The sequence below is a fragment of the Typha angustifolia genome, chromosome 8, assembly GCF_048772165.1.
Source record: "Typha angustifolia cultivar Huaian chromosome 8, ASM4877216v1, whole genome shotgun sequence".
NCBI classification, from domain to species: domain Eukaryota; kingdom Viridiplantae; phylum Streptophyta; class Magnoliopsida; order Poales; family Typhaceae; genus Typha; species Typha angustifolia.
In genome coordinates, this window is record NC_133246.1 from 9,715,752 (window position 1) to 9,859,930 (window position 144,179).

A 144,179-nucleotide genomic window follows, 5' to 3' on the forward strand; every position below is an offset into this window, starting at 1 on the left:
AATCAATAGAGACTCCAGATAACATCGCATGAAGAAGGAATGCACAATCCAGACTAATACTGGAATGTCGAATCTTGGGGGTGACATTGTACAGACAAAAAAGGTGAAGCATGCGAGCCACGGATGTCAGCTTCGCATGCGGCATCATGTTTCCCTTCCAATGTTCCCTTTTGATCAGTACAGTACCAGCATATTCATTGACATCAGGAAGTGGAGCAAACGTTGGATACTGGAGCTCACCATCAGGAAGACGAAGTTCAGCGCGAATAACATCTGAGTCCAAGTATACAAACACACCACGAACTGTAGAACGTATACAGCGATCTAAAACCGTGGCATTACTAAAAAATTCCCAAACAACTTCCACATAAGCAGTCCCGCTCATTCGACACACAGATAACCATCCACGCTCAGTAAAGATCTGTTCAATCTTCAATTCAGAAAAATCAGAAATAACCACAGGTCTTTCACAGATAACAGGACGAGTGCCAAAATTATGTTTGTATCGCCCGCGGCCGTTGATAAAGAAAATTTTGGAGCTGAAGACGGTGACGAAGGCGGCCTTGGTTTCTTGGTCACAGTCGCTTTTTAGGCATTCTTGAGAAAGAAACAAGTTGCAAGATTCAATACATGCCCAAAGCAAACAAAAAAATAGTAAGAATTCTAAAAAATTTTAGAAACCATGAAGGCCCTAAATGAAACCCATCTTTCTCTTGAAACTCAGATATCACATTCAATCTCACAAGAAACATCAAGGTGTTAACATTAACGTGATCAAAACGTGAAAATACACAAAATCAATCAAGATCAAGCAACTTTATTGAATAAAAAAATAGGAAAATGATTGATGATCATACCTTGCAAAAGTGAAGAAAAACTTAAAGATTCGGCCGAAAGATGCTAGATTCGGAGGAGAACTACCCTCTAAAAGGATATGAAGTGAAAAATTCGATGAAAAACACCAAGATCTTGAAGATTTGAGAAGGGGAAAATGAATGGTTTTTAGGGTTTTGAAAAATGGAAGATCAAACCCTTGGGTTCAGACGCAGTATTTAAAGAACCCACGAGTGCGTTCGAACGCACCAGTCTACGCGTTCGAACGCGCTAGTCATCGCGTTCGAACTCAAAAATCTGCGTTCGAATGCCCCTTTTTTTTTTAAATTAAAATAAATCAAAAATCTTTTTGGAGATGCACTTCTAGAATTTCAAAATATATTCAAAACATAGAATATGATAATCAAATGAAATAAGTCATACACAGATCAATCAAATCATCAAAAGCATATTATAATCAATTCGAATGCATCACTCAAAATTAAATTAATCTTGATTGATCATAACGATGTGCAACACAGTAGTCAAACCGACTTAGTATTGAAATTTTGCACTTTTCGACTTATTCTCCATAACATAACAAGAATTTTTCCTATATTTTTTTTATACGGAAACATATATGTTCAATGATGGCTTTCACACATGAGTAGGTAGCCAAATGTTTTGTAAACAAATCACCCAACTGTTTCTCCGTCTCAACATGTTCTAGTGCTATTGTTTTGTTTTCAACTAACTCGCGTATAAAATGATGTCGGATATCAATATGTTTTGTACGTGAGTGTTGAATAGGATTTTTTGATATATTAATAGCACTCATGTTGTCATAATAAAGCACCATAGTATCTTGTTCAATACCATAATCCTTGACCATCTGTTTCATCCATAGTAACTGAGAACAACAACTCCCTACTGCAATGTACTTGGCCTCTGCAGTAGATAAAGATATCGAGTCTTGTTTCTTACTATGCCAAGCAACTAGATTGTTTCCAACATAAAAACATCCACCTGAAGTACTTTTTCTATCATCACATAAACCTGCCCAATCAGAATCCATGTATCCCGATATGATAGCGCCCGAGTCATAAGTAAACCAGATACCTAAATCAACTGTACCACTGACATATTTTATGATACGTTTAACAGCAAACAAATATGACTCCTTACGTTCAGACTGAAACCTAGCACACACACCGACACTAAATGCAATGTCAAGTCTACTAGCAGTTAAGTACAAAAGACTCCCAATCATGCTCCTATATAGCATCTGATCAATACTTTTTCCCGAAATGTCCTTACCTAGTTTGGTAGTTGTACTCATAGGAGTTCTAGCATGTTTTGCATTTTCTAAACCAAATTTAGTCACAAGATCCTTAGCATACTTGGTTTGAGCGATAAAAATCCCTCTCTCCAATTGAGTAATTTGAAGCCCTAAAAAGAACTTCAACTCACCCATCATGCTCATCTCAAAATGATTATGCATGAGTTCTGCAAACTCCTTAGCTAATAATTGACTTGTCGCCCCGAAAATAATGTCATCCACATATATTTGTGCCACAACTAAACTCTTGTTTTCACGTCTAATGAACAATGTCTTGTCCACTCCCCCTCGAGTGAACCCCGCATCCACTAAAAAGGTGGTCAACTTCTCATACCAAGCTCTTGTCAAGTTGTTCAAAAAGGTCTTTGACACGTTCAAGCTCCAATTTGTACTTCTCCTCAAATTGAATTCTTTCTGGTTTAATTACCTTGAGTCGTTGAAGTAGTCTAAGATTGTTTTTCTTGAGTTTAAACGACTCTAGGTACAAGTCATTATATGCCTTTTGAATTTCAGATTCATCTTCCTCACAGTATTCTTCTTTTTCACAAAAGCTTTACTTTTTTTAAATTTTTCAGCATTCAACTTGTTTGGCTTCCGAAAGAATTTATTGAACTTTTTGACAAACATAGTCAACATCTCAACATCTAAATCACCTTCATCGTCAGACTCCTCTAAATTTTGTTCAATAGTGGATAGAGCCATCCCTTTGGACTTCCATGGTTTTGAAATACTAGACTCAAATGTTTGTAGATTTCCTACCAATTGTTCAACTTTCATAGAGTCGATGTCCTTACTTTCCTCAATAGCTGTAACTTTTGCCTGAAACCATTCTGGAAGAGACCTAAGGATCTTACGGACAATTCTGTTTTCAGGAATTTTCTCTCCTAGGTTGAAACTGGAGTTGACTATATCACTCAGCTTTGCATAGCACTCATCAAATATCTCATTCTCCTCCATACGTACGGTTTCAAAACTAGTAGTCAACCTCTGAAGTTTCAAAAGTTTTACAGCCATAGTTCCTTCATGAGTTGTTTCTAAGATCGTCCAGGCTTATTTTGCTATTTCACAAGTAGAAATTTTTCTAAATTCTTCCGAGGAAACACAACTAAAAATTGCATTTATTGCTTTGCTATTCCAACCAACTTTTTCATAATCTGTCTTATCCCATGACTCAATCGGTTTCTCAATGAAATCATCATTCACCATGTACATTGGTGGACTCCAACCGTTCACAATGGCCATCCATACTCGCTCATCTATAAACTTCAAATAAGCTCTCATCCTAGCTTTCCAATATCCATAATTTGATCCATCTAGAATAGGAGGTCTAATAGATGATGATCCATCTCTATGAAAATCCATGCCTATCTGATCTCTCTCAAAGAGTGAGAGAACTTGCTCTAATACCAATTGAAAAAACCCCTAGACACACGTATGTATCTAACCTTTAGGCGATGATATCGTTCGTTCGCTTAAATAAAAATCGAAGAAATATTAAAAACGAAATGAGAGATGAATACCAAGATTTTAACGTGGAAAAACCCAAAACGGGAAAAAAAAACCACGGTTTTGTGAACAAATCTCCCAACTGTTTCTTTGTCTCAACATGTTCCAAAGGTTTTGTGAACAAATCTCTGTATATCCAAAGGTTTTGTGAACAAATCTCTCAACTGTTTCTCTGTCTCAACATGTTCCAATGCTATTATTTTGTCTTCAACTAACTTACGTATAAAATGATGTCGAATATCAATATGTTTTGTACGTGACTGTTGAACAGGATTTTTTGATATATTAATAGTACTCATGTTATCACAATAAAGCACCATAGTATCTTGTTTAATGACATAATCCTTGACAATCTGTTTCATCCATAATAACTGAGAACAATAACTCTCTACTGCAATGTACTCGGCCTCCGCAGTAGATAAAGATATCGAGTTTTGTTTCTTACTGTGCCAAGCAACCAGATTGTTTCCAACATAAAAACATCCATCTGAAGTACTTTTTCTATCATCACATGAACCTGCCTAATCAGAATCCGTGTATCCGGATATGATAGCACCTGAGTCATAAGTAAACCAGATACCTAAATCAACTGTGCCATTGACATATTTTATAATATATTTCACAGCAAACAAATGTTTCACAGCAAATAAATGTGTCTCCTTAGGTTCAGACTAAAACCTAGCACATACACCGACACTTAATGCAATGCAGGTCTACTAGCAGTTAAGTACAAAAGATTACCAATTATGCTCCTATATAGTGTCTGATCAAAACTTTTTTCTGAAATGTCCTTACTCAGTTTGGTAGTTGTACTCATAGGAGTTCTAGCATGTTTTGCATTTTCTAAACCGAATCTAGTCACAAAATCCTTAGCATACTTGGTTTGAGCGATAAAAATCCCTCTCTCTAATTGAGTAATTTGAAGCCCTAAAAAGAACTTCAACTCACCCATCATGCTCATCTCAAAATGACTGTGCATGAGATCTCATAGGAGTTCTAGCATGTTTTGAATTTTCTAAACTGAATCTAGTCACAAGATTCTTAGCATACTTGGTTTGAGCAATAAAAATCTCTCTCTTTAATTGAGTAATTTGAAGTCCTAAAAAGAACTTCAACTCACCCATCATGCTCATCTCAAAATGACTGTGCATGAGATCTGCAAACTCCTTAGCTAATAATTGACTCGTCACCCCGAAAACAATGTCATCCACATATATTTGTGCCATAACTAAACTCTTGTTTTCACGTCTAATGAACAATGTCTTGTCCACTCCCCCTCGAGTGAACCTCGCATCCACTAAAAGGTGGTCAATTTCTCATACCAAGCTCTTGGAGCTTGTTTTAGTTCGTAAAGAGCCTTTTTTAATTTAAAAACATGAGAAGAAAAATTTTTATCTTCGAAACCCTTAGGTTGTTCTACATAAACATCTTCATTCAGGATATCATTCAAGAAAGCACTTTTAACATCAATTTGAAATAATTTAAATTTTAAATAACAAGCAATGGTAAGCAGTATACGAATAGACTCTAATCTAGCAACAGGAGCAAATGTCTCATCAAAGTCTATACCCTCAATCTGAGTGTATTCCTGTGCTACTAGTCTGGCTTTATTTCGAACTATATTGCCATGTTCATCATTTTTATTCTTATATATCCATTTTGTTCCAATTACGTTCACATTCTTAGGTCTAGGAACTAAATACCAAACATCATTCCTAGAAAATTGTTCTAATTCCTCATGCATAGCATTAACCCAAGAATTGTCTAACAATTCTTCCTTCACATTTTTAGGTTCAAAAGAATCGTCTTGTCTTCATTGGTTCATTCACATCTCCGATCACGTGTGACAGTGGATGATTTAGTTTCACTCTGGCAGATGGTTCTAGTACGGTGCAGTCATCTTTATTCATTTCAACTTTGTCCTCGTCTTATTTCTCAACTTCCAGTTCAAGCTCTTTTCCAATGTCTTCGTCATGTGTACCTAGAGAAACAAAAATAGGAGTAGCATCAATTATATCAGCAGTGGATTCATCTATAACAACATTAGCTGATTCCATAACAGTCGAAGTGTCAAGATTGAATACTCTGTAGGCTTAACTATTATTCGAATACTCCAAGAAGACGCCTTCGCTACTTCTAGTGTCAAATTTAGTCAAATGTTCTCGATCACGCAAGATATAGCATTTGCTACCAAATACTCAAAAATATTTAACACTAGGTTTCTTACCTTTCCAGATTTCATAAGCAATCATTTTTGTACCTGGTCTTAGATAAACACGATTTATAATATGTACCGCTGTATTGACCGCCTCTGCCCAAAATCTTTGAGGAACCTTTTTAGCGTGAAGCATAACCCTAGCTATTTTCTGCACAACTCGGTTCTTCCTTTCTACAATCCTGTTCTATTGCGGAGTTAAAGGAGCTGAAAACTCATGCTGAATACCAAGAGAATCACAAAATATGAAAAAAATTTCATTTTCAAATTCTATACCATGATCAGAACGAATCCTAACTAGGGTAGTAGATTTTTCATTCTGTAATTCCAAGCATAATGTTTTAAAAACTTCAAATGTTTCAAACTTCTCACGTAAAAAGGCAACCCAGGTAAATCTGGAGTAATCATCGACCATTAAGAATATATAGCGTTTACCTCCAAGACTTTTCGATTTTGTTGGACCCATTAAGTCCATGTGGACTAATTGTAGCACACGGTCAGTAGTAGATGCATTTACCTTCTTGTGTGAGATCCTAATTTGTTTTCCAATTTGACACGAACCGCACACTCTTTTTGATATTTCCCTCATCTTAAGTATTTCTCTTACCACTTCTTGTTTGGATAGATTAAACAATTCCTTGTGATTCACATATCCAAGACGTTGATGCCAAAGATCTGCAATATCGAAAGAGGCACTATTACATTTCAATTTATGTGAAGTTCCAACAACATAACAATTATCAGATATTCTAGATCCATAGCATATAACATTACCATCATGATCTAGAATAATACAATCATTTTTGAAGAATTTTACCTCATAAATCTTCATCACAAAATTGATTGATGCTCAGTAGATTTGCTTTCAAATCCTCAACATAAAGAACATTCTCGAGACTAGGAATCCCTGGAGTATTTATCTTTCCTTTACCTATTACTTTGGATGAATTCCCATCTCCGAATGTCACAACTCCCCCTTCGTGTTTTTCGAGATTAGAAAATAAGGACTTGTCACCCGATATATGTCTTGAACAGCCACTGTCTAAATACCACAAATCAAAATTTAAAGCTTTCAAGGCTATATGCACAACATAACATTTCAAATCACTTTTTTTGACCCATATGACCTTTGTTTTCATCCCATAAATGAAAACACTTCTAGGTTTTTGCAAAAATTTGCAATGAGGTCGAATATCCCTAGAATGCCGCAATGATAGCATATCGGAACAAACCCTTTTCTACTCACCTTTTATTGAGAAGTGTGACTAAAGTTTACCTTTGGTGCCATTGAGGATTCACTAATTTGTAGATTCAACTTTAGTTTAGAAGCATTCATCCAGGATTGTTTTGTAAATGCGGTTGATGACTTCAGGTATTCTTCCTTTTGTATACCTGTAGAAACGAAGATAATTTTGTTATTATTTGAATTACAGTGTATCCAACACCATACCTGTCTTTTCCAGAGATCTAAGCTTTTAAAATCTCGTCAAGTTTGTTTTTCCCTTTTAGAAATGTCACTTCCTTATGCAATCGCTCTAGTTCAATTTCATCAGCCTTCATTTTATTTTTCGCATTGTCAAGTTGTTCAGAAAGGTCTTTGACATGTTCAAGTTCCAATTTGTACTTCTCCTCAAATTGAATTATTTCTGATTCGATTACCTTGAGTCGTTGAAGTAGTCTAAGATTGCTTTTCTTGAGTTTAAATGACTCCAGGTACAAGTCATTATATGCCTTTTGAATTTCAAATTCATCTTCCTCAACTGGTAACATATCAAGATCATTTGTACTATCAGTATCAACAACACAGTCAGTATTAAGTAGAGAAGAGGCAAAAGCTATAAAGTTTTCTTCGTATTTTTCAGAATCATCATCAGATTCATCTCAGTCATCTCAAGGAACTTTCATAGTTTTACCCTTCCTCTTAAGATGATTAGGGCATTCTTGTACGATATGTCCAAAACTAGAACATTCAAAATATCGAACTTTATTCTCAGAATTCTTATTTTTCTGTTTGACATTGTTGTTGCTACCACCTATATTCAAACTCATAGTATTCTTTTTTTTCACAAAGGCTTTGTTTTTCTCAAATTTTTCAGCATTCAACTTGTTTGGCTTCTGAAAGAATTTATTAAACTTTTTGACAAACATGGCCAACATTTCAACATCTAAATCACCTTTATCATCAGACTCCTCTAAATTTTATTCAATTGTGGATAGGGCCATCCCTTTGGACTTCCTCAGTTTTGAAAGATTAGACTTAAATGTTTGTAGATTTTCTATCAATTGTTCAACTTTTATAGAATCGATGTCCTTACTTTCCTCAATAGCTGTAACTTTTGCCTGAAACCTTTCTAGAAGAGACCTAAGGATCTTACGGACAATTCTGTTTTTAGGAATTTTCTCTCCTAGGTTGAAACTGGAGTTGACTATATCACTCAGCTTTGCATAGAACTCATCAAATGTCTCATTCTCCTCCATACGTAGAGTTTCAAAACTAGTAGTCAACCTCTGAAGTTTCGAAAGTTTTACAGCCATAGTTCCTTTATTAGTTGTTTCTAAGATCGTCCAGGCTTATTTTGCTATTTCACAAGTAGAAATTCTTTTAAATTTTTCTAAGGAAACACAACTAAAAATTACATTTATTGCTTTGCTATTTCAGCCAACTTTTTCATAATCTGTCTTATCCCATGACTCAATCGGTTTCTCAATAAACTTATCATTCACCATGTACATTGGTGGACTCCAACCGTTCACAATGACCATCCATACTCACTCATCTATAGACTTCAAATAAGCTCTCATCCTAGCTTTCCAATATCCATAATTTGATCCATCTAGAATAGGAGGTCTAATAGATAATGGTCTATCTCTATGAAAATCCATGCCTATCTGATCTCTCTCAAAGGGTGAGAGAACCCGCTCTAATACCAATTGAAAAAACCCCTAGACACACGTATGTATCTAACCTCTAGGCAATGATATCACTCGTTCGCTTAAGTAAAAGTCGGAAGAAATATTAAAAATGAAAGTAGAGATGAACACCAAGATTTTAACGTGGTAAAACCCAAACGAAAAAAAAACACGGATCCAAACTCGGATCAAAACCAATCACTAGAATATTAGCAGTTATAAGACTAACTCATAAAACAACCTGTCGATCCAAACGACTTTGTTCCTCTCAGTCTTACTCGCTATAACCCATGATTCACTACTTCTCATGATTGAAAGATTAAGATTAAGATTAAGATGAAAGATTAAGACGAAAGATTAAGATTAAGATTTGTAGATGAGAAGATTAAGATTTGTAGATGAGAAGGATCTTGTTAGTTGAAGAACTGATGTAGCCTCAAGAAGTCTCCTTCAATAATGCTTCTTCAACCATCATTTAGTTAGGGCATCACAATACTTATATATGATCTCTAAGATAGAGTCAAATCCAAGTCTTATCCGTACTCACAAAAATCCAATAAATTGCAAACTTCATAGGTGCGTTCGAACGCGGCCCGAGTGCGTTCGAACGGCCTGACTTGATCTCAAGTGCGTTCTAACGGGCCCAAGTGCATTCGAACGCGACAGCTTGAATTCTTCAGGTTGCGTTCGAACGCGTTTATGAATGTTGCTCTCGGTCTGTGTGAACGCAGTACCCGCGTTCGAACGCGTTTGTGAACGCAGCTCTCGGTCTGTGTAAATGTAGTACCCGTGTTCGAACGTGTTTGTGAACGCAGCTCTCGGTAGCGAACTGATAGAATTAATTATCTTATTAGAGCATTTATGTTTAGGCATATACATGTCAAGGGTCTCGTAGGGTGAGTCCTATATTATCCTAAAATTCACATGATGATAAATTATCATTACGGGGGTTAGGCTAATTAAATCAGGTAGAAATAGATAAACGGGGTTATAGGGTCCAAATGGCCCCAAATGGGCTAGGCTAGAGGTATTGGGTTAGGCTCAACCCTAACCCAATAGGCAAGAGGGCCTAGGTACAAGGTTGCAAGAGGTGAGCTGGGGGTCTAACCACAGCCCACCAAGGCTTGTTGTGGGCTGTAGTCCAACCGCAACCCACCACAATCGAGTTGGTGGGCTGCGGTCTACAGCCCACCAAAATTGAGTTGGTGGGCTGCGGTCTGCAGCCCACCAAAACCAGCTTAGTGGGTTGCAGACCAGTGCAGCCCACTAAGGGGGGATGGGTGAGGGTTTGTTTAACCGCCACCCTCCCACACCATCTCCTCTCGAGGGAAGGAGATCGAGGCGGAGAGATGAGGTCCACGGGATTGCGGGGCTGCGGGCGGCGTGGCACGAGGCCAGCGACACGACCACGAGGCCGGCGACGCAGCACAAGGCTGTCGGATAAGTAGGGGGGAAAGAAAAAGGAAGAGGGGAAGAAAAAGAAAGAGAGGAGGATGAGGGCTGACGGGTATGGGTCACGCTCCGTGGCCGGCGGCCATGGAGGTGCCTCCTCTCCTCAATGAGGGCCCAAAGCCCAGAGAGGGCTTCTCTCCCTCCATCGGAGCTTCTCGAATCAATGGCTAGACGCGAGGTCATTGGCCGCCGTGGACTTCGACGACGGCGAGGGAGGGGGAGGTTACACTACTGAAATTAATGGTACGGGGGTAGGAGGCTTACCGAAGGGGGGGTTGGTCGGCAGGCTCAATGGCTCTCGATCTGGGGCTTCAATAGCTCCGGCGTCGGCAACTCATGAGAAGGAGAAGGAGAGAGGTAGTGAGGTGGAGAAGAAATGGGGGGGTTGGGATGGCTGCGGTGAGGGGAAGAAGGAGATAAGGGAGGTAGGGAAGGTGGTGTGCACGGCAAGGGAAAGGGAAGAAAAAGGAGAAGAGAGGACGGGGGGAGGGGGGAAGAGTGGCAAGGTGCGTCAGTCAGAGAAATTATTTTATTTTATTTTAATTGGGGTGTTATACTGTCGATGTGAACTCGATGTAGACATTCGAACCCGCATTTCACGTTATCTGTTTTTGCTAACCTGATGCTAACGTTCGCAAAGGTGCCCGACCGCATTCGAACGCAACCTATAGAAAATTTATTTTAATGAAAATAAATAACTAATGTAATAAGAAAAGACTCTGACAAGGTATATCAGTTAACTATGAATTTTGTAAATAAACTACGAATTATAATCATAAAAAAAAGGTGGATGAGTAGAAGTAAGAGAGATCAGTCCCTATTTAAGCTTTTGGAGATATTTCATAGTCACTAAATATATATGAGCATTTTTATTTATCTGATACAATTTTTTAAGTATACTTGAGAATTTTTTTACTAAGTAAAAGAGCTAAAAGAATCAAATGTTATAATCAACCTTTCAAAAAGAAATAATATTAATGCTATGAGTAGCTAAAAGAATAGACAAATATTTATTTTACTATATAATTTTATATTAGGTACATGATTAATTTACAAATTTAACAATTAATTTACAAATTTTATAGTTATCTTACAAATTTCACAGATATATTATGAAGTTTGCAGTTATATTTACTACCATTATTTGTTTCTTTTGTTTTTGCACTGGAAATAATTTTATACAAGCCTCTCATATAAGAAAAATAAGGCAGTAAAAGAGCGAGATATAGAAGAATAAATTTAAGAAGAGTAGAGTAAAAAGATTTGTACGTTAACTATGAATTTTGTAAATAAATTACGAACAATAATAATAAAAAAAAAGTAGATGAGAAGAAATAAAAGAGATATTACCCTATTTAAAGTTTTGAGATATTTCATAATAACTAATATCCTTTTAATGTACATTAACTCTTTTATTATCTAATGCAATTTTTTTAAATGTATATAAAATTTTTTTCTCAATTAAAAGAGCTAAAAAATCAAATATTGTAATTAATCTTATAAAAAGAGAGAACATTGATGCTATGAGTAGCTAAAATAATTGGATAATTTTACTGTATGATTTCATGTTAGACACATGACTAATTTATAGATTTCATAATTAATTCACAAACTTTATAATTATATTATGAATTTCGCAATTATATTTACTAACACTTTTTGTTTATTTTTTTCACTAGATTCTATATAATACTCTCATACAATGGAAATAAGATAGCGAAGGAGTGAGATATAGAAGAATAAGTAGAAAAATAGTAGAGAAACAAATTTATAAGTTAATTACGAATTTGTAAATAAACTATGAATTACAATCATAAAAAGGAGGATGAGTAAATGTAAGAGAGGTACTACTATTTAGAAATATTTCATAATCATCAATACCTTTCAAATTCTATGCAAGTCTCTTATATTCATAATTATCACAATGATAATGATATATCTTGTCAGAGTCTTTTTTCTTATTACATTAGTTGTTTATTTTTATTAAAATAAAATTCTTATAGGTCGCGTTTGAACGCTCTTACGAATACTTGCATCAGGTTCGCAAAAACAAAGAACGCAAAATGTACATTCGAACGCGGTCGGATGCGTTCGAACGCCGCGTTTGAACACCTGCATCACGTTTGCACATACAGAGAATGTCTTTTGTGCGTTCGAACGCGATCGAGCACGTTCAAACTCGATTACGTAGACTGCTTCCTGTAATAAATCCAGAAAGAATCGTTCCGGAGAACCTATCACACAAGTGCTTATACTTTACAAACTAAAATTAGTGTGTTTATTCCTATGTAGATTACTAATAGTGAAGTAAACATTGTAATGTGAAGGAGAAAAGCTACAACTTTTTCAAGCTCTATATTTATTTAGTCTTAGTAGATAATTTACTTTTATTTTCTCATCTACTAAAAGAGAAATTTGTAATTATCAATATGTGGTGTAAGATCTTAAAAATTGTTCTAGCCACTACAAACTTAAACTAGAGAAAATAAAAGGTGTCAAATGTACTATGTCTCTAGAGAAAATAAAAGGTGTCAAACTTAAACTAGAGATTTTATTTAAACTTAAGTTCTTTTTGATGAAATCCAAATAATTAAAATTAAGCAATTCTCTCTCTATGAAAGATTGATTATAGAGCTTTTAGTTATTTCGCGTACTTATTGGCAAGTCAAATGAATAGCTGAATAACTAATACTAATTATCTCACGCTATTTCTGATTAGTTTTTTATTTTATTAATTAAAGAGTGATTAAATAGACTTATATAAAAATAAAATTAAAAGAGGAAAAAAAATAAAAGAAGAAGAAGAAGAAGAAGCATAGCAGAAAAGAAGACAAAAAAGTAGTAACAACAACATACGAAGAAGAAGAAGAAGAAGAAGCATTAGAAAAGAAAATGAATAAGAGTACGGAGCAACTTTTCTCTATGTTAGAAATGAAAAAAAAATGCCTCTTATATATCTTAGATTGCAATTTCACTAAGTAAATTTGTGATCTCAATATGACTACCTTTGGTATTCGCCTAACCTTTAATTGCAATTGGTTGGGTGGAGATTGACTTAAGGAGTGCGATAACCTCTCTAATTAGCAAAATATTTTCATTCTCTCATTATTGCCAACTCCTTTTGGCAACTTTGGAAAAATCGCAACCTTGTTCATTTTAAATTGCTAAATGCTTCTTTTTATGCTTGTTGACACAATATTGTCACTATGACTAGATTATTTCAAATCTTCCATGACAACTATTCCCAAAAAACTCGCTCCTTCTCCCTTTGTCGAGTAGTCTCCTCTTCGACATAACTAGATTAAATTTAACCGTGACAGGTCTCTTGACCTCTTATCTAGTCACGGTGGAGGAGGTTGGCTTTAGGGACTCTGACTCTGATATTTTACTAACAAGTGGTGCCCCTGTTCACTGCACCATGCCTTTTTTGCTGAAGCTTGGGCACTTCGAGAAGCACTTGAACAAGCTAAGGGTTTGGCTATTCGGAGGCTCTTAGTGGAGTCTGATTCGCTCCAACTTGTGAATGCTCTCAATTCCAACTAGGGGGACAAAAATCTTAACAACGTGTTCACTAATATTTGTCATCTTCTCAGCACTTTCAACAAAATGACATTAAACCGTGTTCTTAGAGAAACAAATGGTGCTGCCAACTAACTAACAAACTATGCTAGAAAAAATATTCTTTTTTTCATTTGAAAGGCTTAGGGATATCTAAGTTAACCTCTATTTTGTGTTACAATGGAGATGACACCTCACACATACCGCACCACTATGTAAACTTTATTTTTGGGTACCTCGCCTATGCTTAATGCATTCTTAATCAACTGAAAAAATAAAAAAAAAGGCCATAAAAATCGAAAACTAAATTGTGTTTTCGGTGCAAATTTTCTGTAGTTCTTTTTCACAAGTCACGTGCAAACAAAGTGCTCCGATTTTCTCATCCCCTTACTGTTCAGCCTTTGTGAGGTTCCGTCTCAATCCTCCCTTTGCAGAGTCCGCAGCAGCTGCAGCAGCAAAACCAAACCCTAAGCCAAAACCCTCGAAGGAAGGAGGCCAGAAGGCCAGGCAGCAAGAAGGAAGGCGAGAATGCCGAACCTCGAGTGCCGGATGTACGAGGCCAAGTACCCGGAGGTGGATATGGCGGTGATGATCCAGGTGAAGCACATCGCCGACATGGGCGCCTACGTCTCCCTCCTCGAGTACAACAACATCGAGGGCATGATCCTCTTCTCGGAGCTCTCCCGCCGCCGAATCCGCTCCGTCTCCTCCCTCATCAAGGTCGGCCGCCAGGAGCCCGTCATGGTCCTCCGGGTCGACCGGGAAAAGGGATACATTGACCTCTCCAAGCGCCGTGTTTCGGAGGAGGACATCCAGGCCTGCGAAGAACGCTACAACAAGAGCAAGCTTGTCCACTCCATTATGCGCCATGTCGCGGAGACTCTTGATCTCGACCTCGAGGACCTCTATGTGCACGTTGGTTGGCCCCTCTACCGCAAATATGGTCATGCCTTCGAGGTATCTCTTGCCAAGATTGGTCTTTTACTCGTTTGGGTATCAAATTTGGAATTGGCGTAGAGATGTGTAACGTTTTGAAAGATGGCTCGTTGCTTGTTTCTAGGCGTTTAAGTCGATCGTGGCGGACCCTGATTCAGTTCTTGATTCTCTTACCCGGGAAGTCAAAGAAGTCGGGCCTGATGGGCAGGAGGTGAGGCTGAACTTTTGCTACTTCCTTTCTTTTCCTTCTGGTACTTTTTTTTTAGTATGCTTATATCGGCAGAGTGCAGGTAACAAAGTTAGTGCCGGCAATGACGCCGGAAGTTAAGGATGCTCTGGTCAAGAATATCAGGAGAAGAATGACACCTCAGCCACTAAAGATTCGTGCTGACATCGAGATGAAATGCTTTCAGTTTGATGGGGTTCTCCATATCAAGGTTACCATTCTAACTTCTTTTTACTCTAGTCGTGTTTATTTTTTGTCATTATAATCCGTAATGAATGACTGCCTTTTCTCAAAACTGATTCTTCAGATTTGGTCTTACATCCCCTACAATACTGTATCTGAATAAGAGATGCTTTTTGATGATTGATTATCTTTGCCTGACTAATGGACTTACAGGAAGCTATGAGGAAAGCAGAGGCTGCAGGGAACAATGATTGCCCTGTGAAGATCAAACTTGTTGCTCCTCCCCTCTATGTGCTGACCACACAAACTCTTGACAAGGTTTGGTGAAAATCTGAGTAGTTATATATGGTTCATATATTTCATTTGAAGTAAGTTGTACTTGGGAGTCTTGGAGACATTGTCAACTAGAATCTGTAGTGATTCTTGTTGTTCAAGGGATATTTGAGATAAATTTTATCGAAAAGATCATGCTCAATTGGTCCAGACAATTGGTCATCCACTACTTTTTGATGGTTTTGAAGGAACACTTTGACTTCTAGATCCTAGTTGTTATAGCTGAAAAGAGTAAATGTTTGAAGGTAGCACCATACCTTCTGTATGAAAATCTTGGTTGGTAATTGAAAATCTTTTTAAGCAAAACTCCAATAAGGAAGCTGTCCAACAAGTGCATTGACCATATACTTACAATAAGAACTTAAGAGCAAAGAAATTGGAGATTTTTGTGCATAGATTTGGTGGGAATCATTGACTAGGTGAGCATTTTTGAAGAGAAAATTGTGTAAGTAGTTTGTTAGATAAATGTTATTGGCCACACGACCTACTCTTAATGATTAAGATTTTTTATTACAAGAGAAGTGGATATTCTTGTCCATAGATTTGGGGAAGTGCTCAAACAATCATTTACTTGAATATTGATTGACATTGACTTTGTTGAAGGGATGGTATGAATTCTCTTTATACAACATTGATGCTAAGAGTCCCCATTTTGCATGCAGAAGTATGAGTCTCTTCATAAACTTGTTAATCGTCATCTTGAGTACTATATTTAATATAGGATCAGTGTATTGAAAGGCGATTACGGTTGGCGGGCGGTCACCCAAGTCAACGAGTAGAAGAGAGGAAAGATTCCCTCCTCATCTCTCTTTCTTTCTTTTGGTGTCGCCACACAACTTCAACGTGGAGACATTTGATGATATGATGGCTCCACTCCAGCCCTAATTAGGGCTAGAGTAGTCTGTATTAAATTTCTTTCAGCCTTCTAAGTGGCTTGAATGGTCATGAGTAGAGACAGATGTTAATGAGAACTTGAGGGGGCCAGCATTTTAACTACAGGATATCAATTTTTCGTAGTCGTTTTGTTTCTTTGCTCTCCTTGAGCCTTTTAATTGTAAGGTGAGGGTCTTGATCAAAACTCTAGATACCTTTCCGTTCTAGCTGCACTCCTTTTGCAAGAGACGCCCTCACTCTTCTTATATTTAGTTTGCAAGAAGCCCATCGCTCTTCTTGTATTTACGGTAAAACCCGTAGAATACCTTAGAAATCATTAGAGCACCCAATTCACATTTGATTTATGTCCAATCTACTCTCTCTCCCCCCAACCCCACCCACCCCACACCACTTAGAGCTTTTTAATTTTTTATTTAGCTAAAAAATTGAGGCAAAAAAACATTGAAATTAACTAAAACTTTAAGAAGTATCAATTTTCTCAGGATTGAGACCGAAACCAAAAGTTTAAACTACAATTTCCTCTCCCTTCTTAGCTGTTAGAAGTTGTTAAAACAAACTTCATAAAAGTTTAGAGAAAAACCTGAAGTGATTGAGAATAATACCCTTCCCTTTGTGTGACTTATATCACAAAGGCTTTTGTAGTTAGGGATAAATGAGGTACTTGATGTTTTAAAAGGCATTTTTGCAGCCTCTGATTGTGATGGTCGGGAATGGCCCATCAATTGTCTTGTATAGCCAGCCATAGAAGGCCTAGCAAGGGGCCTAGGCCTCATATGCGGTTTTGATGGCTCATATGTAGGTTTTGACCACCTATTTGGTGGCTTAGGCGGGTCGGTATTGACACAAGAAAACATGATGCTAGTGTTTTATTTACTTCTTTATTATGTTCTTGATTTATTACTATTTGCATGTTGTAGTTTTATATATTTGATACAAACATGCTACCAATTGTTCTTTGTGTTTATATTGTATGGTGTTACACATATCATTTTGTTCCTTTTAGATATGTTAGTTTATTACTAACAAAATTTCACATATAGTGTATACTATATCATATATATTGTTTTTAATACAAGGAAACTTGCATTTAACTCCTTGAATTTCATGATTTTGTGGTCTACACCTTGCATTTTCAGTATATATTAATCACACCTTATGTTAACAAAATATTTGCATAACACACTTGGCTTAGATTAACAACACTATTTGGTTAGATTGCATAATGGTACGAATATTTTGTCAAGATCATCACACTAAAATACTTGATATGCCCTTACCACCCTAAAATTCTCAACTTGCCTTTTTCTCATAATTATTTTCGTTCCTTTCCTCTCTCTCTCTCTCTCTCTCTCTCTCTCTCTCTCTCTCTCTCTCTCCTCTCTCGTTGGAGTTGAAGCATCACACTCTCATAGAGATTTGAAGCTATATTGGCCCCCTTAAGCAATGAGCATCAAAAACCAACAGGAAAACAGAAAGAAACAACTTCATATGGCATCTTCTTCTCTTTTCCTTCTTTGTGCCCATTGTGCCACAATGCCTGTGCAGAGAGCTCGTCAAGGTCACTGGCTTGTAGAGTTGGAGGATTTTCAAATTTTTTTTCATGCCATGATGTTAACCATGGAGGGTTTGACCAGGGAGGTAAGAACTTATTTAGTCATTCTTTTTCTATTTTATTTTGACCCATCTTAATGGAAGCATAACCCATCTTGGTGAGGTTTGAGTTCTAGGTCTCAAATCCAATTCCCATTTTGACTCCATTCATGACTTCTCTCCTCGTAGATTCTAGTTAGCATCGCTGTCCTCCATCGGTTAAACATTATAACTTTATCAAATAACCTCCTCTCTGCCCTTATTCCCCTGGCCTTTGCTTCTCTCCCCCTGCTTATACACTTTTAAACTCCAAAACTTCTATCTTGTTGGTGAAATCCTAGCATTTAGCTAGCCTAGTCTCTGTTTCTTTAAGGACAAACAACAATCTTTCTGGTAGAGTCCTCTTTCCTTGACAACATGGACTAAGTAGGGGTGGCAAAGGTTGATATAGTAGACAGGCAAGATATGAGTCTTATGTGTGAATATTTGGTGGGTTTAAGGTGAGGGTGAGGTATTTTTGGTAACGCCTTCAGTGTAGCTAAATTAACTCAGATAATTTAGTTAACCAGTTGATGGATCTAACAACAAGTGTGTTATGTAAATATTATGAACTTCGGATTTTATTATTTATATTGAAAACGCAAGGTGTAAACCATAAATTAGTGAAAATGTAGGGTGTTAAATTTGAATTTCCTTTTAATATGTTAAAATGCTAGCACAAATAGGCGCTTGCATATGTATTTGCATACCAATGCTGCCGAGTGAACACTTGTGTACTGCTCCGGTTTGTAAGATGAAGATATCACTACATGCCTACTTGTATTAGATTTGATTTAAGCTCCCATATTGCTCTAATTAACAAAAGGATCAATTTATTTCATCATTAAAATTTACATGTGGAATGTTAAATTTCTTTGCTATCTAAATGAATGTTGGCTAAATTTACATTGGATTTAAAATTTTTAATTCTAGTTTAAAGCACAAATGAAGATCATCTAACTTAGGTGTAGAGTTTCTTGAAAAAGATAACTATGACATACAAGTACCTACTGCTGTAGTGATTAAACTGATTGAGAGCCTTGCGTAGAAGAAAATATATATCCTTCGAGATCGAGGGTGATGGCGACATGCTTTCTTTAGGCCATAGTTATTAGAATTGGATCGGACCGGATGGTCTAATTGGTAAACTGGTGAACCAACAACCAAGCAGGTTCCATTTTGTTATAGGATTGAAAAAGCAATTAACCCGTTAAAAGTCGGTTGACTTGGTGGTTCAACCAGTGAACTGTGCAACACAAACAAGTTTTTTCGAATCAATTTGGTTGATCAATTTTCCAAAATTAGCTAGTAGTCTGGCTCAATTATTCTAATCTTGACCTTTAGGGTAATTTAATCCTAAATTTAAGTATTTATATTTATTTAAAATTAAAAGGATAATGAAAATATGATTATAAGTCATAGTTTGATATATTTAAACATAAATATTAGTTTAAAAATAGTTAATAGTAAAATAAATGCAATTATATTGCTTTTGTAGAGGTTTTTTAGTTTTTAAAGTTATTTAAAACTAGAATAATATTATTTAAATATTTAAAAATATTCATAAATAATTCAGGGGTCCAATCGAGTGAACCACTGGTTGAACCAATAATCTAGTAACTTGACCTCTAACTAATCAATGTCCTACCTCGTTATGATAATTATGCTTTAGGCACATAATCAATCAATGACCAGTGAAAAGTTTCTTTCAATTGCTTGATTCAAGGGGCATTCCTTTTCAATATGTCCAATTTCGTTGAGTTTAAGTTGAGAAAATATTTCCTTCCTATTTTCATCACTAGTAACAATGTAAAATTTTAGTTTATGATGGCATCCGGTTTATATTCTTTGATTGCCTGATTCAAGGGGTGTTCCTTTTCAACATCTCCAATTTCATTGAGTTTAAGTTTAGAAGATATATCCTTCCTATCTTCATCTCTAGTAACATTGTTAAGTTAAGTTTCTGATTGTATAAGTCCTTAAAGTATATCCTTCAACTATCAACTTGTGTGGTTTCAATTGATCCTTGTTTCATCTCTACAGCAATGGACTCAATAGATTACAATATACAAATTTATAAGGGTTAAAATTATCAATGAAAAATGTAATATACATTATTCATTCAGAATCACTAATTCATTTGTCAACCAAACAACAAATTGATCACTAATACATGCATCAACCATTCATGAATTAGCTCCTCCATTTGATTCATCCTAATTCGATCCCACTTAGACATCAAAACAGGCCATAATTGTTTAGATTTGGGAATTTCAGTAACAATGGACTCAAATTCTGTTTTTTGCAGTTCAGTAACCAATTTCTGAAAATTCTTTAGTGGTGCAATCTGAAGCCATCTCTCAACTATTTTTGTCCCCATGTTTAGCTGAAATAGTTTGAAATTTATTTTGGTCTTAGTATTGTTATGTTGTATGAAGACACTTTTTTAGACCAATGGAACAAAACTTGCCTAAACTACTGCATTTTGTTTTAGGAAGAGAAGCTGAAACATGAACTAAGTTTCCAAGCTCCAGTTTCTCCTTGGTACTCCTGTCCATGGCACATGCCCTCTTTGCCGAGTAGCACTATGCATATCATGTGATGTCTTATGCTGATGAACTACCGGTAGTCTCTTAAATACTCAGTCCAAGTTAGGTCAAAATTTTCGGTCATCTAAGGTCAATATCTGTTAGAAAAGGATTATTTCACAGCGATTAGAAAATCTAAAGTTGCTAGCCTCTTCATAGTTTTACGGTGATCAACATGTCCATTGGGGGTGTGCTCATTAGTGAAGATCGTAAACAGCCATCATCAAAGTTCAACATGTGGAATGCTAGATGCATTGGCCACTTACACAATGTGGTCAACAGCAGTCCTCCATAATAAGATATTACAAACTTTGAAGGCGATTCTATCTGATTTCATCTTCAATTCTCTGTCTATCTCATCTTCTCTCTTCAATCACACGTCACATATTACTTTTCCTCTTCTACATAGTATGGGAAAGTAGATAGATAACTCCATTTCTCATGCTTTGTGTGTTATCTCTTGGCACCTCCATGTCTTTCCCAAACACTGCGACGCTAGTAATGATAGTAATCTCCTACATTGCATACATGCTAAATTGCTTCCCTCACAACTTGGTGAACATCCAAACTCCGCTACAACCATCCACATCTCCATTTCTTTTCTGATCCTGAAATTCGAGAAGAAAGCAGGGAACTGAGAAGCATCAATTTACACGATAAAGCATAGTGAAAACCATTGCTGCATCTTGTTTTGGCTATTCAATATTCATCCCCATGGCTATCATCTTCCTTCTAGTAGTCATGTTGAAGAGAAAGAAGGGAAGGACCTATTATTACTGGTTCATAAATTTCTTAAGTTTTTGGATTTGCTTTAGGTTTCCTTTATGAGTAGCCCATCGACTCACAAGTACATCTAACTCCTCCCTTGCGAAATGCATCTTAGTGAGTGATACCTAAGCTTTTTTGTTAAAAGAGTTATATATAACTTGAAAAAGTCTATGGGACTTCATATCTTGTGTGTATGAAATATTAATGGTACTAATGTGTTTGTTCTAAGTTGTACTTTATTATTCCATTAAATTCAGTATTTGTATATTGTTTCATGTCTATGATAAGTCAGAAGTTTCTAGCACTAAGCTATTGTCCTGCACTTCTTATTACAACCCCTCTATCAGAATAGCATACGGATATGCCTGCCTGCTACCCAACTGAGAATCTGCACGATGGAGTGCAAAGAGCCTACAAGACACTTGGCACAATAGTCTATCTATTCCAAATAGTAAACAATAGACAATGTTTTTTCTTATTTCTATCTAAGGAGGTGAAAAAGTAACTGAAATATCAAACTAATGCAACAATACATGAAGTAAACACTTTATAGGAAACAAAGCTGGAATTGTCATTTACAACAATACCAAAGTGATACAATGCCAAGCCAATGGTTTTGCCATATAAGAGTAGGTATGGTATCGTAATTCCAAACTTGATGCTGCAGTGCACAATATGATATCAACCATTGCTTTATACAAGATAGGACAATATAATCTTGTAAAACATTTAATTCTCAAGCACAAGTCATTTTTGGTCACCATGGTCACTGTTAATGTCGTGACTAGGCCGTCCGTTTTAACTTAGGAGTACTGAAGTGTCAGTATAGTGGTGCAATTGATAGGGTACTAAGATTTGTCCTATTTATACTTGAGGATACCAGAGTTTTTGGATTTCAATTCATGTGATTATATGATAGTTCTTGCCTACTAACTTGGTATGTGTAATAGCATGATTCCAGACAAACGATATCAAATAATTGCTTTCAAGCTTATAATCCCACATATAGCCCTTGAACAAGCTTTCAAGTTAAACTCGTGAAGCTACCCATACAGGCTCATAAATTCAAATTCCACAGAATCCAAATTAGAGAACAATAGCAAAAGGTTTGAATATTATAATAGCATGATTCCAGACAAATAATATCAATAATGGTTTTCAAGCTTATAATCCCACATATAGCTCTTAAACAAGCTTTCAAATTGTTATACTCATGAATCGCGCCATATAACCTCATTAATCCAAATTAGAGAACAGTAGCAAATTGTTCTAATCAGCGCAAATAATTTATAAATCAGAGTCATGTGTACTCACATAACCGAGCTTTAGTATAGAACTTAGAACAACCCATGACAAGTTCAAATCTCATAACTGCAAAGCATGTTTCATAAAACATGATACCTGCTTAGAGGAATACCTAATTCAACTATTCATAGTTGCAAATCAGATTTCACAAAATACTATCCAATCCATTTAATATGTATTTACTTATAAGAAAATCCAATTCTACTTACTCATGGCTGCATAATATGTTTCAGAAAGTCACCTAATTTAGTAGTAGAGAAAACCATCTCTACTCAATCATACATATAATAAGTGGTCCAAAATTATCTGTTTACGTTGATAGGGAAAACCAATTCTACCTATAATTGCAAAACATATTACATTTCACCTAGATTAGGAAAACCAGTTCTACTCAGGTTAATCTGACAAATTGGAGATAAATCCAATTAATTAGATGGATATTTGATGAGTTTGAAGGTTTGTCAAGGTGTTTCACAACTTGTGAGTTCTTTTTTTCTTTTTCTCTTCTCTATTTCTCTTTCCTATATGACTTTTGCACCATCTCTGCCCACTATTGGTAGTAGCGGTAGATGTGCCACCAACTTTTGTTCTCTACAAACTCACTACCTTAAGCGATAATTTAAATTTTATTATATTTCTATTATTTTACTAGATTTTAACTTTCTTTTTTTTGCATTTTATTAGTTGTTCATAATTTTATGTTACTTAAAAATAGCTCGATACTGGAATGACCGATAGAACTAATATGTATAACTGTTTCCAATGACCGATATTGATACTGGTAATGTTTCCTAATTTCTTGTATTCGAAACCTTGCTATTAACACTCCACTTCAAAAGTAGTCACAATAGGGAAAATGAACTCATTTATACAACACCATATATGAAATACTTCATCTAGCCATGATTAAATACCAAACCATTGGATTAAATATTTAACTTAATATAAAGCACGGATATGGAACACATGTATGACATGACACAGACACAGTTATACGACATCTTATGAAAAAAGAACATAATGCTAAGTAAATACATAAACTGTATATATAATTTATTAATTTTTCTAAAGTACAAAAAAAAATACATACTCTATTTCATAAGAGAACTAAAATGTGCCCAAACCATATAAAAATCTTGATTTGACTACTAATGTGTTGCTTATAAAGGAATAATTTGTGAACGAGAGCAATGCCCTCACGGTCTAGCAGCTATAGGAGAGGGAGTGAAAGAGAGAGATGGGAAAAGCTTCTTCTTCGTTCCTTCTCATCTCAACCAAACCATAGCCATGCCCTCTTCCCTTAGATCAGCTCTATTATGAACCAGATCTGGACCAGTCTACTCATAAGAAAAATGTTGAGAATTTTACAAGTGGTACCATTGCGAGTTAGAATCTAATGACTTTAGTTTCACGTGAATCTGAGATGAAGGTGAAAAGTTAAAAATAAAACAATGAATAAAGGCTAGAACAGGAGAGAAATGAAAATATCCGATGTTGCGAGTGAAATGTGGCGGATGACCAAGGATGGTGGTGGACGGCTGTAAGGTTGAGTGGCTCGTGGAGGAAGATGGTGACTAGGATTTGAAAAGAGAAGATTAGGGGTAATGGAGGTGGTGATGGAAAATTAATTTATTTCTAGTCCTAGTTTACTTTTATGACTACTTCTATGTTACTCTTACTCTTACTCCTAAAATAGGTAAAGCTACAATATAAATTTTCAATTCTTTAATGGATGATTAAACAAAGGAGTCCAATTTCTATATATATAAAGGTTTGATATAATGAGTCATACTAGGACTAACCCTAAAGGTTTACACGATTCGATTTAGGATTTGTATTAAAAGTTTATATAACTTAATTGAACTTACTTTAAAGCTAATTTGACGTAAAGGCTTACATGACATAACTAGACTTGTCTTAAATAACATATTAGACTTGCTTAAAGGTTTACATGAAAGATAAGCATGAATCAATTAAGAGATAAATAGATTTGATCCATCGAGCCTAATATCCTCATGATATGATTCGACCTAACCCGATTAACATCATGCTCTTCATCCACATTGTGATTTACTCTTTGGTAGCCTCCACAACTGGGATTTGATTGCAAATCAATAGTCCTTGAGGAGACCTGCTCAGTCGTGGTGGCACATAATTGGAGCCAATGGATCAATTGCCCCTGGAGTGAGCGTTATCTAAGGATTCCAAGAGCATATGATTTAGTTTAAGGGGCTATTGGATTCGGTAATCCTATCAAATAATCGAACTAGAAACCTATGAATCCATTTTCAATTAGCCTTAAGAGTGTCCCACCTATGCCCATGGCATATCTTTCCTATTTTTCTTTCCAACTAAAAATGAAAGGATACGTAAATTGCGTGTTTGATACTCATTGGAGCCATATTCGATGCTTGTTGGTGTTCGACACATTGGCATGCATTGAACACAATCAAAACAACCAATTTGCCGTGTTTGTGCTTCCTAGTTTAACAACCGCTAATTCTTGTTGAGGTTCTATTTCTCTATATCTAATTATTAGAAATCACACATATAAAAAAAAAACAATGAGAACCATATACTAGTGAAAATTCAAGATTTAGCAACCAAAATCTCTTTTTGGGCACCCATTTTTTTGCTTCTAAGTAACACTAACAATACAAAGCTATTCATAAATGCCACTAGAGGTCAAATAGAGATTTACTCATTATTAACAATTATCATAGTCTTATTTATTGTTCTCTTTGTGCATCTTTCAAAATCTATTCAACATTTTCTCTTCTGTACAGGATCAAGGGATATCAATTCTTAATAATGCAATAAAGGCTTGCACTGAAGAGATTGATCGCCACAAAGGAAAACTTACAGTGAAGGAAGCACCAAGAGCTGTAAGTTCGATTTCATCTTCTGTGTGTCTTGCCTTGGTAGATCTTACAGTTTTCTTTCTTGAAAGCATATAGATGGAAGTAGTTATTTTGTCTATTTGCTCCTTAAATAAGTTAATTATTTGTGCAAATATACCTAATTGTGTGGTTCTTTCTTATTTAAGACTTTAAACATAGTTTAGGATTCACTATATGAGATGATGTCGTCATATTAATGGTTCAAATCTGTAACCGACTTTGGAAAGGTAAATATATGAAGTATTTGTTATACTGTATGGGCAGCACCTTCCATGACATCAAGTGCTATGCATTTTATTCTCTTTATTTGGTTATCATGCATTCCATCCTGACATTCTCAAGTTGATTGATAAAGGTTACTTAAAGTTATATAATGATATCTTCACTTGCTTTACTCTTAAATTATACGAAACATTTTCCTTCTTTAACTTTGAAGTAGCAGTATTGTGCACTGCATACATGCCACTTAAAAAGCTTCTCATTGATAATTAGCATTACATATTAAGGTCAGTCCCTTTTCTTGTGGGAAGCTGAGTAGAAATGATGCATCTATTAATTTGGGCAGATTATTTGTTTCTAGCTAATTCAAATTTCATTGATACTTTGGTAGGTGAGTGAGCGAGATGACAAGCAACTTGCTGAGCACATGGCAAAGTTGATGTCAACAAATGAGGAGGTTGATGGAGATGAAGAAAGCGAAGATGAGGAGGATACAGGAATGGGAGAAATTGATGTTGAAAATTCTGGTGTTGGTATTGCTGATTGAGACATGGACTGAGTAGCTTGAACATGTTTGCCAAACTTGGGACAGCTGTTTAGCATCAGCCAGCAGCTTAAATGCTTTTCTATGTATTTTAGCAATTTATAGAGTCTTGCCCATCAATTGATGATCTTGTATCCTTTGAGATTTGTATGATAACTTGTCTGTTTGGCTTTTCCCATTATTATGGTGAGGAAAGGTAAAAATTTTCCTGTTTAGGCACATGGATTTTCTTGATGGTTTGGAATTTTGAACTTTTAATTATCTATATGTGGAAGAAGTATTTACTTGTAACAGCTAGAAAAGTTTTATTTGAGCATTATGTGCATATGAACTTTTAATTTCGAACCTTAGAATTGGGCGCAGGCTCGATTTGAGCTGTCTCAGCTCGAGCCTGCGCCCAATTCTAAGATTCGAAATTAATTTCGAGTCGAGCCTGAGCGAGCTTAGGCTCGGACTCAGCTTGTTTACACCCCTAATATGATAGAGACTAAAAGCTTATATTTCTGTATCAGTTTATTTGCAGCAGAGGATGGGCTAGTTGCAACATAATTGCACTTCTTTTACCTATTTGCAACCTTAGGTTGAAAGTGATTGCATCCGCGAAATCAATTACAAAAATTTTATTACACCAAAATTACCTTTTAAACCCAAAACTAATTCAAATTGGAAGTAAAAATTTATTGCAGTTCAAGATAATGAAAAAGTTATTATCTAGTGCATTTTTTATATTTGTGCGCGCATAAGTTGGTGCTTGATGGAACGATGTCCTAAAGCTAAAGCTGCTGAATTTTTTTTTAGTTACTTCGTGGAAACCATTAACGTTCCCGTATCTTCCACTATTGTCAAGTGGTTCATCTTATAATCTGAAATTTGAAGCTTTACCATTAAATTTACCTTATCATTTGTATTTGATGCTGATCTCTATATGAATTATACTAGAAGTACGATTATTAGCCAATCTCTAATGGGTTAAGTGATGTTTAGATAATTTTACTTGTATTTATTTTATTTAGAGTTAAAGCTGATAAAGCTTCAAATTTACCTTATCATTTGTATTTGATGCTGATCTCTATATGAATTATACTAGAAGTACGATTATTAGCCAATCTCTAATGGGTTAAGTGATGTTTAGATAATTTTACTTGTATTTATTTTATTTAGAGTTAAAGCTGATGGAATCTATGAATCTTTGGGTAAAGTGGTTTTACTTATCTTCTCTACATTTATTATAAATAGATACTGAATTTTTCAGCAAAGAATATGGTTTTGCTCTCCTCTTCTCACCTTTTTTTTAGCAAAATTTATATTTAACACAACCTTTTATTTGTTGATTTAATTTGATCGCAAACAAAGTATATGCTTTTGATCTAATTTGTAGGTTTGATTAATTTTATTTATTAAATTGGTTGGACTTTCTGAATTTCCATGCATGAATTTGTGATTAACTTATCAATGGATTATCAATTGAATGTACCTCACATTCACATTCTGCTATTATTTATGATGATAATGCCGTAAATTTTTTGTGACATTTAAGTTCTCTCTCATACTTTCTTTTACATACTTGTATATACTAGCCTTGTTTATTGCTAATATAATATATATATTAGTCTTGTATACTATATTACACACTAGGGTTAAATATATTTTACCATCATGTACTCATGCCCAAAATCACTTTACCCCCTATATATTTTAAAAAGTCTCAAACTAGTCAATATATTTATAATTTAGTGAAACTGTTAGCTTTTTTCTATTAAGCTAAACTGGATGACACCAAAATTATTAAAATACTCCCATTGTGTTTGTTAGAGAAGACATGTAGGTTTTGTAAGATAGTGTCATTAAATGACCAAAATAGTCATAGTGAGTGCTTAGTTAAATTTGATAGAAAAATTGACAATCTCATTTTAGTTATAATGATAGAAACTGATTTGAGATTTTCTAAAATACAATGGGTAAAGTAATTTTGGGTATAAGTACGTAGTAGTAAAATGTATTTAACCTATTATGTAAGTTTGTTATTTTTTTTTCAAAGTAATGTTCATTCCTTCAGAATTATTTTGCTTTAGTACTTTAGTTGATTTTTAATGTAACGCTCCCGCTCAGCATGGGCACGTGCACGCCCACACGCCCACACGCCCACAAGGCATGCACACGATAAGACGAGTGGGGCCCGTCACTCACAAATATAGCCATGTTTTCACATAATCTATCACAAAATAAATCTTGATATCATCAAGTTAAACTTGTTAATATATCCATATCTAAATTCATAATAACTATACTAGACAACTACATAATCTAGTAGGTCATAATCTGGTAGGGCCCACACAGACCATGACAAATTATCAAGATACAATTAAAACAACTAATACATCAGTACACTATAATTCAACATGTATTATACAAATTATTATCTGATATAATAGAGTACAAATATCTAATAATAGTACAACTCAATATCTTGATAAATTATCTTCTATATCATCTAACGTTTATAGCTTACATTATCTTTGCTCTAAAATATTTTCTTAAGATATCTTAAATTGCTATCACATACCACATATCTAAGAGGGTTAGAAAATAAATAAAGAGAGTCATGAGCTAAATGCTCAATAAATAGACTTTACCCTGAATCAGTGATGCCAAACAGAGAGTAAATCATATACTGGATAATATGAATCAAAAAGAGCATCACGTCATGAATGAGTATATGAATATGTTCTCAATAATATATAAATGAAAGGTAGATATCATGTCATAATTTTGGACAATGTATAAATAAATCTTTATGCCATACCATCATTATAACTCTCTCAAATATGACACATATGATGCATGCTAATCATGACCATGCTATGATATCAAATGCGACCACATATAATGCATATTGACTACTTGATTATCAGATATATTAGATGACACTGAAGTCATATGTATTTCTCAATATCTCAATCATCAATATCGACATTAAATAGTATCATCATACTAGAACATTATGCATAATTAAGACTTGGTACCTGATTTCATCATTATGCCCGAAGGCTCAAAGCATACTTTGCTATCCGCAAAGGGTATCTCAATATAAATATACATTGCATCCACTAAGAGTATCAACATCATCTAGACTAGGCACCCTTCTAGCTGATAGAAACCACGTGAGAATAACTCGCCACATATACTATAGCGAACGGCATGTATCCAAATGTCTGCTTTGCACACAGACTAATGATCTCAGACATAAGGCTACAGGATCACGACTATGTCGAGTGATCAAGTATGTCGTAACCTTCGCGCTCACTCGAGTATCTTTACGCCTCCTATCAACTATCTAATTAATCATATTTCAAGTTTTTCTTCTAAACGATAAATCATATGTATTTTATCCAGTACGATAACAAGTCATGCATATCATGAATTTAGGTAGAAGAGGAGTCAAAGGAGATATAATACAATTTAATCTCAAATCATACATCTAACACATGCATATCCAGAGTAGTCTATCACATGCATACTCGTACTAGAGATCATCTCGATATAAAGTCATAACAGTATAGTCATCTCCAATCATTTCTATATATCATCAGTATACTCATATTCAAGACTAGTCTAATCAAATGCATGATAAAATGTACTCAACTAGAATCATCTATAGATAATATCATATAATTATACTGGAGGCCAAAACATGCATATACATAATTATATAATATATCCTAATTTGAGAAAGACATCTACGGAATAAAACTACTCACCGTTTGTTCTAAAGACACAAACCACGTAACCATTACATCCGTCAACCGAGTGTCAACTTATTCCTAGCAAGATTTATGGGGTTTCAAATAAGGGGTTCGGGATTTAAAAATATTTAAGTAGCATGAAGTTAGTCATTTATCCAATTAGAGCGCGTTCGTGTAAAATATGATGGTTCATTAGGTTTTAGAGTTATTACTTATCTTTCTTAACTAGTTAGATTTATATTATAGATAAACTTTTAATGTTATAAAGATACTATTATTATTAAAATGCTAGTGATGAAATAAGATTAAAAGGGTTACTCTTTTTATGTTTATAAAAATAGTCTTAATATGTAATTATAAAATAAAAGGATAACTATGTCTAATTATATATAAAAATATAAGTATGGACAAAAATGTAATTATAACTAATTTGTGATTCTTACTTGTTAGGTTTTTATTTGTTGGCAATTGTGTACAAAATATTCTAAGTGTATTTTTTCATGTATGTGAGCTTTACACAAGTCTAGAATATCTCTGGTTTGAATAATTGCAAGACTAGTGGAGAAAAGCTGTTGGGTTCACACCGCGTTCACAAACGCGTTCGAACGCGGTGCATTCACAAACGCGTTCGAACGCGGGTACTGTTTCACACAAACAGAGAGCCGCGTTCACAAACACGTTCGAACGCGGGTACTACGTTCACACAGACAGAGAGCCGTATTCACAAACGCGTTCGAACGCGGGTACTGCGTTCACACAGATCGAGAGCAGCATTCACAAAACGCGTTCGAACGCAACCTGAAGAATTCAAGCTGTCGCGTTCGAACGCACTTGGTCCCGTTCGAATGCACCTGAGATTAAGTCAGGCCGTTCGAACGCACTCGGGCCGCGTTTGAACGGCGTATCTATAAAGTTTGCAATTTATTGGATTCTCGTGAGTACGAATAAGACTTGGATTTGGCTCTATCTTGAAGATCATATATAAGAATTGTGATGCCCTATCTCTAGGGCAGTTGAAGAAGCATTATTGAAGGAGACTTCTTGAGGCTACATCGATTCTTCAACTAACAAGGTTGTTGATTGCTCAGTTTGAAGTCTTTGTAATATCTTGTAACTTAGGTGTTTTGTCACAAATTGCCAAAGGGGGAGATTGTTAGGTTTTTATTTGTTGGCAATTATGTACAAAATATTCTAAGTGTATTTTTTCATGTATGTGAGCTTTACACAAGTCTAGAATATCTCTAGTTTGAATAATTGCAAGACTAGTGGAGAAAAGTTGTTGAGTTCACACCGCGTTCACAAACGCGTTCGAACGCGGGTACTGCGTTCACACAGACAAAGAGCCGCGTTTACAAACGCGTTCGAACGCGGGTACTGCGTTCACACAGACAGAGAGCCGCGTTCACAAACGCATTCAAACGCGGGTACTACGTTCACACAGACCGAGAGCAGCGTTCACAAACGCGTTCGAACGCAACCTGAAGAATTCAAGCGGTCGCGTTCGAATGCACTTGGTCCCGTTCGAACGCACCTGAGATTAAGTCAGGCCGTTCGAACGCACCCGGGCCGCGTTCGAACGCACTTATGAAGTTTGCAATTTATTGGATTTTCGTGAGTACGGATAAGACTTGGATTCGGCTCTATCTTGGAGATCATATATAAGGATTGTGATGCCCTATCTCTAGGGCAGTTGAAGAAGCATTATTGAAGGAGACTTCTTGAGGCTACATCGATTCTTCAACTAACAAGGTTCCACTCCTTTACAAGAATTTAATCTTTCGTCTTAAGGGTGATCTAGACGAAAGATCAATCTCGAGGGCTACTGAGATTGGACTTCAATCACAAGAAGTAGTGAATCGTGGGTTCTACCGATCAAGACTGAGAGGAACAAAGTCGTTTGGATCGACGGGTTGTTTTGTGAGTCAGTCTTGTAACTGCTACTATTATAGTGATTGGTTTTGATCCGAATTTGGATCCGTGGTTTTTTTCCGTTTTGGGTTTTTCCACGTTAAAATCATGGCGTTCATCTCTGCTTTCGTTCTTAATATTTCTTCGGACTTTTACTTAAGCGAACGAGCGATATCATTGCCTAGTGTTTAGATACATACGTGTATCTATGGGTTTTTTCATTACTGTTTCTTAACTAATTAGAAACTACATAGTCTTTACTTAATTATATAATATAAGAAATAAACAAATAAATAATTAAGCCTATTATCTCATTCTATACAAAATAATAAATAAACCAATAGAATTACATACTAGCTATATATATAATGAACATTAGGGTATATTTATAAATAACATGAGTATAATTAATGAAGCTAAGTATTAATCTATTATATGCCAAGTAATAATATATGTAACTAATAGGTATATTTAGGTGTTTATAATTTAATTAATCATTAATTATAATAATTCTAACTAGCTAATAATAATATATATATATGGTAATATCAACTAATTGCATTAGCTAACATAAACTACTTAATTAAAAGGAAAAAGAAAGGAAGGCCTAGCACTGGTTGCGACTAGGAGAGAGGAACCGAGGAGGGAGAAAAAGAAGAAGAAGAAGAAGAAAAAGAAAAAGAGGAAGAAGAATAAAAGAGAAAAAGGAGAAGGGAAGGGAAGGGGTGCGGACTCGGGGGCGGGGAGGTATCGGTCGCTGCTAGTCAGCCAGCGCCAGCCTCTCATAGGCGACTCAGCTCCAGCGAGCCCAAGCCTACAAGGAGAGGTCTCACCGGCGATGGCAGTTCCAAGGGAGATAGCGGCGAGCCGGTGTCGACAATGGGGAGAGAGAGAGTGTGCGAAGGAGAGGAGAGAGAGATCAAAAGAGAGGAATTTAGAGAGAGAGAGAGGGAGAGGCGGTGGGGCGTTGACGCAGCAACAGCAACAGCAACTAACCCACTAGAACAGATGGCCCGACCCGATTGGTCAAGCCAGCAGTTGCAAGTGCGTTACACCCCCAACACATGCCATCGCAACATGGCACGAGGCCGACCACATCGTGCCATGGAATTTCTTTAGGGCTATGTTGTTACACAATATTTGATCACTTAACAGGCGCTCGTTTGGTGGCATAAAGATGCCTCAAATGTATAACTATTTTCTATTATTATGTCTTTTATAGAGACAAATTAAGTTTTATGATTCAATCTCTTGTTCTACTTATGCTTTATGTCCATGATTCTTATTCTACATATGTGATCTATGATTCCCTAGTTATTTAGCTAGTAGAAAGGTTTTTATTAGTTTGTATATAGATTGGATACCTAGAACTACATTATCTGTTTTCATCAATGTTTTAATATAACTGATATTTTCTGTAGGGTAATTTTGTAAATAATATAAAACAAAATATGTTTGAATGGGGCTGTTTTATTGAAAAAATAGTGTTATAGGAAAAATTATTGGAAATTCGTTCGAACGAGATTAAGATGTTTGAATGAGATTTTCCCAAGAGTAAATTCTATCCAACGTTCAAAAGCCAATCAAACGACTTTCAGAAAATAGTTTTTCTTGGTTGAAAAAAAAATAGCTCTATTTGGTCCAAAAGTGTCATTTCGAATGGATCTCTCCTACTACGAAGATATACCTATTTCATCTTTAAAAACTCTTTAAATAAAGAGGAAGAGAGCACCTAAAGTATAAGAAAATAATCTATACTCTTGATCATTCTTTCTTCATATAAAAGCATTGATTTTTAAATTTTTTTCTTGATCTTTGGGTTGGTGATTGGTCCCCAAGTTTCTTGGAAGTACAGTCCTTGAAAATTTAATTATGAGTGCATCATATTCTGGTGAGAGAATATGCAAGAGTCAATCTATACCTTGGTGGGGAAATTACTATGTTAAAGGAAGCTTCTAGTATCTTGCTTGAAAATTTTAAATTTCTGTTTTGATTCCACTCCACATTATGGAGTCTTCAATGCTCAAGACTACCATATAAGAAGTAGAGAGGCTTGATCATTTTGATGGAATTAACTACAAGAGATGGAAATTAGAGATTTTCTACCAACTCATCATATTGAAAGTTGCTTATGTGATCACAACTCCTTAACTATCGGAAGGAACACCCGAAAGAGAATACAAAAACAAGCAAAAGAAATGGATCGATGGCGACTACATTTGCTGCTATATTTTTATATGGAGCACTCGAACAGAGATATGTTATTGAAGATGCCGGATTTGTTCTATTTTTATTAACAAGTATGTTGATTGCAAGATGGATAATGCTAAACTAGTCCTCGAGCAAGTAAATGAACTTCAAAGTTATGCTCGTGAGATTGGAGAATAGTAAAGCCTATCACTGAGAACTTCCAAGTTTCAAATTCATTGGTAAATTTTTCCTTGAACAGATTATCAACATATTTTAAAGCATAAGAAGAAGGCTCAAACTCTTAATTAGTTGATAATGCACATCCAAATTGAAAATAAAGCTTATTCTAAAGAAATACTTGAAAATCAAGAGAAGAACATTAGGAAGAAAGACAATGTTCACAACATTGAGAATTCGGCATCCAATTCAAATAATAAAGGGAAGCATCACAACAAAGGTAAGATGTTTTTTAAAGTTCAAGAAGAAAGGTTCTTGCTATGTGTGTGGCAAAGTTGGGGTGAAGCATTATTTATGACATGCTATATAGTTAATAGAATTTTGCACAAGAATTATGAGAAGACACCTTTTGAGTTATGGTTTAATAGAAAACCAAATCTAAATTATTTTAAGGTTGGAGTTGTATAGCTTATATCTTAGATCCTTCACAAAAGAGACATAAGTTAGAAAATAAAGCTGTAAAATCTATATTCTTAGGGTATGTTAAGAAGAGTTTTTGACCAAACTAGCATTGTTTGAAATTTAATTTACCAAAATAGACTACCATCCAAAATTATTACCAAAAGGGGTCAGATTAACTATTGGTCTACTGAAAACACTTAAAAGTTTAGCGTTTTACTCTTCGAGGTAAAACGCTGAACTGTTCAGCGATTTCCTTGTTGGTGGCTTAATTTTTGCAAACAAGTCTGGAAATGCAGTGTAGTTGATGTATCTTCCACTATTACGAGACTTGGACTATACCAGTAGACTTAGTTGGGGGAGTGTTGCATTAGCAGTACTTTATCAAGAGTTATGTCGTTCTAGTCAACATAATGTAGGAGAGATAGTTGGGCCACTTGTTTTATTACAAATATTTATAAGTTAATTTTTTGATAAATACTTGAATATAATTATATTTCTTGCTTAAGTTATTAAGATAATTATAAGTTTGGGCATGGGAGCGACTACATGTGGGAAAATGCCTGATAGACAGTCGACTCCTATTGAGATTGTCGATGCTTGAGCCAGAGGAACCTCAGCCAGCTTAGCCTCAGCTGGGTGATGCATTTGGTGCTAGGTGGAAGTAGAAGCGAAGTTATGACCAAAATCTGACATTGCATATGTCGCGTTTTTACCGAGATCAACTAGACCAACAACGCAATGATTAGGTAATATTTGAAAATATGTAAAATTACTTTTTAACATGATATATTTAACTTATTTTACTAATATGCAGATTATATGGGAGCCATATATAGAAGAAGTATTTGCTGAATTACCAGCAATATGTATAGCAGATAGCAATATATGGAGGACGAGGGAACCATTTATTTGTTTTGATACTATTGAGTGGCATTTTCCAAATCGAGTGATGCGTTAGTTTGGTCGGACTCAACAAATCCCTACTCCATACAATACTAAAACCAAACTTCACATTATTGATAAGCGTGATAAAAATACTTATAATTGGCAGACTCACCATGCAAAGTATATTACCTTATGAGAGTAGCGTGGAACTAACATAGTGGATTCACCACTAATGGTTGCAGCGATAAGTTATGGTGATCCATATTATGGTGATCCATACATGTTGTGGTATAGGAGGATTACACGATGGTTGATTTGTCCATTATCAAATAGGCCACACATGCGATTTTCACCCTCTAGCATGACTATTGAGGCTCTGATTTGTTTATTATAATTTGTAATATCCTAAAAGGTTTGAGATTTACTAAAAACTGAACTAACTACATAATATTTGGTGTAGGTTCATACTTTATCCGATATTTACTATCGAGGCTCAAATGCACTTGCCGCATTGAGTAGCAGTGGTGGTCGAGCATCGATGAGCGTGATCGTGATGTGATTCAGACCCCAATGAGTCATCTCGAGTATGGATACACCTTATGAGAGTCTACTTTTATTGTTGATTTAGTTGTTTCCTTCAAAAAATAAGAATTCTGTATGTCGTGTTTGAGTGTAGGAGGGTCGTATTCGAACACCCCTTGTAAATGCCTGCAGGTGTTTGCATTGATAGAAAACGCAATTTGTGTATTCGAACGCGCATTCGAACGCACTTGACCCTGTTCGAACGCCCGTGTGCAATGCTTGCATACGTTCGTATATGTAGAGAACGCAATTTGTGTATTCGAACGCACTTGACTCCATTTGAACGCCCGTGTGAACGCCTACATACGTTCGCATCGGTAGAGAACGCGAATTCCTCGTTCGAACACATTTGACCCCGTTCGAACGTAATCGGTGAGAATTCATTGTTTCTACGGTTATTATTTATCATTTTGACTTGTTGGGTTAGCCTCTTAATATGTGAATGGCAACCAAAATGATTATTACGAATGAATATTGATTTATATCCTTTCCTCTTTATCCTAATCTTCCTTCCTCTTCATTCAAGCCCTAGCTGTGCGCCATCTCGACACTGGTGATCCTCAAATCTCCTTCATCTGTCGAGCCCTCCCTCCTTCTTGAGATCTCGATCACTTCTGCCCCCTCATCCTTATCCTCTTAACACTATGATCCATCTATCCCATCACCATTATCATTCCTCTCCCTTTCATCACCATCACTTGTCACCCTCACCATCACCCCCACTTTTGCGTATTTTCATTCCAATTGTAGTTAGAATCTGTAAAGGGCGTAAATACCAAAACGTAGATCAAGAAGTTACGGATCGATCCCCTAGTTTCGTAATCTTTTGTCTACGGTAGAATATTTGGTGATTATTTTCCTCCAACTGCGTAGGCTACTTTCCTGCATTCGACCTTGATCGGATAGTGAACGCTCGGTTCATAACAAATGGTATCAGAGTCACCGTTCCTTGGCCACCATGCCAACAACCAAATCTATGGCATTGATGTAATAACCCAGATAAAAATAAATAAATAATATAATAATAATAGTAATAAATAATAATAATAATAATATATAAATTAAATTAAATGTATTAAAATAAAGACAAAAAGAAAAAGAAAGAAAGAAAGAAAAGAAAAAATAATAATAATGAATTAAATTAGTGTTGCATGGCACGAGCTCGTGCCATGCATGCGCGCCCACAACCGCTGGCCTAGCCAATCGGGCCGGGCCAACTGGCTGCGGTGGGTCCCGGCACCGCCGCAGCCACAGTCTTTTTTCCTCCTCCACCGCCTCTCTCTCTCCCTTTAAATTTCTCTTCCTCTCTTTCTCTCTTTCGATCTTATGCACTCCCTCTCTCTTTCTCTCTTGTTGATGCCGGCCTATTACCGTCGCCGCCGGACCCCCCCCTTACCGTCTCTCTCTCTCTATAGCTCTCTCTCTCTTACCCTCCTCTCTCTCCCAATTACCTCTCTCTCTCTCTCTCTCTCTCTTTCGGTCTTACTCTCTCACGCACTAACTCTCTCTCTCTCTTGCCGACGCTGGCTAACCGCCGCCATCACTACCGTCGCCGTCGCAACCCCCCTTACCGTCTCTCTCTATCTCTCTCCCTAAGACTCTCGTTCTCTCTCTCTCACTCTCCATTACCCTCCTCTCTCTCCCCATCACCTCTCTCTCTCTCTCGCTCTCTCTTTCTCTCCTTCTTTTATTGATGCCGGCCTGTCGCTGTCGCCGTCACCGTTGCCACCACCACCAAAGTGACCCTCCCTCTCTTCCCTTAATTGGTTTAGTAAGAGTAGTAGTCAAAAAATAATTAAAGTATAATTATATAATATATGTACTTGTATTTTAAATTGTATTATTGTACACGTAGCTCTTTTATGTTTTTTTTATCAAAAGAGATTAACTATTATATACTTAATATATAATTAGCAAACTAAGGTTTTATAAATAAATCTAAAATTAGAATATTAACATATTAATATTATTATAATTAAATATATGTTATAAATCAAATCGTTTAATAAAAAACAAAAGAAGAAATTCTAAACCTAATAAATTATCATATGTTACACAAACGGATCCTAATTGGATAAATAACTAATCTTATATTACCTAAACATTTTCACATCTAAAATCCCTTATTTGAGACCCCATAGACCCAGCTGGTGATGAGTTGGTACTCGGTTGACAGATGTGAGGGATACGTGGTTTGTGTTCTGATCAGACTATGAGTAGTCTTATCCCTAGACACATTTCTTAAATTATGATATATTATATAATTATGTATACGCATGTTTTGGCCTCTAGCATGATTGTATGACCTTATTTAAAGATGATTTCAATCGAGCATATTTTATCATGCATTTGATTAGACTGATCTATGGTATGAATATGTTGGTGATATATAGAGATGATTAGAGATAACTATACTATTATAATTTTATATCTAGTTGATCTGTAGCATGGGTATGCATATTATATATTAACATAAGTATCCATGTGTTGACTAAATGGTTGGAGGCTACATTGGATCATTTTTCTCTTGATTCTTGTTCCACCTAAATTCCTATAATGCATTGACTTGTTATCGTACTAGATATATGCATATGATTTATTATTTAGAAAAGCAGCATACAATGTGATTGATAGGATAGTTGATAGAAAGCGTGAAGATACCCGAGTGAGCGCGAAGGTTAAAATGCGCTTGGTGGATGATTGATCATTCGACATAGTCGTGATCCTATGGCCTCACGTCCAAGGTCATTAGTCTGTGTGCGTAACAGACATTCGGACACATGCCGTTTGCTAGGGCATATGTGGCGAGTTATTCTCACGAGATTTCTATCAGCTAGAATGGAGCCTAGTCTGGATGGATGTTGATACCCTAGCGGGTGATAGGGTATGGTTATATTTGAGATACTCGTTGTGGGGTGGCAGAGTATGCTCTATGCTTTTGGGCATGATGTTGAGACCGGGTATCAGGTGTAGACTATGCATAGTGGTCTAGTATGATGATGGCATATAAAGCTGACATTAATGACTGAGATATTGAAAAATTCATATGATATTATTATTATCTGATTACCTAATTATCAAGTGGTCAATATACATCATATATGGTTGCATTTGGTACAATAGCGTGGTCATAATCAGCATGCATCATGTGTCATATTTGAGAGAGAGTTATGATGATAGTATATATGGTGATCTATTTATTTATTATTGAGGATTATATACTTTTATCAGTTATGATATGTTCTACTTTTTATTTATCTATTATTAAGGATACATTCATATACTCATTTATGACATGATGCTCTTTTTGATTCATATTATCCAGTACATAATTTACTCTTTGTTTGGAATCACTAATTCGGGGTAAGGTCTATTCACTGAGCCTTTTACTCATGACTCTCTTTATTTCTTTTCTAATCCTTTTAAATATATGGTACGTGATAGCGACTTAAGATATCTTGAGGAGATATTTTAGAGCGATGATGAGGTGAGCTATAGATGCGAGACGGTATAGATGATAATTTATATAAAAATTAAGTTGTACCAGTATTTGATACTTGTACTCTTTTATATTAGACGATGATTTGTATAATACAGGTCAAATCATAGTGTTCTTTTATATTAGTTATTTTAGTTGTATCTTGATGGTTTGTCATGGCCTATGTGGGTTCTGCCATATTATGTAACTATCTAGTATGGTTGTTGTGAACTTGGGCATTCATATGTTAACATGTTTATTTGGTTGATAGTATGATTGACCTCTAATATGAATTATGTTAACTATAGATTTATTGGGTGATGGATTATATGAGCATGAAAATGTTAGCAGATTTTATTTAATGATATCATGCTTATATGTGAACATGAGTGTATCTGTCCGTGACGAGCCCTGCCCATCCTATCGTGTGAGCCGCGCATGGCGTGTGGGCGCGTGGGCATGCACATGCCAGTACCGGGCAAGGGTGTTACAATCGAGACCCAATGAAGGTACCTTCGTTGAGGGAGAGGCCATGAAGATTATCAGATCAGAGGTCAACCCTAACTCATCGATCGGAACGTCTCCAATGACCTCTACGGTCAACTCAGACCTGAGCAAAATGTCTGCAGATATGATGGAGACACAACAAACCATGCAAGCATGAATGGATGCCATGACCCAAGTCCTCTTAGGCGCACCAATGGGTACGGCTTATATAACTTCAATTGATATTGTTGTTATTTTGCTCTTATGGATGAATTGATAATTGGCTTTCAGATGTGATATCTATATTAATTTGTCAGTTTAATTGATATTATTGTTGCTTCTTCAATGTCACAGGTGAACCTTTCATAGATGATTAAATATATCATGAGTGGGTTTAGAATAATGTCGCATCAATGAGAGATTCGCATGCAACGATAACCCTAGCAATTCTAAGAGGACAAGGAAATTTAAAAGCAAAAAAGATGTGTTAATATATGATAGATGTTGTGAAGTGTTAATGGTAGATGTGATCAATTACTTATTATTATTATTATTATTATTATTATTATTATTATTATTATTATTATTGGCTATAAATAGTGGCCCACTTTGGAATAAATCCACATTATCAATTAGAAGTCTAAATATTTCTACCTTCCATACATTTAATACACAATCCAATATAATTATTGCCAAAGATAATTTAATTAGAAGAATTTTAAATATTTCTACTTTTAAATTTAATTTACTTTCTCTATATATTGACAAATTTTAGTTTGACACAATCTTGTACTATTTTATTGAACTAAGTGAACTCAGGCATATCAACTAATAAAGTGAAAACCAATTCAAGTAAATTGTCACACTAGAACCACTATAACAAAATAATCTTTTGATATAATTTTTATACTTCTAGTACAAATTTCATTTGATACATCTGACTGTGTTGTTGAAAAATTATTTTTATTTGATGAAAAATGATCTAGATAATGTTGTAAAATATCTACCAAGCTTAGAGCAGTATATTCAACAACATAACGTAGTATATTTAATAGAATATTCATTTTGGAGGACAATGTAAAGGTTTGAATAAGTATACTCATCAATGCAACACAATTATTCTACACTATTATGATATGAAAATTTGTATATTTAAATGCTAGAAACACTGCGAAAACCGGATGCAAAAGAAGATAAATGCATTTGTAGAAAATATGCTTATGAAAATCATACATATAATGTTAGTAATAGTTGCAAACAAATTATGATGCTTTCATTATACAATAATTCATCAGATGAAAAAGAAAAATTGAGGTTTTATCGGAACCAAAGAATCATGTCAAAGAATCAATAGTTGTAGAAAGAGTGAAAAACATATATGGAGAGTATTGAGAGCTTAAGTCGATGTGATAAGTCACCATATTAATGGGTTGAGCGTAAAGTTAATCCTCATCAAAAAATTGGATGACATCATAAAGGTGCACAAAGATCTTACATTCGAATTAAGAATAACATAGATAACATGGGGCATTGGAATAGAGTAAAAACTAATGACCCAAAAGACTTAAGTTCTCAATGTTTTAAAATCTTCACGTCTGAAGATTGTTGCTATCAAATACATGATGTTGCATGCTCATTCATATGAATATATTATTATTATTATGGAAAATATTAAACTGAAGGTAATATGGATAAATTGTCTGATTACACCTATTTTTGATTTTCTTTACGGATATTGTTTTTTCCTTTCTTTTCTTCCAAGTTTGTTATTCTATCATTTAGTGCTCATTAAATATTGATGGAATAATATAAGAGAGAAATGATTTGTACCCTCTTCTTCTTCTTCTTCTTCTTCTTTTTCTTATGTTGCTACTGGTTCTTCTTCTTCGTCTTTTCTTTTTTGTTATTGTTTCTTTTTCTTTTTCTGGCTTCTGTTATATTTGCAAAGGAAATTAGAAATGGCTCTAGTTCACGAAAATAAAAACCAAGTGAGTTTTTCGTACAAATAAACTGACTCTTTTTGCCCAATATAGGTTTAGTAAAGTAAAAAACAATATACTATAGTATCCTAAAACAATATACAAAGACTATGCAAAAGTACATTTTCAATTTTGGTAAGGTACGCATCAAAATTTAGTAAAAAAAATGACATGCATTACTTATATAAATTATATCCAAAGAGTATGCAAAATATATGCCTTTATTTTGCTAAGATAGGTACCTAAATGTATGCTTTTAATAAGGGCTCGATGAGTAAAAAAAGCCTAAATTTGCTATTCAAAAACTAAGAAGCCCAAAATTGTCAATATTATAACTAGGAGTTTTTTTTTATTCAAACCACCCTAGTAAGCCTCTTGGTCATTTGTTTTTTTAATTCTTCTTGCTGTTGCATAATTGTTTGGAAAATCTGCATCAAAAACATAGTTGGTTTTTATTTTTGTCACTTAAGCATATTTTTGTTTTTTCTTTCAAGTCAATCATTTTTCCTTTTTTTTTCCAAATTTACTATTCTGTCATTTAGTGCCTAATTAAATACTGATAGGACACTCACTATAAGAGAGACAAATGACGCATAGAAAACGAATTGGATACGGATCGAATAGTGCTCAACTCACAGCCGGATTTATAATTTTTGTCCGGATACGAATTCGGATACGAATATTTGACAGATAAAGAAAACTAAAACCATATCCTAAGAAAGCGGATTTGAATAATTTTTGAATACAGATCAAATAGTTTTAGGATATGGATATGGATCAAATAGTTTTAGGATATAGATCGGATAGTTTCAAAAACATGTAATTTAATACTTGGAGATTCTTCTATCATGAGAATGCTTGCTTCACTTTGGGTAGAATTCTGAGTTAGCATCACGCTCCCATCGTCTTTGCGCACCAGTGATCGGGTGTGAAACATTTGTCATAGCAAAAGCAAATACCCTTTGATTATCGTTGCTCCACTTGTGCAAGTGTGAGAGTTTGGACGATAGGTGGATGGCCTCCCTTCACATTAGCTAAAGACTTGAGTAGAGCCTCTGAGCCTAGAAAACTTGCAACTAGTCTCAATGCTGCAGCCTAATCACTTTAGTCATGGTCGGTCGAGCAGGATGGTTGTCGTCTTATCCAGGCCATGGTTTCTTATTTTTACTCCTCAGTTCTTTGTGCTTCCTCTCCATTAATATAGCATACTGTAAATCATCATCTAAGGTGTGTAGACACAATGCTTTGATGTTCGCTTGGATCTCTCCCTACAGCCATAGAACCGTATCTAGCCAAGTCGGGTTGCATCTACTACTGATTTCAAATTCCTCTTCGTAAGCACCAACAGTAGTTCACTGTACAAGCTTGGTGAGGAGGGCATTAAAATCCTCATATCCTTTAACTCTGAAACGTTAAGAAATTCCATTACTAAACTCCTCCTAATGCTCCAACTTGCTATTAGTAGAAGCCAACTTATACCAATGAAGGGCATGCCCTTCTAAATGCAAAATTGCTAGCAATACCTTGATATCTTCCTTAGTTTGTTGGAAAGCAAAAAATTGCTCAGCATGGTACAACCACTCGATCAGGTCTTCACCTTTAAATTTGGGAAAGTCGATGCTCTTTGTTTGAGTGCGGATGCTTTAATCTTCCGTCGGTGGACATCGTGGTGCACGTCTATAAGGAGGGCGCCCTTGGCCTATTCGGTGGTAGTCTCTCATGTCTACATGATGTCGTTCATCCTTTTCGGAGTCATGCCCGTCTCTGTCTTTTGCAAAGTCCCTTGGGTTCTCCCTATAAATCAGTACGGCCAACAGTGGTACAAGTAGCTCCCTTTCTACTTCTCTTTCTTGCCCTTGTGGCTGTGGGCATCCTTGAGGTTGTTTAGTGGATCCATGGTTGTGGCAACTAGTGGAGGGTTTGAGAAGGTCACCTTAACTACAAGTACATCGGCTAAGAGTGCAAACATTTATGGAGCTTCAAAGTGGTCCAAGGTTTGACCTATTCTAGTGCCACTATAACGATCACCTTTTTGACCCCATGATTACTACTAGTCTAAATCCAAAAATGGAACTGGATTTTGACTCACGTAGAGAAAGTTAGAGTTACCACGAATCTCCAAAGTTAAGAGTGAACTAGAAATCCAACGGTTGGATGGTGGAGTACTTTTCTAATTGAGATAAATTTGGGATGGTAAACGAATCTATTGGGATGGATCGTGGAAAGGGGAGGCCGAAGAGGTGTGGTGGTGTGAATGACCTAGAGTTATTAATAGTGGAGGTCGGTAGGAAAGGAATACAAAAGAGTAGGCTTGTTTCGTATAGCAAGGGGGTGTGGTCATGCAAAGAGGAAGGCAGCACTAAAGATCCTAGATGGTGGCTAGGGTTTTAAGCTTGGAAGTAGTTGAACAGGAAGAAATGAGATGATCTTGTAAATTAATTTCAATAATCTAAGATGATTATCTAGATGCATAGCACATCTATTTTTAGATGGCTCCTTAACTCGACTAGACTTAATAATTGTAACACCAAACCCTAAACACGTGTATGGTACGAGCCCACATGGCACGTGCGTGGCACTTGACCATTTGGTTAGTTACTAACAATCAAATAAACTTGTATCAACATCATAATTTTATCCACAATATCTAAATTAAGAATAACTCAAGTCTAACTATCAACAGCATACAGATAACCCTACTTGGGCCCCACACAGGCCACAATACATTATCAGCTTTTCGCAACTACATATACATAACGGTGGTATATACATAATTATACAAGTACAAAGTCACCTATTAGAATATAAGACAAAAATACAGACGCACGTCGGAGGATGCCTACTAATACATCAGATAAGATAACTCATCTAGCGTATAACACTAACCACACTCTATTCTTCACCAACTAGCAAGATCTCTAAGGGAGTATCTTACTCTACTCGTTCACCTGGGTTTTTGGAAAGGGGAAAACAAAGAGAGTCATGAGCTAAAGGCTTAGTGAATAGACCTTATCCCGAATAAATGAAGTTAAATAGAGAGTAAATCAAGTACTAGATAATATGAATCAGAAAAAGTATCATGTCATGATTGAATAAATGAATGTGTCCTCAATAATACATAAATGAAAAATAGATAATATGTCATAACTGATAAAAACATATAATCCTCAATAATAAATAAACAAATCTCCATGTCATACTATCATCATAACTCTCTCTTAAATATGACACATAATGCATGTCGACCATGACCATACTATGATATCAAATACAACCATATATGATATATATTGACCACTCGATAATTAGGTAATCAAATGATAATGAAATCATATGTATTTCTCAACATCTCAATTATCAATGTCAGTTCTATATGTTATCATCATACTAGACCACTATGCACAGTCAACACCCGATATCCGATCTCAACATCATGCTCGAAGGCTCAGAGCATACTTTGTCATCTGCAAGGAGTATCTCAAATATAACCATACTATTAACACTTTGCCAAGCCCAGCACCTCGCAGCAATGCTACCCGAGATAAGGAAAGAAGGGAAGAACAAGAAGAAAAAGAGGAAGGAGAAAAGAGGAAAAGGGTTGGGCCGCAGGGGAGGGGTACGGCCGCTGGTGGCCACTTAGCGGTCGGTCTCTCGCCGACGGCTTAAACCTCTGACGGTCCCGAGAGGAAATTGAGAGAACGAGAGAGAGAGAGATAGAGAGAGAAAGAGAGAGAGATAGGGAGAGAGACTCACCGGTGGATAGAAGGGCCGACGGCGGCTCTTCTCGGCGATCGGTGATTGCTTGTGAACTAGAGGGAGAGAGAGCTAGAGAGAGAGAGATAAAGATAATGCGGGGAAGAGAGAGAAAGAGAAGGTCACGTGGCGATGGCGGAGTGATCGGTGGGCCGGGTCCCACCTCCACGCGTCGCCGCGGCGTGGAGAAGAGTGGCTTGGTGGAGGTGCGTGGCACTCCCACCGCTGCCACGGCATGCATGGCATGCTGGGCACGAGGCCGGCCACAGCATGGCCGGTCGTGTCGTGCCCAACAAACTTTAGTTCCTTTTTTTTAACTCTACTTGGGTTATTGCAATAATAAGATTGAACAGTCTGAATCTTATTGCCTAACATAAGCAAAAATATTTAATTAAAACACCTAAACTACAGTTCCTCGCCGTCGGACGATCGAATGGCCTTGAGGGCGTTCGAATGCTTAATTAATTTTCTAGCTCTCGGGTGAATATGTTTGAATGCCTTGCAAGCATTTGAACACCTAATTAATCTTCCAGCTCTCAGATAAATGTGTTTGAACAGCTTTAAGGGCGTTTGAACACCATATCCCGAGACTTGCTCCTTTGATTGACTAGAACTTTTATTTATTCTATAAACAAACTTAGCTAACTATTATAGAGAGAATATGAGTGCTTTAAGTAGCTAAAATATAGGGACAAACATTTATTTTACCATATGATTTCATATTAAGTACAAAGTTAATTTATAAATTTCATAGTTAATTTATGAATTTCATAGTTAATTTATGAATTTCAGAGTTATATTTAATAAACTTCTTTGTCTTCTATTGTTTTTATAGAAGAAGAGGAGCATAATTTTTTTTTTATAAATAAACTTTAAATTAGAGTCATAAAAATAAGGAGGATGAGGAGAAGCAAACGAGATACTACTTTATTCAAACTTTTAGAGACATTTTATAATTACTAATACTTTTCTAATGGTTATGAGTACAACTTCTTAAATATATATGAGATTATTTTTTCTATCTGAAAGAGCTAAAAGAATCAAATATTTATCAGCAACCTTTCAAAAAGAGATAACGTTGGTGCTATGAGTATGGAGAAATAGTTATTTTACTATATAATTTCATATTAAGTACATAGTTAATTTATGAATTTCATAGTTAATTTACGAATTTTATAGTTAATATACAAATTTTATAGTTATATTTACTAACCTTATTTGTCTTTCTTTCTTTCACTGAAAATAATTCTATATAAGTTTTTCATATAAGAAAAATAAGATGATGAATGAGTAAAATATAAAAGAATAAGTAGAAAAAAAGTAGAGTAAATTTTTTTATATAACTACTAATTTTATAAATAAACTATAAATTACAGTCATAAAAAATGAGAATAAGGAGAAATAAGAGAGATAATACTCTATACAAACTTTCATAATCATTTAACTTTTTTTTTAATCTAACATAATTTTTAAGTATATATGGGATTTTTTTTTTCACTTCAAATAGCTAAAAGAACCAAATGCTATAATAAACTTTTTAAAAAGAGAGAACATTGATACTAAAGAGTTGCTAAAGAAAGGGACAAATATTTATTTTACCGTATAGTTTCGTATTAGGTATATAGTTAATTTACAAATTTCACATTTAATTTATGAATTTTACAGTTAATCTATGAATTTCAAAGTTTTTTCAATTAGTCTTTTATTTTATTAACTAAAGAGTAATTAAGGAGTCTTATATAAAAAAAGAAGAGAAAATTAAAAAGATAGAAAAAAAAAGGAAGAAGCAAAGGAAGCAAGGAAAGAAAAATGAAGAAGATGAGTATATGATTATTTCTCTATATTACAGTGTTCGCATCAGTATTTAATAAAATACTAGTTCACAGAAGAGTAAACTTAGAAAAAAGAAAAATGAAAAAAAGATCTTATATGGCAAAAGAAACCGAGAGCCCGAACTACAAAATCGAAACCCACTATATTTTTACTACAAATTTCCCTAATTATTTTAACACGTCTTATCTAATCACTCCATAAGCGACTTTTCGCCCTCTACTGCACTCAGTTTCCAAACTTCAAATATCCCCCGCGACGGAGGCTTATCAGTTCGGTAAACCCTCGTGGCCGCGCTCCACTCTTCTCCTCTCCTTCTACCCTTCCCACCCTTCTCTCCCAACCCCCCCTCGTCCCCTCTACTTACTCTACTTTACTCTACTTTACTCTACACTACTCTAAACTAACCGATGCCTTCCTCTCTCGTCCTAGCACCAGCAACACCGACCCATTTCCTCCTCCCTCCCAAGGACTGGTGCTCTCCTCTCTCTGACCCGTTCTGCCTCAACGGCAGCGTCCCAGTCACCCAAAGATGGAGGGGAAAGTGGAAGTGCAGTTCCTCAGCCCAGGAGCGTCCCGCCAAGAGCCAGCAGAAGCTGGCGCGCCGCATCCCGAGCCGGAAGGCAGAGTCGGATGTCGATCCGGTCGGCTTTCTCTCCAAGCTCGGCATCTCCGACCGGGCCTTTGCTCAATTCCTCCGCGATCGGTATCACTTCCAGCAAATATTATTTTCCATACCACCACCACACTTCTTAATTACCATAGTCTTTCATTTGCTTTATGTTCAGGCATAAGGCATTGAAGGACCGCAGATTCGAGCTGTATTCCCGTTTTATCGATCTGAAAGAGGCATCTGCTGGGTAGGTTTTTATAATTTCCGTGTAGGATGTGATGTGTTCCTGTGGTTGAGAATTTGGTCTTGTGGATTTGTGACTTTAGCTCTCTAATTTATTGTTTCTTGGTGGACTTTTGGGCAGATATGAGATATTGGGAATGCATAGGCACCGGGAACATCGTGTGGATTACATGGAGTGGGCTCCAGGTAGTAATCTGCCCTATTTCCATTAATTCTTGATACTTGGGGCTCCGAATTTCTGATCACTCCTCTTGGCAGGATTCTTTGTGAATTATAGGGATGGCTTGCAGCACACTAAGAGATTTTCTGTAGTGGGTTGCTAGTGAAATATTCTGTATGAAATCCACAAGGTCTTTTATTCTGGATTTTGGTTTTCTAGCACTTATAAGGTTAGCTTTCCTAGATGAAGTAATATGTTGTAAGTGTGGCAAAGATGATAGGAATAGGATAATAATAACTGGAACTTTCATAAACTATCCGAAGCAGTAATTAAATAATGTGCTATAAATATGAAGATCTGACTGATATTGAGCGTATGTCGACTTGTTATATGCTCTCTGAAAAGCAATGTGTCAAGTTGCGAAGTCCATCCTTCCTAGCACGTAATGTCCCAGCAATGCATCAGTGGATTCAATGCGGTATGGGAAGACTAATAGGACCTAGTATTCCCTAAATGCTGTAAGGTAGTTGCCATTTAGTATTCCCTAGATTGGCTGCTTCTGAATGCATTAATTCTCTGCAAGGTTAACTGTTTGCTCTTTAAGTTCTGCATTTGCAAGGAACTCATTTCTATTTTATTATATTCTTTACTTATGACAATGTTGTAAATCTTGCTGTTAGGTGCTCGATATTGTTCTCTTGTTGGTGATTTCAACGAGTGGTCACCAACAGAAAATAGTGCAAGAGAAGGACACTTGGGGCATGATGATTTTGGATATTGGTCTATCATACTTGAAGATAAGCTTAGAGATGGGCAAGAACCAGATGAGTATTACTTTCAAGAATATAATTATGTGGATGATTATGATAAAGGTGATAATGCTGTTAATGTTGAAGAATTACTACAACGAGTAAATGATGAATATTGGGAACCTGGAGAATTGTGGTCTCGTAATTCTCGTTTAGAGATGGTTGCTAAGTTATATGAACAGATGTTCGGCCCTAATGGTCCCCAAACGGAAGAAGAATTAGGTGAGATACCTGATGCTGAAACACGATATAATGAGTGGAAAGCATCCCAGAATAATGACTCAACAAACAAATTGCCTTCCTTCGATATCATTGATAATGGGCAGGATGGTGATATCTACAGTGTTGCAGCTGATCCAATATCAAGTGAGAATTTCCGAGCAAAGAAACCTCCTCTTCCTTACTGGATAGAAATGCGAAAAGGACGAAAAGCATGGTTAAAGAAGTATATGCCAGCTATTTCTCATAAAAGCAGGTATAGGGTTTATTTTAACACTCCTGAGGGGGATTTGGAGCGAATTCCATCGTGGGCTACTTATGTTCTTCCAGGTACATGTGCTTATCCACTTTGAAGTTATATATATGTATTGGTTTTTCACTTCATTGCTAGACTTTGTTGTTTCTTATGTGGGAAGTGGAATCATTCTTTCTAATTTCAAGTAAAATTATTGTTCTCAATCCTTGTTTGCATTTTTCGGTGGACATGATTGAGAATTTTAATCTTGGTTATTTAAAGTTCTATAGACTTTCCTTAGACTAAATTAAAGAAAATATATTTTATCCCCATGTGGTTAAGTCAAAAATTGAGAAGTGTCTCTCGAGACTTCCATTTGTAATATTGAACCCCTTTATGTTCTGACCATGAAACAAAGTTTCAGCGAATCCTGATTCGGATTGGACTAGCCATCTGATCCCACCCTTCTAAACTAGCCCTTTGACTGATGTTGGTAGGTTTTGCTTGGATTAGGCCAAAATGAATGAGTTTTAGACCCGTTTTGGTTGAAATGGGTCAAATCCTTCTCTTCTCCATCCCTTCTCTCTTTGTCTCTCTCGTTGTCTCTCCCTTTCACTTGCAATTCTATCTTTGCTACTACAATAGCTAAGAGAGAGATCGGTGATTTTTTTTCCTATTATTTTTTTAAGTTAGTATTTTTCTTGCATTTTATGACTTTTTTAGAATTCAATCTAATTAAAAAATAGTCCAATGTTGAAACGACTGATATGTATCATTTTTTGTAGTAGTTGATCCCAAGTCCAAAACCAATATTTAAAACCTTGGTTAGGAAGTAAAAAGTAGATCGGGGAGAATCATAATCCATTGTCAGAACTAATCATAAGCTCATAGATACAATTTTGAACTAAACTGGCTTAGGCATAGACAAATATTGAAGTAAAATTAGTTATAAAAGAGTAACAAAACTAATAGGACTAATATTGAAAGTAGATAGAGCATCTGACAAGTATGGAATTGGCCAAAGAAGCTAGTTGTAATTGAGAGAGAATGCTTGTAGTTGAAGTTGCTTTTGGTGAGTACAATCTCTCTTGTGATTATTATTAGAGGTTTGACTGTTGTATACAGAATTTGTGACAAGGATTGCCATGCTCATGGCTTGTGTTGTATTGCATGGCACACAACATAGTTGGCATGACAGAACTTATAAACAAGGTTCAAAAAATTGAGATCGGGATTAGGATCGACCTTTCGAAAAAATGATATGTATTGGCCGAATCAACTGGATTGGCTGTATCGGTCGCCCGTATCAGATTTTTTTAATTACATAAAATTCTAAATATTATTTAAAAATGTAGAAAAATTTCTAAAAATTTAAAAAACATGACAAAAAAACTAAGAAAATAATAATTATTCACATATGAGCCTTAAAAATTAAACAAAAGTACTAACTTACTCAAAAGTCAAAATTCAATGAATACTAAGTTGGCTCTCGTAAATCTCTGTAATCGTCATAATAATCACCATAAGTTTGAAAATAATGATGTCTAGGGTCTGGTGCTCTAAAAAATGATTGCATCATATTATTCATATCAAATAGATCTTGTTGAATCTGAGAAGGATAATAATCAATATATGAATCTTATGTCTGAGGATATTGAGAAAGAAATCGACTCATAGTTAAAATCTAGTTAAAAGCTACTACATTGAAAGAAAAAAGACATTCCAAATGAAGAGTAGAAAGCTTCTATTGAAGAATGAATCTGATTTTTTTTTTAATTGATTTTTGAGAAATGAATTGATGAAGGAGAACTCTCTTTCTTTCCTTGAGAAAAAACATTAGGTAGTGCTTTAATGGTTATTTTAACACTGGGAGCCATAGAAGAGTCCAATTAATAAGAAACCATGAATTTGTTCGAAGGAGATGATACCTTGTAGATAGGTCCACAACCACCCTCTCCAAGTTTGTTCTTGGTAGAGAAGTTGTTTGTAGATTATGCTATATGAGAGAAATCAAAGACCGAGAACTGAGTCCCCTTGCTCAGTACAAATATTACATAAATTCAAAGAAAGCACCTCGAGGAACATCAGAATCATGGATTGATAAATATGAATCTCTTGATCTATAGGTAATTAGTTATGCATCTATGGATCGGTGTGGTTCAAGGTGAGGGTCATAGCGACGTCGGCACACAACAGCCCCACGCTAAGTCACGCAGTTTGCCCACCGTCACTCCTCTCTTCTGTCCTTCCATCAGTGCTGCCACCTCCCATCCAATATAGATAGTGGGTTTGTCTGATAAACTATGGCCAAGGATGCAAGAATATAAAAAAGGGAAAGAAAAGACTCTCCCTATAGACATAAAGTACAATGCATGTCACATCCAACTTTTATACTCCTTGTAACTGTGATAGGGAGAAAGTTTTTAGTTAAACTGAACTTATAGGAGAATGCCAAAGTTGCTAGATGTGTTGATTACATTTGATACACAGTGATGAAAAGGTTAGGTCTCTCCCTGGTCATGTTTTTGGTATTCACAACTGATCATGATTCTAGAAATCGGGTTGTGACTATACCACTTTCATTTCTGAATAGTTGCTACATGGATGTGTAGATGGATTGTATGATTGTTCTTGCCCTTGCTGATTGGGATGTGCTATTAAGAGACTAATGGATTTAAGATAATTTTAATTCTTAATGATGTATCACTCTTGAGTCGTACCTGGATGATGTGGTTCTTATGCTTTTAATTCCTATTATGCTTAATATTTATCAGAGGCAGAAGGAAAGCAATCTTATGCAGTGCATTGGGAGCCACCTCCAGAAGATATCTACAAATGGAGTTATAAGCGGCCTAAAGTTCCAAATTCTCTTCGTATATATGAGTGTCATGTTGGAATAAGTGGATTAGAGCCAAAAGTATCTTCCTTTGATGAATTTACTACCAAGGTACATCGTCTTTGAATTGATATACTTGTTCTTTATATCTGTCTTCTCTTATTTTTGGCTACTCTTATATAGGTCCTTCCACATATAAAAGATGCTGGATATAATGCTATTCAACTAATAGGGATTCTTGAGCATAGAGATTATTCTTCCGTTGGCTACAAAGTGAGTTGTATTTCTGGTCTCAACTACTTGATTCTCAATTTTTTTTATGTTTTTTTAATATTTCCGATGGAATTCTTAATATAACCATATTTCAGGATCAATAACTTTTAGCATGTTACATGTACCATTCAGAGTTGACTCTTTGAATATGACTGTATTAAATAGATAATTGAGATGCGACTTCTATGTCTCTCTCTCTATATATTAAACTGGAACATAATTGAGTAGGTGCTGATTAGATGGTCATTTTTGAGGTCTGCTATAAACTTCAGAAACAAAGTGGAAATCTTTTAATTTTGGTTGGTGCTGATTAGATGCTATGTTCTAGGTTCAAAATTGAAAACCTTAATGTTTCAGATTTAACTGGTTTGAGAAAGGCATGGTTTTTGAGTTTTGGCTTGCATCGGATTTAGTCCAAAGGACTCATATGTGTTGTCTTTTGTCATCTCTTTGTTTCTTGATGGATACCAAGATGGAAAATAGAGAAATTTTAATAAAGTAGTTTAAACATTACTATAATGTATCAAATATTGTGAAAGTTCTTTTCTATTGTTATTCCAAAATCTACATTTCTTAGTAGTTTGAGAAATGGCTTTACGATGAAACATGAGACAAAAATCAAAAACTACCAAAACCATTAAAATTATTTAAACCAAGTAATCAACCTCTAGGATCTTGGTCAAAACTGAAATCTAGGCCACTTTATGGAATTCATTATTTACTGGAATGTAGGAATATATATGCTTTTTAGCTAGGAAGAAAATGGATTGAATACATATAGTGCTCAACCTTCATTCGAATCCATATTTTGTTTGGATATGGATCTGGATCTGGATATGTATATTAGATGGATAGCAAAAAATAAAATCATATCTTAACTAAATAGATATGAATATAAATCCGATACAAATCGGATTTTAAACGGATATGGTATTAGATACGGATCGGATCTTAAACGGATACAAATACAGGTTGGATATTGATTGGATCTTAAATAGATATAAATACAAATTGGGTATAAATCGAATCTTAAATGAATATGGATACAGATCGAGTATAGTTTGGATCTTAACGTAATGCTCCTTAATCTATTCATGGAAAAATGTCCAAAGAGTATGTGATATAGATAAACCAAATCCTGATTTATTCTCCATTACAATGAAAATAGATGAAAACATAACATACCCAATGATGTAGAGGATGGATAAGAAGTTTAGAACCCTGATTGAATTGCATTCTTGAACATAATTCCCTAAAACAGCAACTACAAAGAACACAAAATGAGGCAGGATTGTTAACCAAATTGAAATTGTTTGTATGCAAATGCATGCCCCTCTCAAGGGGAGTTACACTAGTTGGACACCCACTCCTTAGCCTTGTAACCATTGCCCATTTTTGTAGGCTTGTGTCTTGATCAATCACCCTCCACCTGATAAAGAAAAAGAAAAATATAAAGAAAAATTAATTAGTTCATATCATATATTTACTTGTGTCATAAAAACTTAACATTGAGATTGTAGTTTAACCATATATACATATTTCTATGAGTTGGAGTACAAACTACAATCTTTATGTTAAAAAAGTTGCAAAATTTTTTAATACTTCTCTGTGCATTGGTTGCACCTCTGAATTGTAAAGAGCTAATATACATATATAAATATATTCATGCATATATTTATATTTATATGTATCCAAGTAGTATTGGCATATGTATGTATCTATCATCTATTGAGTCAAGACAAGATATTACATCTAACTCAGACATTAATATAGAGAAGTTGGAATGCTCAGAAGTTTTATCTAACTCTAGGACCTTGAGGAGATATTATCAACAAAATCACATTGTGAATTGATCTCACAATTTGTTGAGATCATTGCAATTAGTTACTCAATGTAATAATGTTTGGCAAGTTCACTGCTTAATTCATCAATCAAGGTGTCCTATCTTTGTAGCAAATGTCAGATGTGAAATGTTTTGTTTCAAAATTGGAAGTCCACTTTGTCTTTTAATTAATGAACAACGAATAGAAATAAACATCAAAACTGAAAGAAGTTTTGAAACACAAGTAGATTAAGAAATAGAATTAATCAGAATAAGACTCTTCAAGAATTTAATCCCTTTTAGACTTGGAGTGCTCAAAATAAAACACAGTATTTATGTATGTCCAGACCTTCAATACGATAGTATTCAATGCCACTCTTGGAAACCAAGGTACAATAGTCACCGGGAAGAAGAGTCGGTCAGAGAGAGATGGAGGCGGCAACTAGCGAGTGAAGAGGGAGAGTCGACGGAACGAGATAAAGGTGTCCTCCAACAGGTGAAGACTGAAGAGGGAGATTTGTTAGAGAAAGTGAGAGAGTGAGGGAAAGAGATGGAGATGGGAGTGAGGGTTTCATAGCGGCTGATGAAGAATGAATGAGGAGAACCGAGATAGATGAAAAGGGAGTAAGAGTTATAGGTTAATGGTTCAGGTAGGTTTGTTTTTACTAAGTTATGTTATATACTAGTATGCATGCAGGTTAAAAGAATATCCGTTATTTGTATTCATATTCGAAAAAATTACCTATGCTATTATTAGTATCTGTATCCAAGTTTTATTTTTAAAAAACTCTACCTATATCCATATTCGTATCTAGGGTGAAGAAAGGTTTTTGCACCCATACCCGATCTGATCCGAATTGGATAGTGGGCCAAGTCAACGTTAATAAATCTATTTTCACCCCTATTGATGCAAATCAGGTTATATTAGATCGCATTATGAGGACATTGGGTTCGATGGATTGAGTCTATTTATCTTTTAACTAATTTATATTTATTTCTTATGTAAGCCCTTAAGATAAGTCTTCTTAAGTCATGTAAGTCATTAATGCAAGTTTAATTAAGTTATGTAAGCCATTAAGGTAAGTTCAATTAAGTTATGTAAACCTCTAAGGTAAGTCCTAATTCAAGTCGTATAAGCTTCTAGGGTTAAGTTTGAGTAGGACTCATTGTATTCAACCTCTATATATAGAGGGATTGGGCTTCTTTGTTTAATCATCCAAGTATTGAGAATTAGTTAAGTTTAATTATTTTTTTATTATCGTATTTATTTTTTTATCATAGCTGTTAGATCATTTTTATCTTTCTAGAATTAGATCATAGTCGTAGAACCTCCAAAGCTTTCAAATTTTCAAACTCTAGCCTCCACCTTCCTCCAGCAGACATCCTACTATATGGCCATCCACCATCACCTTTAGCCGTTCGCCACCCTCTGATGACTACCAATATTTATCAATTTGTCTCGTTTTGACCTTTTTCTACTATTTTATTTATATCTCTTCATCCCGACCTCCGGTTTACGTAAAACTAAAGCCATTAGAATCCTAATTTTCGAAGCTATCACTATCTAAATTTTTATAGTTTTCTTATGTTTAGATTGGTCCAGATCTAATTCATAACACTTGTATCAGAGTCGATATTCTTTGGACGATGATGAACACGTAATCCAAAGCTAACCCGAGAGAGCAACTATGGAGGACCAAGAACTCATCTCCATATTGATTAGGTCTTATCCAGTGCCACCGCCACCGCCACCGCCACCACCAGCAATCGCCGGTGATGAACCACCTGTGTGGGCAAAGGTGTTTTTTAAAGAATTTTTTGAGGTCGCTAGATCCTACGTGAAGAGCACTGAGAGGATGGAAAAGACTATTCAAGCCTTGGTAGCAGCCCTCCTTACCTAGCACCACCCTCCTGCATTGCTAGAGCTATTGGCCATAGTGGTACCAACCTTCCTACAACATGAAAGTTCAAACCGAGAGGGAGGCGAAGTGCCAGCCAAAATCGTAATCAAAGCACCAATGCCGACCGCGGTGGAGATCCTGCCATCTTTACAAATCGTTTCCCCTATCGACGCAACGTTGGAGCAACCCTTAGTGACGACCCCATTGTTATCTTCCCTAGCCGCGGTGGAAAATAAAGGTCAAAACCCTAGTTTTCCACCGATAATGATCTAGACACTTTTGGTCCAAGCTACCACCGCCGGCACCTTCCTTAGACTACTGGCACCCGAGCCAGGACTTAAATTACATGCACTGATATCTTGGTTCGAACCACTAGCGGCTAAGATTTGGCCCGAGCCACCCATGATTATGGTAGACTATGGCTCAAACAAGTAGGCCTTAGAGTATAACCCACCGTGGGGCCCTCCTCCATGTGGCAGATGAGACCCACATGGAGATCGAGGACATGCGGTTTGAGAGAGACGAAATGTATGGAAACCACCTTAGACACCTTGAGAATAAGGTGATCGGAATCGTGGTGGATTAATGCGAATCGGGTCAGATTAGATCACATTATGTGGACATTTGTTTGAAACTCGAACTAATATAAGCCAACAAATCACTTCAAATATGCACTTAAACTCATAAATAGCTATTATAGACATCATATAAGCCAACAAATATGCACTTAAGACCGCAAATGGCTATTATAGACACCATATAGTTTAGTAAATATACACTTAAGCCTGCAAGTAATTATTATAGATACCATAAAACCCAGCAAATATGTACTGAAATGACTATTATAGGCATCATATAAACTAGCAAATATGCATATAAGCAAGTAAATGACTATTATAGACACTATATAAGCAAACATATGACTATTATAGACACCATATAAGCAAGCACATGATTATTATAAACACTATATAAGCTAACAAATTCTTTCAAATATGCATTTAAGCTCGTAAATGGCTATTATAATATCATAATATTCATATATTATAATAATGATCACTATCATGGCATGAAAGTGTATTTTTGTCTATTAAATTTACATATTATCTATTTTCCTCCAAAATTAATACTTTTTTCACTTTTTCACATCACATTATAAATAATAAATACACTATTAGCCTAGTTTAGAACCAAACATCAAATTACTTTAGTCTAGTTTGAGGTATCTAAATCAAGACTAAGAAATAGGGTTAACTAATCTAGTTCAGAGCTTAGTCTCAAATCAAATAAGGTCTTATGTTCTTAGGCCAGATTTGACTAGATAAAGCCTGGTCCATCCTGAACCAACCATTTTATATGATAATTTAAGTTATTGGGTCAGATCTGGATTAGATAAAACTTAATTTGCAGCCCAACCTGACCAATTCAGAAAGTACTAAATCTAACTCTAATTCATTGGTGACTTACCTCTTTTGATGACAATCACAATGGCCAGCCAGCATGGGCATTCCTGTTCGACACTTAAATCCGTGCTTCTATGTGCTCGAGTAGGAGTTATCTAAATATCAATGCGAATAAGTAATTATAGTTTTGTCTAACTTTAATCAGTTTTAACTATCAATAAGACTACTAGAGGTACATAACATTATGGTGACAAATCAACAACACATGTACTTTTAGAAATAAATAATGATAGATGGTGAGGTAACAAATATACTTGAATAGCAACCTCTATATTGGTTCCTGATCTTGACGTGCATCAAGTTACTCTCTTATGGTTATTATAAGCCTGTGGTCTTTTATGTTTCATAGGAGAAAATTGATCTTTGTTAGAAGTTCCATCGTTTGTCTTTATTTGGGTTTCGATATGCCTTTATTTGGGATTCCATTGATAAACAATTGGCTATGAAGAAATAGCAAATTCTTATATTGATACTTAAGATCAAGGATGGCCGTATAGGTGGTGGCACAACACTTGGCACGGGGTGTGCCATTGGCACAGATATGATATGACATGTAGAGCTTATTTTTTTATTTTTTTTTTAATTCCATTAATCATTATTAATCAATTATATTATTATGTGTTAAATATTATTATTGTTCAATTATATTATGAAGTGTTTAATCATTAATATTAGTTTTAATGAATGTATTCAATCATATTATGTATTGAATAATATGTGTATTTGACTATTGCTTTATCTTTAATAAAATAGATCATTTACAAAATTAATCTAAAGATAAAACACTATAATATAAGTTTTAATATATATATATTTAAACTCAAAATCAAATATTGACATGCCGAAGATCCCAAAACATCTCTAAGTACCCTAAGTTTTTTATAAAAATTATGTTAAATGCGTGCCACTAGCATGACCATCGTTGATTGAGATAATATGTTAGAAAACAAAGAAAGGTCGATGAGGGAAAGTGTATCAGATGATGTTTTATGGTGATTCAATTATGTTTCGTCCATGGATGGCCGTCTTGGCCGACATGCCTCGTGCCAGTAGGCACGCGTGTCGTGCTGAGTCGTGCCAGTCCGGCATGGCTGCGTAGCAATCATTGTGCTATGTTGAGCTTTACATTTTTTTTTTATTTTCATCAATCATTATCAAATCAACTGATCAATTGACTATTTATAAGGCTTAGATAAAATTAATGATAATGAGACTAGAGATGATAATAATGGTGATGGTAATGGTGATGGTGATAGTGATAGTGATAATGACAAGACTTAGTCTGGTAACGGTGATGAAGGAAATGAGACATGCGTCTCTGTTACACAACCTTTCTAGAGAAGTATTATTTTCACAAAGATGAGTCTATAGGTAACAGCAGGACATCAAGAGAAGTGCACCCATAGGATGATATGAGTTCATCATCATTATCATCATATTTATCACACAAACTAGAGCTATAACATCCTTATTATACTCTATATTCATAATCTTCATATGCTTATTGTGTGTTTATGCTTATGTCAGTGCTGATCATTTTCATGCATTTTCAATATTCATATCAAGGTTCTTAGTATCGGGATCGGTATCGGCCGTCCAAAAAAACGATATGTATCGGCCGTTCGTATCGGATTGGACTATTTTTTAATTATATAAAATTTTAAATATTATTTAAAAATACAGAATAATGTAGAAAAATTTAGAAAAAATGACAAAAAAATAAGAAAACAAAAATTACTCACATATGAAGTCTAAAAACTTAAAAAATATATTAACTTATTCAAAATTTAAAACTTTGATGAATAACGAGCTGATTCTTGTAAATTTCTATAGTCTTTATCATCATAATCATCATAAGTTTGTAAATATTGATGTCTGGGACTTGATGCTCCAAAAAGTGATTCTATCATACTAGTCATATTGTATGGATCTTATTGTGTGACTTGCGTTTGAGGAGGATAATAACCAGTATTTGGATCTTGTGCTTGAGAATACTGAGGATACTGAGGATAATAACTAGCATATGAATTTTGTGATAGCTTCAAATAATAAATATTCGATGTACTATAATCATAGGAACCAAAATGCATCTCATGACGACGTCGTTGATATGTATATATCAAGGTTCCAAAAATCGGTATCGGGATCGGGATCGGCCGTCCGAAAAAACGATACGTATCGGCTGTATCGGCCGTATCGGCCGCCTGTATCGGATCGGACTATTTTAATTAAATAAAATTCTAAATATTATTAAAAATATTAGAGAAATTTTTAAAAATTTAGAAAAAATTATAAGAAAATAAGAAATAATAATTACTCACATATAAAGCCTAAAAAGTAAAAATCTCTTTTTCTCCTCTCTTCTTTTCTATCCCTCTAATTGTTAGTCTAAAGTATTCATTTTCTCCCATATTCTTTTTTTTTATCTTTTTCTCTCTCTTTCTCAACTTTTTTTTTAATCTTTCCCTCTCCCTCACTCTCTCTTCCTTTTTTCCTCTCTCATACCCTTTTTTTTAATCTTTCCTTCTCCCTCACTCTCTCTTCCATTTTCTCTCTCTTGCTTTTTCCCTCTCTCACTCTCTCTTCCTTTTTTCCTCTCTCTCATACCCTTTTTTTTAATCTTTCCTTCTCCCTCACTCTCTCTTTCATTTTCTCTCTCTCTCTCTTGCTTTTTCCCTCTCTTTCTCTCTCTCTCTCTCCTTTTCTCTCCCTCACTCTCCCTTCCTCTCTCTCCCTCTAGCTGCTGCTAACAGCAGTAGTTGTCAGCTGCTGCTGTCAGCAGCAGCTGATGCTGATAGCTACTGCTGTCAGCAGACAGCTGCCTGCTGCAGCCGCCTGCAGCAAGCAGCTGTCTACTGCAGGTGGCTGATCCCACTCGGGATCGGCCGAAACTCGAATCCTTGGTATATATATCCTCAGTTTTTCTGTCTTCAATTTTTATGGCTCCTTGACTTTCCTCAATAAATGTAGATGGAACGATCTCACCACCATATGTATCTAGTACTAGTAGATATACTATCTCTCGTTGCTGAACGACTCGTACTAGTCTCTGCCCTCGTCGTGGTCTCTCTTAATATCTCATCTAACTTTGGGTTATCTCTATCATCTAATAACCTATTCTTTATTTCTTTGATCCATGGAGTCAAGGGGCCTTCTTCATCAAAAACATGATTTAAATCAATCAGTTGTTCATTTTCTGCTTTTTTTTAAAAATTTTTCTCCCTCAATTTCATATTATAATGACAAAAAACTAACTTTTCTAATATTTTCATTGTCAATCGGTTGCGTGTTTTTGTGTGGATTAAGGAGAAAGTAGTCCAATTTTTTTCACACTGTGATGAAGACAGTTTGACTTAAAATCTTTTTTGCTATTGGCGTTAAATTTGGTGCCTCCTCTCATCCATAGATAGACCATCATTCAGTTGGAGTATTATAAGATATAGCTGCAGCAACTTAAGCAGTACTGAATTGCCCAGCTCTCAATCTATATCTTTCCATCTGAAATCAAAAATATTTTATTAGTTTATTGCATACTGATTATATTGAAAGTTAAAACTTGAAACGAATAATAATAAAATTATTTATTTGAATCATAACTCACTTTTTTAACGCAAAAGATTTGTTTATGAATATCGGGCTCAAGTTTGCTAATTACCTTCCTAACCTCCAACAAGGCTTTACTATCATTATTGATATTTTTAGAGAATTGGAATCTTGGATTAAGAAAATATCCTGTAGAAATTTAAAATTTGTAAGCATTCAAATTTTTCAATATTCATAAATAAAAATAAATTAGTAAATTAAAACTTAAAACTTAAAAGCATGTCTACCAGCAGCGTGTATATCTCTATGTAGTTGTTTGTTTTATCTAGAATCAATTATCTTCTATCACTTCCTATAATTTTGGCCCATATTTTTTTTATTGATTCTTTTGCTATATCAATTGCCTAATGTAAGAAACCCATCTCAGACTCGTCATCACTGTCTACAAGTCTTAATACCTTGATAAAAGGCTCAAATACTGCGGTGACAAATGTAATATTATCCCAAAATGCATTTCCAAGAGCCATTTTATTTAAAGTTTCATCTAAATATTTATTTTTAGGTTTTATATTCTTAATTTTTATAGACCACTCCTATGATATAAACATCTGTATAATATCATCTTTGTAGCGCATGATGCTCAACAAGGCTAAAAAGTGAGTGGCAAATCTAGTGTCCCCGGGTCTGATGATCTCCCTACCATCAGTCATCTACATGAGTAAATTAAGAATCCAATCGTGGTTATATATAAAATTTGTTAATTTCTGACCTTCACGTATGACCATGTCAATTTTAAGCTTTTTTACAGTATCCTCTAACATCAGATCAATACAATGTGCAGCATATGGCGTCCAATATAAATGAGGTTTTTTAATCATCAGTATATTGTCAGCAACTTTATAATTTGCCCCATTATTAGTAACCACTTGGACTATTTTTTTTCACCGATTTTTTATACCACCTCATCCATCAACTGACAAATATAATATACATTTTTGAAATGAACAGTAGCATCCACAGACTTCAAAAATATTGACCCCATGCCAGAATACACTAAAAAATTAATTATATTTTTTTTGTTTTGTGTATTCCATTCATCACAAATTAGTGTACAATTAAATTCATTCCAATACCGTTTAAATGTCTTAATGTAAGTATGAAGTTTATCTACCTCTAAGTCAAGGTATTTAGTAGCAATATCATTTGAACTAGGAGGTGGAACATCAGGCTTTACTGATTGTATAGCATCCACCATAGTGTGATAGCAAGGACTATCAGCTACATTGAAAAAAATATGATTGTAGAAGACAAATTTAGAGATAGCCCTACTAATGTGTTTCTTTGCATTTTTAATTTCTTTGAGAGCCGTCTTGATGGACGTCTATGTTTGACCCCTTTTTTATGAAGATATGTATCCATTGGTCCAATATTGTCAGACTCTGCTGTAACACCAGGAGTCCTATGGGTAGAACTATTGCCCTCATATTCTCTCTCTTCGAATATTAATTGATTTTGACCTCTGAAAGTTACCACTAGTGTTTCTTCTCATCTCTTCCTCTTCTCTATGTATATTTCTGCTCTATTTCATTGCCCTCCTCATCTGTCTCTCATCTTTTTCATTTTGCTCACTACTATTATCATCAATGTGTACATGATTATGCAATTTTCACGAACTATTGACTCTCCTTGTTTTGCAGATTGTTTATCCTTCTTTTTGCCAATTAAATAAGCCAACATCTTATTTCTAACTTCCAAGGACACTTGAGTGCAAACTGTTACATTTCCTTATCTTTCAGCTAAATGTTCTTTCAAGCGGTTGACACCTGATATGATTCGGACTTCACCGATGTCGTCTCGAGTATGGATTCACTTTAGGGGTGTCTTTGTTTCTTATTTTAATGTTTAATTCCTATGAAAATAAGTTTTCTGTAAGTCGCGTTCGAACACGGGCGGAGTGCATGAATGCGGTTGTGAACGTGGTTGTGAGAGTGTGCATTGTGCGTTCGAACGCGTTGTGAACGCCTGTATCGCGTTCGCAAATCCAGAGAAGTGGGAAACAGGTGCGTTCGGTTGTGCGTTCGAATGCCTACATCATGTTCGCAAATCCAGAGAAGAGCGAACTCGGTGCGTTCGGACGCGGTCAGCGAAAATGTACTGTTTATGGTTAATTTTGAATTGTTTGATTAGCCTTTAAAAGATGTGGATGGCAACCGGAGAGTTATTATTGAAGAATTGAGTTTTGCCTTGCCTCCTTCGTCTTCTTTGCTCTCGTTCTCTCAATTCCTGGCGACACCGATTCTAACCTCCCTCGATCGGCCAATCATCCTAGTCCCTTAAGGGTGGCCCTCTCCTCCCCCTTCTTCTAATCTATCCAACACTTGTTCTAACCCTTTCATCAACCATAACCCTCCCACCGCCACTTTTCACCAGTACTACCCCATTAACACCGGTCCGCCCAACCATCATCACCTAGGATCTCGTGCCTCCATCCACGGATCCTGATCAGACCACCCTGACGATCGTCCACTAATCGGACGATATCTCTAGATTTCCACATCCGATTCGCCTGAAACTTGATTTATTGAAAATCTCTTTTCTGGGGCTACAGCATATTAAAATTTCACGTCGATCCGATGACGACATCTTTCGGGATCTATTCATAAAGTTCCGTGACAGATCCAGTCCAGATCCGAGAATTAGAAGAGATCGAACTTTAGCCTAAAGGGGAGATCGTATCAACACCACCACTCATTTTTTTTCCATGCCAGTTGCATTTAACACATTTTTTATCTTGTCCAATAGTTTTGCAATGTTGTCACCCAATGTCTGTATTATATGACTTCTCTTTTGGAGCTATTGATATTTTAACTCTACAAGTAAAAAATATAAACAAAAATTAAAATAAAATATAAAATAATTTAAAATTTATGAGGCATAACTGCATAAACAGCATCAGCTGCAGTAGCACCAGGTGCTGCTACCGCTGCTGGTGCTGCAACAGTATAGCAGTAGTGCTGCTGCAGCAGCATGCAGGTGCTGCTACAGCGGCAGCTGTAGCAGCACAATGAAAAAAAAAAAAAACTGAAAAAAAACTTATCCAAGGTCGCCGGAGATCGAGGTCGTGGAATCTTCGTCGGAGAACGTTGCCGGAGGTTAAGGTCATCGGAGATCTACTCAGTCGCCGGTGAGAAAGACCCGTGAGAAAAAGAGAAAGAAAGAAAAGAGAGAAAGAAAGAAAAGAGAGAAAGAGAGAAAAAGAAAAGAGAGAGGGAGAAAAGGGAGAGAGGCAGGTGGGGGGTGGGGACATCAATAATTGATGTCCCCCGGGTCGGATCCGACCTGTTCCCACCCGTTTCGGTCGGCATCGATCGAAACGGCCAATCTCGACTGAAACGGATTGGGTTTCAATCGAACCCCAACTGAAACTAGCAAATCGGCTGGTTTCGGCTGGGATCGGGATTGGTCGAAACTGGAAACCATGATCCATATCATATCACAAAAGAATTACAAAATTTCTATTTGTATGAAGATTATGTGAGACGTTACAATGAGCAATACTATTAATGAATGAGTTTTAAAAAACATCGATAATATTTAATGCAACATTTTCGTGTTATTCTTGTGCCAGCAAATAAAATCTTTGGTTTTCCTCGACATTTTACATTCAACTATATATTAAATATTATGCGTTCAATTTTAGTATGGGGTATTCAATTATATTATGGAGTGTTCAATCATTAATATTAATTTTAATGATTGTATTCAATCATATTATGTGTTGAATAATTATATTTAACAATTATTTTATATTTAATAAAATATGTCATTTAAAAAATAATTTAAAAATAAAATATTATAATATAGGTCTTAATAGATATATTTAAATAAAAAACTAAATATTGTCATATTGAAGACCTAAAAACATCTCTAAATATCCTAAAAAGTTTATTAAAATTATTATAAATACGTGCCATTGGTATGACAGTAGATAGTTTTATCACATTGATGTTTTGCCAAATCTAACTCTTGATATCATTGTCCTTTAATTCCTAGTTGCTTTTCTGGTAATCGAACACTTAGTGTGGTAAAATATAGATATTGGTACAACAGTAACAGATAAAGATACCTTCATACAGTTAAATCTTCTTTTAGTTTTGTACTTTCGACAAAGTCCTGAATAATAGTGTTATGGATTATGGAGCATTTCCAGTAAGTAAATCATCTCCTTCTATTGCAGGTCACTAATTTCTTTGCTGTCAGCAGTAGATTTGGTACTCCGGATGACTTCAAGAAATTGGTGGATGAAGCACATGGTCTTGTTTTCTCTATCACCTATATTTATCTCTCTTTGGTTTTTATGTCCAACACGGTTTCCTTTTGTCAATGTTTTCTCACCAAAAAGAGAGTAATAGCTTAAAAAAATGGCAAAAATGGTTTTTACATCCAGCTATGGTTTCAAACCTGGATTTGTGTTTTCCTAGCCCAACTTTAATCTTGCACGTGTATTCCCCAAAGTACACTTGTTTATGACCACTAAATCCTGATAATACTTATATATCAAAATTGTAATAGGCATAAGGTTGTGATCTGTTCGTCCATTGAGAGTGAAGCATGAACTACAGGCTTCTGATTGCATTCAAGAAACAACAGAATGTAGTCCATCAATTAGAGATGTAAGTTCTGAGAAGTGTTCCTATTCCCTATCTCTTGTTCTGCTCTTTTCTCTCTCTCTCTCTCTCTCTCTCTCCCTCTCTTCTTCCTCTGTTTCATTATTCTGTAATTGCACCATAGGAGAGAGAAATGTATTAACAAAGAACAGTTATACTGGTAACCTGGTGGCATCCTTCATAAAAGAATAGCACTTTATTCTGAATGGCTTCACCCTTCCCTTTCTCTTTCTCCCCTTCTCTCTTTCACATTTCTTCCCCTGTTGCCTGAAACCAATGGACATTTTTGAGATTCCTTATGACATAAATGCTTTGTAATATAATGATCATAATAAGACACCATAAAGGTCCCTCACATTGCTTGAATGCCAGATGTTGGTTTGTAATGAGTTCCTTTCTCAGAAATGACACAATAATTGTCTCAACTATATGTAGTTTTATTACATGAACCCTGTTAATGTATTTACCTCAAAAGTGAAGTGAAGTAACTGAATGTAATGGTACATTAACACCTTTTTCTCCTATGGTTCATTATCACGTCTGTTCTGAATCAGAAATGAAATGAACCATACAGCCATGAAGGACATCTCTAAATTAGTTAATTTTTTCTTGAGGCTGACCTATTTCTATATTATAAAGTTGGCTCCATTTGTAGTTGGCTTTAAACTTGACCCTTCCTGTTGTCTTGTTAAAACCAGTACGGAGATGTACCTGAGGTCCTGAACTATCTTGTATTGTATGAGGCTTAAAGCATTGATAATGCATATTGAAACCAAACTCAGTACTTTTAACACAACATATATGCATGTTCCCTAATATGTTTATTGAATCTAACTCACTCTTGAGATTCGAAACAGGGCATAAATGCTATCTCCAAGTTGGAGTACTAATCTAACAGCCTTACTTATGATAAATTATCTTTTGTATAATACAAGAAGGTGACCATATTTAGAAGTCAAAACATTTTCTCTTGATTCGAGTTAATCTCTAGTGTGTTCTTTCTATCTTCTTCCATGTAAGTGAAAGAAGAAGCAACCAAGTAATAACTTAGTTTTCTTTGCTTATTTTTTGTTATATATATTTTTCTGCAAGTCATTTGATTCTTGTTCTTGTTTTTTAATTTCATAGCAGTATTTAATGGAAATAATTTTTTTTTAACCTTAGTACCTTTGGAGGATTGTCTTGCATTTCTACAGAACTCCTATTCCATAAAAGAGAGACCGTGTTTTCAATTTATATTTTACAGAAATTGTTTGCATCAGCAGATTAAATCTCTTTAGATTTTGTGCAGTACAATTAGTATATGAAATCAGACTTGAATGTTGATCTCTGTATTTGTTACGTACTTTCTAGTGTTACAACTATCTTTTTTCTGATACACAAAAATGGTTGTCCAGGTCTTGGGATCTTGGTCTTTATAGATATAGTCCACTCATATGCATCAGCAGATGAGTTAGTAGGGTTATCACTCTTTGATGGATCAAATGACTGCTATTTTCACTCTGGTATTATGCTTTCCATCTCTAGCTTATTTATCCTTTGACTGAAGTTAATAGTGGGTAGCATCTTTTGTGCTTTTTAAAGTTTAAACATCATAAACATATTACTTTTTACAGTTGGTTTAATCATCTTTCTTCTCTTTTGTTTTCTCTATTTTTTTTTTTCCTAATGTTTTGGAAAAACTTACTTATTTAAAGTATTGGATATATTTCTGGCCATATCCAGTGCATATCTGTATCAGATATGTAACTGATATAGATACATATGCTTAACTGGCGGATTCTTGCTTTAGTGGTTTTTACTAAAAGAGTGAAAATGACCCTACTGGTATATGTTGAAGTAGAGCTACCTTTGAAGTGATAATTTATTAATTGCAATCTCTGTTTTGGATTAAACATGTACGAAAGTTTTTTCTTTAGGATACTCATAAGTCATAATCCTATTTCTACAGCGAATTGGATGCATTACACTACTAATAGTAGTAAAGTCCTTTTGATAGACATTCCAACTATTTTATGCTTGAAATTGTCTAATGCCTATTCAAGAGCATGTGAAGGCTGTGCCATCGTGCCAGCAACACTCTAAAATGTGCCTATTCAAGAGCATGTGAAGGCTGTGCCATCGTGCCAGCAACACTCTAAAATGTGCCTATACTTGGCCCAACACGTGTCATGAGCTAGGGTGGACACTCTCTTTTCCACTGACATTATAATCCTTGTTTGAGTCTACATGTCTCATAGCTGATTGGTTTGAGATTATGGATTTGGTTCAGATCGGGTGGGGTCACCCGTAGCTTTCCCAATATCTTCCTGCCTGAACCCAGCTTGGTTTTTTTCCCCCAAAACTTGGCCCTAAAGTCCATTCACTTACTGGGTTCACCCTTACCCAGCTCAGCCCGAAGGACCTTCCGGTTTTAGCATGGGCTAGGACTAGGCTTGAACCCAGCCAATGAGTATTCCTAATGGTTTCTCGTTCTGATGGCTTGCTAGCATGAGATGCGCTGCGTCTTAAGTGTCGCCAAAAAGAGATGTGCTGTCTGGCATGCACTGTACTAGTGGCACATATATCCTTAGCTGTATCAATATGATGAGATACTACAATAGAAGTAAGATCCTCAATTTCCAATTTCCTGTTTAAGATCCTTAATTTCTAGTCTAAGATCCTCAATTTCCAGTAGTATTTGACTACTTAAGAGAGTACCATATACAAGCATGTCATAGTATTTTTTGTTAGGTTTGCCTATTGTGCTGTTGGTTGTTTACTTTTTATTTTTATTGACCTTCATGTTATCATCTTTTTAAAACCTTGCTAATTTGTTTGCATGTCTTGTTTAATAATGTTTATATGCACTTTGATGATAATGTTGTATCCCTACTAGGAAAGCGAGGACACCATAAATATTGGGGTACCAGAATGTTTAAATATGGTGATGTAGATGTGCTACACTTTCTTTTGTCTAATTTGAAATGGTAATTCTGAAACTTCACTCCCTTTTGGTAGTCATTTTCTTTTGGATCTTCATGCATCTATCTACTCTTTTATAATATTAATATGGGATAAATTACACTTAGACCTCCTAATCTATTGCCGATTTTTACAAAGATCCTTTTATTTTTCGTGGCACATTGACTCTCCTAACTATGTAAAACCTCCGGAATGCTCCTTCCATTAGTTGGCCATTTGATTTTTCTGTTTAAAATCTCACTTGACTGTCACATAATCAATTTTAAACATCTAGGACCATTTTACCCTTATTTTGAGGAAAGAGAAAAAGCTGGGAGTGAGATGGTCATGTGACGTTTCCATTGGCAACCTCAAGAGATGAGAGATATTAGATAGTTGAGAGGGTCAAAGTGTCAAAAATAAATAAGAGAGTATATGTTAAAATAGGTAATAGTTGTGCGGTTAGGTGTAACTATCCCTAATAATATTAACACTGAAACTTTTTTATCTTACTTGTCTCACATTGCTTGAAATTTATATTAATAGGTGGGTCACCGAGTACCAGATTGATGGGTTCCAGTTTCACTCACTTGCATCCATGTTATATACTCACAATGGTTTTGCTACTTTTAGTGGTGCAATGGAGGAGTAAGTGGTCTTGAATAATGCATAATGTATGCATTTATCTCAGAAAAAAAATGATTATGCATCACTAGAATCTGTTTATCTTTTGATGATTGTCTTTAAATATGAATGTATTAATTGTCACTTGTCACAGTACTACTATTCTTGCAATTATGAGTTAAGAGATACTATGGAATTTGTACATATGAATTTTATCTTTTTAACATCCAAGCAACCTGAAGCATGAGGAAGGATGGGTCAAACACATGACATATAGTATTAGTTGTCACAGTAACTTGCACAAATGAAATGTATTAGTTGTCACGATACTGCTGCTACTATGTGTAGTACTCAATCGCATGACATGTTAACCTTCTTGCTGAAATTCATGTATTCTTAGCAACAAAAAGCTAGAATATATAAAGTAATAATATGAGCTTTTGTAGAACCTGAAAATAAGAATTACCATGCTGGCAAGATCGAAAATTATAAAGTTAAAACAAACTGATGTAGTATCAAGCATTTCCTAATTCTTAAAGGATTCCTATCCTCAAAAGGTTTACTAATCTTAAAGCGCTTCCTACTTCGAGTGCCTTAATTATTTGGTTTCCTAATAGTTGCTACTTTCCTATCTAGATTGGATTCCTAGTAGTTTAGGGATTCTATTTGCTTTAGGATTATTCGGTTATTTCCTATATAAGGAGGTGGTGTATGATGGAGAACACATTATTTTTGATGAAATATATTGCTAGTTCTATTTGATTTATTCTCATTCTATTTTTGTGACAGTGATCACAAAATTCTTTCGCCAAATACACCAAGTTGGTATTAGAGCTGTCTTTGTCCTAGGGAGATCTCATCGTGGTCAGCGTTGTTCAAATAGCAATAGGCTTGTGGGGCCGCTAACCTTGCAACAACTCAGATGATGTAACAACTTGGGTTGGGACACATGATTGATCTCCTCAACCTTCTATGCTTGGTAGATAAATTGCGGGTAGCAGTTGAACAAAAGTAATGAACAAATCCAACATCGAACCTCCATTAAAAAATGAGTTGGGTAGGAGACAATGCACATCCTCATCGTTTGGTCTATGATGAAAATTCTAGTGACAACGAACTAGATCTCTTTCTTGAACATAATCCAAGGACAGGAAGAACCTATCATGATCCGCAAGAACATATTCGGGATTTTTGCATGAAGATAGATCATCTGTCTTTTAATGGTCAATAAAGTATTGAAGATTTGTTGATTTGATTTCGTAGATGGAGCGCTTCTGCAGCTACATGGAGATCAGAGAGGAAAAGTGTCATGACTCGAAATTGGAATCATGACTAGCCATGCACCTCAATACACTTGAGATACACGAAGTTTTATTAATACTTCCTAAGTGTACAATGGCAAGAATAAATAAACGAAGAGGATTTGCTTTATTAAATTTAAACTAATTGCAATGAAAATAAAACAATGTCATTGTTACTGTGTCTCTAAACGAAATAAAATTAACAATTAATCTAAAACATAAGATCAACACATACTATCTTTTCCACTAACCGTTGAGAGAGATTAGAGTCATCTCAGAAAATTTCTGATTCATCCTAGGACTGTGCTCTAATCACGTCAGAGTCACCTAAGAAAGTCATCGTAGTGATTTGATATAGGACTTTTCTTTGGACTTCCTGATAGACTTGAGTCACCACGGAAAGTTGTAAGCGACTTATACTTGGATTGTTCTCTAAGTCATACCAATACTAGTTTTATTTTTTCTTTTCACTAAAATTTGTAACTTGCACAAGGTATGAAGATGTACTGAGTATAATGATTAAATGCACACAGAAAATGTAATAAATAAATTTGCACACAGCAAATTACACGGTCTGACAAAGGTACGAAGTATAATATAAATAAATATGTGAGTGAATCCACTTCCCTAAGTCTAGGTAAGATAATTGAAATTTCTAGTCTCTAGTTCACGTGCTGAAAATCACCATCTTTAAACAATACAAAAATAACGATAATTTTAAGTTTATCCCTCATAAATTTTTTGAATTTTTAAAACCAAATAAATGATTACAATGGGTTAAATAAAATCCATTGTATTAGATTGGGCTGCAGTTGGCCCGCAGCCCACCCTTCCACTTCATGCTAATTGGGCTAGGCCAGGGCCCAACCCAAAGCCAACAAGGAACTGGGCTATAGGTCGGCCTGCAACTCATGACTTAATGTTAGAGGGTCGGGTCGGGTCCGCAACCTAGACCTGAACCCGAGAGAAGAAAATGGTTAAACCTGAGGCCAACCTTTTTCTTCCCCAATGAGATCAGTGAGGGAGAAAGAAGAGAAAAAAGAGGAAAGGGAAAGGAGAGAGAGCATCGTCGGCAACCACTATCGTCGGTGGCCTGCCGACCTCGCCGAAGCCTTCTTAGTGACCTCAGCGACCTGAACAAGAGGAGGGAAGATTGATCATGGCAACCAGTAGGGGAAGACTTCCCACCCATGGCCGACCACGACCCGAGCCAATCCCTAGAAGGTACCATCGACACAAGGCTTAAAGCACGAAGCTTCCGATGACGGAGCGGTAGCGACTCGAAGTTGTCGGTCGACGAGGTTCACTGATGAGGCCGTAACACCGAAATTAGGTATTTCTATTTTAATCCATTAAATTGAAATTAAACTTGAGGGGTGGGAGAGGGCTTACAAAGGAGTCACGTGGTGGTCTTCGATGGCTTCGGCGACACTCTAGCAAGCTGATTCCACGGTGTGACTCCGACAGTGAGAAAAAAGAAAACGAAAGAGGAGAAGAGAAAAGAGAGAGGAGGCTGGGGGTTAAGGGGAGAGAGAGAATTAGAATTTAATTTATAGAGTAAATCCAAATCTAAATTAGATTTGGATTCGGCGAGATCTCTATGGCCGCCTCGTCGCGTGCTGAGGAGGGAGAGGGGAGGGGGTTGCATGTGCAGCGCATGTGCACCCTCTTCTCTCTTAAATTTTTTTTTTCAGTTCTCACAAAAAGAAAGTCAAACTGGTGACGTACGTACTGAATGGGAGGTGCTTCTGTATAGTGAGATGAACTACAAACGCCTCATGCATGATAGAAAGCGACCAATCAGATATTGGTCTTGAATGAAGTAATTGCTACAGACTGTTTCCTTCATGCCGACTATGATCAATATCTTTTCTCCAACAATTTCGTCGATAGGGAAACTATTCCTTTCGTGATTATATTGCTGAATTTTATTGACTTTTTGCACAGAATGATTTATCTAAGACAGAAGCTCAACAAGTAGTGAGATTTCTTGGAGTACTAACAGATTACAATTGAATCATGCTTCTACCAATCTTCATTCTCAATGCTACAATTCAGATAGCTACATGTCTGAAGGATCAATTATATCAATCAAGTGGGAAGTCTAGAGGATCAATTATATCAATCAAGTGGGAAGACGATGCCCTACAATAAGGTTCTCTTCTACAATAGCTCTAAGAGATCCGTCATCAAATTAAGATTGTATTCCACACCATGATTCAATTACTTGATTTGGGCCACTGAGAAATCTAGTAGTCAAATCAATTGAAACTTCTTGACCAACTACATCAAGAATTCAACAATGTTATTGCCAACATGGGTTGAAGTATCGACCGATTCAAATCCATCTGCTGAAACGTATCGGCCAATATGGCCGATTTGGTTGATTCCTGATTTGAATCGTCCAAAATGAAAGATCGATACAATTAATATGGTCGATACATATTATTTTTTCAAGTACCTTTTCCAATCCCGAAACCAATACTTAGAACCTTGATTGCCAAAATTGAAAACAACATTGGGTGGAACAAACCATATGCAGCTATAAATCTTGTAAAGTGTTATTGATGCGGAAAAGTAAGATATCGTTCAAATCAATGCCCTGAGCAACAACCGCTCAATCTTACTGCCAATAATGGTTTGATTGAAAAAGCAAAATAAAGATGGTCAAGAGGAAGAAGATGAGGCTTATTGATCATATGATGATGGACTTTATTTGGTGGTTCGAAAATTATTATATGCTTCGAAGTAAGATCCTTCCTAAGCAACATTGTAATATTTTCAAGAGAAGATGCACCATCAATCCAGGGGTTTGTAATGTTAGCATAAGAAATGAATATTTCCTCACAAATATGGTTAGCAAATTGAATCTACTTACTCAAGATCTTCCAAACTCTTATTCTATAGGATGGATCAAGAATGTTGAGACAAGAGTGACGAAACAATCTATTGGTCAATTATACAAGGATCAAGTCCCTTTAACGTGGTCAAAGTGAGTTTGTCATATGCTCCTTGGTCACCTATGGTAGTATGATGCCACTCTATACGCAAGGGCCGTGATAATACCTTTACTCTATACAAAGATTTAAGTGCAAATATCTCGCCCCTATGCTCAAAGAGGAATACACACCAATTGCGCCCAGATATTCTCTGATAGACATGCTGGCCCTTGTGGAGGATTGATAATTTCACAATAACACGACAGTTGTATATGGTATGGTTGATGGAGCTAAGCCTTGGGATTGGGTTTGGGCATGTGGAATTTGGTAGGGAAGGTCAGTTACATTGAAGCAAGCTTTTTGGACTTAGATAAGGGTGTGTTGAGTTGAGATATAGGCTTAGACAAGTGTGTTTAGGGTGACTTATAATGAGTGGCTAAAGGCATAGAAGGATTAGACTCTTAAGGTGTTGCAGACCGGTTAGGTTGATCCACAATAAGGGTTTTAATTAGAGGTGAAAATGGATCGGATAATCCTCAAATACATTCGGATTCATATTTTGGTTCCAAATATGGATTCAAATAAAGATATTGGACGGATAGCAAAATTTAAAATCATATCCTAACTAAACATATAAGAATAATTTTTGGATAAATGGTCTGATCTTAAACGGATGTGGATCAAATTTATTTAAATAAGCGAACTAAAAACTGTAATTCATTCAAAAAATATGCGATTAAACGGATATTCGATATTTGTATCCATATCCAAAATATTATATTCGATTCGTATCTGTAACCGTATCTATATCCGAGTTTTTTACTCGTAGCTGAATTCGTGTATTCTACCTGTATCCAAATCTGTATTTGAGTTGGGTAGGAATTTTTTATTCGAATTTTATCCGAATTGGGTCGGATAGTGGGTTGATCAGAGTTAATCTGACCTGTCTTCACCCTTACTTCTAGAGTATTAGATATGGGTGGTTGTCGGTTGGTGAAGATGAAGGATGGTGGTGGATCAAGTGATAGGGGAGGGATGATGGCGATTATGATGTCAGAGGAAGAAGATGGCAAACGGTGGTGGAAAGAGTAGATGGGCGGCAGTGGTGGTAGAGATTAAGTTTTTTACTCCTAAATTATCTTATTCTTACACTTGAGATATTTAGAGCTAAATAAATCTCAATGCTTGAATGGATTAAAATATAATCGATCCCCATATATATATACAAGAGTCCTACTCGGACACAACTCAATTCGGATCAGCCCTAAAGGCTTACATACGATGAACATTGCTCAAGAAAAACATGATTAAGAGATAAATATGACTTAGAGATAAATATGAACTTAATGATAATAACTAGCTCATCTTACTATAGGGCCCACTTCTCTTGATGCGATCCCCCAAAGCCCTTGTCGCTTGGATTGACCTGATTCGGGTCTGATCGCATCATGTAGTCGGTGAGGTAGAAGAGAAATTAGGCACAAGGTTTGGTTAAAAGTAGTGGATTGGATTGAGATGGATTAGTTGATGTGGGGCTCGTATGTGGGCCAGATTGTTGAGTATCACATGTAAGAGTTTAATCTCAAATTGGAACCGGAGTAAAAAGTGAAATGGTATTATATAGCTTTTGGGCTGTGTTGCGGTCTAAGGTTTGTGTCAACTCTCTTTCACTTAGACTAACATTTGCATGGTGGAGGGAGGGTAAGCAAGAGGTGGAAGGATAGTATGAGGGAAGGCTGGTGGACCAAGGGAGATAGAGCGGGAGGAAAAGAGAGAAGCATGTTAGAGAGAGGCATCGAATTAAGTTTTTTAACTCAATATGTGACATTCTCCTTTCTTTTCCTCTTTGCACTCTATCCATTTCTGCTGGCCCTAATCTGTTGCTCCAACACGATATATGTCGTGCAACACTTAAGTTCTTGATCTGATATCATTGTTGAAAATTTCTGACTAAAAGTGGCCTATAACACTAGACACCAATCCATCACAAAAACCAAGCATAGATCTTTTAATTGCCAACAGTCATTGAACTTATGTTTGTCAAACCCTTTTTTTGGACAAGGATAGTTGGTTGATGACAATCCTAAAATTCTTTGCCCTTTATGTCTACAATAGCATCATATGACATGTCTAGTTTTTCCTGTATTGACTATGTTACTTCACTTACGGGTGCTCACTATGTTCTAGTATCTCTACATGTTGAACAACCATGTTCTTCATGTAAAAATTATTCTTTCATTTTTGTATTTAGATTGTATAACATACTTGATTCTTCTAAGTTCTAGCTTTTATTACCATCTTTTAGATACTCATTTTGTTGAGCATTTTCTTCTTATAGGTATTGCAATCAATATGTTGACAAGGATGCTTTGATATACTTAATTTTAGCAAATGAGATGCTGCATGAACTTCATCCAGATATTATTACAATTGCGGAAGATGTAAGTTGGGCATTGAGTCTTCTAAAATATATGGAATGCATGTAGTAGGTTATTATTCAGATGTTTTTATAAGAAATTGCAAGCACAAATTTTCCTTGTATTTGATTTAAGTTCATTTTGTTTTCTTTCAGACATTATTCATATTATGTGTCTAGTCTCAGAAAATCATTACTCTCAGTTTAGGAGACTATACCCATGGGTTTCTTTTTTCCTTTTGTGCTGCACAATGCCAATTTTCATGGAGTAGCACATGCTACCAGCCCTATATCAGTGCACACCTTAGTACCTAACATTAAAGAATTGAGATATCCTAACCTCAACCAATATGATCTCATACAAGCCGGTATCAGTGATAGTCCTCATTTCCTTTTACTGATCGATACAAGTCCTTTATCAATGCTAAAGCTGCCTATTACTTGGGAATCACTTCCCATTGTTTCAGATAATTTAAAGCAAGTGCATGAGAGGAGTAGGCCTGAAGTTTAGCTTAAATTTGTAGAATCACCTATGCTCAGATATGAACAATCTTAGGATGAACCACTTAGCAAACAAAGGAATTTTAGGAATTGGATAGTTTGAGTATTTTATTGACTGACTCAGTGTACGAGAATGGAAATATAAGAGAATAAAACAAGGATGCATTAGATTTTTGTTGAAGGACACCAAGGAAGGGAGATATACCTTGAGAGAGCATCACCTTGACTTTCAATTCTAGCAATCAGATACTATAACTGATAAGAATTAAGTCTGAGTTTCTTTTCCAGTTTACTAGAGCATTCATTTTATTTTTGCTGTACGTATTAGATTATTAGTTCACACCCTACCTTTTGATTTATTTGTTTGTATTGATGCCTATTGCCTTTAAGGTCCAAAAAGCATCCTTGGTTATATTCAGCTCAACAAACATATGACAGAATAGTTTTGACTGAAACGGTTTGGTTTCGGCCGATTTTCAAACCATGATAGACTGTACAAGCCAACAACCTGCAGAAACAATGACATATGATCTGTGACAATGAATGAAGAGAATATAAACTTAGTACATGTCATGGTATATGCACCTCCCTAGTAGAATAGAATAATCTTACACTTCATACTCCTGCAAACAATTAATGAATCCAAGAAGAATACACAGAGAAGAGGAAAAATTATCATGATATCAAGTAGATGATTGGATGACAAATTTAACCAACGAAGGGAAATCTAGAGGAGACCGACACTTGAGGACAAGGTGATATTTCTAACTGTTAAGCACTTGAGAGCATCCATGACTAACTACATGTCCTGTAGAGATGAGCCAATAATGGATGTAAGCAATAGCTTCTAAGTCTACATTTCCATGGGCCACATGGTTAGATGCAACATGTGCTAGGTTCAATGGTTGGAAGCAAGGGTTGTGATGCGCACCTGGCCTCATTGTCAGGTTGTGTCTGTGGTCATATTTTTTTTTTCTGCCCTGACTCCATAACTCTTTCGAATTCTCTTCTTGTTCTCCCTCTGGGCCTCCGGCTGTTTTGATGGTGATTGTTACGGGGATCTTACTGCCAGAGTTGAATGACAGTGGTTTTGGGTGGTCTTCATCCATCAAGGCTCTTATCTCAATCTCTCTATATGTCCGAAAGCCACCTAATGATTTTTACTGAATGGAGGTTATACTGGAACAATTGTTGCAAAGAGGCTACCTTCTGTCATTTTTTAATTTGAATTAACTGTAATAAGTTTCAATTTAGTCTTAAACTAGGTTGATTCCTCTTCCATTATAGATAATTCTCCCTATAAGGTCCTTAGATAACCATTCAATTTCCTTGTAATTTGGTATTTCTAATTGTACTTAGCCAAACTGCAAACAGTTTATTGAGCCCATAGAAAGCTCAATTGATAAATCAAATTATCATTTGAAATAGCCCTAATTGACCTAATTGTTCAACTGATCAAGCTTCTGTGATAGGCTTTGTCTTTTTTCAATCAGTTTGATTACCTATCCTATCTCAACTTTTATCAGATGGTCAGTAATCATGGCATATAATATAGCATTATGCTATCAGTCAAACAATTTACATTCAACTTGTTATTTATGTGCGACCCTTTCACAAAATTCAATGAAATTGGCCAAGCATGATCTTCACTTAGCATTATGTTCTACTATCATCACATGTGTAATTTGCTGGATATACTTCTTTAAAGTCATATTCCATGAATTTGATATTCAAAATTGCACTATTTCACGTTTAGTATTTTTCACATAGGTGGCCTAAAATTGATCTGAAAAATATTCTAGTCTCAATGATAAGCATGGTGATATCAAACTTATGTGTTTCATGCTTGTAAATTTATATGGATGATTTTGGAAACCTGGGTTATTACTATTGCATCTGGTTGGAGTCGAGTGAAAGAAAACACCTAGCACTTTAAAAGCTATGTTCTAACTTCTAAATAAAGGAGCACATACCAATAAGAATAATACATCAAATTGAACTTCCTTATGTCTCCTAGTTTTGATAAATATATGGTGGTTAGATCATCTATCAGTTAGGATATATATAAGAAAAATACTGCACGATGTAGCGGCTGTTATTCACTTATTGTTGCAATAGAAGTTACCATGAAGTTCAATCCCTTATTTTCTTGCAAACTTTATATCTATAGAGCCACAAAAGTATTAAAAATTAATTTTCTTAGATATCTTATATTCACTTATATCTCTTGGTAATCTATTTCATGTTGGTTGTATTGACGTATGGGGATTTTTCTCATTTCACACCATGCCTTACATATTTATTGTTGGCAACTTCCATTTCACTATTTTTTACTTGACCGCTAAGTATCTCAATAAATCATCAGAATACACCCCAAGTAATCCCTACATTTTTCATTAAATCAGTAAAAAAATCTGGGTAGGGTGTTTTTCAGTGGCCTAATAGAAATGCAGGGGGAGAATAAAATTAGTGAAAGGGCAGGGTGTAAACCACAATTTGTATACATCTTTTATTGAATTTATGTGCTTAGGATCAAACATTATATTTCATTGACTGGCTTCATGCTTCCTTTGTTTTTTAGGTAACATTCTATCCTGGATTATGTGAGTCAACCACTCAAGGTGGATTGGGTTTTGACTATTGGGTCAATCTTTCTATTCCAGAAATGTGGCTATGGCATCTTGAAAATGTTCCTGATCAGGAATGGAGCATGAGTAAGGTCTGTCTAGTGGTTTTTAGACTTATCTTCCAGCATATCTTTTAGTGCCAAATACGAATGAAGTATTGCATGTTTAGCTCTTGGATCCTTTTATTAGTTCTTATTAATATGTGATAGCTAAAGGGTGTATCATTATGATTTAGAATTTTTGATTATTCAAATTAGAGCCTGATGTATGTTTCAATTTATTGGAGAAATATTACTTTGAAGAGATTCATTTATATTGAGGTGGGGGTTGTCCTATCCTCTTGTGGTATCCTTTTTTTGGGTTTTTCTTTTAAATCCAGTACATTAATTCTTTTTGACAAACCTTTTAGACATTTACTGAATGGATTGGATGTCATATTAATCTTTTCCTCTAGTATATGCTGTCTTTGAGGACTTTGTTGAGACTTGAGAACTGGAATGGCTTGGTTCATGTGGTTTGACAATAATATTCAACCTATACTGTCAGGACCCAAATTTAAAATTATGGCGGGCCATATAACCCCAATAGATACATGAGGCTGCCTTAACATTTATTTTCCATAGTCCAAAACATAAAAGAACTAAGTTTATATCATTAACTCCAAGCCAATTAATAATAAAAATTGCCAAGGGTAAGAAAAAGTCCAATACTAGACAATTAATCTTTCCAAATTAAGAAAAACCAAAGTTTTAAGTAGAGGTAAGAGAGTTTCGGTACATAGCTTTCATTTGCCACGACGATTATTATCTGAAAATATTAAAAGAGTTTTATGTGCTAATAAATTTAGCTCAGCGAGTGGACCCACTTTTTATAAATATAATAGTAATTGAAAACCATAATTTACAAAACATGACTAATAATCCAAAAATCATCAATTTGCAATACTAAAATAACATTTGACAAGAAAACTAAGCATGCTCATAACATAAGTAGCATGTGGATAATAAAGCATGAGAAATAACATAATAAGCAATAGCTAATATAATACTCCAATTAAGGGTAAAAACGGGTTTGATTAACTCCGACCTGATTCAGATTGGATTTAGGTAAAAAATTCCTACTCGATCGACCGACTTGGATACGAATTTAGATACCGGTAGGATTTTTAAAAAAATCATAATTCAGATACCGGTAAAAAACTTGGATATGGATATGAGTCAAATATAATTTTTTTAGATACTGATATCGGATATCCATTTAACTATATATTTTTTGAATGATTTATAGTTTTTAGTTTGCTTATTTAAATGGTGAGTATTGATATTGGTACTAATAATGTATTGTATATTGTTTGTAAAGACTGATTTTGTACTAATAATGTATTGTATATTGTTTGTAAAGATTGATTTTGCTAAATCTATATGTATTTGACATGCAATTTCTTTTTAAACTCTTAATATTTTGGGTTAATTGTCTCCAAAAGAAAGGTCTTAATTCATTTAAAATTTGATCCGCATCCGTTTAAGATCCGATTCTCTATCTGAAAATTATTTGATTCGTATCGAAAAAATATTCGTATCTGCTTAATTAGGATATGGTTTAAAATTTTGCTATTCGTCCAATATCCGTATTCGGACTCAAAATATGGATCAAAATGTGAGTTGAGCACTATCCGATCCGTATTCGATCTGTTTTCACCCCTAACTCCAATGCATTATACAAAATCTTTCAATATCAACAAAAATATATTTCTCTTACTCTGAATCCACATCAACTAACACTCACTCTTGAGATGCTCATTTCTTTTCTTTGTAATTGATTCATTTAGGATTATTAGGAGGTGTCATTAAGTGATAAATACACTATTTTTTTCTATAATCGTTGAGAGAGATTAGAGACACCATAAAAAATCTTTTGATCTATCTAGAAGCTCCTAATCTCACCAGTCACCTAAAAAGTCACCATAGTGGTTTAGAATATGTTTGTTTTTATGAGACTTCAACATAGATTTGAGTCATCATGGAAAGTTGCAGAGTGATTTATACCGAGACTATCTCTAGTGAAACCCATTTTGTATTTATGCTCCGCTAGATGATTATGATCAATAAACTTGAGGTTTGTAATGAATGAAGAATAACATTTGCACAAAGAATAATATTGCACAAAGAATAACGTGATAATTTATGAGATGGAGTAAGCGAACCCACTCCCCTATGGTCCACATAAATATAGTTTTAGAATTAAAACCAATTTAATTTGTGTCGATTTGAACCCCAAAAACTTGAGCTGGGTGATATGAGCTCTGATCTATCTAGTGCGAAATGGCTTGATTTGATCTACAATGGTCTCTTGGTAGATTCTTTAACTGATCTTGTAAGGACGATTTTGGGAGATTCACTTGTTGGAACCTCTTGAAATTTGGATGTATTGTCGCTCTAGAAGAAAGCTTTCTAATAAATCAAAGATCGTAAAGTTTGACTAGTTAGATTTTGAGATATCAACCGAACAATGACTGAAGTTTAGAAAGGACGGATCTATGGGATGGAGGTCTTAAGCTAGGTTGTGGGAATACTGTAGGTGGAGGTATGTATTGGTCTGATGGTGCCAGTTCGATGGTGGCATAGCACGGCACGTACCACTTGCATGACTATCATTTGTTGAAACTTGTAACTCAGACCACTTGTTAGGAATGAACTTTCTTTCTTTTGTTTTTTTTTTTTTGAGAAAAGTCCGTAGTCATAACTTTCCTTCTTTATGTCACAAATTCTGCCCATAGAAAACTTGTGATATTCTTTGTCTGTAGTTGTCTTTCCGTATCTCATGCTATTTCTTCCATTCCATTCTTTCATCTCTTATCTTTTCTTCTAAACTGAACTGTTGTGCATTGTTACAGTGTAAGGTTTGGGATTTTTCTGTTTTGTATTGTGAAATTTGATGACTTTGTTGTTTTATTTTATATTACTGCACACCTGATTCTTTGTTTCTGCAGATTGTGGAAGTGCTGGTAAACAAGCAGAAAAGCAATTTTAATATGCTTTCATATGCTGAGAATCATAATCAGGTATAGCCCTTTAATTAGATTATCTAATCCTCTCTTTTTTATTCAATCATGGTGCATAAAGAATGCATTCATATGTTGATTCACCACTAATCATTTTTGATTCAAGTATTATCAGTTTTCTCTAAACTAACCGAATTGTAAGAGTAGGATTGCTAGTTTATACTACAATTGTTTTTTTTCTAAAATAATTGCTGCAAATATCTATATCGGTAAGTATGTAAAAAAGAAGGCATATTGATGCACGAGTCTCTTGCTCACTTGGGGTCAAGGAGAAAATATACACAGTTTTACCCTTATTTATGAAGGCGATGTCTCCATGAACCTATGACCTCTTAGATGCATGTTGCAATCCTTAACACCACACCAAGTGGTGCCCTCTATATTAGGCCATTCTGTCTAATTTATATTTTTTATGTCCTCTAATTGCTGTTTTGATCATAGGACATCTTACATGTTGCGAATATTTCACTGTTAGATATCTGAAAGTGAAGTCATATTTCAATATATTCTTGTATAAGAAATCCTTTTAAAATTTTCGTTACACAGTTTCTGGATACCTGTATCAGTCCTGACTTTCACTCTTCACATGGATAGATAATTATAAGAACTGATGAAAATCGAGGGTAAAATTGAAGATCATATGCTAGTTTTTAATGAGATAAATAGAGAGTTCTTTTCAATTATCTTTTTCAATTAATATGCACATAGGATTCCATGTGTAAAATTGATTTCTCATTGATAAAATAACTCCATTTCATTGTATATTAACTATTTTTAGAATTTTGGCAGTCAATATCAGGAGGGAGGTCTTTTGCTGATATTCTGCTTAATAAGGAAAAGGAAAACAATGATGGGCTAGATGATATCTTGTTTAGAGGTTCCTCGTTGCTTAAGGTATGATCTTAGCTTCTCATTCTTTTCATTGGCATGGTTGAGCTAATGTCATTATTATTTTAAATTTCATGTAATGTTGATATCTTCCTGTAATCTTCAATTCTTATTGTTTATTGAAAACCATAGTCTATTCTTGTCCAACCATGTGAACTCCGTGATGCAAAACATGGTGGAGAGAGAGATGGAGGAGAAAACAAAGGGAGGAAAGGTTTGAGGTTTCACATCTTCACCCTAAAAATAGTTTCACACTAAAGTTCTCAAATGAGCAAAGTAAAAAATTTTCATTAACCCCATAAGAAAATACAACGGGTCTATATATAAACATGCAATAGAAATAAGCAAAAGAATTCTTAAATAGGAAATAAGTAGAAAATATCTTAAATAAATAAAAATACAAAATCGATCATAACCAAATCCCTATAGGGGGGATCATCAATAGTCGGCACCTCTTGTGCTGGTACACACGCCATCAAGTCCTATCATGATGTTCGCATGATTATCCCCAAGTGGGAGAGAACTCGACCCTGTCGAATGTGCTGCTCTACTGTTTTCATACTGCACTAAATTATCAGGGTGATGCCTCTCTAAATCATGGCAATTAAGCCATGTGTCATCAGATGTAGGTTGTCCTTTTCAACACACTAAATATTGTTGGGTCTCACCTTCTCTAGTTGAAATAATCTCATCATCTAAAATTTTATTAATTTCGTCTGCTGTGTTAGGTGGAATGTTAGGACGTGAAGATAAAGGGGGTCTCATAAATAGGCTCATTACCTAGTGGGTTATTTGAGGTAAAATCTGGACCTTTATAAGTTACTAGATCTTCAATATTAAAAGTAGAACTAATGCTGAAATCATTTGATAGATCTAGAACATAAACATTATCATAATTTCTTAAGAATTTTAAAAAGTCCGACACTTCGTGCATGCAACTTTTTGATAGTTCTAGAAAGGAACCATTCCAGACGTATCTATACCTTCACATAATCTCCAACATTAAATTCCTTGAATCTCTTTAGATCAGCTCGAATTTTATAATTGACTTGACATTAAATTCCTTGAATCTCCTTGAGCAATTCTGTTTTTGATTTCTTTATGCAAGTCATGAATATATGATGCGGATGTTGATGCAGATTCAGACAACCTATGATAATGGGTCATAGGAATGAGATCTATAGGTTGTCCAGGTTTGTAACTATATACTAGCTCAGTTGGACTTATAGACCTATTAACCTATTAACATAGTTATTATATGCAAATTCAGCGGTCGGTAGTTTTTGATTTCAATTCCTTAGATTTTCACCGACAAGAGTCCTCAGTAGGTTCCCTAAACTACTATTGACTACTTTAGTTTGCCCATCAATTTGTGGTTTAAAGCAGTTGAATACTGAAGTTTAGTTCCCATTTTGTGCCATAGGATTTTTCAAAAATAGCTAGTGAATATTACATCCCTATCTGACACGATAGTTTTTGGCAGTCCGTGCAGCCTAATGATTTCATCAAAATAGAGTTTTGCAATTCGAGAGATGTCAAAAGTTTGAGAACAGGGTATAAAGTGCGTCATCTTTGAAAATCAATCTACTACCATAAGAATGGAATCATGCTTTTGAGTAGTTTTGGAAGTTTAAGTACGAAGTCCATACTAACATTCTGCCAAGGATAGTTAGGAATAGGTAAAGGTGTGTACAATCTTGTTGAAGCTACGGTACTCGTTGAGCACTCAAATTTACCCTTTTTGAGGCATTCAGTTATCAGAGCCATAACGGTACTAAACCCTTTAATGAATTGATGATAGAAGGTAGCGAGCTCATGAAAACTCCTTACATCTCTTATGGTACGGAGCTTAGGCTATTCATTAATAGCTTTGACCTTATCAAGGTCAGTAAAGACTCTTTTGAACGAAATAATGAAACACTTAAAATAACTTTATTTATCAGAAATGTATATTTTTTAGGGTTTGCATACAGTTGCTTTTTTTTCAAAACAGCGCAGACTCGACGAAGATGATCTATGTGTTGCTTCTGAGATTGACTATAGATAAGGATGTCATCAAAGTATGCGATTAAAAATTATCCCATAAAGGGTCGTAATACTTGAGTCATCTCTCTCATAAAAGTATTTGAGGCATTAGTCAAGCCAAAAGGTATGACCGTCCATCTATATAAATCATTTTTCATTTTAAACGCAGTCTTCCATTTATCGCCATGGCGTATACAAATTTGGTGATAACCACTTTTTAAATTTATATTTGAAAAGATCGTGACTCTTGCCATTATATCCAGCATGTCATCCAAGCGACGATTTGGAAAACGGTATTTACTGTTATTTAGGTAATGGTGCAGCTTTTGTTGCACATGTGCCAAGTTCCATCTTTTTTTGGCGTTAACAATGCATGAATCGTACAAAGACTTAGGCTTTCCCTCAAAAAACCTTTTCTCAACAGTTCAACTTGTCGCTTAAGTTTTGCATGTTACGTTGGATTAAGTTGATAATGAGGCAAGTTAGGAAGAGATGCATCCGGGCCGAGATCAATAACATGCTGAATGTCTTGCATTGGTGGTAGTTTATCTGGGAGATTCTCAGGGAATACATCCAAGAATTCTTCAATCACGACAATGATCTCAAGAGGAATCGATTCATTAGGCTCGTACAGGATTTTTTGAGCAGCAAGAATCAGAATAGGAGTTTCTTTACTCATCTCACGCTCAATGTTTCGAGCACTAATCAAGCTAACTTTACTATCAGGTTGGATGAGATTAGACTTCTTTTAAACTTTGCCATTTCTAAGCTATGTGGGAAGAATTTTGATCTTTTTACTATCGTGTTCAAACATGTAGATATTTGAACGACCATAAATATGAACATTATTATTAAATAGCCAAGGTTTTCCAAGAATAATTTGAGTCACATCCTTGGGCAAAACATCGCACCAGATTTTATCCTTGTAGGTCATGAAATTATTAAGACCAAGCAACGCTTTTTTTTCTCTAGCGTGGTTGTTTGATCTATGAAATCTTTTAGGAATTAGGATGGGGAACTGCTTTCAAGTTTAATTTAGAAATAATGGTAGAGGACACGATATTTATACAGCTTCCACTATCCTAGAGTGGCTTCTTCCTCTTCGTCTTCAAAATCTTTTTCTTCCCTATCTACATAGTGAACATATCTATCAAAGTCTTATTTAGGTTTTTCTTCAAAGGATTCTTCAATTAAGCTAATTTTATATGGGTTTGCATACTTTGTAGCAACATGCCCATAGCTTTGACACTTATAGCATTTGACTCAGGATTAACCCTAGAAATGTCTTTCTCGATGTTCTTAACCTTGTATTCTACCTTGGGTTGTGAAAGGCTAGGGGCAGATCGATTATAGGATTGATTAAAAGATTCAAGTTGATAAGAACCTATGGATTACTTATGAATCTGAGGTCTCGCTTCGTAACTCCTTGAGATGTGGCTAGATCTGGACTCCTCTAAGTCAAACTGTAGGCTTTTTTCAAAGTATCAATGTTATAAGCAAATAGTTCACTTCTCAAATCTTCGCACATACCAGCCCTAAATCCCTAAATCTTGACAAGATTTGTAAAGGGGTTTCTGATTCAATCACGCTGCACTGAACTAACAGCTCAGCAACGTAATCCTAAGTTGATTGACTTACTTCTTTAGGTAAGTCGATTCCATTTGTCTAGTAGTTTAGGGTAATAAGGTGGTAGATATTTACATTTTAACTCATTTTTCATATGATCCCAAATTTTAATTGGTAGTTCATCTTTAATCTCACGAAGAGTCTCAATATTAGTCCAGTATTGATTTACTTGCCTAGTCAATTTCATGGTAGCAAACCTAACTTTTTGGATTTTGGACCTATCATACTATTTGAGACAACAATCCATGTCCTTGATCTAGTCCAAGAATTACTAAGGATCTAACCAACCATCAAACATTGGAGCATCAACTTTAATGCTTCGAAGGTACCGTTCATTAGGATCTCGTTTATTCGCTCGAAAGTGTTGATAAAGTAAAGGAGTGAGAGACTCACTGTGTTTAGGATTGAAGTGATAAGTATTTTGAGGAGCGATTTGTTCACGAGATCTTTCTATCCTATGTAATTGCTCATCAGTCACCCGTTGGTACCTAAGCAAATGATCGTAAGTATCTTTGACCTGTTGAGTTAAGATACTTAGTTGCCCTATAATATTCTTAATAAGCTCTGGATCCACACTGCTACTACTGAATTCACTAGATTCAGTAAGGAGATAAGCCTTACCTCTACGTGTTGGCATACAATAATATGCAATGAATGAGTTAAGTTTTGATTTGATTTAATTTTATTTTTTTATGAATGCTAATTTAAACAGAAATAAATATGTTCCTAACCTAAGGGAATGTAATGTCCACTAAATTTGGTCTAAATGCGAGTGTCTAGATTTAATTGATGTGATATGCTATGTAAATAAGAAAATCTTAAAAGTGAATAATAATTAAATTTAAACTTCTAATTAGGAGATTCGAAGACTAATGGCAAGATTTAATGGTTTTCAAACAAAAGTTGCATTTAGTCAATGCCAAAAATTTATTTCCAAAATTAACATAATGCTAAAATTCTATTTGACACAATTTAGCTCTTAATATCAGGACTAAAGCATATAAGGTAATTATGTAACTGATAATAATTTAGAGATGACACTAAAAATGAATAACCAAAAAATATCTATTATTGTGGAGAAGCATATCTGCCAACCTGAAAACAAAATTCGAGTTCTCACCCTTCTTTTCTTCTCTTTCGGTCTTCTGATTATGAGCTAACCCGCTGATTGGTAGCAGCAATCAAATTCTTTTTTCTAAATCTATAATGAAAATAAAAGTGGATCTAAGTAGTAGATTATTGAGTGATACAACAGTAAATAATTTTTGAAGATCTTGGAATCTTCGTGGTGATTTTGCTATGACAACGGATTCCTTTTGTTCCTCGTCGACAGTAATTTTCTCGCTTGTTGTACGTCAGATTTCTTAACATTCTAGTGTTCGTGGAGCGATTAGTCGTGCAAAGAATAACTATAGAGCAGCGTAGAATTCGGGAGGGACGTTCATAAACTGGGATCCTTAGCTTTGATACCAAGGGATGGAGGAAACGAAGGGAGGAAAGGAACGTGGTTTCACAGCTATACCCTAAAAATGGTTTCACACCGAAGTTCTCAAAGGAGTAAAGTCAAAAATCTTCATTAACCTCAAAAGAAAATACAACGGGTTTATATGTAGACCTACAATAGAAATAAGCAAAAGACACTCTAAATAAAAAATAAACAAAAGATACCCTAAATAAATAAAAATACAAAATCGATCATAACCAAATTCCTATAGGGAATCATCAACTATTGGCGCCTCCTATGCCGGTACACATGCCATCGTGTCTTATTAATGATGTTCGCATCACTCCGTTATCGGCATGAATGCATTTTAATGAGGAATGTTCAATTCATGTATAGGTCTTGAAGAGTTGAAGTAATATCTTTTAGTATTGATATTACTATAAAGTTGCTATTGCTCTTGTGATATATGCTGAGCATTTTGATTTCTACTTGCTTTCTGTCATGATCTGAATTTAGAATCATGACTGGCTAAGATACACAAAGCCTTAACATTTAATTCCTAAAAATCCAAATTATAAAACAACCATATATATATCAATAATTCCATGTCAATTTAATAATAAAAACACCAATGGTAAGAAAGAAGTTCAATACTAGGCAACAATGCCTTCTAAAACGACTTTGAAACCACTAATGTGACCAAAGGAAAAAAAATCAAAGTTTTAGGTGGAAATAAAAAAGTTATGGTGCACCATGTCCATTCGCCACATTGATTATCATCTAAAAATATTAGAAGAGTTTTACTAGCTAACAACTTTAGCTCAGTGCATGAAACCACTTTGTGTGTATATATATATATATATAATAGCAAATGAAAACTCTAATGCATGATTTTAAAATTCAAAATTCAACAATTTATAATAAACGTTTAATATTTAATATGAAACTAGGCATGCTTCATGACCTGAATAATAAAGTGTGAGTAATAATAATACGAATAACAAACTGATAACATGCTTAAATTTTATTATGTAGGACCTTTCAATCTCAAATAAATATCATATTTCTCTTTCTTAGGTCTGGGCTCATGGATCCACATTAATTCGAAGTCATATTTGAGATGACACTTGGGTCTTTTTCTTGTAACTAATTTGGTTATGGTTACTAGTAGGGATTATTAAGGGGCAAAGCAATGATTTAGCTTGAGATAAATTTGGGTTTTTTCTCTAGCCGGTCACCTAAAAAGCAAGGTTTCGAGTATCGGGATCAAGATCTATATCTGCCGTCTGGAAAAACAATGCGTATTAGCCGTATCAGCCGTTCGTATCGGATCAGACTATTTTTTAATTACATAAGATTTTAAATATTATTTAAAAATGCAGAATTGTTTTTTAAATTTTAGAAGAAAAGACAAGAAAATAAGAATAAAAATTACTCAAATATGAAGCCCAATAACTTAGAACTTAAAAAATTAATAACTTATTCGAAATTCAAAACTTTGATATGTTTCGGTTATCAACATATCAGGGTTCAATCTATCTTGACTTTAGTTTTGGAAATTATGTGTAGTAGGGCTAGCGCAAGGTAGAGAATATGAATTTAGTGGTGGAATTGGGTGTGTGAGTCGGCTAAATCAATGAGAAGAACGAGAGGAAGATGTGGGTGGTGGTGGTTTGGGCAAAGAACGTAGTTTAACAAATAACGCTAGGAAAATGTTACATGGTAAACTAGGGCAAATTGTGTAGATGTTGATAGCTTAGTAGAATGGAAGATGGGATGAGGGAAAAGTTGGGTCGTTCATTAGGGACAAAGAGCAATTAGTCGAGGAGGAAGCAATGGCATCTCTAGATTAACTAGATTGGCCAAAACATAAAGTTAGTCAAATAAGAGAGAGAGAGCGAGAGAGATAAAGATAAAGATTAATATTCTTCAAAATAATCAATGCCTAATCAAAATGGGTTGCCTCAACATTTATTTATAGGCTAACCTACGTCCTAAAGCAATTAAAGAATCATAATGCAAGAAAAACACGTAAATCATCAATATTCTAGTTAAACTTGTCATCGAGCATTCGAACGCCTAGGATAGCTTTCTAATCTTAGGCATGGGCGATCGAATGCCTAAGATGGCTTTTTGCTCTTTGGCATTGGCATTCGAATGCCTTGCTTAGACGTTCCAATGCCTAGACCCGAGGTGATACTTTATGGTTGTTTTGTTTCATATCAAATTTTGATGAATACTGAGCTAACTTTTGTAAATTCCTGTGATTTTTATCATCATAATCATCATAAGTTTGTAAATAATGATGTCTATGACTTGGTGCTCCAAAAAGTGATTCCATTATACTAGTCATATTATAAGAATCTTTTTGTGTGACTTATATCTAAGAAAGATAATAATCACTATATAGATCTTGTGTCTAAGGATACTAAGGATAGTAACCAGCATATATATATTACGAACCAGATTTGGACTGATCTAAATGTAAGAAAATTATGAAAATTTATATGATGGTAGCATTGGAGGTTAAGGTTCTAATTGTTTTAGTTTTAGATAAATTGGAGGTCAGGATTAAAATATATGAATAAAATAGTGGAGGAATGTTAGAATTGGATAGAGTAGTAATTACTTGACGTTGTGGCGGTCGTCGGAGGGTGGCGGATGCCCAAGAGTGGTGGTGGATGGCTGTATAGTAGGATGGCTCATGGAGGTGATGGTGGCTAGAGTTTGGAGGTAGAATTAGGGATTTAAGTTAGATCTACTCTTAGAAAAATAAACGGCTATGGTTAACTTCTACTCCTATATTATTTTACTTCTATGATAAATTTAAAACTAAAACAATTTCTAAATGTTTAGATGCTTGGATAATTGGATGATTAAACAAAGAAGCCCAACCCCTCTATATATAGAGGTCGGGTACAATGAGTATACTTGAACTATCCCTAAAGGTATATATGACTCGAACTAGAACTTTGATGGGTTCTTGTACCAAAGATAGGCTATGCAACGATTCTTTTAAGATTTAGATATATTACAGAAATCAATCCGCGCAATCGTGGGAAAATATTCGTCAAATATTCTCTAATAGTCAGAAAATTACAAAACTAAGTGGATTAGATTCGTAATTTTCTGATCTACAACTTTCGTATTTATGCCCTTCACAGATTCAAATTACAACTGGGACAAAAACACAAAAGAACGTGGGTGATGGTGGTGGTGACGGGTGGAGTGGATGTTAGGGTTATGGATGGGTATGGAGGTGAAGGTGGATGGTGGATGTGGTTAAGGAATATAGACGAAGAGAATGAAGTGGTTGAGATCCCAAAGAAGAGGGGTGACTCGATAGTCGAGGGAGATTAGAAATTAGGAAAAGCCTTGCCAACGATAGATGTGGAAGGATAGTGAAGAGAAATGAGGGAGAGTTAATAGAGAAGATAGGAGGCTAGAAATCAATAATCCAATTCCCTAATGAATTTGGCTGTCATCCACATATTTATAGAGGCTAACTAACAAGTTTTAAAACAATAAATAACCCTAATTCTAGAGGATTCCCGCTGATTGCGATTATTCGAATGCACAAAAGACGTTCTCTGTATGTGCGAATGCGATGCAGATGTTTGAACTCGCCCGACCATGTTCGAACGCATTATCAGACTTATCTTAGACTAGCCCTAAAATCTTATATGACTCGAACTAAAACTTGCCTTAGACTAGCCTAATGGCTTATACGACTCAAACTAGAACTTACCTTAGAGGCTTGCATAATCTAATTGGATTTACCTTAGTGGCTTATATGATTTAAGTAAACTTATCTTAAGGGCTTATATAAGTATAAATTAATTAAAAATAAGTAGGCTTGATCCATCGAGCCCAATGTCCCCGGGTTGTAGGCTCAGTCAGCTGACGCATATCCATCGGATCTTAGTCGGAGAACGTTGTCGGAGATTTACTCAGTCGTTGGTGGTGGAACTTTGGAAGAGGTGAGAAAGAAAAGAAAAGAGAGGAGAAAAAAATAGTAAGAGAGAATAAGAGAAAAGAGAGAAAGAGTAGAGAGATGGTTGGGAGAGTGGGGACATCAATAATTGATGCCCTCAGGTTAGATCTGACCCATCCCAGCCAATTTTGGGTATCAGCCGAAACTGGAAGCCATGCTAAAAGTCACAATGATGACCTATAATAGGTCTATTCTCTGAAATTCAAGGTAAACTTGAGTCACCATAGAAAGTCGCAGAGCAATTTATAGTAGGATTGCTCTCTGGTCAAAACTATTCATAATATAAATTTCACTAGATAATCATGATCGATATACATGTTGTTTTGAGTGAAGAATACCCACACACAAAGAATAATATTGCACAATAATAATGCACGAAGATTAACATTGGATGAAGATTAATATGATAGTACACATATATTTGCAAAATCTGAGGCAAAGAAAAATATAAGTGAATCCACTCACATGTTGTCTAGGAATCCACTCACATATTGTCTACACAGAATAGCTGGAATCACTAACACAAATGCAAGGAAAAATTGTCATCTTTATTAATAAACAAATTTATATATTAATATAACAATAATTAGAGTTTTTAAAATTAAAACTAATTAATTTGGGCCAATTTAAAGCCCAAAAACTTGGACTCATCCGCAAATTTAGTGCGGTGTCACTGAGTCAGAGATTTTACCTAATAAAATTCCTTGCGGCACGCCAATATCTCATATTAAGGCTAGCTTTATCAGAGTTCACATCGTGGACATGTCTCAAAACAATGCAGTGGAATTGTATAATATGGCCAAGTGTGTAGCTCCTCTCTCGGTACTACACCATATTTTCAATCTAAGTGTCCCTTCCACGAGGGTTCATATCCAACACTTCAATAGAGCCAACCGTAATGCTATCAAATAAATGTCATTTAACATATACTCGAGAATATGCCGCGTTTGGGCTCCCCGATGCTATTGAGTCCCAAGCACAACTATGCCCTCAAACAAAGTACCAAACTCCCAAGTCTTGGCCCAGACTTGACGTCCCTATTTTGTCACATCGCGAAGCCAACCTCCAAGGTTTACAATCTAAGTTCCCCCAAAATAAGGCTTCGCAACGCCACATATCTCAAAAGATAAGGTCCTTAGAGCATCTCCAATGCTTGCTCCATATTTGGAGCCCAAAGGCTCTAAATATGGAGCCAAAAATGGAGCAAGAGCCCGGTGCACTCCAATGCACCGGGCTCCATATATATTATAATAATAATATAATATATATTATTATATTAGTTATTTTAAATTGCTTAATAGATCATCTTAGCGTTATTATTTTTTATTAAAAAATATATGGTTAGAAAACTCTCATCGAGATCTTTAAAATAAGATTAATATTCAATAGTTTTAGAAGTAATTTTAAATTACTAATTTTTTAATTAAACGCATCGAAATTACATTATACGAAATAAACATTGAAATAAGCATTACATGTCATTAACTAAAAATATCAAAATTACATTACCTAAAATAAGCAGAAATTAACCAAACATAATAAAAGCAATAGATGTTTAATATTCTGGTAAGTCATCTCCGTAGCGACCGGTTTCGGTTCCGTAGCCACCGGTTCCGGTTCCGTAGCCACCTTCTCTTTCTTGACTATGTCCACCTTCTTGCGATGAACCTCCGACTTGAAAATGAATATTGCTTCTTCTACAAATTTCTTGTCTATAAATTTTAATGTAATTTTTATTTGATGTATTTCATTTTTAATGTATTTCATGTTTGATGTATTTCATATCTAATGTATTTTAATTTTTAATATATATATTGGGGATAATTGAGTAATTATATTTTAGGATACATAATTTATTAGACTCATTTTTATAAATAATAAAAAAATTTAAATTTAAATTAACTCAAAAATAATTTAATATTAGACTTATTTTTATAAATAATAAAAAAATTAAAATTAAAATTAACTCAAAAGTAATTTAATATTAGACTCATTTTAAAGGTCTCGATGAGACCTTTCCAATAGTATTATTTTTGTTAAAAACCGATTAGTAAAACTAATTATATACTTAGTTTAACTAACTAAATTATTTAATAAAGGATACAAATGGAATTAAAATTATTGAATATAACACTTATTGGGCAATTTTGGCATTTTTAAAAAGTTGATGTGACAAATGGAGCCCGGCTCCATTTTCATGGTGGGGCTCCAAATTTAGAGCCCCACTATTAATGGCTCCAAATTTGGAGCCCCATATAGAGCTCGGTTGGAGCTCCACCGGGCTCCAAATTTGGAGTTTTGGAGCCCGGTTGGAGATGCTCTTAGACAACCATCGTGATGTAGGAACATTAATATTGCAAGCCTTGGTCGCAATTTTGTCCACAACAATACCATCCAATACCGCTTGCATATTTCCCTAACCGACTCAACATGTCTTCATAAAGGCATGCTGTACATGCCACTAGGCCATCAAAGTCCTCTAGCACCCTCTCACCCTTCTTAACATGCTGCACATGTCCCCACTCTGTATTCACATGCTTGCAGGCCTTTCGCACAAGTCATGCACATTGCTGCTTAGTCTTTGCAACAACTTCAGCTTTCCTGTCGTGCATGTTACCTCAACTAGATACATGCCTCACACACATCACTATGGTGCTCCTTGCTCTCGATTTGACTTTTGCAAGATATCTAACCAAACTCTCACCACTCACAAAGAAATCGAGGTAAGAAAGAATAAAGGAGTGGCATGTTAGCTAGGCAGCTGGTGATCCGTGCTACTAGGGCCCTTCCCTCCATGCTAGGACTAGGGCTCTCATACACTACTTCCACATGAGTTATATCATGTAGCCTCTGTCAGAATAAAAAAAAAAAAAAAAAAAAAATTGGGGATGAGAGAGGAGGGTGCACGTGCAGCCCCTCCCCTCTCCCTTTCCAGCACGCGACGAAGCGCTGTTAGGGGGGGGGATTTCATCTAATCCGAATCGGATTAGATTTGATCCTCATGTAATCTATAAATTAAACCCTAATCTCTTCTCTCTCTCTCTGCTTAACGATCTCAGCCTTCTCTCTCTTTTCTTCCTCCTTTACCGACGGAGTCACACCGTGGAATCGGCCTGCCGGAGCGTCGTCGGAGCCAGCGGAGACCACCACGTGACTCCTCCGTGGTGATTTTTAGTATGTGAGCTAGAGATTTGAGATTTCGGTTGTCTTGCCTAAACTCAGGTGAGTGAGTTCACTCACATGTTTATTTATTGTATTTCGTATTTTTGTCAGACTATGTAAATTTTCTATATGCAATTTATTCTTTTCACCCTTATGTGTAAAAAATTAAATTGTTGCAATTTCTGTGTGAAAATCTATTTATTTCATCAGTACGTACGAAAATTTAATTGTTTTATTTTCTGTGTGCATTTAATTATTATATTCAGTGCATCCCTATACTTCGTGCAAATATTGAAATTTGTGAAATGAAAAATGAGAGTAGTATTGATACGACTTAGAGAACAGTTCCGATATAAATCGTTTGCGATTTTTCGTGGTGACTGAAGTCTATCTGAAAGTCCAGGGGAAAGTCCTAAATTAGATCACTATCGTGACTTTCTTAGGTGACTCTGGTGGGGTTAGGAAACAGTCCTAAGATGAACGAGAAAATTTCCTAGGTGACTAACTTCTCTCAACGGTTAGAGGAAAAGACAGAGTGTGTTAATCACAGGGCGATACCCTCTGATGATCCTAACCGGATCAGCTATGAAAAAAAGTCCCGAGCGTCATCTCGAGGTGACTTCTAGTTGATGTGGATCTATAGGGTTTAGACCCATTGAGACATATGACAGTATAAATATCAAAAGATGTTAATATGTTGAAAACGTGCAAGGTTACAAGTTATGAATTCTCTCTATTGTTATCATCGCTATTATTTGGAGAGCATGCCTATTGCATATTATGATGGATATTATTGCTTTTAGTTTAATTTATTCAGTATTAATATGAATTAAAATTTATTTGGTTTTCGAGTGGATTCCACTCACTGAGCTATAATTGTTGGCTCATGGGTTTTATTGTTTTTGTATTGTTATTTATTTCAGGTAATAGTCAGCGGGGCGACTGAGCGAGATGTATCCGGACTCCACCTCCACTTAGGATTCACCTATTTACCTTTTCGCTCGTTTAGATTTTGTGATTTAGATTAGAAGTTTTATTTATTTAATTTAGAGACTCAAAAACATTAACATTGTTTTTATCTTCATTGCAATTAGTTAAAAAATTTAATAAAGCACATTCTTATTTTATTTATTTATTTTGTCATCGTACACGTAGAGAGTATTAATAAGGCTTCGTGCATCTCAAGTATATTGAGATGCATGACCGGTCATGATTCCTATTTTGGGTCGTGACAATGTTGGTATCAGAGCCTAAAAATTGTGTTATCCTAAATCACCCTTAGAGTTGTGTGGAGGTCCGGTGGCATCAGCTCAGGTTCATTATGAAATTTTTATTATATTCAGTAAAATTTTTCTTATCTCATTTATAAATCTTGAAGGGACAATACGTATACGCGTCGTAGTCGACGAGGAGCTACGGCCTAGAGTTTATCTCTTGACAGGAGTTGGGAGCAAGAGCCGACTCCTGCTCAAGCGCCAGCTCTTGCACCTACTGCTATTCCTGGTTCGGGATCAGAAACTGCTCCTACCCAAGCTCCTACTCCTATCCAGATTCCTACCCCTGCCCCAGTTCCTGCTACTCATACCGTGGTATCGGTTTTATAGACCCTTCTTCAGGCCGTTAGAGGACAGTCATCGCAGACTCCGACTACATTAGAGTCAAGGCCCCTTAGCCTAGACAGGGGTACAGTGTTTGAAAATTTTTTAAAAGCATCTCCGCCTGCCTTTAGAGGGACCACTGATCCGATTGAAGCAGAGGCATGGCTGCTACGAATTGAGAAGATATTGCAAGTATTGGATTGTTCAGAGGATCAAAAGGTTGCTTTGACGACCTATATGTTTGAGGATCGGGCAAAGCATTGGTGGCAGATGATTGAGCGCCAGTACATTGGACGAGAGAAGGAGCTGACTCGGGGAAATTTTAAAAGGATTTTCTTCGAGAAATACTATCCTCGGGCATTAAAGAAGAAGAAGCATGATGAGTTCTCTGAGCTGAGACAGGGAGGTATGTCAGTGGTGGATTTTGAGGCAAGGTTCACCGAGCTGTTGCGATTTGTTCCACATATAGCAGCGAGCGAGAAAGAGAAAGTTAGCTTCTTCGAGGGTAAGTTGCGGCCAGCCATCAGAGATAGGATATCACTATTCCAGTGTCAGAGACTTCCAGAAATGATGTCTAAGGCACTCCTCGCCGAAAGAAACATTGGGGAGCTTCGCCAAGAACGAGAGCAGCAACATCCATAGAAGAAGCCGAGGTACCAGGAGCAAAACAGAGGAGGTGGTCAGTCGTTTGGACAGCCCTTGAGGGTTGGGAGTGGACCAAACCCTTCTGGGGGAGGTCCCAAACAGAGTCAGCCTAAAAGTTGTACGAGGTGTGGACGCTCACATTCGTCTAGTGTTGGGTGCAATGGAGCACCACGAAGCTGCTACAACTGTGGGAGACCCGGCCACTTAGCGAGAGATTGCAGAGCACCACGTAGGGGATGGCGTCCGACTTCTCAGCAGGATCAACAGCATCGACCGTCCCAGTTTGGCACAGCGAACAATAGGCCTTCAGCAAGTAGCGGAAATCCAGGAGCGAGGCCAGAGAATAAAGTAAGAATTTATACTTTGACGCAGGAAGAAGCTGAGCACTCACCATCCGTGGTGCAAGGTACATTATCTATTTCTTCCATACCAGCAAAAGTCCTTTTTGACTCTGGAGCCTCTCATTCTTTTGGTTCACCTGATTTTCTTTCCTTATTACCTATTGCACCTGAGATTATGGAATCATGTTTAGCAGTGACTACACCCATAGGGAGGACCATACTTTTAAATCTTATCTGCAGATCTTGTTTAGTAGAGATAAACAGTCAGAAACTCCCAGTAGATCTTATTTGTCTAGACATGCATGATTTTGATGTTATATTGGGTATGGATTGGTTAACTGCACATCATGCTATAGTGGATTGTAGAATGAAAAGGGTCACATTTTCTATCCTAGAGAAGCCAGAATTTTTCTTCCAGGGTGAGCGAAAGATTCCTACGACTAGTATTATCTCAGCACTTCAAGCAAATCGATTAATAAAGAAAGGATGCCCAGGCTTTTTGGCATCGGTAGTGGGCGTGGAGCGTGCAGAGCAGGAGATTCATGAACTTCAAGTGGTAAATGAATTTCCAGATGTTTTTCCTGAAGATCTACTTGGTCTTCCACCCGATAGAGAGATAGACTTCACCATAGATTTGCTCCCTGGCACTGAACCAATATCAAAGGCACCTACAGGATGGCACCAGCAGAACTTAGAGAGTTGCAGACCCAACTTCAAGAGTTGCTGGATTTGGGTTTTATTCGTCCGAGTGTATCACCTTGGAGAGCACTAGTTTTGTTTGTAAAGAAGAAAGATGGATCGATGCGTCTTTGCATTGATTATCGGGAGTTAAATAAAGTCACTGTAAAGAACAGGTATCCACTACCCCGGATTGATGATCTTTTTGATCAACTGCAAGGCTCTCAGGTCTTCTCAAAAATCGATTTGAATTGTTGGCTCACGGGTTTAGGATTATCGGGAGTTGATCTTTTTGATCAACTGCAGTATCCACTCACTGAGCTATAATTGTTGGCTCACGGGTTTTATTGTTTTTGTATTGTTATTTATTTCAGGTAATAGTCAGTAGGGCGACTGAGCGAGATGTACCCGGACTCCACCTCCATTTAGGATTTACATATTTACCTTTCCACTCTTTTAGATTTTGTGCTTTAGATTAGAAATTTTATTTATTTAATTTAGAGATTCAAAAATATTAACATTGTTTTTATCTTCATTGCAATTAGTTAAAAAATTTAATAAAGCACATTCTCATTTTATTTATTTATTTTGTCATCGTACACGTAGAGAGTATTAATAAGGCTTCGTGCATCTCAAGTATATTGAGATGCATGGCCGGTCATGATTCCTATTTTGGGTTGTGACAGCCTCCACTAGGAGCTTTTTTTAACCAGCGAAGGGCACCTATAGTACAAAGCTGCCTATTCGAAGCTTCTTGGGCCCCTCTGGCAATAACATGAAGTCGCGGACGAAGCGAAAAAATACAAACATGAGGCTACACTACAATATACTCTATTAAACTGAAGTTAGTTATAGAAGGTGGGAGAGGACTCACTGGTGAATCACTGGTTGGTCTTATCTTACTCCGGTGACCAAATCGACAACGCTAACTTCGATGAGGTAAGGAGGAAGAAGAAGAGAGGTGATGGTGTGGGGGAGAGAGAGAAGAGGTTGGTCTTCAGTCTTCACTATTGTGCAATATTGAATAGCTTCACTCAAGTATTGCTGGTTTGCTTAAAATAATTCGGTGCTTAGCTTTCAATATTCTAAGCAACAGAGTTTAATCATTGGTTTTGAAGCTGGCAAGGAAGAACAGAGTACAATCTTTAACTTAACAAGGGAAATGATCTAGCATCTATATTTTCTAGTCATTCTTCAATATTCTTTCTAAAGTTTTGGTGTTTATTAATATTGTACTTCTGAAGATAGCTTAACACTCCCTGATTTTCATTTATAAGCACCAATGCATTTCCTTTTAGCGCAATTTAGTAAAAGCGGATAAGGGGTCTTTATCGTAGAAATTCAGTGCAAAACAAGTGATAAATTGTTGGGATAAAAAATCCAGATAAACTCTGTTTATTCGGTTAAATTTATCCCAAGTTCTGGTTGGGATTAAAAAAAATTGTGTTACCCACTCTTTATCCCATATATGAAAATGACCAATGTGCCCTCTGGGTGATAAAAAGTTACTTTCCCCTTTCACTTACTCCTTACTGCTGGAAAAGACTTTGTGATCTAGCGGCAAGATGTGGTATCAATTAGGGAGAGAGATTTTCAAGTACCCAACTAAGATCTCTTTCATGCATGAAGAAATACTCTAAAGGTTCATTTAGTTAAAAATCATAGTACTTTTGGTTGATAATGTTTGGAATTGTTGACCAAGTGCAAGCAGTGTAGGACTATGCAGTAGTTTAAATATTAACATCCAAAGATAGGATTAATATTATGCCATAAACCTTAATTGCAACCATCATCATGGACTCAACTATAAGTGAAACATATGCTTAGGCATCCCTTTGAACAATAATGGTTCGTTTCTATTCCATCTTCTTGGATTCATCATCTACTAATGATGAGCTTTTGTAGGACTTTCCTATCCAATTTAGAGAGTAAAGGAACAACTTCTTCATAGTGTGAGAGATGAAGAATCTAAGTTGTGAGGCTAGTACTTTGGGCCTTGTTTGTTTTGAGTTCAGGAATCTTTTCTGAACTAGTTTAGGGACTCCTAAACTGATTCAGTAATCAAATATTTTTTTTATTTTTTTCATATCTAATTAAATTTACTCTTCAAAAAATAAAAACTAAGAAATAAGACTAACTAATCGAGTTCAAAGCTTAGTTTCAAACAAAACAAGACCTTAAAGATCCACTATATTTTCAGTACAAAGTTGCAACTAGGAAGTAGAACAACATATTGACCGTAGTTGAAACAAGTATATTAGGAGGTGTGATGAGGAGGAGAAAGATACATTGTGAGAACCTAATTAGTACCACTTAATGTGACATCAAAGAACTTTTAAGATTCATTCGTCGTGTCCAATTGGGATAACACAATGCATGTTTAATGTGCAACTTAATTTACATTCTGGGTGTCAACATATCATATTTAGTTGGGTTTATCTAAAATATTGTGTTCCTTTTCATCTTTTTTCAATTGGAGGTGTGAAATCATATATACCTTATGTTGGTTATCTGTCAGTTACCTACTGTCAACTATATATTCCTATGATCAATGTTATTGCTGCAAACTCACTAATTATATCAACTTTGATTTGTTGCAGATGATTAAACTAATTACTTTTACAACTTGTGGACGTGCATACCTCAATTTTATGGGCAATGAATTTGCACATCCAAATGTAAGATATCCAATCCTTTTTTATGCTGCTCTATATTTATTTTCAGTTTTTTTCCCTTCTATTTGTTGATACTTTTGTATTTTCCAATAATCTTGAATTTAGAACTTAAGAAGTCCTTTTGCTTTACTTGAATAGAGGGTTGAATTTCCTATGGCAAGCAACAACTTTTCATTTGCCTTTGCCAATCGTCGATGGGACCTATTGATGGATAAAGGAGTTCACAATAATCTTTTCAATTTTGATAAGGTAAGTATTTTTGCATTGGTGCATTTACAGTGTAGATGCAGCATGATGTGAGAAATTGTCCATAGTCATGCCTTTCTGTTTCAATAGTTACTCAGTTATTTAGGGTAAATTATACTGTAGAGTAACAAAAGATAATAGCATGAACCTACGACAGAGTACCTTTTCTTGTAATGCTTGCTTCAGGTTGTGCCTGTCAGCTTACATTTATGGGTACTTCCGATTGGATTCAACGTCTAGGTAGAAATTAGAACATCTGCTTTCATTATTGTACTAAATTTCTTTCCTTTATCAACAATTTTTTACTTTTTGAATGCAATTGACGTGGTGTAACCATCATGCTTCTAGAATCCGGTCCTAGATTTTCATTATGTTGTTTTAAGATCGTATAAAGTTATTTACTGCTTTGTAGGGGCTACAGTATGCTCATCAGACACAAGGATGATGTCAATATGGGTGTCAGAGATATGAGCATCTGACATGTGAAATTTCCAATATACGAATAACAACATGGCAAAGTATCTAACTATATATCTTTATACATAAATGTGCAAATTACATTGTAAGCTGTCTCTAAAACCCATAGGAAATCCATTTAAAATTCATTTATAAATCCATTTGAAAATGGAAAACCTTAGTCTTTTATTGCAAAATAAATAGGAAGGATGAACCTTCTGTCTTTGAGGCCTAGGAATTAGACAAATTGTTCTAGTCCTAAGTTGAAAGGTAATCTGTGTAAGTTCGTGGTAATAGGGGGCATACTATCCTTGTAGCTCAAAAGAAACTTGTAATCTGTGTGATTCAAGTGAGTTCTAAACAGTTCTAGAGAAAAATGATACCAAATCTAGAATTGGTGGTGTAGGATTTATGGGAATTAGATTTTCATTTTGTGTGTGGATATTTAGCTAAAAATATTTTGGATTGTCTTATTTGGTTAAAAATCCTAAAATTTAGGAGATTTGGTTGTTTGTTTGTTTTTAATTTTTAGATAAGTTTTACTAGGATTTGGTTGATTGCGAGTTTAAAAGAGTCCTAGAAAAAGAAGAGATTAGAGAGAGCGAGTGGAAGAAAATAAAAAAGAAGAAAAACTATGGTGTAGTGAAGAAGAAGAAAATTTCTCTTCTTCTCTCTCCCTCTTACTGTCGCAACCCACCTCTCTATTTTCTCACCATTTATTCTCTCTCTATCTCTTTTCTCTTCCTCTCTTTTTCCTCTCTTTTGCCTTCTCTTACTATCGTAGCCTACCTCTCTATCTCTCTCTTCCTCCCTCCTTTTCTCTCTTTCTCTCCCCCACCCATATCGGGTGGGATCAATCGATATAGTCGAAACCAATCAACAGCCGATCCCGATCCATTTCGGCTGATCTGACTTGAGATCAGCCGTAACTAGATTCCATGGTGTCACAGTGTGTGACCACAAGGCTTGGTCCAAGATGTCTTGGGCTATGTTGTGAAAGGTGCCCACATACCACCCCACTACATAACACATAAACGGCATGTTGGTGCATATGTGGGCGGCTATGCACCTAAGTGATATGATGTATACTTTATGCAAAATTTGGTTTGTAATGGACTAGTACATGTATAAATGTACCAAATAACATTAGAATACAACATAGCATTTGGTAGAATCATATTTTTTTTAAAAATATAAAACTACAACTCATGCCTACTACCCTGAATCACATCTTCCAAATAGCTACCAAAAACTGCATAAACAACGGCATATGGATTATATGGTGCTATCTATGGGTCACCACTGCCAAGGCGGCCGTCAAAACCTCCTTTCAAAACATTGGTCTTGGGTGTTGGAAACAACCTCTTCAAAAATGAGGAGCTCCCCTCTGTAGACACCACATAGGAGGAAGCCTATCCACTGGGAACACTTTTTCTTTTGGCAAAATTGTGGGAATTTATTGGAGCAACTATCTTGTCCCCTAGAGAATCCTTTTTTAACAAACTTGTGGGAATTTATTGGAGCAATTACGATATACTAAGTTAGATATCTAACATTGGTACTATTGGCCACAACTTCTGTCTGTTGAACGACAAGCTTACAAAACAAGTTGTTAACCCAAAATAAAAGCATATGGACATAAACAATTGGTCATACTATATTTTCTGCAGTTTATTTGTGGATGTTATGCTTTAATAGTTTAATATCATCCCAGTTCCTGTATTATTGCCCATAAGGTTTGTTATATCTGGCATATATATAAATTAATAATTTCATGTGGATTTTTTTGACAATACCTAATCTTATTAGCTTTATTTTCTTTGTAGGACATGATGAGCTTGGACAAAAATGAAAGTATGCTCTCCAGAGGTCCACCCAGCGTTCACCATTGTAATGACTCGAGTATGGTATGAAATTCTACTTATCACTTCTAGTATTTTTTGTTTCAATATGTTATTACTGTGACTTGGATGAATGTTTACTAGTAGTTGCAGATATACATGAACGGGAAAGTAGTTTTAATTTAAATCTAGTACCTGATGTGGGGTGATATAGCTCCTATACCAAACTGATGTAGGACGAATAACTCTGATTGCAAGCTGATGTAGAGCAAATATAGAAGAACAAAGGAGAAACAAATATAGAGTTCAATAGAAAAACTGAAATTAGACTAGAAAAAAAAAAGAAGAGAAAATAATAGAAGGAATAAGAAAAATATCTGATCTGAAGTCTGATTGAAGAGAAGTTGTATAGGTTGCTAAAGCACCTGGTGGTATTGGTTACTACACTGCTGATGGTACTGCTGCTACAATACTAAAATCCTGAAAAAAAATTATTCTGGTTTTCTGCAATGAAAATAAACTAAACAGCGACAGAGGAGAAATTGATGGAAAAAGAGAATAAATGAGAGTATAGATAAGAAGAACAATTAAGAGAGAAAAGAAGAAAGAAAATGTTAGATTAGATGAAAAAGATAACTACCAGACTTCCTCTAGCATGTTGGAATCACACCGAAGGAACTACGCTACATGCATAGGAAGAATAAAAAGCATCTTTCTTTTCTTTATTCCCTTGAAAGGTTCATTGTATAGGTACCAATAAAACCTAACAACATACTAACTTATTGACCCAAAAGGCCTTTATGATACCACATAATACTAGATGATTATGTACAGGATGCAAACAACATAGACAGATGTGTCGATACAAAGTCTTGAAAGATTAAGGATACAGTGCACTAGGAGCTAGGGGGATATCATATATATATTTGTGCGTGTGTGTGTGCGCGCGCGTGTGTGTGCGCGCGCGTGTGTGTGCACGCGTGTGTGTAACTTTGGCACATAAAGTAGTTGTATGTATTTGAATTTTATTAACTGAAAACTTGTCCTATTATGTAATAGTTCCAGATGTCATCAATTTGCTCATGAGCAAGAACTAACAATTCATGCCAGATTATCCTTACAATTATCTTTGTTACTAAGTAACGAAAGCATGCCAAACAACTTAATCTATAAATCATACAAATTGACATTATAATATAAAATCCTTATTTTGGCATCCCTACAATCCATTTGTCTATAAGGATAGCTTACTAGATAAACCTAGTTGATTTGTCACTATTACTACCTGACAACATATTTCTATCTGGCAATATCTTTGTACAATAAAATGGATCCTTAAATAATGGGGAGATGTTGATCTTGCTTGGGTAATTTTGCTAATTTATAGTTTCTCGAGTACGTCTTTTGTACTCTTAAGCTACCAAAGTCAATTATCCAACATATGTATCCCAGTTTCTATACTTAAAATTTGCGGTAAAACATGATTTGGAATTCAAGCATGCATCAAATGGGTAAGAAAGGCCATAAGGTAAGAATGTCCTTAATAGCTCTCGTGTTCTATTGATTTGTCTGTGGATTCTGAGTTTGACTGACCTAATAATTTGACTTCTGCACATGGACATGAACTCGTATTTGTTCTTAGGCGTAGCTAATTGATGTGGACATCATCTTCAATTTGACCAAAATAAAGTTGGTTGAGTCCAATTTTTGTCTAATTGAGCTAATTAGGCTCAACTTATTTTTACATTTAATTTGTTGAGTTGTTTTTTAATTCAAATGGTTAATTGAATTAGTCAGTTGATAGATATGGTAAGTGCCTATATGCAGGGGATGTCCGTATTGAGTTATTACCTAAATTGGGTTAGTCGATTTAGGTAAAACCTAATCAATTAGGGTCCTATTAGGAAATAAATTCCTATTAGGAAATGAATTTCTATTAGAATCTCAATTGATAGTTATGGTAAACTTATATATGGGGGATGTTCACATTGATTTATTACCTAAATTAGGTTAATCAATTTAGGTAAGATGATCAATTAGAGTCCTATTAGAATTAGCTAAAATAAAAGTTATTAACCTATTTAAGGGTTATTGCATGAGAAACAAGGGACGATTGAATAAGATTTATTTAAAATCTCTCATTTTCTCTCCTGTGGTCTTTTTCTTCTCTCTCCCTCTCTCTCCCTCTCTCCTACTCCATCTTAAGATTCTTCTCTAATCTCTTCTATTTTCTCTCTAAACCTCTCCTTCTTCGATCTCTACTTTTTATTGGTTACTATTGTTGTTCAGAAGATTCTAGTAGTGAAAGAGAATCTTTGGGTGTCCGGATGTGAAGGGAAAGACGTGATTTCAAAGTAAAAGCACTACTATTCTATCTATTGGTAAACCTAAACTCTAAAGTATTTCCTTACACCATATTTTAGGTTTTTCTACTGTTAATATACTTATTTGAGAGCTGAGGAAGTTACTGCCTTATCTGAGTGGTTTTCTCTCCTTCCATCTAGTAGTGATCTTTTTAATCGATTACATTATTGTCAGTTATTGCTTACTATATTTTATTTTAGTTGTTTGGGTTGATTGTTCTCCAAAATATTGCATTCATACTAGATTTGCATCACTAATATTGCTACGAACTTATTTGGGAAATTGATTCATGGGTATAGATGTATTTGATTAGTCAAACAATTTATGATAATATTCTATATGTTTATCGTTGTATTACAAAATTCTGTTATATATACTAGTTTAAGATACAGCCTTCTGAGACAACACTTTATGTTGACCATCATATAACATATTAACATATCACCACTCAACCATAAATTGTTAGTGCAGTTATAATTTTAAACCATAACTATATCAAACTATGTGACTTGCAATTTTAAAATAATTAGCTCAGTTGATAATTTTAAGAAAACAATAATCAAATTGTTGTATACTTGTATACATTTATAATGGCTAGTAAGCCAATTTAGCACAAAATAGTTACAAGCCTGAAATTATTTGGTTCATTGATACAATGAAATCATGTTTCTATCATATTTTTGAATGACTAATCGAATGCCACAAATGGGGCAACAATCATGAACATTATGGTTGGAGTGGAATTCTTAATAGTACTCTTGAATTAATATTTAAGCACTATCCATATGACAATATCATTGTAGACTATTATATGGTATGATGTAGAATCATATTTACTGATGCTACAAATGGGACAATTTTTTGTAGATTTATATGATGGAAGAATTGCATAGTAAAACAATTGGAGTGAATGTATGTGTGCACAGTCTGTTAACTTGATGTCTTCTAACATAATTTTCATAGGAGGTTTAGTGCTACCTTCTACAAAACTATTTACATAAAGCTAAAGCAACTTATTAGGTTTTAAAATCATTTAAAGCAAGAAAAATGCTGCTTCATTTTTACACCTTTTCTGAATTGTATACATCTTGATAATTGTACTAATGTAATCGTGGACAGGTCATATCTTACATTAGAGGAGCTTTTCTCTTCATATTCAATTTCCATCCTGAAAAATCTTATGAGATGTATCGTGTTGGTGTAGATGAAGCTGGGGAATATCAAGTGGGTAACTCATTTTTTCTTAATTTTATTGTTTTTCTTTTGACATGCATTTCTACGGACTTAATTGTCATGAGTCCTTTATATCACAGCATGTAACAACAATTTTTCTTTTCTTATACATCCAAATGTGGCTACGGAGAGAGGGAACGTATATCACCAACTCAACAATTGGATGCTACACCATAAAGAAAATTATGAGAATACAAAGAAGAAAAATAGAATAGCTTAGTAATGAATCCTTTTCACTAAAAGAGATCCATACCAAGCCATGAGTACAAATCATCTATAATAGTGGGAGCTCCTTGAATAGGAAGGATGCTCCTAGTTAAAGAAGAAAATATAGAATTTGAATCCCACATCAACTTTATCTCTTGTCGCTTTGCTAAATTCTTTCTATAGTAGGAGCTTCTAGCCAATCAAGACATTCCATATATGATAAAGATATAGTTGACTAGAAAATTGGAGTGCCTTAACAACCTCGAAATGGGTTTATTTTGGAAGAAGATAAGTGGCCTGTGACAAATCACTAGTTCATAGATGTTTTCGACCTACGATAACATTTCATCTTCAAATCCTATTTTTCTTTCATTCTCTTTAGGGTTTTTTCTCTTTTTCAATATTGAAAAATTTAATTTGCAGTGTGAAAATGATATATCTAGCTCAATTTTCTTAGATAAATTATTATGTAAATACTCTTTGAAATGTAAGAATTAATAAGAAAACTTTGTTTCCCCAAAATTTTTTCCAAATTCCAAAAATAAATCTGAAATTAATGTCAAATTCATTCAAATTATGTAAAAATAGGTGTAGGAACTAAGGAGGCCATGCTACTTGGTACTTGTTTTGCTAATAATGAAGCCATCAATCTTATGACAAACATGATATATCATGTGGAGCCATCAATCTTAAGAAGTTTGTTGTTCGCATCCTCCTCTAGATGATCTTATTTATTGGATGTTAGCGTAATTGGTCAACTTTTGAATTGATTCATGCCAACATAAGTATTGTTTTTCATATGCACGATTGGAGAAATTGGTATATGTCCATTACAATATGAGGCTATGTCTGCGACATGCAATGAAGGATCGGGAGAGAGATGAGGGAGATTTGAATACTGGTCTTTCAGCGTACGAGGAGAATCCTATAATAGAACGGATGAAGACTGTCGAGAATCAGGAGGACCCATTATTTGATAAGGAGGGAGGTTCTCTTTGACCTTATAGATATTGCTAAAGAGGCTGGAGTGACAGATATAGAATGATGGGTTGTACGACACGTATGAGGGACTTGAACTGTTAGAGAAGCACAACATGAACATAGGATACTTAGATGGAATATTAAGAAGACTTAGATCAGGAGTTTGACCGTCTCATTTTAGGTCAAACTCATCAAAGTCAGATAAGAAACGACAACTTGATGATTGAAGCTAAAATGAAGTTGCCATGATAGTTGCCACTGTGGAGGAACAGGGGTAGTGGCATCCAAGGCTTAGTCTGGTGAAGGCCAAGGAGGTGAGATGATGTTGTTCGAGCAAAATGGAGCTAGAATCAGGCGTCATGGGCCATAGACCATGTTAGGGGGGGAGTGTGCCCGACTAGGTTGAATGGGTTATTAATTCATGTTTATCTTTAAGCCCTTAGGACTAATTCTAGTTCGAGTCATGTAAGTCTTTAGGGGTAATCCTAGTTAGAGTCATGTGAGCATTCAAGGCTAGTCCTAATTCTAGTAGGATTTGTTGTACCCGACCCTTATTAATAGGAAGGGTTGGTTTATTTGTTTATTCATGGAAGCATTGAGATTATTTTTTAGCATTAGACTACTATAGGAGTATGAGTAGTAAGAGTAACATAGGAATAGTCATAATCTAATCTACCCCTATCACCACTACTACCGCCCTCTTTTTCTCTCTCCACCATGCTTACCATCTTCCACCCTCATCAACTTGTTGGTCCCACTTTAATCGACGCTTAGACCCTTGTTATTGACTGAGCTTTATTCGGTTCATAACACACGGATATTGGTAGCTGATCTATAGCAAGATTATAAGGGTTTGAGCAATTGTCAGAGCCAGAGTTGGAGATCGGCAACGCAATGACGGTGCTATGGAGAAGATGAGCGGCAATAAGGCAACAACAGGGGCAGTAATGCTCGGTGGTGGTGTAGCTAACGAGGGATGGTCGATGAAGTAGAGGTGTGTTGGAGAAGAAAGTGGTAACGACAAAGATGAAATGGCAACAGAGTAAAGCTGGTGGAGAAATGATGCGACAGTGATGTTGTTGGAGATAATTGTGGTTTTGTAAGTGACGCTGACATCCGCGGGGATGTCAAGGCGATCTTCTGTGGCTGAGAAGGCTGTGATGGTGGTAGTGGATGAGAAGGCGATTGCGATGTAGGGCGATAAAGATATCGAGAGTGGTAGTGAAGCTGAGGCTGGACCTAGCAAAGAACTGCTGACTCTAGTGGAGAGGGTTGGCAGATCTTGTGGTGGGACAATCGGCTAGGGTTTGAGAAAGGTAAGGGAAAGCTCGAGCTAGAAGAACAGGGATTAAAGGCTAATAAATTGGATTGGTTGAGTTAATTTGAATTTGGGGTTTGCATTAGCTGGCTTGCCTAATCCAATTTGTTGTGCTGGGTCACATGAGGGAGTTTAATGGGCTAATGGGTTGGGTGCTTTGAAAAGAAGTTTAGTTTAGGCTTGGGTAGTTTTGGATTATTAGGATTTGATGATAGGATTAGGGGAAAATTAAATTTGTTGAGATCTTAAGGAAAGGATAGGTCACCATAATTTGAATTTTGAAAATTTGATTTTTCAAGCAGGTGCTCTCTACTTCTCACTCTCCCCTTTTTACCTACCTATGGCAGAAAGGAAGATTGATCTATCATTATGGTGATGAAATATTGGATGATGCGTGAACACTTTACTTTTGGCGATTATGGGGTCTTGCTTTGTGGTTCCATGATAATGACGGGTTTTTCTTGTTCATTGACACTGTTAATCTCCTCATGTGACAGCGTAGTTCGTTATGATCCGACTTTCATGGCACAAGTGATTGAGCAAAGAATAAGTGCAAGGCGGTATAAAACCCGATAATTGGACCGTACATATACTAGGATCTTCGGCAGTAATACTAAAATTGATATAGAACAATGATATTGAAGAAGAATAAAGGTGTCAACCCATGGAATCCACCAACGAGGTGTTATAATCCACTACCGGAAAAGAAAATAGATGATTTCAAAATCTCGAAATATTTGTTAATTCTATATTACAATATAGCAAGCCTTTATATAGGAAAACCCTAAAAAGACAAATAGGGTAAAATACTCATAATAGAAAAAAGACAAATACCCTTAACATCAAAGTCTCTCCCTTATGATGTGTCGCTTAGTCAAAGTGTCACTGAGTGGGCTGCCTTCCTATGTCTGCACGAGTAAACTTTTTAGTTCGAAAGTCCCTTTAGAACTTTAAAACTACAACAACTTCCCTTTATAAGTTTGTGTTTTTCATTCTTTGGTTCGCTGATGGCTTTTTTATACATCTGCATAGGAACTTGTTGTGCATTTAATCCTGAATCTGCTGATTTCTCACAGATAATACTCAACAGTGATGACATCAGATATGGTGGACATGGTGAGCTTAAGAGTGATCAGTGTGTTTTGAGGACAAGTGCCAAAAGGTTTTACTTGACATACTATTTATAACATTTTATATTATCTGTATGATGTTCATTTGAGTAGGTCATAGTCTCGTAGAAATAGAGCCACCGTAGCCTGACATGGGTACTATGCATTACAGGGCTGATGGTTATCGGAATTCCCTCAGGTTAGCATTGCCTCGTAGAAGTGCTCAGGTAGGAGATAGAATGGTAGATTTTACTACACTTGCTTCTTTATTGTTCTTTTCCAATAATTCGACATTGGCAGGTATACAAATTGGTGCGCATTTTGAGAATTTGAACTGACCTACGGCATGCAGTTGCTCTTATAGTAAATATGCATCAAACGAGATAAGGATGATAACAGAAAGCGGTATGAGGAGATTCTTATCTTTTGAGTTTCTTTCACTTTTTAATTCTTTTGAATTAAGAGCTTGCATTGAAAAGACTTATGTTGCTTTATTCAAGCAGACTCTTTAGTGGAACTCCCAAGGCCATGACCTTGGTTTTATATTATGCGTTTTCTGTTCTTTTGCAGTACATCGACCAAGCAAGCACTTTCAGAACTTGAAGCCCGTGACTGTGGCCCTTGTATTGCTCCAGTGATGGCCTACTCATTCTGAACTCGAATGATGCCAGACTTGTTTGCTGCTGGCCACTTTTTATGCCTATACAGCCAGAGTGCTTTCTCGGAGATTGGCGGTCTATTGTGCTTTTATTTAGTTGCACTTTTAAAAAGTGCATTTGTGCTCTTCTATGTGTATCGATAAAAGTTATATGTCTGTTTAAACTGAAACAGTAGAGTTAGGTGAGTAATCTAGCCAAGCTTGATTTGAGCTACAAAAGATTGGAACAAATTTTCAAAGGATCAATGATTAATCTAGGCTAATGTAGTTCTAATTTTGAGTGCTTTAGCTAGCCGCCGGGTAGCAATGACTAAGATGAGTTCAAATCAACTTTAGAATCAGTCTCGGCTCAAGCTTGAATTGTTTGCACGATTCCCTTGTCCTCTCCTATTAATTCTGTGGTTCGCTGACAAAAGATGTAGCAAATAATCTCCTTCTTCCTGCTTCCATATTCCTTTGAAAACTCTGGTTATGAAATAACAGATTTTGGAAAAACTGCAAGATATCAAAGTTGTAGATTATTATATCTTCTTTGTGACATGCCCAAGATCAGGTGAACTGGTGTTAGGGTTCCAAAGTTCTGGGCTTTCCAGATTTTGGGAACTACCTTTAATTTAGGAGTTATAATAATTAAAATATGATTCTTGGTATTTTAGTTTTCTAGAATAGAATTTTTTTATTTATTTATGCAGAGCGTCCTTATATCTACCTATTAATAGATGTGGGTTGTTCATGTAAGAATCTATCAAAGTTAAACAAGTTGTACTTTCTTCGTTTAAGACTTTTCCCTTGCTCATAGTCCTCACTTCCTTTAAGATTATTGATCAATCCTACCGGTATCAAACGGTGCTAAATTTCGCTTGGTCTTCAGATTTTGAGAAACATCGTACCGCTCATTCCTATGATGAGATTGAGCTTTAGCTAGTGGATGATTGCCCAGTGGTCCTTTGGTTCTTCCTTTTCATTTTATGAACATTGGAAGGTTAGGCCTCCTCCACATTTACAATTGAGTAATCGAGTGATTGATGGCATCAATTCCCTTCAATTCCAAAGAAAGGTTTTCACATAAAAAAAGACAAACATTTATGCAAATAGTTAGCTTATTACTGTAGATATTATAGAGCGTGCATCCTTATCCTTTTCTGGATGAAAGTGCATAGACAAAGATATTATTCAAGAGTCCAAATTACAAACCACATGCAGCGGCAGATCAGACCATTCCTTTCATTAGCACTCGCAGAGAACCAACTTAGCCGAGTTTTTGACCAATTTAGAGCTGTTCCAATTTTTTTTTTTAACCGAAATGAATTGCTATTAAACTTATTATCAAATGGGGCCTAATGAGTTTAATATCGTTTAAGACTTTTCCCTATTTGATAAGCATTTTTTCTCTAGGCAAAAATGTCAGATAAGTTTAGCACTTTTGTTTGGTTTTAAAATGCTAAATTAATCAATATTTTATGTATATAAATTTCTTTAACTTAGTCATTTAATACCTAAAGCAAAAAAATGTCTAACAATAAAATTACTGAACTGATCAGTAGTTTTAAAAATGTTGATTAATTTAGTATTTTTTATTAGGGATACAGTGAATTATATTTTATTTGGTAATAAATTTAAGTAGTAATCCATTTCGATAAAAGTATATAAAATGGGTCTAGTTTTGTCAAAAACACAACTTAGCCCAGGCATGAGTTATGTAATTATTACACCTACTTGTATAGTCGACCCTAGTAGTGGGCAGGCAATGGATTCAATAACCTAGTGCATTCTTGAAGTATAGATAAGGTCGCCTAGCTGACATTGTTCAGGTTGTGGTTAATTGCTTTGACAGCGGTGAGACAATCACTATTAAAGCTAAAGTGGTGGGGCGGTCGTGAGTAATGAGACAATCACTATTAGAAAGCTAGGGACTCTCCTTATGCATTATCGATGTAGAGCGCTTTGTTCATGCCAACCTTATTAGACAACTTGCCCACAACTAGTCCAATTTCCCTATTCTAGGCTACAGCAACCTGTCCGAGCAAAAGTGATATCTCCACGTCTAGAATCTCTATGCACTAGGGATTACTGAACTACCTCCCTCTCACATATCTCTTCAGATGTGATTGCAATTAATGGGATATGGGGTCTTTATTTATAGGTGAGGGACGAGCCATATTCTTTTATCATCACAACTCTTATTCTTATCGCATCCTATCCCATCACAAATACGTAGGAAATTCCTTAACCAAATAAAATCTCCAATAGATTAAAAAATTATAATCAACTCAAATTGATCAAGTTTAAATAAGATTGAGGGCCACTAAAGAGATAAGTGGTCCTAACCAAATATAGAGATAAGTGGGATAGTGGCCACTTGATCAAGTTCAAGTGGGATAGTAGGTCACAAAAGAGATAAGTGAATTAGTAAGTGGTTATGTTATAATTAAATATTATAGGTGGGTTTCTTAAATCCCACTTTAGGTTGGACCCATGTGAAAACTATCCACATCCACCCACTTGGCCAATAGTCACACTTGTAAATTTTTAAAATATTGATATAAATTTTGTATACATACATAAAGAAAAAATTTATTCATTAAACCTGATTTATTTTTTGGAAATAGAAGATGTGCACAATTTTAGAAAATTACGAGTCAATTTTCCTAACTAAACTCAGCGAAAACAATGATAAGAATTATGGCAATTTTGTAGTTCCTTCGTATACTTTTTTTCATAACTAGTTATTACTGACCTGTCTAAGCTAAGTGTCTTATATGATGTCTTTGTATGAGATACATGATGCTCATAAATAAATGTTACCTCTATGTCTATTAAAATGTTATAAACCATAATGCCTTCATTCTAGTCTTTACTTTATTATCGAGGACACTTTAACCAACCAAAAATGTTGAGAAAAAAAGAATGAATGATATATTTAGCAATAAAATTGAAATATAATGTTAACAACCAAATATCACATCAATTATCTTATACTAAAATCAGACCATGTTCATGACATGTTCCTTATAACCTAGGTGCTAGCCCCTCGATCATAGGATCTACAAGCATTATCGCAGTGTCAATGTGAACAATTGACACGTAATCTTTATTTATCTTCTGTTTAACAACATAATACTTGATTTTGATATACCTAAACCATTGTATATCATTTTGTTATTACCAAAGAAGATGTGCCTAAACCATTGTATATCATTTTGTTATTACCAAAAAAGATAGTTGTTGTATTATCACAATACATCTTCAGTAGTTTGGAAATGGAATTAACCACTCGAAGTTCTATGATAAAATTTCTCAATGACAATGCATGAGATATGGCTTCATGGCAAGCGATATGCTCTACGTGCATCATGGATGAGACTATTGATTTCTATTTTACGCTTTTATAGGAAACTACACCCTGAGCAAGTATAAATATATATATCCTGATGTTGATTTACAATCATCTTGGCATCTAGCAAAATCTGAATGTGCACCCAATAACTTCAATATTATCTGATTATGTATGTCATCATATGGTCTCTAGTCCCTCTTATGATATTTCATAATCTTTTTTATTGCCTTCTAATATATTATGTCTAGGTTGCTTTAATGTCTACCAAGTACTACTACATAGGGAATATTTGGACGAGTATAAGTTTGAGTATACATTAGGCACATTAGGCTACCAACAGCAGAAGCATATGGAATGTTTTTTATTTTTGCTAGCTCAATCATATTCCTTACGCACTATAATTCGTTGTTGTCACCTTTTTGGATAAGAGCTATACCATATTTACATGTACTCATACCAAATTTTTCAAGAATCCAAGCATATACTTAGACCTATCTTTATGAATCTCTATGCCTAAAATATAGGAGGTTTCACTCATATCTGTCATCTAAAAGTTATTATCCAAAAAAGACTGTGATATCATATAAAAGCCTTAAATCATTAATAGCAAGCAGGATGTCCTCAACATATAGTACTAAAATTATGAATCGGCTCCTATTGACCTTTAAATATATAAATTAATCAACAACATTTTCCTTAAAACCAAACGTTATAATTACTTCATCGAATTTGAGATACCACTATTGAGAGGCTTATCTAAGTCCATATATCGATTTCTTTAGTTTGTATACTAGATATTCTGTCTTTATGTGAGAACCCTTTATGTTGATCCATATAAACTTGTTATCAAGATCACCATTTAGAAAAGTTATCTTCACATCCATCTAATGTAACTCTAAGTCGAAATGAGTTACTAATGTTGTGATTATTCTGAGTAGGTCCTTCTAAGAGACTAGAGAAATAATTTCATTGTAATCAATGCCTTCAATTTAGTGAATCCTTTTACTATAAGTCTGATCTTAAGTCTCTCTTTATTACCTTTAGAGTCTCTTTTAGTTTTATAGACTCGTTTGCCAAGCCTAGTAGGTGAGATATTTGCAAAGAAGATGTGCCAGGCTTTAAGGGTGCCACATGGACTAGGTTGTCGACCCAACCAACTTGTTTGGGCTAGCTAGCTATGATGGACCCCGCCATCGCCTCTTCCCTTCTCTCTCTTAATCTCCATCTCTCTTGCTCTTGTTGATGCCAACCTACCACCACCATCACCAAGGTGAGCTCCCTCTTATTCTCTTCTTTCTTTTCTCTCTCTCTAGTTTGCAGCCCTCTCCTCCTCTCTTCTCTCTTTTCTTTCTCTCTCTTTCTTCCTGTCTCTGTCTTTGTCTGTCTCTCTCTCATTTGTCGGACCCGAGCTGTCGACGAGAGGTTGGCTGCTGGTTGGCCAACAGCAATTGAGCCCTCTCCTTCAACTTGGCTCCCCTTCCCTTACCTTTCTCTTTCTCCTCTCTTCTTCTGTCTTCTTCTTCTTTGTCTTCTTCTTCTTTGATATGAACTAGATCAGATCAGATCGCATCATAAGAACATTAGGCTCGATGGATTGAGCCTATTTATTTTTTAATTGATTCATATTTATGTAAGCCTTTAAGGTAAGTCTAGCTAAGTCATGTAAGCCACTAAGGTAATTTTAATTAAGTCATGTAAGCCTCTAAAATAAATCATAGTTTGAGTCATATAAGTCTTTTAGGGCCAAATCCGAATATGACTCGCTGTACTCGACCTCTACATATAGTTTGAGAATTAATTGAGTTTAGTTATTTTCTTATTATAACATTTATCGATTTTATCATAGCCATTAGATCGTCTTTATCTTCATATAAGTAGATTATAATCGTAGAACCCTTACAAGCACCCAAACCCTAGCCACCCCCTTCCTCCGGTAGCCACCCGTACTATAGAGCCATCCACTACCACCGTTGGCTTTCCGCCACCCTCCGACGATTATCGCAACATTAGATATTTATTGTTCTGCCCCATTCTAATATTGTTCTACTGTTTTAATTATATCTTTTCATCCAGACATCTGATTGATGTGAAACTAAAGGCATTAAAACTCTATCTCATAAGGCTACCATCATTCATAATTTTCCTACGTCCAAATCGTTCTAGATTTAGTTCGTAACATTAGTATGAAAACTTACCCTCTAACCTTCATCCACTTTTTAAAGATATCTTCTAATCTAACCATTCAATCTGCTGGAAATTAGATTCATTAGAAAGATATTTTCTAAGGCTACAAGTTATACCAAAATTTTATATAGATCCAATGACCAGATCTACCAAAAATGCTGTTGAAAGTTTTGTACAAATTTTTGTCAAGAAATTGATTCAAATCGGATCAAGCCGGTTTGTAACTTTGGTATCAGAGCCGATGTTCCTTAAACAATGGTTAACACACAATCTAAGACAAACAGGGAGGGATCGACCATGAAGGACCAAGAACTCATCTCCGTTTTTGTGGGAGTTTCTTCAGCACCCCCGTCACCACCACTAACAGTTGACGATGAGCCGCCAACGTGGGCTAAGGTAATTTTTAAAGATTTTTCTAACAAGGTCACAAGATTCGTCACAGAGAGCACTGAGAGGATGGAAAATGCTATTCAATCCTTGGCGGTAGCCCTCCTAACTCACCATGGACACCTTGCACTAAGAGCATCGCTAGCCACCATAGAAATCGATCAGTCATGGCCATCCATTCCAAGCTATGAGGGAGGGAACGAGTCGACCCAAACAGCGGCCTCGAACCCTCCTCCGACTGCGGTGGAGGCCCCTTCACCACTGTAGGCACCCACTGCCGCTGCTGTCATGCCGAAGATGCCGCTAGCGCAAGGGGCAAGGTCATCTTCCTCGCATGTGGTGGAAACTAAGGCCAAAAACCCTACCTTTTCACCAGCAGCCATCCAGCCCCCACCGACCCAAACCACCATGTCTGATCCCATCCACAGGACCCCCGTACCCAAACCAGGCGGACAGCAGCTATAGGAGACGGCCGACAAACTACCCGTAGCGGTTCTCTCCATTATAGTGAACCCCAACCATGAGACCTCTAGTCCACCGCTCCTACGGACTCTACATTTGTCGGCGAGCATCGGATGATTGGATGCGATGCCCTTCTACGCTGTAGCCTTCCCCAGGCTCCACTTTGCCGGAGTGCCACCCACCGTTCGTCCCACCACCACATCTCCACTATGGTAGGGCTAGGGCTACCAGCCACAGCCACCAAGACTGGCAAGGACTATCAGAGGAGCACCATGGTGGATTGTGTAGCCAACCTGAGCTATGGAGAGTAATATCCCTCCACTGCCACATGCCAGTGTTCCATCACCATATTCCAGCAATCCACCACTATAAAGATTAGCCAGGGGTCGACTACCAGCGACCCACTACTGAACCTAGCCACCATCGCTGCCCTCCATGCAACCTATGGCGGCCCCCCTAGGTTGAATTCCAAATTCAACCCTAAGGTTAGGGTTAGGTTATTTGCATGTAGGTGATAAAGTGCATGATTTCTGAAGTAAGCCAAATTTTCGTGAACTAGTTTGACCACTTCGTGCAAACTAGTTTGGGACCTATGAACATGACCTAAGCATGAGTACGAGCCTGAGGATGAATGGTGGAACGACCCGGTGGGATCGCGCTATCAAACTGAGCTGAACCCCGATACAACTTGGACACAACTTGAGCCAGACCCATGGGCCTATGACCCATGTGACCAACCTTGACCACAAGCTCACTTGGCCCATGATGACAAGCCATATTTTGCGATCCAAACTCGGACCTTCAAGCTTGATTTCCTAAAATTCTCTAGAGGATATCCATTTTATTCTATAAAATAATGCGTTTAACAAACAAAATAACCTATTTTCATCATAAAACTCATTCAAACATAAAAAATTACAATTCTATTAATTTTAACTAGATCCCGAGCACAAAGAAGAGTAGCCACCACTTCGGGAGGAGTGCCAACGATAGCAACCGGGAGGAGTTGCTAGATTTGAAGTTGACAGGGAGAAGAGAATAGAGCTCCCAGCTATGCGATTAACACGACCTCATTCTTGAACTCATCACTGCCATGAGCTGAAGTTTAGAGTCTTTTCACAGCTATTATTCTCCCTCCCTTAGTTGACCCTGTAATCAAAGGAATTAATGACCTTGTAAACTATTTACAATTGGTCTTACTTATTCATATTTGAATCTTTATGATGCTAAATAAAGGAATTAATGACCTTCTAAACTGGGCCAAATCCACCCTCTCCAAGCTTGTTGTCTACCAAGAAGTTGTTGGTGATGGCTTCTATAACGAGGCGAAGGCGGCAAACGGGGGCGGAGGCGGCAGACGAAGGCGGAGGCAGTAGACGGAGGCAAAAGCAGAGGCAACAGACGGGGGCGAAGGCGGAGGCGACAAAGACAGGGGGCGAAGGCGGAGGCGATAGAGACGGGGGGCGAAGGCGGAGGTGGCGGTAGACGAGGGCTAAGGTGGAGGTGGTAGACGGAGGCTAAGGCGGAGGCGACAGACGGAGGCAAAGGCGGCACACAGAGGCGAAGGCCGTAGACCGAGGCGGAGGCAAAGGCGGCAGACAGAGGCGAAGGCCGCATACTGAGGCAGAGGCAACAGACGAACGTGAAGGCAAAGGCAGCAGATGGGGGTGAAGGCGGAGGTGGTAGAGACCGGGGCAAAGGCAGAGGCGGCAAAGATGGGGGCAAAGGCGGAGGCGGTAGACGAAGGCTAAGGCGGAGGCAACAGATGGAGGCTAAGGCGGAGGTTGCAGACGGAGGCAGAGGCGGTAGACAGAGGCGGAGGTGGCAAACCGAGGTAGAGGCAGCAGACGGAGGCAAAGGCAGAGGTGGTAGAGACGGGGGCGAAGGCGAAGGCAACAGACGGAGGCTAAGGGGGAGGCGGTAGACGAAGGCAAAGGAGGAGGTGAGAAACTAGGGTGGAGGCGACAGACAAAGGCCAAGGCAGAGGCAATAGACAGAGGCGAAGGCGAAAGCAGTAGAGACTAGGGCGAAGGCAGAGGCCGTAGAGACGGGGGCAAAGGCGGAGGTGGAAGCGACAAAGACTAGGGCAAAGGCGAAGGCGGTAGAGACGGGGGCGAAGGGGGAGGCGACAGAGACGGGGGTGAAGGCGGAGGAGGTAGAGACGGGGATAAAGGCGGAGGTGGTAGAGACGGGATGAAGGCGGAGGCGGCAGACGGAGGATAAGGCGGAGGCGAGTGAATTTTTTCTTCCCTTTTTGTTGTGGCAGCTGGAGAGGAGTGAAGAGTGGAGAGGTGGTGTTAGGGTAGATGTAATTAGATCTAGGGTTTTAGTTTATATATATATTAGACGGGTCAAACGGGTTAGCGGGTTGACCCGACCCATATGCTTAAACGGGTCAAACGAGTCAAAATGGGTCAGTAGTATAAACTCGAACACGACTCGATTATTAAACGGGTTAGACGGATTGATCCGTTTACAACCCAAATTTGACTAAACCCAAACCCGATTAAGAGCCGGGTTATCGTATCGGGTTATCGGGTCAGGTCAAATTTTGTCACCCCTAGCCTAACATTCAAGCTGAGGTTAAGGCTTTGAGGCCCACTACTTTTGATGAGGCCTTTTTCTTAACTATTCTGTTGGAGTCTAAATTGGATCAATTGAACTAGATTCGAAAAAGGGAGAGAAGAAATATGGCCCAAGCTCACGGCCCACTAGAGACTATATCTACCTCAACTAAGCCTGCATAGACAGCTCAACCCAACTGTAAGATGATCTCATGCCACTTGGTATCCAATGGCTTGGAGGAGCACAGAGGGAAATGCTTGTGTTTTTACTGTGATGATTGATTTACCCCCTATCATAAATGCAAGCACTAGTCAGCCTACGTTATGTTCCTAAGCGGACTCAAAAAGAATGAAATTAAGTTCACTGATTGGCATGACAAGCTGTACAAGTACAAGGACATTAGGAATTAGTCACCTTGAGAACAAGGTGTCGGAAGCGTGATGGATGCAAACCGGGTCAGATCAGATCGCATCATGAGAACATTAGGCTAAATGGATCGAGTCTATTTATCTTTTAATTGATTCATGTTTATGTAAGCCCTTAAGATAAATTTAGTTAAGTCATGTAAGCCACTAAGGCAAGTTCAATTAAGTCATGTAAGCCTCTAAGGTAAGTCATAGTTCGAATTGTATAAACCTTTAGGGCTAAGTCCAAGTAGGACTTATTGTACCCCACCTCTATATATAAAGAGACCAACTTCTTAGTTTAATCATCCAAGTATTAAGAATTAATTAAGTTTAGTTATTTTCTTATTATTCATTTACCGCTTTATCGTAGTTATTAAATTGTTTTTATTTTCATACAAATCGTAGAACCCTTCCAAGTACCCAAACCCTAGCCATCATCTTCCTCCAGCAGCCACCTTACTATACAATCATCCACCACCACCCTTGGTCGTCCGCCACCCTCCAACGACCGCCGCAACATTGGATATTTACTATTCAGCCCCATCTTTTCAGCCAGACATCCGATTGATATAAAACATAGAGATTAGAACTCTATCTCGTGAGGCTACCAGCACTTAAATCTTCATAATTTTCTTACATCTGAACTGTTCATTCTTCTTCTTTTATTTTTCTTCCTTGGTTCTTCTTCTTTTATTTTTCTTCCTCTGTTCTTCTTCTCCTTTGCTACAGCTAAGCTCTACCCAGCACTCTGGTAGTGGATTTGATTTCCTTTTAATTTCTTATTTTATTTTATTTAATACAAATATATTATTGAAATATATATATTGTTAGATTAATACATAGCTTTATAAATTATAATCATGAGACTTATAGGTGTAATATTCATAATATATATGTTTTATGAATTCTAACAATTTATTATACACTATTGTGTATAGAATAAGATAATAGGCTTATCTATCTATTTATTATTATTATTATTATTATTATTATTATTATTATTATTATTATTATTATTATTATTATTATTATTATTTTATATATAATTAAGTAAAGACTATGTAGTTCCTAATTAATCAAGAGAGAGTAATAGTCATAAATTAGTTATAAATTTAGACTTTGTTTACACTTATATTTTATTTATAATTATATATATTTAGCCATTTATTTTTTTATGTAAAAAGGGAACAACTATTTTTATTATCCTAACTAGCATTTTGTAATATTAATAATATATGTATACTATTAGAATTATATTTACAATATAGATCTAGTTATTTAGTAAAAATAAAAGAAGTACTTCTAAACCTAATAAACCATCGTATTTTTACATGAATAGATTTTAATTAGATAAATGGCTAATTCTATACTACCTACATATTTTTAGATCCTGAATTCCTTATTTTAAACCCTTGGGACCCTATTAGCGATGTTTGGTTGACGGACATGAGGAGTACATATTTTTTTTCTTCAGATCAGATGGTAAATAGTCTTATCCCCTACACTATTTTATTATATATTTATATATACGCATTCTACCTTGGTTTCCAACATAATTATATGATCATATATATGGAGATGATTCATATTAGCATACTTTTATCATTCATTTATTATGTTGATCTCAGGCATGAGTATGCGGATGACTTAAAAATGATTAGATATGGATTTTGTTCATATTTTATTATTCTAGTTGATCAGTGGCATGAGAAGATATGTGATGGATATATGATTAGAGACTATATTACATTATATTTCTCTTGACCTCCTTACAACCTAAACTTCTGAGTTGTATAATCTATTATAGTATTTAATAAATGCATATGATCTATCATTTTGAAGGAAAATATGAAATCTAATTAATAGGATAGTTGATAAAAAATGTGAGGATACTCGAGTGGGCACAAGGGTCAGGATGTGCTTGGTGGATGATTGATTGCTTGATTTATTTGTGATCTTATGACCTTACGTCCGAGGTCAGTAGTATGTGTGCGCAACAAACATTCTGACACATGTTATTCACTAAAGTATATGTGAAAAATAATCCTCTTATAATTTTTATTAGCCAAATAGAGTGCCTAGTCTGGATGGATGTTGATATACCATTTGTGAATTGCAAGATATGATTGTGACTGAGATACCCTAAGTAGATAGTAGGGTATGTTTTGAGCTTTTAAGCATACTGATGAGACCAGGTACCAAATGTTAATCATGCACGGTGGTCTAGTTCGATGATATTATTTAGAGTTAAATATTGATGATTGAGATATTAAGAAATGCATATAATTTCATTATCATTTAATATACATAATCATCGAGTGGTCATCATGCATTATTGTGGTTGCATTTAATATCATAGTATGACTATGATCGGCATGCATCATATGTTTTATATTTGAGAGAGTCATAATAATAATATGACTAGAGATTTATATAAACATTGTTGAGAATTATATATATGATCAGTCGTAACATGATGTCTACTATATATTTATATATTTGAAGATACATACATATATATATATTCATTCATAAAATGATACTTGTTTCTAAATTTATTTTATCCAGTATATAATTTATTCTCTGTTTGATATTACTAATGCGGTGTAAGGTTTATTCATGTGACTTTATTTTTTAACACCATTCAGAAATGTGAAAATTGATAGAGACTTGAGATATCTTAAAAAGATATTATGACTGAAGATGAGATGAGCTAGATATCAAATGGTATAGAAGATAATATATATAGAAATTAAATTGTACTATTATTGGTTTATATTTGTACTCTATTGTATTAGGTAATGATTTGTATGATATAAGTTGGATTATATTATACTCGTGTATTATTATTTTAATTATATCTTGATGGTTTATTGTGCCATATGTGGGCTTTGCCAAATTAATAGTCTAGTATGATCATTGTGAAATTAGATATTTTATATGATAAAATATTTGTTTGGATGATAATATGATTTATTTTTGAGTTGAATTATGTGAGTATATGTGAATCTCTTAGTTTGTCTAGGCCCGCTTGTCTTGTGATCATGCATGTCATGTGGGTGCATGAGCAAGCATGTACCCGTCGGGCGGGGGCGTTACACCGATCTAATGTGACTACTTTGGCCCTTTTATCTAGTTGGTTTTTAGCACTCTCGTTGAAAACTTTAAAAGCTCTAAGAGCCTCTAATTTTTTAGAAAGTAAGTGTATGTAACCATATCTATGTAGTTATCAATAAATGTGATGAAATATCTTTCCCTACTTATACAACAAGGAAATGAACCACAAATATTTATATGAATTAACTCTAAGACTCTGAGATGCTTACCCTTTATGCAATCTAGACATGTCCCAAAATTAGAGAAGTCGAGAGAAGGTAAAATACCCTCTTGAACTAATCTCTACATTCTTTCTTCTGAGACATGTCCTAGCCTTCAATGCCCTAACATGAAAAAATTCTAATTTATTCTTCCACGCTTTGCATTTTTATGCAAGGTTAAATAAGTTCAATGATAGGAACTATCAAGCTACAATCTACAAAAAGCCATTGTGTTGATCCTTAGAGTGCAAAAATTATCAATGCCATCTTTATTTGATATAATCTATATTCAGACACTTGAGGTTACTTTGGCGCTCACACAAATCTCAAAATGTGAATTAAAATCAACTTAATTTATGCAATGATAATTATTTTCCAACTTTACTAGATATGGAAAATTTATATTTGTTATATAAAATTATATGCAATTGAGATGGGAACAAGTAACTTTATGTTTATAAATAATTCTATATGTATGCATACTTTATTATATATATATATATGCATACATTTATCCATATTATAAACAATACTCAAAATTACAATCATATCAAATATATTGCATGTCAATAATTTATATTAAGAAACAGAATTTTATGTTTGCAATAATTTTCTTATGTATGCACGATACCAAAGCTAGATGATTTATTTAGTATCATCCTTGAAATATTTATCATGATGGTCTAATCTTATTGAAACACCTACCTCCAAATACATGTGAGTAGAATCCACGTGATTTTCACTCTAAAAATAGTATAAATAAGGATGTCACATAATACATACATATATATATATGCTAATATAATTATAATAATACGTCCATGCAACAACCCATGACTATATCTTACATGTATTAAGAAAAGAAGGCATGATTTGCATCATGTAAACTGTCAAATCATTTATATTAAGCTTACACAGAACCATAGCCATAAATTATCATCATATGCTCCAAGAGTGATCCACCACATAATAGACATAAGCTCACATATCATCTTAAACATCGAGGAGGGATAGACAATATAGTGGTAATGTCGCCTAGTAAATCATTACACATAGTAGAATTATTATTTGTAGCAAAATCATCTAATATAGCATAAATAAAAAGCATATTGCTCGTAGACGCCCTAACATTGCATCATCGAGTATTGCTAGGTCTATGACCTTTATCTTCTAATCATAATTTTAGATCACCTAGTGTCTAGTCTCCATACTCGACAATAATATACTTGCTAAAGACAGCGCACGTGGTGCTTGATAGTCTTATCTTGATCTTACGACCTTAAGCATTGGCCAATGTTAATATGAGTAAAATATATATACACTCTGCCCCTAATCTTAGGTTGAGTGGGTAAACGAGCACTGCACACGGTGCTTGATAGTCCTCTCTTGATCTTACGACCGCAAGCATTGGCTGATATTAATATAGGTAAAAAATATACACTTTGCCTTCTAATCCTAGGCTAAGTGGGTAAATAGACACTACCAAGATGAGACTTAACTATATAATATGTGCAAGAGGTGTAGTGGTTATCATCATAAATCGTATGTCATGCGCATTAAAGATATTATATTCAGGAATGTATTAATAATTCATGAATAACTATGTGGTAAAATAAATATTCTTATGATGAATAGTAAATAAACATCTACACATGTATGATATGAATGTGCAGAACTGATAAATTAAAACATCACTTCAATATTACACTATTCCTAAAATACGGAGGACTTACCTGCCTAACATTGCATCCAAGTTAATTAACTCCAATCGCGTCATAAATAATCCTCGCACAATAATGAATATACCTCGATAATAAAAGTAATAAATAAGTACACCTGTCACTAATTAATAAATAATCCTACTGATAACTATTATAGGTCTGGATAAGTTAACTTAGGAATTTGTACATTTATTAAATCAAGTATAGCTAGTATATTAATTATAACAATCTGACGCACAATTAAGGGTTATTAACACGATCATCATGATCACTATTCCATTAATAATTGTCGATTAAAAGCAAATTAGAATAGACAATATTTAGTTATCTTATTTTATTGATTATTAAAAGCATGATTTAAAAAATTAATAATTAGAATATAAGCAATTAGTAGAGGTACAATTAGACCATAGTCTAATTTATTAATATAAATTTATAATAATTATTATAATTAACAAAGTTACCCTCTAAAGGTGATTAATATTTAAGGTTTAAGTTGACAAATATAATTAAATAAAATGACTAAATTATATTAAAATAAATTATAAGTAATTAATCTATTTGAGTTAAACAAAGGCCCAAAGCAATGGGCTGAGCTGTAGCTAACCCAAAAAGTGTAACACTAACTCACTAAGGTTGAGCTTCTATCTAAAGATTGCCACTTGGTCTGGGCCGCAATGCAGCGCAGCCCAACCCACAACCAACATGGGTTGCAATAGAACTAGAACCCACATAGTTTGTTAGGCCAATGATGGTCGAACTCACTAGCATTGCTAGAATGAAGGGAATAAATAATTATAATGAATGAAGAAGAATATAAAGGAGATAGAAAATTGGAACTCATCTGCCAAAGGAGGTGAATTAACCTAAGTAGTTAAAAAAAAAATTGTAGCTAGGCACGACACGACCGGCCACGTTGTGATCGACCTTGTGCCCAATATGCCTTGCATGCTATGGCAACGATAGAGGTGCCACGCACCTCCACCGACACCCCCCCCCTCACCCGGCGTTGCGACAATGCGTGGAGGTGGGACTGAGCCCACCCAACCACTCCACCACCACCATGTGACCACCCCGATCTCTCTCTCTCTCTCTCTAATTTTCTTTTTCTCTTCCTCTCATTCTCTCAACTTCTCTCTCTCTCCCTCCTCTAGTCCCACAACAACCATCGATCGCCAGGAAGAGCGGTCGTCAGCCCTTCTACCTACCGGTAAGCCTCTCTCTCTTCTCCTCCTCCTCTTCTTCTTCTCTCGAGTAATCTTGGCTATAGCGGTGTTGGGCTTGGTCGAGAACCCTATAGTGGGTGAGCTTGGGTGCTGAGCTCAACTCAATGCCAGCTACAAGTGGGTGCTAGGCTTGGCTCGGCCTAGTGCCCATAGGACTGTGGTGTTGGGCTCAGCCTATCACTCTAAGGCTTTGAGGTGCTGGGCTAAGACCAACACTATGTATAATATATTTTTTTTAAATTATTTATTACTATTTAAATTATGTAAATTATGTTATTAGTTATTTAATTATTATAGCTAATCTAGAGTATTTAATTTCCATGAATTAAATCTAATTATATCATGATTAGTAAATAAATCTAATTATACTAAGATTAGCAAAATACATGCAATATAATTTACTATATTAGTCCTAGCTAGGTATAGTAATTATTAGAGTTATGTACATATATTCATTATGTAATTACTTGCATTAATTTAATTCTTATTTTCTTAACTATCAACCAGAATAATAGGCAGATAATTATTTCTTAAATAAATTATTAGATAATATAATTATGGTTAATAAATAACAAAACAAATATAGGAATTAATCGAATATGATTACAATGAGAAATTGTCTTTAAGTCGGGTTAATTTTAATTAGTCGAAAGACTGACATTATATGTTATAAATAATTTTAGATTCCGACCCCCTAGTTAAGATCTTGTGGATCTTTCTATCGAGGACTGATCGTTGTTGTAGCAAACCGTGAATGAGTGGTTGCTCAGTAATTATAGTTGTAGTGAGTAGTCTTATCTCCTAGATATCTTTCTCAAATTAGAATATATTATATAATTATGTATATGCATGTTTTAGCCTCCAGCATGATTATATAATTTTATCTAGAGATGATTTCAGTTGAGCATATTTTATTATGCATTTGATTAGACTGATATTGGATATGAGTATATTGGTGATATATAGAGATGATTGGAGATAATCTCTAGCATGAGTATGTATATGATAGACTAGTATGGATATGCATGTGTTAGATACATGGTTGGAGACTGCATTGCATCATTTTTATCTTGACTCCTCTTTTATCTAAATTTCTGAGTTGTATAATCTATTATAGTACTAGATATATGCATATGATCTATCATGTATTTGAAAGTCATGAAAATACATGTGTATGTGATGTGATGGCTAGAGGTATCTAGTCCGGACTAGTACTAGACATACTCTTAGATTAAAAAATAAGGGCAGGGTATGATTATTTACCCTTAGCATATGGCAAGGTATGATTACTTACTAAGATACATTTAGCGTATGGTAAGGTATGATTATCTTCTAAGATACCCTTAGCATATATCAGAGTATAATTATCTTCAAAGATACCCTTAACGTATGATAGGGTATGTTTTAAGCTTGTGGCATGATATGTATCGAGTTTAGGCTGGGTACCATGGTCCAGCATAGTGATTGATATCCAATGTTGAGATGGATGACTATGATAATGAAAGATATGTACATTATATCTGACTCAAACATATATGATTATCTAGTGGTTGACATACATCATCCATCATCATTGATATGACTAATATCTGGATCATGATTGTTATACATTATATGTTGTTATATTCGGTGATGTTATATTATAATTTCATCATAATATATATTTTTAGTTGAAGATATAATAAGCCCATTTATGGGATAATATTAATTTTGTTTATATATATGTTATCGAGGATACATATATACATGCTCATACATGACATCATGCTTCCTTCGGATTCATATTATCCATACATGATTTGCTCTCTGTTTGGTATCAATAATTCAGGGTAAGGTCCATTCACTAAGCCTTTAGTTCATAACTATCTTTGTTTTCTCCTTTCCAAAAACTCACGTGAACGAGTGGAGGAAGATACTCTCTTAGAGGACTTACTAGTGGATGAAGAGTAATGTGTGGTTAGTATTATACGCTAGATGCGTTATGTTATATAATGTATCGATTGACATCTTTCAAAGTGTGTTTTTATCCTTGTCTTTTCTATTAGTAGGTGACTTTATAATTGTAATATTATATATATACCACTATTGTGTATATGTAATAGTGAGATGCTCTTGATGATGTGTTGTGGCCTATGTGAGGCCCTATTAGAGTTATCTATTTGTTGTTGACATTCAAACTTGACTTATTCTTAGTTTAGATATTATGGATAAAATTATAGTGTTGATATATGTTTATTTGATTGCCGGCAACTAACCAAGTTACTAGGTGTCTTGCACATGCCGTATGGGCTCATGCCATACATTTGTTTAGGGTTTGGGTGTTATAGGAGGTGCACATCACAAGTCCCACATGGGGTATTGCTCTTGAGCATAGACGGAGAGGTGGCGAGGAAAAGAAGGTGATGGCATCACGATATGGTCGATAATGATGCTCGACGATGAAGCCAAGAACTAGCAAAGAAATTGGCTCAAATAGTGATCTTGATAGGGTCACTCGATGCTGAACAAAAATTTGCACAAAACTTTTGAGAGATTTTTCGGCGGATCTAGATGTTGGATCTTTGTGAAATTTGATATGTTGTAGTCGATGGCTAGATTGGAAGATATCTTTATAATAGTAAAGAAGGCCGGAGGGTGATACAACCCGACAATCAAGATAGTATCAAGTTGGATCGTTTTGCACGTTGTTGCTCTTGATGGCTGTTCTGGTGTAGATCTACCTTGCTTTTTGTAATAGGGTTAGTGAATATAGATTGAATGAGAAGTAGAGAAGGAGAAGAGGTAGGTTACAGGCAAGAAGAGACCGAATCAACAACGGTGGCATGGTTAGCAAGGAGAGAGGTGGAGAAGATGAGGTCGATGACCAAGAGATAGATATAGAGAGAGGTAGGGGTGGCAAAAGCAATCCAATAACAAAATAATCTCCAAATTAAGATTTCCTTCACATATTTATAGAGACTATAAGATAAAGACTTGATCAACCAATACAACTCAATTAGCCTGAGTTCAACTCAGGTTCCCAATATAACTCATGACTCGACCAAAATATTTAATAAATTTGACTAAACTTAAATTATCCAATTAACAGGTTTAGTCCACATTTAACAAATACTTGAGTTCATTGTTCAACTAATAAGGCAGTTGCCAAAAAACTATAAATAGATAATTAGATAAATAGGCTCAATCTAATATGCCCAATGATTTAATCCCACCGAATTGTAGAGAGAGAGAGAGAGAGGGGGGGGGGGGGGGGCGTGTCCAAAAATAATTTTTTTATATTATATTTATTTATCTTGGTACGGACCATTACACTTATGTTCTATGATAATCCATAACAAAATTTTACGATGTGTAGTAGAACATGTAACATGTGCACATGCATTAATGTAATTATATAATTAATAATTAATTTAATGATCGATGCATTAAAATTCACAATGCTGTGATGTTACGGGTCAAAAGATCTTATCCAAAATTACTTATGTCAGAAACATAATAATAAGCTCTCCTTATCCGAAATAACTTAACCCCCTTCACTTTTAAAATAAGAATAAACTTATTTTGCTAATTTTCAGAATTTTTTTAGCTATTTTTAGAATCTTTTTTAATGTTACATACTTTTTCTAAATATTTTTGTTCTTCTTTGTTTTAGAAAAAAGTATATTAAAAAAAATTAAATAGTACATGTTGGGCTAATATGTGATGGGAGAGGGAGATGTGGGCTAAAAAATTTAAATAGTACTTGTATTTGGGCTGATACGTGATGGGATAGATAGGCTAAAAAATTATAAAACGATATAGTGTACAAAATTTCCCATTAATTTTCAATATAGTAGGCAGGCCAAATAGGGAGGCCAAACGGGTAGGCAGGCCTAACGAGTGGGCCAAACGGGCGGGCTTCCGCCGGGCCGGGCGGGCAAAGGGTTGGCCCATGCCGCCCGTTGGTAGTTCGGGCTTGGGTCGAGCTGAGCACAAATCGGGTCCTAGCCAGGCTTGCCCGGTCCAAACCGGGCTGGGCCTGATGATCACGTCTAACACCCGTTACCTGGTCTCAATATCATGCTCGAAGGCTTATAACATACTTTGGCTATCCGCAAGGAGTATCTTAAATATAATCATACCCTGCCATCCGCTAAGAGTATTAACATCCATCTAGACTGAGCACTCTTTTAGATATAGAAACCTTGTGAGGATAACTCACCACATATGCCCTAGGGAACAACATTTATTCAAATATCTTTTACGTACACAAACTAACGACCTTGGACATAAGGCCACAAGATCACGACTATGTTGAGCGATCAATTATCCACTAAGCACGTCCTAACCCTCGCACCCACTTGGGTATCCTCACGCTTTCTATCAACTATCCTATCAATTACATTTCATGCTTGCTTTCCAAATGATAGATAATATGTATATATCCAGTACGATAATAAGTCAATGCATAACAAGAATTTAGGTGGAATAGGATCAAGAGAAAAATAATATAATATAGTCTCCAACTATGTAATCAATACATGCATACCCATGCTAATCTATCACATGCATACTCATGTTATAGATCAACTAGACATAAGATTATAACAGCATAGTCATCTCTAATCATCTCTATTTATTATTATCATACTCATATTCAAGATCAACCTAATTATATGCATGATAAAATATGCTTGACTGAAATCATCTCTAAATAAGGACATATAACATATAATCATGTTGGAAGCCAAAACATGCATATTCATAATTATATAATAAACCCTAATTTGAGAAAGCTGTCTAGGGGATAAAACTACTCACCACAACTAAAATTACCAAACAACCACTCGTTCACATTGCTACAACAACGATCAATCCTCGATAGCTAGGTCAACAGGGTCTTGAATAGGGGAGGAGGTCGGAATTTGAAATTATTTATAATATATAATGCCAGTCTTTCTACTAAGGGTCGAAATCTAAAATTATTTATAACATATAATGTTAGTCTTTCCACCAATTAAAATTAACCCGACTAAAAGATAATTCCTCATTGTAATCATATACTATTAATTCCTATATTTGTTTTTTTATTCATTAACCATAATTATACTATCCCAATAATTTATTTAAGACATAATTATTTGCCTCTTATTCTCTTTGATAATTAAGAAAATAATAATTAAATTAATGTAAGTAATTACATATGAAAATATGCACATAACTTTAATAATTACTATATATAGCTAGGATTAATATAGTAATTTATATTACATGTATTTTGCTCATTTTGGTATAATTAGATTTATTTATTAATCATGATAAAATTAGATTTAGTTCATATAAATTAAATACATTAGATTAACTACATTATTTAATAACTCATAACATAATCTATCATAATTTAAATAGTAATTAAATAAATTACAAATAAAAAATAAATTAAGATAGTGATGGGCTCAGTGCAGCACCTCATAGCCTTAAGGTGCTAAGCCAAGCTCAGCACCAAAATCCTACGGGTGTTGGGCTTGCCTTGCGCAAGCGCTGGACTGAGCCCAGTGCCCAAAATGCTATAGGTGCTGGGCCAACGCCCAAAAAGCTGCGAGTGTCGGGTCGAGCCCAGCACCCACTCCCAACATGCGCTGGGCCAAGCTCAGCGCCCAACCACACCTACTGTAGGGTGCTAGCCTGAGCTTAGTAGCATTGCAGCAACCACTCGAAAAAGAAGAATAGGAGGAGGAGAAGAAGAATAAGAGGAAGAAGGAGAAGATGAAAGGGGGAGCAACCCAAGAAAAGAAGAATAAAAGGAGGAGAAGAAGAAGAGGAAGAAGGAGAAGAAGAAAGGGGGAGGAGGGGGCCGAGCCGCAAGGGAGGGGAATGGCTGCTAGTGGCCACTCAATGGCTGGCCTCTCACCGGCAGTTAGGAGAGCCGACGATGACTTTGCCCAGCGATCGGTGGTTGCTAGGGAACTAGAGGGAGAGAGAGAGATCAAGAGAATGAGAGAAGAGGAAAGAGAAAATCAGAGAGAAACAAAAAGAGAGAGATCGGGGGGTCACGTGGCAGTGGCGGAGTGGTCGGTGGGCTCGGTCCCACTTCTCCACATCGCCGCGATATGGAGAGGGTGGCTAGGTGGATGTGCGTAACACCTCCACCACCACCACAACATAAAACACATGTTGGGCACAAGGCCGACCACAGTGTGGCCGGTCACGTCGTGCCCAACCCCCTTTTTTTATACTTAGGTTATTATACAATTAGTATCAGAGTAGGATCTTTGAATTCTCAATTGCTTGTTTATAGATTTTGGAGTCTCCATCAATCTTGTACAGATGTTTAGTTTCTTAAATTTATCTGTAGAAATTTTTGGATTTCCTTGCGGTATATTATTTTTGAGATTTCCTCCATCTCGTTTTTAGATTGATTCTCTTTTATTTTTTGTTCTCGTTTTCTACTATACAATTCTTCTTTGTCTGGAGTTGTTATGAAGAATGATTCCAATACCAAAAATGAGTAGGGAAAGGAAAGTCCAATAAGAGTAGGAAAAGTGAAACATGGCAAACATAATTACATTTTTTTTTAAAGTTGAAATCTCTCTCATATAGAGAGGAAAAAAAACTACGAATCCTCGAAAGTCGATCGACCTATTTCACCAAGTAATATAAAATAAAATTTACTTACAAACCCTCCTAACACTCTAATGCTTAAGCATTTAAATAATCTTTTAAACCCAAACTAAGCTTTTAACAATTCTTGTAAAGCGGAAGGCATCTTTTGGCAAGCACCCAGGCTACCGACCAACTTGCAAACCTCATGTCATAGTGGTAAAAGTTATTATAGACAACTCAATTCAATTTCTCTGATGCCCAACTGTCAATTGTTGCAGTAGGCTAGCATTTAGACATGCGGAAGCCTCTATTTATTCTTGATGGAAAATTTGTTCCAAGTTGAGAACTCTCTAAATTTAAAGACTAATCTTGTGTTGGATTGTTGATAATGACTTAACTCGGCTTTTTCAAGTGCTTTAGGACATATTGAAACACTCACCATTAAATATACGTACTTGACCCTTAAGTGAGTGAAACCCAAGTGATTTTTATGTGAGCTATTGATAAATATTTCTACATAATGTATTAAATAAAAACTAATCATAAATAACTTAGGTAAAAATAAGAAATTTAAAATACCATAAGCCATAATAAGCCCCAAAATATATATATTCATACAACCAATTGATACTAATGTTGGTGTAGGGGCTACCATCTAATTTAATTTACAAGAACATATAAATATTTGAAATATAAATATTCCTCGCTAATTTCTTCATGAACTTGAGGTTATTTATTAATCTAAAAGTATTCCACCAAAATGTAATCAGTATAAAATCCAATAAATATAGACCAATTTAGAAGTAATGTAATATGCTATATATTTAATATATCATGTTAGATATATTAGATACATATTGATTATTGATAGTAGTGGTTTCCTTGCACTAATGTTTTAATCATTGCTAATTTGTAATCATTATTATCTCGAGAGTCACTGAGAGGTTAACTAGCCTTGAGGGCTACACAGTTAGTAGTGGAGAAGAAAAAATAGAATATCGATGAAAACTTGAGTAATTTCATTTCAAATAGGGTTATGAGTATCAAATGATAGTACTAGTACTTCGTTTGATTCTTTGAGTGGTTGATGGATGTAATGGTTAATTTTTTTCTTACATAGTTTATTTTTCTAATAAAATAGACATATGTCTTTGCCAATATAAAGCTTCTTTTGTAGTGCAAAAAATTTAAAATAATTATAGAGAAGTTACATAATCCGTTTACTTTCATTGGAAGCACAAGAATATTGCTCATCGTAGTTATATCCTTAGGCTGGATTGAAAAATGAGGGTCCTGTACATTGGAACATGCATAGAAGTCATACAAAGAGATGACCTTAAACCTTGAAATAGACTTCATCAGTCAGTCCTCGGGGGATGTATGTAAGTTGATATCAGCTTTTCCCCCCTGTAGCCAGTCCAAGGCAACTTTTGCCGCACGATTTTTAGCAATCTCCTTCTTGTGAACGTAAGTGGCACTTCCAACCAACTTACCATCAATACAAACCTCCACTTTACCATTCTCGGCCCATCCATCCTTCTTGATACTCACCTGCTTTCCCAACTTTTGACACAGCTCATGTAGTTCTGTCATAGGGTGCTTTCCTAGTGTCTCCGGACTGATTAATGGCTCAGCTAGCTTCTTAAAGACCTGCGTTAGAAACAATAGTACGTGGAGAAGCGCAGAGATCAGAGAGAAATGGGGAGAGAATGAGAGAGAGAGAGAGAGAGAGAGAGAGAGAGAGAGAGAGAGAGTAGGAGATAAAGACGTACCTTCCAGACGGCATCTAAAGAGGAGTTGGAGTCTATAAAAATTGCACCCAAGAGAGACTCGACAATGTTGGCTAGGACCTTTGGTGGGTCCAGCAGTCCATTGGAATGTATTGGGTACTCATGCATGGCTTTCATGAAATCTTCAATCTAGATGCACTAGCAAGCAATTTGATTAGAAGTAATGATATATTAATACAATATATAAGAAGCTTGCAAAGTATGAAACAACTATCTTATACGTCAAGAAATAATAATCGATTTTCAAGGTATTAGATTAATTAATAATCGATGAATATAAAACCATATAGACGTTGGCGTTCGACATGAAATAATGACTAAAAGATCCTCAATTCATTTATACATACGTATGGAATTCCTGTTAAATACTAGAGATAAATGAGTACACCCTTATTTCTGACAATTATTTAGAGTATTAATTAATTAGGGAAACTATCAGATCGATCAGCAAACTAAGCGATGGATTTTACCTGTTCTGGGAGGCGAGTAGTCTTATGGCGGAGGTAAAGGTGTAGGTGGTGGTTGACTGCGATGCGTGCAAGCTTCTCTTTGTCAACATTGGCAGCGCGGAGGCGGGTGAGGTGTCCAGGGTCGAGAGATGGGTAGGATTTGAAGACCTCGAGCGCTACGAGACAACTGAGCACCGCATCACCCATGAATTCGAGTCTGTGGTACGAGACCTCCGGCATTAACGGGTAGAAGAGCGATTCATGCGTTAATGCCTCCTCTACCAACTTCTTGTCCTTAAATTCGTATCCGAGTAACTTCTCCACCGCTGTGTATTGAAAGGTGGCGGCTTCCTCTTGTACCACCCCCTTTTGTCTCTCTTCCATCTCTCCTCAATCTTCTCCTAAATATGTTCTACTTGAAAGGATTGCAGCTACGATCGATGGGCTTCTTTTATTTGATGGATAGACAGGATTATATATAATGGCTATATGGCTGCGTTGACCACGGATTAATTCCAAATTAATTATTGTAATTAGATAGATCCTCGAGTTCTCAGGATGGAGGTCTTATAATTTATAATCGACGTTAGGAGAATTTATATAAGAAACAAATCCATGTGCCGGCCACCATGGCCGCCACGACATACGTAATAGAAAGTGGAAATGAGGTTTCCTAGCATTACAAGAAATAGGCTTGTCAGGCCAACAATCTAAAGCTTTTATCCGGCGGTCGGTCACTAAGCTGTGGCCTGTCGGTGGATGATATTAATTTACGAGTTTTTGACCAAACTAGACTATTTTTTATTTTTTTTATTTTTACTGAAATGACCGACGCCCTAAATTTAATACTTAAAAAGGGTATATTTTACTATAGCCCTAAATTTAAAAAAGAAAAGCTGAACATTTATAAAAAGATGACAGATAAAAAGAAAAACCCTGAAAAGTTAACTATTTTATTGTTAAAAATACTACACAACAACTATGTAAGTAATACAAATAAAAAGTTTCTAATATCATATCTTTGTGCTCGATTAATTATTTTAGTCATAAAATATGTCATTGTTATTTCTCGAAGCCAACTGCACTCAGAATCGGCAAAAAAAAAAAACACTAGCTCTTCAAAATTTACGTTGAATTTTTTTTCACTTATTTTAGATAAAACACTCAAGTCTTCAGCATTTTCTAAACATAAAATACTGATGGATGAAGCATTTTATAAAATAAATTATTTATCATTTCTATTTAAAAATAAAACATTGAACTTATGGCTACAGTACCTCAGATCTATTTTGGTATTAAGTTGAGCTTGGAGTCTATTTGGTAAATAAAATATAAAAGAGGGCTAATTTTGGTCAAAAACTTCTGGCAATAGTGAAAGGGAAACGTTCAAATTAGATATTTAAAGAGGTGGGTGTACACGTAAAGGAGCAACTTCCCAAGTAAAATATATAATGAGTTTTTTTTCACCAAACTAGCCCTCTTTTACATTTTATTTACCCAAATGGACTCCAGCTCAAACTTAATATAATAATAGGTCTGAGACACTAATAATAGTTAAAATGATAATAAGTTATTTTATATGAAAATGTAAACTCAAAGTTCAGCCTTTTACTTTTATGTTTAGAAAATTCTAAAGAGTTGAATATTTTATCCGAAAGAACCAAAAAAAAATCACGTAAATTTAAAGGAGCTACGGTCTTTTTATTTATGATTCTAAGTATAGTTGGCTTCGGAAAATAATTCGTTATTCCAAATTATAGAACTCCTCCAAATCTTCGTAGCGACATATTTTATGACAAAAATTAATAACTGAGCATAAAATTACGATGTTATAAACTTTTTCTTTTTATTTGTACTCATATAGTTGCTATCTAGTATTTTTAACAATAAAATGTTTATATGTATCTTTTTTTAAAAAATGTTCAACATTTTCTTTTAAACTAAATAACACGGATCTAATCAGCAATTTACTTTTGCCTGAGTAAAATACTTAACACTTAAGTATTTTATTTAGGGTCACGATGAAATAGAGAAGTTTGGGGTGTAAACTATTTGGATAAAAAATTTTTTAAATAGGTCTAATTTGATCAGAAACTCTATTGCCCCTGGTGTCTATGTTTGGAGGCTCAAGCTCCCCTCATATTTAAAACTAGCCAGGCTTGATCACCAAAGTAAAGCTCAAATTTAATTACGAATAGATTCGGCTAAATAAACTCAATTTATACTTTATATATATATATATATATATATATATACCCCCATCCATGATCGTACTTCAATACATTAATATATATATATATATAATATAATAATTACATGTATATAAAAATTTGAATAATATAATATATAATATATATATATGGGGGCCAGCCTATGGGCCAACCGTTTCTCAGACTTGATAATTAGTATATATTACACATATACGTATATTTTTAAATGCATATAATATAATATTAATGCTTCTAAACTAATATGGGTGCATGACAGCTATGAGGGTATGTATTAATAGGGAGACGAGAATATATATATGTATAAAATATCCCAATCTCTTGTGTAGGTTCGATTAAGCTCGAAATCGATTCGGAACCGAGCTTGTACAGAACTCCAGTTCTATTAAGGACAAGTCGATGACCCCATCTTCGAATAGCTTTTCATAGGGATTACCTAGCGGTTTGGTATGACCTGTTATCTTACGAGTCAATCGTTATTTTACTTATGATGTTCATATTCCTTTTAATTTTCTGAACCATTTTAATGTTTGGGAAATTTGCATCGAATTCAGCTCAATGAACTTAATTTATGGCTAATATATATAGTGTATTGAGAGTAGGGGTGAAAACGGGTCGGATTAACTCCGACCCGACCCGCTATCCGACCCGACTCGGATCGGATTCGGATAAAAAAATTCTATCCGACTCGGATTCGGATTTGGATACGGATAGAATTTTTGAAAAAAATTCGGATACGGATTCGGATACGGGTCGGATAAATTTTTCGGATTCGGATACGGATATCGGATATCCGTTTATCCGCATATTTTTTTAAATGATTTACAGTTTTTAGTTTGCTTATTTAAATAGTAAGTATTAATATTATTACTAATAATGCGTTATATATTATTTATATAGATTAATTTCTCTAATTTTATATATTTGACATACAAAAAAAAATTTTGTTGTAAAACTCTTAATAATTTTGTGTTAATTATATTTAAATAAAATATTATAATTATTTTAAATTTAATTAATATCCGTTTAAGATCCGATCTTTTATCCGAAAATTATCCGTATCCGTTTAATCAGGATATGGTTTTAAATTTTGCTATCCGTCTAATATCCGTATCCGTATCCGAATCCGTATCCGAACTAAAAATACGGATCCGGATATGGGTTGAGCACTATCCGATCCGTTTTCACCCCTAATTGAGAGGCAATTTCACGGGCGGTGGGAATAAGGTCACCGTATCGCCGACCTCTAACTCGACAAGCTAGTGTTTAGGCGGAATGACATTTTAATAATATTAAAAATAATTATATATAATATATAATAACAATATAGTTTATTATATGTATATAAAAATTTTAATTATATAACCATAACAATATATATATATATATAAGTTGATGTGATTCGGGTCTAATCGGGTGTAACACCCACCATCAAATATATGTGTCCTTCACGTCTATGGAACCCATGTAATGTCTACGTGACCTATGGATCAATATTTTAACACAATAAATAAGAGGAAAACCCATATTTTTATAAATAATACAAAATAGAAGAAAAAACAAAACACCATAGACCACAACAAGCCTCAAAATATAAACTATAAATAGATCATAATGCCTATACAAGGGTTGCAAGCTATCTAGCTTACTTTACAAGAATAAAATAAATAAAAACTAAAACTAGTCTTCATTAGATCTTCCACGGGCTCGAGTCAATCTACCGATCAAAAAATATTTCTATCATAATGTAATGAGCATAAAACCCAGTAAGTATCTATTGTTATAGTTTAAAAGTAGTGTAATCAATGATGCAACAATAAGTAAATATAAATATGTGCATCAAGATCAAATCAATACATCAGTATTCCATACTTAACATATTTATCTAATGTGCACATACATTAGCAATCAATAATCTACCATACATCAATCCAAACTATCGAGTCCTCAAACTTAGGCCTATGTAGAGAATACGCTCATAGGCCACATCAACACTCACACCCGGCCGCACAATATCCACAAGGGATGATAGATCCTAGTGGTAACTCGCTAATCGGTCACCCCGCGAATAATATGATTAAATTATTTGCCATTGTAGATTAAGAACCTCAGTCATAAATCCATCACATAGGTTAGCATTAATACTACCTTTCGAGCCCTCGACTCCACATCATTGCACCACCGTGTGAAAATCTTACATCGGGTCACCTCATAGGATGGGTGTGGAGGTTGGGTTAATTGGGTCTAACCCATTTATCTTAGCTTAGTCATTTTTCACTTCACAACACTTGTCATCTTTTAGGACATCTTGTCGGTTCGGGCTCAAAGAGTGAAATGCCTGGACAACGACATTCCAACGCCCAAGCTTCACGACATAGTTGAGGCATTTGAACGCTCGACCAACAGAGTTCAAATGCCCGAACTTGAAAGTAGCCATTATTGAGGTGTTCGAATGCCTAGCCAATGGCATTCAATGCCAAATGTTGATTTTAGTCCCATTCAATTATTTGTTAGGAGCTAAAGTTTAATTAATTTCAATTCATTAGGATTAGCCTTCAAATATATATACGGGGAACAGCCATTTCTAGGGGTTAATGAAGAATATTGCAATTGCCTCTTTTTCTACCTCTCGTCTCTCTTGATCTTCCTCCCTTTTGTTCCTTCAACCTAGACGTTGCGACCACCAAAGCCAACACCCTCCTTCCTCCTTCAATTGTTATACCACCCTAGCCCCATAGGGCCAACATCCTCTTTAATTTTTTCCTTCTAAATAATAAATCTACCAATTCCATCATCACCATTAGCCTCTTTATCTCCATGATACGTGCTTCGATCTTTTAGATGGAGAAACAACTTAATCCGATCAGCAATGGTCTTAGAACAGATTCTAGGGTGGATCTTGTGAGAGCAATTCTAAAGAGCTGGGTGGGAGGGCTTTGTGTTAGCTGGGTCGAGCCCATTTACCTTAGCTTAGTCATTTTTCACTTTCGAACACTTGCCATTTATTTAAGACATTTGGGCTCTGGGAGTCAAATGCCTAGGAAACAACATTTGAGCACTTAAGATTCAAGACATCGTTGAGGTATTTGAATGCCTAGCCAACGGAGTTCAAACACGCAAACTAGAAAGCAGCCATTATTGAGGCGTTTGAATGCCACCCAACGATGTTCAATACCACACATTGATTTCAAACTGGTTAGATTATTTCTTTCGGGTTAGGGTTTAATTAATTTTACGTCATTAAGATTACTTTCTAATATATATATGGAGAGCAACCTATTATAGGGATTAATGAAGAATATTGCAATGGTCTCATTTTCTACCTCTTGTCTCTCTTGATCTTCCTCCCTTTCGTTCCTTCAACCTAGCCGTCACCGATCACCAAAGCTAACACCCTCCTTTCTCCTTCAATTGTCATACAACCCTAGTCCCATAGGGCCATCCTCCTCTTTCATTTTTTCCTTCTAAATAACAAATCTACCTTGTAACAATCCATAATAATAATAATAATAATAATAATAATAATAATAATAATAATAATAATAATAATAATATATTTTGGGCACGAAGCTATCGACCACGTTGTGGCCGACCTCTTGCCCAAGCCAAAGCTCAGCAAGTGAGAAAATTTTCTCACATGTTGTGGCAGGCTATGGGGGTGCCACATAGTGCGGGCCCGGCTAGCTGGCCATGGTGGGTCCCGCCGCCATAGCCGCAGCCTCCCTCCCCACCACCTCTCTCTTTCTCTCTTGGTTTCTCTCTTTCTCTCTTCTCTCCTGAGCACTCCCTCTCTCTTCCCCTCTTGTAGCTGCCAAGGTGAGCCCTCCCCCCCTCTCTCCCTCTCTTTCACTCACTCCCTCTTTCACTCTCGGGTTCACCAGAACCAAGTCGTCTGCAAGAGGCCATCCATTGGCTAGCCAGCAATGGCCGAGCCCCCTCCCCGCCAGCCCGATCCCCTCCCTTCCCTTCCCTACCCTTCCCTTCCCTTCTTCTTATGTTCTTCTTCTTCTTCTTCTTTCCTTTTCCTCCTCCTATTCTTTTGCTAAATTTGTGAAGTTGGCTGAAGAGGTGCTAGGCTCGGCCCAACACTTATGGCGTGTTGGTGTTGGGTTAAGCCCAGCATTTGTAGTGCATTGTCTTTGGTGCTGGGCTGAACCCAGCACTATGGCAGTGGATTTTATTTATTTTTATTTTTATAATCTATGTATTTATTTTTAGTTACTATAACTAGATTATTTAGACATTAATTATCTTAATTAATATTACATATATTCTTTAACATGATTATTCTTAATGAACTAGTAAAATTAATGATTAATTATGTTATGAATTGTTACATATAAATATTGGTGTTATTTATATATATATATATATATATATATATGTTTTATTAGATTAATAAATAGTTTCCTTAATTATAATCATGAGATTTATAGATATATAAATGCTAATATTCATAATATATATTTTAAGTAATTTTTAACAATTTATTATATACTACTGTGTGTAGAATAAGATACTAGCCTTATTAATTAATTAATTAATTAATTATTTTGTATAATTAAGTAAAGAGTATATAGTTCCTGATTAATCAAGATAGAGTAAGAATTATTAAAATTAATTATAAATAGATCTTGTCTATACTTATATCTTATTTATAGTTATTTAGCCTTTTATTTTATGTTATAATTATATATTTAGAATATTTTTATATAAAAAGAAACATACCTCTTTTCCTTATATTATAACTAGTATCTTATGATAATAGTATAATTATAGTATTTGAATCATATCTATAATGCAAATCTAGTTATGTAATAAAAAAATAAATGAACTGATTCTAAACCTAATAAATATTTATATTTTACTTGAATTAATTCTTATTGGATAAACGACTAACATCATACTACTTATATATTTTCAGATCCTGAGCCCCTTAAGTGAAACCCTGTGGAATTTATTAGCGATGAGTGACGATTGATTGATGGAGGCGAGGGATACGTGTGTTGAGTCTTCTGAACTGAGGTGAATAGTCTTATTCCCTAGAC

General features: G+C 35.6%; 3 protein-coding genes across 9 annotated transcripts; 2 read left to right on the forward strand and 1 right to left on the reverse strand.

Annotated features, from left to right (window-relative positions):
- Nucleotides 1-14,180: 14,180 nt before the first annotated feature.
- On the forward strand, nt 14,181-26,609 carry LOC140765157 (eukaryotic translation initiation factor 2 subunit alpha homolog). The gene is made up of 6 exons (XM_073104101.1): nt 14,181-14,750; nt 14,854-14,940; nt 15,020-15,166; nt 15,352-15,456; nt 25,442-25,540; nt 26,166-26,609. Exons 1-6 carry the CDS (start codon nt 14,322-14,324, stop codon nt 26,319-26,321), a joined length of 1,023 nt encoding a protein of 340 aa, XP_072960202.1. The 5' UTR covers nt 14,181-14,321; the 3' UTR covers nt 26,322-26,609.
- Nucleotides 26,610-48,059: 21,450 nt separating this feature from the next.
- LOC140766194 (1,4-alpha-glucan-branching enzyme 3, chloroplastic/amyloplastic) lies at nt 48,060-112,914 on the forward strand. Of its 7 annotated transcripts, XM_073105655.1 has the most exons (22): nt 48,071-48,497; nt 48,580-48,651; nt 48,769-48,833; nt 49,488-50,165; nt 52,845-53,017; nt 53,090-53,179; nt 66,146-66,221; nt 67,973-68,080; nt 69,454-69,544; nt 70,065-70,166; nt 76,721-76,823; nt 79,881-80,018; nt 82,916-82,987; nt 83,777-83,881; nt 101,989-102,066; nt 102,202-102,312; nt 104,592-104,672; nt 108,090-108,194; nt 111,786-111,871; nt 111,991-112,045; nt 112,119-112,223; nt 112,389-112,913. In XM_073105655.1, the coding sequence occupies exons 1-21, from the start codon at nt 48,202-48,204 to the stop codon at nt 112,149-112,151; spliced, it is 2,718 nt and encodes a 905-aa protein (XP_072961756.1). In that variant the 5' UTR covers nt 48,071-48,201; the 3' UTR covers nt 112,152-112,223; nt 112,389-112,913. The 7 variants fall into 7 exon arrangements, with proteins under 7 accessions (XP_072961759.1, XP_072961760.1, XP_072961761.1 ...); XM_073105657.1 differs by lacking the exon at nt 70,065-70,166 and having other exon boundaries at nt 48,070-48,497; nt 112,389-112,914; XM_073105658.1 differs by lacking the exons at nt 104,592-104,672; nt 108,090-108,194; nt 111,786-111,871; ... (1 more) ...; nt 112,119-112,223; nt 112,389-112,913 and adding exons at nt 84,008-84,096; nt 96,024-96,186 and having other exon boundaries at nt 48,060-48,497; nt 102,202-102,261.
- A 22,974-nt stretch (nt 112,915-135,888) lies between these two features.
- LOC140765812 (ribonuclease 3-like protein 3) lies at nt 135,889-137,303 on the reverse strand. The gene is made up of 3 exons (XM_073105064.1): nt 136,925-137,303; nt 136,437-136,583; nt 135,889-136,314 (listed from the first exon to the last, which is right to left on the reverse strand). Exons 1-3 carry the CDS (start codon nt 137,285-137,287, stop codon nt 136,027-136,029), a joined length of 798 nt encoding a protein of 265 aa, XP_072961165.1. The 5' UTR covers nt 137,288-137,303; the 3' UTR covers nt 135,889-136,026.
- Nucleotides 137,304-144,179: the final 6,876 nt, after the last annotated feature.

Excerpts from the sequence above, each read along its gene's own strand:
- LOC140766194 (XM_073105655.1), top strand. The coding sequence starts at position 48,202 with ATGCCTTCCTCTCTCGTCCTAGCACCAGCAACACCGACCCATTTCCTC. Across the intron at positions 68,081-69,453 it reads TGACTGCTATTTTCACTCTG|GAAAGCGAGGACACCATAAA; the intron begins GTATTATGCTTT and ends TATCCCTACTAG. Across the intron at positions 83,882-101,988 it reads GAGGTTCCTCGTTGCTTAAG|ATGATTAAACTAATTACTTT; the intron begins GTATGATCTTAG and ends GATTTGTTGCAG.
- LOC140765812 (XM_073105064.1), bottom strand. The coding sequence starts at position 137,287 with ATGGAAGAGAGACAAAAGGGGGTGGTACAAGAGGAAGCCGCCACCTTT. Across the intron at positions 136,584-136,924 it reads CTACTCGCCTCCCAGAACAG|ATTGAAGATTTCATGAAAGC; the intron begins GTAAAATCCATC and ends TAGTGCATCTAG. Across the intron at positions 136,315-136,436 it reads CTTTAGATGCCGTCTGGAAG|GTCTTTAAGAAGCTAGCTGA; the intron begins GTACGTCTTTAT and ends TTTCTAACGCAG.
- LOC140765157 (XM_073104101.1), top strand. The coding sequence starts at position 14,322 with ATGCCGAACCTCGAGTGCCGGATGTACGAGGCCAAGTACCCGGAGGTG. Across the intron at positions 14,941-15,019 it reads TCGGGCCTGATGGGCAGGAG|GTAACAAAGTTAGTGCCGGC; the intron begins GTGAGGCTGAAC and ends GGCAGAGTGCAG. Across the intron at positions 15,167-15,351 it reads ATGGGGTTCTCCATATCAAG|GAAGCTATGAGGAAAGCAGA; the intron begins GTTACCATTCTA and ends ATGGACTTACAG.